Raw genomic sequence first — 127,221 nt, 5'->3', positions numbered from 1 at the left:
TAGTGGAAGAATGTAGTTATAAATACCAGCTATGACCATGTAAGCAGTTTTAGAAATAAGCACTGTAATAGTTAGGAGTATTTTATTTTGATACAAATATATTTTTGTGTATATTAACCAATTTTTTTCAGGCTCCCATTCTCCTAGTCAAATGTGATATACAATTTGTTGATAATATTTAAGCTCTCAGTGTTTAAGTAACCGGATATCAAAGAGGGAATATTGAATCACCTAGAAGAGAGATGATTATCACCCAAAAATGGATAAAAGGAGTTTGTTTCCTGTTTTGGGGAGACAGCATGTTTCAATTGTATGAGGGATAGTTACATTGCTAGGTGGAAGCATAATGTCGTTATTGCTCTTATTTAAAAATTAAGCAGGCCAGGCACAGTGGCTCATGCCTGTAATCCCAGCACGTTGGGAGGCCGAGGTGGGCAGATCATTTGACGTTAGGAGTTCAAGAGCAGCCTGACCAACATGGAGAAACCCTGTTTCTACTTAAAATACAAAATTAGCTGGGTGTAGCCCGGTGTGGTGGCACATGCCTGTAATCCCAGCTACTTGGGAGGCTGAGGCAGGAGAATCGCTTGAACCCGGGAGTCAGAGGTTGTGGTGAGCTGAGATCACACCATTGCACTCCAGCCTGGGCAACAAGAGAGAAACTCCATTTCAAAAAAAAAAAAAAAAAAAAAAAAAAATTAAGCTAGGCTGAGTGCGGTGGCTCATGCCTGTAATCCCAGCACTTTGGGAGGCCAAGGTGGGCAGATCATTTGAGGTCAGGAGTTCAAGACCAGCCTGGCCAACAAAGTGAAATCCCGTCTCTACTAAAAATACAAAAATTAGCTGGGCATGGTGGCCCACACCCGTAATCCCAGCTACTCGGGAGGCTGAGGCAGAAGAACTGCTTGAACCCAGGAGATGGAGGTTGCAGTGAGCCAAGATTGTTCCACTGCACTCCAGCCTATGCAACAGAGTGAGCTCCTTCTCAAAAAAAAAAAAAAAAAAATCAAGCCAAATGTGGTTCAGAAAGGTATATATAGATATTTAGTTGACAAGGAATCAACTGTGGTGGATTTGTATTGTGTTAACTTAGCTAAGCTGAACTACATCTCCCAGAATCCCTTCATTGCAGAGCTCTAAATTAGTATGGGCCATAAGAGACATCATTATTTTTAAGAAACATATTGTCTAACTAGTGAAGTAACTTTCCAACTGATCTTCAGTTATTTCTGAAACATTAAAAATACCCAATTAAAAATAGTGGACTAATTAAAAAAAATTGTAAAGCATTCATACCATGTAATATTATACAGCTATTAAAAAGCACACTGTGGAAATTTATTTTCTGGAATGGACAGATGTCCAAAATAGCTGTTTTTTTCTGAGACAGAGTCTCACTCTGTCACTCAGGGTAGAGCGCAGTGGTGCAGTCATGGCTCACTGCATTCTTGACCTCCTGGGCTCAAGCAATCCTCCTGCCTCAGCCTCCCGAGTAGCTGCGACTACAGGCACACGCCACCTTACCTGGCTAATTTTTGTGTTTTTTTATTGTAGAGATAGGGTTTCACTATGCTGCTTAGGCTGGTCTCGAACTCCTGGGCTCAAGAAATCCACCCACCTTGGTCTCCCAAAGTGCTGGGATTACAGGCATGAGCCACCATGCCCGGCCTCCACAATAGGCTTAAAATGAAGAAAATCAGACCATAAAATTGTATGTAGAGTACTGGCTTATTTGTTATTGTATGTATTTTCCACTGGAAAAAAGTCTGAAGGAACATAAAGATGACTGTGTCTATGTGATGTGATTATAGATTATTTTTCCCTTCTTTGAAACTACTTGTATTTCCTAATTTTTCTGTAATAAGCATATATTACTTTTGTAATTAAAATAAACTTTTATAATAGTACTTTGTAAGAACACAAAGTACTTTCTGGTCTTACATCAGCACATCTGTCTCTCTACCCAGGTGTCCACTGCTGTATTCTGTAAGAGATGCATAATAATGCTTCTCATATTTGCTTACATTCAAGTAGGAGTGATTGGATGTTTATTACTATGTACCATTACACAGCCAATTGTAATATCAGAAACTCAGTGTCTCAAATTCAGGGACAAAATATTTTTCACCATGGAATTCCTACCACCTCTCACAGTGCTGGCACATAGTAGGACTCATTAAATAAGTTGAATGAATCAATAAATGAACCCGATTCTTCCATTTCCTTTGATCCTTCAAGGTGTCATCTTAGCAATTGTACTTCCTTAATGTTTATTTAGTTTGTTCCCTCCTTTCTACCTCCACCACCACTTATTAATTCAGATCCACATGATGTCCTGCCTCTATTTCTCTCTACATTGCAGCCAGGGTGCATTGTTTAAGAAACTGAACAAATCTCATTATGCCAATCAAGATGCTGTCTTTACTGCTAGCTAGAGAGAAGTAAGTAGCTAAACAGGAAGTAAAATTTGGTTCTTTTTATTCACTACTGCCTTCTTTGCTATGTTACAACTCCTTTCCATATTTTAATACTTGTTTTGTGGAAATACGCCTAATCTCACACACTTCCCTCCGTTTCCTTGCCAAGATGGGAATCAATGACAGCAGGCAGGGCCGGGCACGGTGGCTCATGCCTGTAATCCCAGCACATTGGGTGGTGGAGGCCAGTGGATAACCTGAGGTCAAGACTTCGAGACCAGCCTGGCCAACATGGCAAAACTCCATCTCACTAAAAATACAAAATTAGCTGAGCGTCGTAGTAGGCATCTGTAATCCAAGCTACTCGGGAAGCTGAGGCACGAGAATCACTTGAACCCAGGAGGTGCAGGCTGCCGTGAACTGAGATTTCGCCACTGCATTCCAGCCTGGGCAACAGAGACTCTGTCTCAAAAACAAACAAACAAAAAGACAGTAGGCAGTAGTGTTGTTGATGACAACGTTCATCACTCATTCATTCATTCATCAAGCATTTATGGATCATGTAGCAGAAACAAGCTGTCTTAAATGCTGTCAGTGCCAAGATAACCAGTGCATAACTCTTATCCCCAAGAAACTGTTATCCTAGTCTGAGGAGAATACACGCTATGGCAGAACTGCCTGAGAAGCACATGCCTATTGGAGGTTTGGGCCAATTGGGCTTTGAGAGACCTGAGGAAATAGTGATTAATTATCACAGGTAGGCAGTGCACAGTGGCTCACGCCTGTAATCACAGCATTTTGAGAGGCCGAGGCAGGTGGATCACTTGAGGTCAGGAATAGGAGGTCAGGAACGGCCTGGCCAACATAGTGAAACCCCGCCTCTACTAAAAATACAAAAATTAGCTGGGCATGCTGGCGCATGTGTGTAATCCCAGTTACTTGGAGGCTGAGGCAGGAGAATCGCTTGAACCCAGGAGGCAGAGGTTGCAGTGAGCCGAGATCGCACCATTGCACTCCAGCCTGGACGACACAGCAAGACTCTCTCTCAAAAAAAAAAAAAAAAAATTCTCAAACAGGTAGGGAAAAGGCAGGCTTACAGAAGTGCTCACATTTGAGCAGGAGCATTGATAGAAGAGCTGGATTCCTCGGTTGGGAAAAGGCTTTCAGGCATTCGGACAAGGCTGAGCAAAGGCAGAGAGATGGGAAAGCCCCAAAGGTGGTAACAGAGTGATGGTGATCATGGAGGAGTAAAAGTGGAGATGCGACCTAAAAAAGAAGAAGCCTGACTAGACAGGGTCTTTCAAAGTCATGATGCTTTTAGATTTCATTATATAGGCATAAAGAAGTATTGAAGGATTTTAAAACTTGAAATGATTAGTATTGTGTTTGGAAGAATAGATGGGATGACAGAAAGACTTGAGGCAGAGAAACCTTTTAGGACCTTAGTGTGGAAGTCCAGATGAGAGACAGCGAGGGGCTGAGACAGACTGTGAGTGAGGAGAGCAGGGAAGGTGGTGGTAAAGCAAAAGCTATAAAATACCTTTTTTTTTTTTTCTTTTCTGTGAGCCTGTGTCTCACTCTGTCGCCAGGCTGGAGTGCAGTGGCTCGATCTCGGCTCACTGCAACCTCTGACTCCCTGGTTCAAGCGATTCTCCTGCCTTAGCCTCCTGAGTAGCTGGGATTACAGGTACCTCCCACCACACCCAGCTAATACTTTTATTTTTAGTAGAGACGGGGTTTCACCATGTTGGCCAGGATGGCCTCGATCTCCTGACCTTGTGATCCGCCCCCCTTGGCCTCCCAAAGTGCTGGGATTACAGGTGTGAGCCACTGCACCCCACCATAAGATCTTTCTGTGCAGATAGAAATATGAGAATTTGATTAAAAATAAATATAGGGCTTGAACACTCTGGAAAGAGAGGGCTCTGATGAAAGTGAATTGTGTAACAATGGCTCCAGGCTACACTACAGCTGTGTCCAAGAGCTGGACCAGGGAAGGCTTTTCCTGGAACCAGAGAAAGAGAATGGGAAAATGGCCAGGATAGAGCAGTAATTCCATGGATAGCAAGAGGCAAGGTCAGAACAGAGCTTCTGCACCCCAGGGACTCTGATTATACACGCACCCCTCCCATCACCCCCAACCCACCCAAGCCTCACAGAGGGGCATGCAAGGAGTGGGAGACAGAGGTTCTGCCACCTGCCTGATGAGAACTATTATTCTAGAAGGACCCTCCAGGAGGGACCTAGGCAGAGTTGGGAAGATGGTCGCTGGAGCATGGGAAAGAGGTTTAGGGTTGGAGATCCAGGAATCAGCAGCATGTGGAGGATAATGGAAGTCATCACAGTGGAAGAATGTGTCTACACGTGAGGTGGAACTGGTCAGGGTTGTTATTGGGAGGGTCATAGACCTCCTTGCAGAGCTGATAAAAGCTATGAACTCCTTCCTAGAAAAATGCACGTGCACACAGACACACACACACACACACCAAATGTAGTGTATAATTACAGGAAATTCACAGAGTAAAGTTAAAAGAGTGAGAGAGAAGAAAGCTGAAGATGGATGCCTAGGGAATCACCCCCATAATTAGGAGGATACTACAAAGTAAATACAGCAAGATCAAAGGAACAGAAGAGCCAAGGGAGCGATAGCAAAGAAGCCTTGGAAAGGGAAGTTTCCAGCATGTCAGATAGATTGAAATTGAAAGAAGACATTTAGCTTGACAATTAGACATTGGTGATTTTTGGCCAGTAAGTACAACATATTGTCAAGCACACAGTATTATAATGACTTGAGTTACTGAGCACAGTGCCTGGGACATAGTATCATGATAAATGCTTGTAAATATTTGATGAATTAATTCATTAATTTCAGTAGCATGTTGGCAGGAGAAGCCAGATTGCAGAGGGGAGAAGTAGTGATAGGAATTTTAAAAATAATAGTAGTGAATGATTCATGGCACCCAACACAGCTGGGTATGAACAGAAGAAGAGAGCTGAAGTGGTAATGACAGAGGTTTTTATGGATGATGAGACTTGGGCATGTTTGTGTAAGACGAGAGAATAAAACTGTGGAGAGGAAGGGACCAAGGATGTCAGAGGGAAGGGAAGGAGTTAAGTAACTGAACAAAATTAGGGCCATGGCAAGAGAGTATGGGATAGAGTTCAACAGAGGTAAAATTTACCTTGGAAAAGATGCATGCCATCTTCTAAAGAAAAGAGAGCAGAAAGAAGATTAGAGGTATAAGGCAACCAACAGTTAGGATTTACTATGCACAGCAATTATATTAGGTTGTCTTACTTAATCCATCCAACAATTCTTTGGAGTAGGCATTATTAGTTTCATTTTTTAGATAAGAAAACTGAGGCTCATAGAAATTGGGCAACATGCTCAAGTTGACACAGCCAGAGATTGATAGAGCTCCAGTTTACCAATTTCAAAGCCCATGCTTTTACATACATTAAAGTTTTGAGGTGCCAAAGATGAAAAGGGAGTTACAGAAGTTCATAACTGATAGTTTCTACATTTACAGATATTATAAGGCTGCTGAGAGTGAGAGTGAGTGTTGCATTAGGAAGAGAGGTAAAGAGTTGGGAGCTGTCCTCTGTGAAGAATAAATTGTTTTGCAACATTAGGGACCCAGGTTAAAACAAAAAAACACTCACACAGGCACATAGATATTAAAATGTGTTAAAGAAAAATAACTGTAGATCTACACGTTTTTTACCTCACTTGCAAAGCTGTTGCAATTCAACTAAATAACAACAGCATTTTTCTCACAGCTGCCCACATGTAATTCTTTTCTGTGGCCAGAGTAGGGCAGGAGTTCTCTTTCATAGGAATCATAGTCCTGCATAATTTTATCCTCATCAAAGTGCATTCTTGATACTTTGAGATTAACAAACTATAGTCGCAAGCATTATGAAAAGGCAAACTTATTTTAAAGAAACTTGCCTCAATGCTGTGATCAAGTAAATGCAATTAAACATTACATAAATGGGAAAAGCTGCATCCCACAGCATTCGAGCATATCTTTAAAATGCAAATGATTTACTTCTTTAATGATGAAAGAAAAAATCTTGTGAAAGCATCATTTTCAGATGAATAAAATATCAAACCCAGGGTATTTTTTATATCTAGTTGTCTTACAAATATTTTACATACAGGCTTGTAAACTAAAAAAGAAAAAAGTATATTTGGCACGTTTTGGTAATTGAATCTTAAAAATAAATAATTTCTAGCTAAGCTTTCAAAAGTATACTTACTAGATTTCATTTTTCAATTCAGAAATTTAAAGAGAATTAATAACCAAAATGGTCTACAACACCATTATACAGACGATTCCTTTTTTTAAAAAATAAGATGACATGTTTGGAGTTATAAATTCAAAGAGTACAAATAATTTTAAAAATGCAAAGCAAATGTCACCTTCCCCTTATCATCTTCTCCCCTCCCCTATTCCTTCTCCCTGAAAGTAACCACTGTTAGATTCTTGGATTGAAGAACACTTTCCCAAGGAATGTTTTACCCTAAGATTAGGAATGGCATTTAAAACAACAGGCTTTAATCACTTCAAAAGAATTTGAACCAGAACCCAGGTTGCAATTTGATTGCACATGTGAAATGTGGCAATGGTGGCTGGGCGCGGTGGCTCAAGCCTGTAATCCCAGCACTTTGGGAGGCTGAGGCGGGTGGATCACGAGGTCAGGAGATCGAGACCATCCTGGCTAACACGGTGAAACCTCGTCTCTACTAAAAATACAACAAATTAGCTGGGCGCAGTGGCGGGCGCCTGTAGTCCCAGCTACTCGGGAGGCTGAGGCAGGAGAATGGCGTGAACCCGGGAAGCGGAGCTTGCAGTGAGCCGAGATCGCGCCACTGCACTCCAGCCTGTGTGATAGAGCGAGACTCCGTTTTAAAAAAAAAAAAAAAAAAATGTGGCAATGGCCTCAGAACCAAAGCCCCGAGTAAATGGCCAGCTATTCCCCCACCATTCCCACCGACACCTTTCAGAGGGAATGAGAAATCAAAGTGCCTGCTCACCTCCAGAAATGATCTTTCCAGAGGTAAAATATTTGGGGTATGCTTAAGCAGCAGCTGTTCCTGCTGTCTGCCAGAAGCCCAGAAAAAAGACTGTCGCCAGGGCTGTCAATATGGTCCTTTCTTACACACTGAGATCAATTTAACAAAACAACACAAAAATACGCTGGCTTAGAAATGACAAGGAATTTAGCCATACACGTTGAAGAGAAAAGTGTGTTTTACATATATCCTGAATAAAGTATCTAACTTTTAAAGAATGTTGTAAAATATTTCCATATGTACATTATATCAAAGTACTTTCCCCAAGTTCAGTTGAAAGGAAATACCCAGAGCATTAGGCCCATCAGAAATGATGTCTCCAGTTGTGGTTTTCAGATGCCCTGCCATGCATTTGCCCAGAGCTAATCAAAGACAGCTTGATACTATCAGCCAGTGTGTGTGTATGGGGGTGTGTGTGTGTAATTCCTTAAAAAGAGAAAAAAAAAAATCATTTTGGGTAAAACATGATACAGGAGGATATCAGTTGGCTTTTTGGTTTATTTCCAATATTATCACTGCTCTTCAATCACTCTAAATGAGAAGACTTCATCCTGGCCATCTTGATGCATTTTCTGTGTTTCTCTGTAAGTAGGTAAGAAGGCAGCTCTTGTACTGCAAGCAGGAAAGAGGCTTACTGAGCATCATTACCATGAACCATGTGCTCTGCGATGTGGACAACACAAGGTATTTCAGCAACCCTCAGAACCTCTGAAATTATGATTATTTATCTTCATTTTTACAGGTGAGGTGACTAAGATGGACAGAAGGTAAGAAAATTGCTCAGTCACCTAACTGGTTAATGGTAGACCTATGATTTAAACCCATGTTTGTCTAATGCCCAACCGTACACAGTTTGTACCACATCGTTGTGAAAGGGCAGTTCAAGATCCATCTGGGTGAAAATCAGCTAGGAGATCTGTTACCATGAAAGTTCTTGGCCTGACTTTCAGAGGTTCTGATTGGGGACATCTTTGATGGAGCTTGGGTATCTGAATTTTAACAAGTTTCCCAGAAGAATCCTAAGTGAATCTAAAGTGTGAGAACCACTGACAATATTGTTAAGCTCAGATTTTTGAAACAGAAAAGGAAATTTCAGAAGACAAACCTCATGGGAGCTTCTGATGTCGATTTCTGAAGACATGGCAATCCCGTGTTTTCTTCACTGCCGATCCTGTCCTTTGCATTACCTCTTAGCTTTGTGTTACATTGAGTAGAGTGATCCTTGACTCCAAACAGATTGAGTTACCAGCTTCCTCTGCTTAAAATTCCCTCAGCAGAAGTCAGTCTTTCAACTCACCATCAGCAATTACAAAACCAAAAATATAAATACTCCTTGAGGAGGGAACATGTTGACTCACATGAAATGAGCATGTGCGTGGGTTTGGGTGCCTCGGGCAGGGATTCTGGGATTATGTCCAGAAAGAGAGCATACATTTAGGGTTAGCATGCCCCTTGGTCCCCTGAACTCTTTGCTTTTGGGGTGGGATATTGGCAGGTGAAAGCCAGAGCAGCGCCCTCTAAAGCATGGGACCCAGAGGAGAGGCCCCTTGTCTGAGGGCCGCACTGGTCCTAGAGATGAATGGCAAGGACCCACACAACCTGGTGTCTGGAGAACTCCCTAACCTCATTTCTGTTGCGCTTTCCCTCAGCTTCAGGACCTCCTCCTGCCTCCGGACTATTCTCTGCTGGAAAGCTCTTTCCCACATATCCTTATGGCCACCCTCCTCACTGCCTTCAGGTCTTTGCTTCGATGTCCCCTTCTTGGGGAAGTCTCCCCTCACCAGGATATTCAAACTGCAACCCTCTACTTCCACCCTGCATTCTATCCCCTTTATCTGCTATATATATATATACTTTTTTTTTTTTTTTTTTTTGATATGGAGTCTCGCTCTGTCCCCCAGGCTGGAGTGCAGTGGCGCGATCTCGGCTCACTGCAACCTCCGCCTCCTGGGTTCACGCCGTTCTCCTGCCTCAGCCTCCTGAGTAGCTGGGACTACAGGCGCCTGCCACCATGTCTGGCTTATTTTTTTGTATTTTTTAGTAGAGGCGGGGTTTCACCGTGTTAGCCAGGATGGTCTCGATCTCCTGACCTCGTGATCCGCCCGCCTCGGCCTCCCAAAGTGCTGGGATTACAGGCATGAGCCCCCGTGCCCGGCATCTGCTTTATATTTTGTATAGCATTTATTGTTCATATCGTGTTTTTTACTTACTTACCTATTGACATATTACTTATTCCTTCATTCATTTATTGTCTGTCAGCCCTCACTGGAAGGTAATCTCCAGTAAGGCAGGGATTTTTGTCTATTTTGTTCATCTTAGTGCCTATACTAGCATTTTGTACATAGTCAACAAATTGTAAATAATACCTGACTGATTGTGAAGAAATTTTAAAAACCAGGGGCTTGGTGTCTTTCCCATCTTACACTGGAGCAGGATATCCTGGCTGTCACTGGGGGACGGCGTGAACTCAGAGATAATGTCGAATGGAGTGAAGGAGAATGATGACGATTTTCATTTAGCAACCTTATCCTCTTTCATCTCCCCCAAATTGTCAAAAAAATGAATCTTCCTGAGGGAATCCCTTGAGAATGAAGCAGAGAGCATGGTTGAAGAGGCAGCAATCAACGCCTTATTTTATCCATGGGATAAACAAGTGGCAAGACTCCATGACTCTCTCTTTTGCTTGTTCTCTCTTAAAAATAGAATTGTAGGGCCGGGCGCGGTGGCTCATGTCTGTAATCCCAGCAATTTGGGAGGCCAAGGCGGGTGGATCACCTGAGGTCAGGAGTTCGAGACCAGCCTGACCAACAAGGCGAAACCCCGTATCTACTAAAAATACAAAAATTAGCTGACCGTGGTGGTGGGTGCCTGTAATCCCAACTACTTGGGAGGGTGAGGCAGGAGAATCACTTGAACCCAGGAGGTGGAGGTTGCAGTGAGCTGAGATTGTGATTGCGCCATTGCATTCCAGCCTGGGCAACAGAGTGAGACTCTTGTCTCAAAAAAAGAAAAAAAAGAAAAAAAAGAGAGAGAATTGTGGGAATTACCAATCAGGAAAATATTTCAACATAAAAATATATTAGCTTAAAATTCTATGGAGGAAATGGAATGGTAATATATGTCAAAAAGAAAAAGGGGTGACACAGTGGCTCACATCTATAATTCCATTGCTTTGGGAGGCCGAGGCAGGAGAATCGCTTTGAGGCCAGGAGTTTGAGACCAGCCTAAGCAACGTAGCAAGACTCCATCTTTTTTTTCTTTTTTAAAACAAAAACCATTTTACAAATTAGCCACGTGTGGTGGTACATGCCTGTAGTCCCAGCTGCTTGGAAGGCTGAGGCAGAGGATTGCTTGACCCCAAAAGTTTGATGTTGCAGTGAGCCAGGATGGTACCATTAAACTCCAGCCCAGTCAATAGAGCAAGACCCTGTCTCTAAAAAAACAAAACAAAATGGAAGAAAAAAGAACGAATATAAAACTTCCAAATGTTAGAAAAGCTTGTTCCTGTCTTTTTGAAAATGGCTACTATACCATAAAAAAGAACAATATCATGTCCTTTGCAGGAACATGGATGGAGCTGGAGGCCATTATCCTTAGCAAACTAATGCAGGAACGGAAAACCAAATTCTGCATGTTCTCACTTATAAAGTGGGAGCTAAATGATGAGGACACATGGACACATAGAGGGAAACACACACTGGGGCCTATTGCAGGGTAGAGGGTGGGAGGAGGGAGAGGACCAGGAAAAATAACTAATGGGTACTAGGCTTAATACCTGCGTGATAAAATAATCTATACAACAAACTCCCATGACATAAGTTTACCTATATAACAAATCTGCACATATACCACTGAACTTAAAAGTTAAAAATAAATAAATAAATACATATACAAAAACTCAAAAAAATGGCTATGGAGATTTTGATATGCTTAAAAATTGATAAAACAGTTCTCTTTAAAATTATTAAAATGTTCACTCTGTTGGAAATGATATCCTTTGCAAGGATTTACATTTTGAATGAAAAGTTTTAGATGACAATCTGAAAATGTGCCAGAGTCTACATAACTTTCCAAAATGTTAAGGGGTACTCAAGTAAAAAGAAATATTTAAAGATCATTGCACTGTACCATTGTCTTAGTGGTATATTGCTATGTAACAAATCACCTCAAAATTGAATGGAATTTAAAAAGCAGCCATTTTATTTTTTCCCACCATCCATTGGGCTGATTAGACTTAACAAGGCAGTTTTCTACTGGTCTTGCTTAAGGTCTCTCATGCAATTGCAATCAGATGGCAGCTTTGGCTAGAAGCAGAGTTGTCTAGAGCAGGGTCCCAAACTATGAGCTAAGAGACCAAATCTGACCTGACATCAGTTTTTGTAAATAAAATTTTATTGGAACATAGCCATGACCATTTGTTTATGTATCGTCTATGGCTACTGACACTCTACAATGGCAGAATTGAGTAGTTGTGAAAGAGAGACCCTATGGCCTGTGACATCTTTTATGACTTACACTAAGATGCAATAAACACGTGAATTTTCTTCAAGACCATTTGTTCTTTAGGCAAGTCAAGCTGTAAGCTTATTTTCAACCCTAGAATGAGAGAGAGTTGAGAGAGTAAAGTCTTCAGGCTATTTGCACAGGCCAAGGAATATAGAAGCTGAATGAATATCAAGGGAATTTGGTCAGTAAATTTGATCCTTTTCCTCCTTAATGGTAGGTGGTTGGTGCCTAAATTATCTAGGGGATTGCATAATTTAAATATCCCCTAATGTAGAGGAGGATTTATTTGCTCCTAACTAAAACAGTTTAGGAAAGCTTTTCTTTTGCTGGTGTCCCTTAGGATGAAAAGTAGCCCTGGGGCCACACAGGTATAGTAAATCTATGTGCTGACAGGGATGTTCCTTCTTAGTGATTAACAATTAGTTCACACTTTTCAGGTTTATTGGCCTTTAAATATTGAGAGTGAATTGGATTGCCTGAATTGATTTTGTTTTTCATAAAAACGATTTCTTGACTTACGGCATTTGCACATGTTGGTTTCTATGTCCAGAGTATTCTCCCTTTTTGTCACCCAGACAACACCTACTTATCTTTGTTGTGGGCTTAAACATCACTTTCTCAGAAAAAGCCTCCCTTAACTCCCCCATGAGGTTCCCTTTCCACATCGTTTCACAGCACTGTGGACTTTCTTTTTGTGAGTCTAATCCCAGTGTGTACAACAACAAATGTATTTATATGTTCCCCATTTAACATTGTCTCTCCTGTGTGCCATGAGGCCAAGGGAAGAGTCTCATCTGCTTTGTTGACTACTGTATTAACAATTATCCAGCATCATAGTTTCTGGTACATGGTAGTTTCTAATAAATATTTATCGAGTAAATGAATGAAAGCTAAAGCAATTATAAAAGAATGTAAATGTTTGGCAAAAATACTTACATAATCCTTCAGGTTAACCAGAAACATTTAAGATTTATTAAAAATTATTGAATAGCTAATATTTTGGAAACCCAAAAGCATCTTTTCATCCAGAATTATTGCGGATCTTATCCTTTAATTTAGAAAATGTTAGGGACTGAATGTTTGCATCCCCCTCAAAATTTATATGTTGGAGTACTAACTTCCAATGGGATGGTGAGGCTTTGGGGAGGTATATATTATTAGATTTTGAGGATGGAGCCCTGATGACGAGATAAGTGCCCTTCTAAGAAAAGACATGAGACAGGTGATCTCTCCACCACATGTGGATACAGCAAGGAGATGGCCATCTGCAAACAGGAAGAGACATGGAATCTGCCAGTGCCTTGATCTTGGACTTAGCTTCCAGAACAGTGAGAAATAAATGTTGTTCAAGCCACTCAGTCCGTGGTAGTTACAGTAGCATGAACTAGCTGAGATAGAAATGAGATTCATAAAGACAATGTTAACTTCTTTTCTTTTTTTTTTTTGAGACGGAGTCTCGCTCTGTAGCCCAGGCTGGAGTGCAGTGGCGCAATCTCGGCTCACTGCAAGCTCCACCTCCCAGGTTCACGCCATTCTTCTGCCTCAGCCTCCGGGTAGCTGTGACTACAGGCGCCTGCCACCATGCCCGGCTAATTTTTTGTATTTTTAGTAGAGACGGGGTTTCACTGTGTTAGCTAGGATGGTCTCCATCTCCTGACCTCATGATCCACCCACCTTGGCCTCCCAAAGTGCTGGGATTACAGGTGTGAGCCACCGTGTCCAGCCAGATAGTGTTAGCTTTTCTACTCCTGGTTTAGAATAGTTGTTTACCACATCTAGTTTTTAAGAAGATGGAACTTTCCCCTTTGCAAGATTTTTAATTCTTTTCCCTTCCATTCATACAGAGAACTGGTCACATAGAGAACTGGATTCAATAAAAGGCTCATTTTGGATTTTATAAAATCAAACCCTAAACTCTTTACAGAATCGAAGTATTAATAAGTACTTATAATAACAATCAAGTCATTATCAAACATGTACCAGATATATATCAGAGCTCCTGGTACCAAGAGCATACTATATTAGTGATCATATACTGTAACTTGAGTAGTATCTAGGGATGTGCTGGTAGTATTTAACCTCCAGCTCTCTGGGGGAAAACAGGATTTTGCAGCATTTGCTGAGGTGTAAATACTCTCACCATAACAATCTCAAGATGCCAAGCAGACGTCACTGGATGCAAAACTGGAAAGAGATGCACACAACTGGCTCTCTCAAGCTGAGGTGAGGTAGCTCCAGCACACCAACTTTTTCTATTGGACCTAATAATGGCAGAATAATTATTACCGGCAATAAATAATATACTTTAGGGAAAAATCATAACATTCAGAACTGCTTCACAATCTTACTCTGTGAGGATTATATGTGATTTTAGTTGGTTTGATAAGATGCATAGTTTACAGTGAAAGTTGGACATAGCCCTGACTATCAAAATTCTGGAAGCCCAAGCTCTTAATCACTGGGGTAAAGATTATAGGATGTTATTAAGTTGCTAAAACAAACTTGATTTGCTTACTTAAACATTTGGAGATTTTATATTTTTAAGGGTAAAAGAACCCTTTCAACCTTCTAACAGAATTTATAAGCAATTCAACGGAAGGAGAAATATTAGACTTTAAAAAGAAAACCACTGACTACATTCACATGTCTTTTTAGGAACCTGTCAAGAATACTTTGTCACACACATAGAACTGGATTCAATAAGAGCTTCATTTTGTTTTTTACAAAAATCAAAACCCAGAAGAGTTATAGAATCCATTTGGGTCACTTGGACAGAGTCGTTACTATGTTCACACCCGTCAATGCTCTTTGTCTTCTAAATACTGAACTTCAACACCAACTTGTGAATATTAAAAAACAATTCAGCATAAGTGAAATAATCAGATATATAAGAAGGCTCATGTTTTAAAATAGAGAAAAACTGGAAATAGCCCAAATGTTCAAAATAAAGGGAATGTCTAAATTATAGCATGTAAATTTCATACTGCAGGCAGCTACTAAAATATTCTTTGAAAAGAAATATCACAGGGGTTATGTGGGAGAAAAAAAGGAGTTAAAAGTTTATATATGCAGTGGGCTTCCAGTTTTGACTTAAAATGTCTATTTTATTCATGGAAAACAAGATGGGAGGAAAAACATTCAACTATTAAAAATGACTGAGTAGTGGCCCAGCGTGGTGGCTCAAGCCTGTCATCCCAACACTTTAGCAGGCCGAGGCGGGCGGACATTCTGAGGTCAGGAGTTCGAGACCAGCCTGGCCAACATGGCGAACCCGTCTCTACTAAAAATACAAAAATTAGCCAGATGTGGTGGCAGGCGCCTGTAATCCCAGCTACTCGGGAGGCTGAGGCAGAATGGCTTAAACCCAGGAGGTGGAGGTTGCAGTAAGCTGAGATCGCGTCACTGCACTCCAGCCTGGGTGATAGAGTGAGACTCTGTCTCCAAAATAATAATAATAATAGTAAGTAGTGAAATTGAGATTTTTTATCATTCTATTTTTCCAAACTTTCCAAATAGTCTACAAAGCTGTTTGTTAAGTAAAACCATTTAACATACCAAGAATTCTTGGAAAAGAATGTACACCTCAATTCTTTAACTTCCTTACATTTCTCAAAGGTCACCCATTTCATATTTTGCTGAAACTTGCTAGTTCCCACCAGCTAGAGCCTGTGTCCAGTCATGTTGTTCTACCTAACTTGGAGCAGCAAGGAGAGGGAGGAGCCTCCTTCCACCAGCAAGAACTCAGGTTGGGGTGGCAAATAGGCTTTCTCTTCCACAGCAATTTTTTCAGAAATTACATCTCAAACCTTTCAAAAACTAGACTGGCCTACAGAGCAGCCAATTAGTTTAAGTTTTAAGCCACATTATTGTCTGAGTATATTATTAAAAGTGCCAATTTTTAGATGGTTATATCAAATACAATAAAACACAGTCACAGAACTGCTTGGTGCAGTATATATAAGCCTGAATCATGAGAAAGTGATGTAAATCTGCCTTAGAATTCAAGCTTTTCAATTCTATCCCCGTTTTATATTTTCAATACTGTGATTAAACATTATACAAGATAATTAATTCTATTATCCTGGTTGCTTAACAATCTTTGGGATTGGCAGGTGTTTGGAGAAAGCTAATGTATCTCAATCGTTTGAGACTATGAATGTTGACAACAGGGATCCCAGCTATCATTGATTATGCTAGCATTTATTAGGGTGCCCGGTCATTACACTTATTCACTAACACAGCTGCAAAAATCCTACCAACAATACAAATGGCTCTGGGTTTTCTATAACCTGTGTCTGTTCTCTCATCAGTAAAATGGGAATAAAGCTGTTGGAGTTGCTGGGAGGACTAAAACAAATTTGGTGGAGTCAGGCACACAGCCAATCAAGTGTACTGTGGTTAAAATTAAATTTTTTTTTTTTTTTTGAGGAGTCTCACTGTCACTCAGGCTGGAGTGCAGTGGTGCAATCTCGGCTCAGTGCAACCTCTGCCTCACAGGTTCAAGCGATTCTTCTGCCTCATTCTCCTGATAGCTGGGATTACAGGTGCATGCCACCACTTCTGGCTAATTTTTGTTATTTTTAGTAGAGACGGGGTTTCACCATACTGGTCAGGCTGGTCTCGAACTCCTGACCTCCGGTGATCCACCTGCCTCAGCCTCCCAAAGTGCTGGGATTACAGGCGTGAGCCACCGCGCCTGGCGGTTAAATTCTTAAAAGGGAGTTCAACTGCCAGCTTTGCCACTTACTAGTTCTGTGACTCCTCTTCTGCAAAACACTAATTAAAAATTTTTTATACCAAGAACAAGTTAACTGGCAGTGGGGTACAGTAAAGGTGTTATGAAATCCCATTTTTTTTGCCTTTTACCTTAAGGGGTATTCTTATTTTTTAATTATTTTTTAGGCAGGGTCTTGCCAAGCTGCCCAGGGTGGTCTCCAACTCCTGTCCTCAAGTGATCCTCCTGCCTCAGCATCCCAAGTGTTGAGACTGGGACTATAGGGGTGAGCCACTGGGTCTGGCCTAAGAAAAGGTGTTTTTTTTTTGGAGACCGAGTCTCGCTCTGTCGCACAGGCGAGAGTACAGTGGCGCGATCTTGGCTTACTGCAACCTCTGCCTCCCGGGTTCAAGCAATCCTCTTGCCTCAGCCTCCCGAGTAACTGGGATTACAGACGCATACCACCACGCCCAGCTAGTTTTTTGTATTTTTAGTACAGACGGGGTTTCACCGTGCTAGACAGGATGGTCTCGATCTCCTGACCTCATGATCCGCCCGCCTTGGCCTCCCAAAGTACTGGGATTACAGGCATGAACCACGGCGTCCAGCCAGAAAAGCATGTTCTTATGTATAGCTAAGCGGTAACTCTCCTCTGCTTAAGTAGTTACATCATGCCAGTTAGTAGGTAAATTTTCCTCAACTGAGGAAAATAGTCAAAATTTACTGAACTCCCCAGGTACTTTCAGCTTCTGCATTCCATGATGGCTCAAGGTCTCTGCTCTCTACTCAGATTGGAATAAAGCTTGTTATGGCTTTAAGAGATGGTGTTGGCCGGGTGCAAGGGCTCACGCCTGTAATCTCAGCACTTTGGGAGGCCAAGGTGGGCGGATCACTTGAGATCAAGAGTTCAAGATGAACCTGGCCAATATGGCAAAACCCCATCTCTACTAAAAATACAAAAATTAGCCGGGTGTGGTGGTGGGCGCCTGTAATCCTCAGGAGGCTGAGGCAGAATTGCTTGAACCCAGGAGGTGGAGGTTGCAGTGAGCCGAAATCGAGCCAGTACGCTCCAGCCTGGGCAAGAGCAAGGCTCCATTTCAAAAAAAAAAAAAAAAAAAAAGGTTGTCAGCCAACAGGTTGGGCAGAAGAATGGCTCATGCCTGTAATCCTGGCACGCTGGGAGGCTGAGGCAGGCAGACTGCTTGAGCCCAGGAGTTTTGAGACCAGCCTAGGAACATGGTGAAACTGTTTCTCAAAAAACCAAAAATGAGCCAGGCATGGTGGTGCCTACCTGTAGTCCCAGCTACTTGGGAGGCTGAGGCAGAGAATCACTTGAGTCCAGGAGGTGGAGGTTGCAGCAAGCCAAGATTGCACTCCAGGCTGGGCAGCAGGAGTGAAACCTTGTCTGAGCTGGCAGAAACACTACATAGTTCCCAAGAAAAATGAGGTCTGTATTTTAACATTCTGGCCTGGATAATAAATCCAATGTAGATCAGAAACTATACCCTTGACCCAAGGTTTTATATATAGTAGCTCACTCATTTGTTAAATAAGGAGTTCTGAGCTCTCCAAGATACCATTTTTGAACTGAAGTGACCTAAAAGAACAGAGGGTTTAAAAACAATCTTAAAAAGGTTCCATTCCAAGGAACTAGAATACCAAGGTTTCTATCCTATGAAACTTGCTGACGTAAAGGAGATACCATAGTAAGGATCAAAGGGATATTAAAGTTTCAAATAGAAGGGCCATTCCTCCCAAACCACCCTGAAGTCTCAGCCCACAAAGAGAAGGACATTATGCTCCAATGCAGCGGTAGAGCTGTCACCAAAAAAATTCTGGCCATCAGTGACCACCAACTGTTTCTTCAGAAAAAGTAACCCACTGGCTGGGTGCTGCGGCTCGCACCTTAACACCAGCACTTTGGGAGGCCGAGGTGGGCAGATCACCTGAGGTCGGGAGTTTGAGACCAGCCTGACCAACATGGAGAAACCTCGTCTCTACTAAAATATACAAAATTAGCCAGGCATGGTGGCACATGCCTATAATCCCAGCTACTTGGGAGGCTGAGGCAGGAGAATCACTTGAACCTGGAAGGCAGAGGGTGCGGTGAGCCGAGATCCTGCCATTGTACTCCAGCCTAGGCAACAAGAGAGAAACTCCGTCTCAAAAAAACCAAACCAAACCAAAAACAAACAAACAACAAACAAAACAAGAAAAAGTAATCTGCTAAAAACTATAGGGTCCCCAAATACCATACAGAAACAAAATCTGTATACTAACACATTACAACAGAAAAAAAAAAAGTCATACATACAGCGTCTTTTCATTTTTATTACTCAAAAAAGTTTCATTTTTTTATTTAGCTTTCTGACTCTGTGCTTGTGCCTTCAACACTTTCACAACGATTTTCTGCTCCTCGATAAGGAAAGCACGCTTGATCCTAGAAAGGAAAATACCAAATTAATCATTTCTTTAAAATGAACTTCATTTTTTATTTAGCACAGAGAAGGCAAACATGGTAAAGAACCAAGCAAAGCAATCAGGGAACCCAGGAAACTACAGGATACACAAATACAGAGTAAAACTTAAAAGGTGAAATTCATTTAAAGCAGGATAATCCTTCAATTTCATGCCAGTAGTTATCTGTCCTCCTTCTGAGTCAAGATAAACTATGAAGTCATCCCCACAGGAGACCACTTATGAGAGCTCTAATTTATTGTTAGGATCCAGGAATAGTGGTATTTCTTGATTTGCAAAATGTCTTAGAATATTTTAACCATATTTTTGAAAATTCCCAGTAAAAAACAACACATAAGGGGCTATGTGTTAAGAACTAAAATTAAAAGGTAAAGGGATATTAGCAAGAGACACCTCACCAAGAGCAAGGATTTTAGAACCTGTTTACGGCCAACTCCACCACACACTAGCTGCACACTGGACAAGTTACCTTCTCTATATTAAGGCACAAAATAGTTTCACACGTATTTAACAGGGAGTTTATGAGGATTAAATTTGGAAAGATTTTCTAGACTTTGAGCCTCCATCTAGGAGTGCATTTTATGGATCACTATCATTACAGTGTTGCACAGGACCTAGCAAAAAGCAGGTCTTCCTAGCATTTGTTAAATCAGAGTTACCACCAGAGTTTAAAGCACTCCTCTTGCTTCAACTTAAACCTTCCCCCACCCCATTTCCCATTGGTAAACCTGGTTATCAAACCCTACCCTCAAAACTCTGGGTTTTCTAATTTCTTCAAATCTCCCCCATGTGATCCTATCAGAGACACATACAACTGAATCACTTAAAAATTCCCTTAACTTACTCAAAGCACAGACCACATGCAGACCTGCTCAGCATCACAGCTAACAATGCTAATTTCTAGGCTATCCTGTAAACCTAAATTCAAATCTTCAGGAGATAAGGCCCGAGAATTTGTATTTTTAATAAATGTGCCCATCTGATTTTGTGTTCAGCAAAGTTTTAGAACCAAAGACTGGGGGAAAAAAAGCCAAACTTCTTCAGCTTAAAACTCATGACTTATCTCCAATGTACACTTCCATTTCTCACCCACAATGTGCCAGATCAGTCCGTACTTTCCTTGCCTGGAATGCCCTTTCTGCCTTTTGTCCAAAATTTGCCCATCATTTAGGTTCCAACTCAAATGCCATTCCTAGTTATTTGCAAGTAATTTCTCCTTTAAACTTCAATCATAGTTAAGCTTTGCTGTGTATCACAGAAGCTATATTTATCCCCTATTTGTATTAATGTAGTATCTCCTACTGTTCTCTTACAATCTACCTCCTAAAATGCAGAATGAAGCCTGCATTTGGTGTCAAAAGGTTTGGTTTAAAAACTCAGCTAGGACTGGGTGCGGTGGCTTATACCTGTATTCCCAGCACTTTGGGAGGTCGAGGCTGACAGATCATGAGGTCAGATAGAGACCATCCTGGCTAACACAGTGAAACCTTGTCTCTACTAAAAATACAAAAAATCAGTCAAGTGTGGTGGCATGTGCCTGCAGTCCCAGCTATTCAGGAGGCTGAGGCAGAAGAATTGCTTGAACCCGGGAGGCGGAGGTTACAGTGAGCCAAGATCACACCACTGGACTCCAGCCTGGGCTACAGAGCGAGACTCCATCTCAAAATCAATCAATCAATAAAAGAATTAAGCTAATCTACCTTTTATTCTGTAAAGCCCCTCATAATCTGGCTTTTCTTTCTTTCCCTTTTTTTTTTGAGACAGAGTTTCGCTCCTGTTGCCCAGGCTGGAGTGCAATAGCGCAATCGCAGCTCACCACAACCTCTGCCTCCCAGCTTCCAGCAATTCTCCTGCCTCAGTCTCTGAGTAGCTGGGATCACAGGCATGCGCCACCACGCCCAGCTACCTTTTTGTATTTTTAGTAGAGACGGTGTTTCTCCATGTTGGTCAGCCTGGTCTCAAACTCCCAACCTCAGGTATCTGCCTGCCTCCGCCTCCCAAAGTGTTGGGATTTCAGGCATAAGCCACCACACCTGGCCATAATCTGGCTTTTCTACCTTTGTTGTCCATCATCTCCTGCAACCCTATGCTCATGAGAATACACAACTCTTCTGTTCCTACACTTTTAACACCTTCCGCACATGAGAATACACAACTCTTCTGTTCCTACACTTTTAACACCTTCCACACTCCATCTATCTTTGTCCAAACCACTAACAGAGACTTTCTTACCCACCTCCTGAACAAAACCAAGTTCCTTTTAATCTCCACATCTAGCATAAATATGCCCCCAAATTATTACTTTGAATATCATTTCCTGCTTTGTGCAGCATCAATTATCCATAGCAAAGAAAGGGTTCTAAAGCATGCAACTGGTTTAAAATGAGTTGCTTCACCATTGTACTGATCAGCAGACAGTATAACACACACAATAATTTGCTAAGGAAAGCCCATTTAAGCATTTAACTTACCTGTCACGAACACATTTAGCACACATGGAACCACCATAGGCCCTGCTGACATGTTTCTTTGTTTTGGACAATCTCATAAGAACTTTAGGTCTTACAGCACGAACCTGCATAAGAAAAATATTAAGATTTTTGTGATGCTTTAACAGAAATTTCCCTAAATTTTGTTAAGTGTTAAGGGCAAGTTTAAAGTAGGTTACAAAGGGAAATGGTGTACTCATTTATCTGAAAGGCATTTCACTGCATTTCTCAGATTGGTTTAAAAAGTCTATGTTCGTGGCAGATTTGGCTCATGAATGTTTAGTAATTCTGAACCCTCTTAGTGGTAACCTCTCCTTGATTCATTCCATCGTCAAGGGATGAAAGCTCAGTAAGTTCAAGACTTGTTAGGCTGCACACAGTAAAAGGTACACTTACCCCTCGAAGTCTGCCTGGGCACACACCACATGCAGATTTTGGTGCTTTCCCAACCTTCTTGGTATAAAGGTAAACAATTCTATTACCAGGGGTTCGGGACCTAGAAAGTGAAACAGTCAGTAGGTCAGCATTTTGTAGAGTAAATGACAATATATACTTAAAATTTTCAGAAATACTTACAGCCTAGTTTTGTTAGAGGCTGTATTGTAGGAAAGCCTACGTCGGTATGTCAAACGCTGGACCATTCTGAGTGCCTAAATTAAGAATAGAGTAACATCAAATCTTTCCATTGTAAAAGTAAATAAAATCTCAAAACAGTATCATGTGGTCTATTTCATTCACATACATATCCTTGTATGTAACACCCTTAAATTAAGATGTATTATTCCACATTTTAAAACTACTTGTATTTAAAGGTGACTGATAAACAAGAGGCCAAGAATGTTAGCTTTCCTGATGGTAATCAAACGTGGCACTTCCTTAACGTTCTGATGACCAGGCTCCTTACTCAGAGTCTAATTTTGTTTGGAGTGGTGTCCAGAAAAGTGCCACGAGCCCAGTTGGAGAAACACCGCTTTAAACAAAGAGCACAAAAAGTGAGCTCTGAAGTCGAATCCTTAGCTATGCCATTTACTGGGAATATAAAGGGCAAGGAGCTAGCCTCCTTATCTCTAACATGGGAATTCTGTCTACTTTATACAGCTGTCATTAGGATTAAACGACGTGGGCTATCCGTCCCAACACAATGCCTGGCACATATCAGGGTTCAATGTCTTGCCCTAAAGCACCACCTGCGTAAAGGCATACCCTTTAATACTAATTTTGATATTACACAAGTTTCTTTGGGTTATGGCACCTGCTTTCTTCCCACTTCTGGAAACATCGTGATGTTATTTAGCAAATCGGTTATACAGATATGCATACGAGCAACTTCGTTAAGGGAACTACCCAACGTAAAACATAATCAATACTTGAACTAATTTAATCTTCCCATTCCACCCCTTGTAACCACCTCATTTGTTGTCACAAGCCTCTCACTAAAATTAAACTAAAACAGAATTACCAGACACCAAAACTTGACACGTAAAACCAGTGCGAGTGATTTATGAAGCCATTATTCTGTTTGCATCTCCAAAAGCAAGACAGAAACTTCTAACACATTTTTCTCTTCCTTGACATGGGCCTTGGACGCAGAAGCCAAATAGCGAAACCACCCGAACTCGCCGGACCCTGCCCTCCCAAAGACTAAGGACACGTACAGGCGTGCTGTGAAAACGTGGGTGTAAAATATGAAAACGTTTGGCGATTTTCCAGACTCAAACCGCCAAACCACAACTCGTTAGTCTCCAAACGCTACACTTGGAATGCAGCAAAGTCCCGGGTGGTGAGCTGTGGCTACTCACGGCTTTGGAGGTGCCACCAGGAACAAGGGATTTCCAAAGATCAAAGTAAGGAACTTCCTCACCACCAACCTCCCTGTTGTGCCCCTTACCCCTACACCAGCTCAAAGGACTGCTTCTGAGAGCTCTAGGCTTCCTCAGCTCCTCGGATGGCAGCCGATTGGTAAGGAAATAAAGACAGGGAAAAGAGAACAACATCCATACCTGCAGACAACGTCCCCGGAAGAGGAAGAAAAAAGCCTTTGCCAGTTCAAAGGTCAAATAGAATTGCGCAGGACAGGAAGTTGCGTCAGAGAGAGAGTATCCGTGTTGTACGGAAGCCGACGCACCTCTCCGACGTGGGCAGAGATGCAGGGAACCACCACGTTGTACGGCAACCAACGTGCCGCCCCTCTGTGGGCGGGGATTCACACTAGCTGTCTGTGTCAAGGCCACGCAGAAATCTATTGGAAATCGCTGTGGAAACAAACGCAAATGAAAAGCCGCAAAGAGCAAAGGTGGGACAAAATCAACTTCTTTCGTTGTCATGGACACTGCACTTTTAATCTAAAGGGCGCCAGCTCTGGCGTTAGACCTGGGTTTAAATCCCAACTCTTGACATTTATGGTTAAGGGACCTTCAAGGACCAGGGACCTTCAAGAACCTTCCCTTCTTCAACCTTCCCTTCTCTTTCCTTGTCATTTATTCAGAGCACAAGCTTTACAAACAAATTGGGATTTTAATCCAGTGTCTGCTAATTATTAGCTATGTTACTTTGAGCAAGCCCTTAAATCTCTAAAAGGAAGATATTAGGAACTACCGTGCCATGTTATGTCATGATCAAAGGCATTATGAAGTTAAAGCACTTAGCACAGGGTCTTATAGAGAGGAAGTGCTCAGTAAATGGTTGCTAATCTTATGATTATGTACAAAGAACTACTTGAGGCTTTTCATGGGTGGTAAAGTTTAACCTTTAAAACAGTATGTAAAATTTTACATTAAGCGCACGTGTGTATTTTTCTGAGAAGAGGGTCCCTGGCTTTCATCACCTTGTCAAAGGGATTCATGACCTCTAAAAAAGTAAAGAACTCTTTGCCTGGGCTGTAAAAGACAATTCTAAAAGGGGCCTTTAAGTTTTTAATCTTAGATCAGGCTCCCTGGAAACACACCTCGAAGAGACTTGAGTGTTGGCTTATGGGGAGCGCTCTTAGAATGCACCTCCAGGAAGCTGAGAAAGGCGGGGTCAGGTGATCCACAACGTGGTTGCTGTGAGGCAGCTGCATTGCCCCAGAAGAGAGGATTTGGATAGGATATCCCAGTACCCACTCAACTTTCCTTCTAGTATTTCTAATCCATCTAGCAAACCAAGAAAGCAGGCAAGTGACTGAGGGCATGTAGTCTGTCTTGAACTGTGAGGCCTATTGATTCTATCAAGCCTCACATCACTGCCATCTTTGTCACAACACCAGATGGAAGGCTCTGGTTATATCCTTCCCTCTGCTCACTCTCAAATAGCTGCTTCTCCCCCGACCTTGTCATCAGCTACTTCCCTCCTTTCCAGTCCTTTGATTTTTGTCCTCTGAAATCCTTTTCGTCTCTGTGCCAGGCATTGAGATGGAAGCTTGCATAGAGAGACAAATGTGGTTTTTGAATAAATGCACTAATGAATGTATTTACTTGCAATATGTTCTCTATATTTTAAGAGAGACTTTGCAGAGCAGAAGAGAACAGGAGATGGGAGCCCTTGGCACACTATGCTGTTGTTTACGTCTCTGTCCGTGCCTTCCCCCACCCAAGTAGATAAGAATAGTGGTCTCATTGTTGTAGTTTTCCCTTAAGGTACTTAACCCAGTTCCATAATACTATTTTTCCCTCTCTTTAAATTTGTATTTGCATTTTTTCTTGATCAGTCTTGAGAGAGATATGGCAATCTTATTAAAAACTTCAAAGACAGCCAGGTACAGTGGCCCATGCCTGTTAATCCTAGCACTTCGGGAGGCTGATACAGAAAGATCACTGAGACCTGTAGTTAAAGATCAGCCTGGGCAACATAGCGAGACGCCCATCTCTACAAATTTTTTTTTTTTAATTAGCCAGGTGTTGTAGCACACACCTTTAGTCCCACCTACTCAGGAGGCTGAGGCTGGAGGATCACTTGAGCCTAGAAGTTTGAGGCTGCAGTGAACCATGATTGTGCCACCATACTCCAGCCTGGGCAACAGAATGAGATCCTATCTCAATAATAATAATAATAATAATAAATGTATGAAACTTTGGTATATGACAAAGGTAATATATCAGATTGGTGGGGAAAGATTGGTGACTATTCAGTAAATGAAGTTGGGAAAAATGGTTATACATATGGAAAGAAAAAATTGTATCCTTAAGTCACTCTACACTGAAAAAAAAAACCTTAAATGAGTCAATAATAAGGCTTTAATTTATTAGGAAATATAGGTGACTATCTTATAGACGTTGGAGTAGAAGAGGATTTTTTAAACAAGGCACAAAAAGCACAAACTCAGAAAAGACCAATAAATCTGACCACATTACAATTAATAGCTTTTATCAAAAAACCCTTAAATAAAAAAATGTTAAACCTCAAAGTTTCCCAGTCCAAGCCAAAAAAAGTATGATAGGTTCACCTTATTTTAATTTCACAAAAATTTGTAAAATATTTATTAAGTGCACACAGAAATTAATGAACAGAGAACAAAGACAGATTAAAAAAACAAATGAGATTCTTTAGGCCGGGTGTGGTGGCTCATCCCTGTAATCCCAGCACTTTGGGAGGCCAAGGCAGGTGGATCGCTTGATGCCAGGAGTTCAAGACCAGCCTGGCCAACATGGCGAAACCCCGTCTCTACTAAAAATACAAAAATTATCTGGGCGTGGTGACAGGTGCCTGTAATCCCAGATACTCAGGAGGCTGAGGCACGAGAATCACTTGTGCCTGGGAGGTGGAGGTTGCAGGGAGCCAAGATTGCACCACTGCACTTCCACTGAAGTTGCCAGCCTGAGCAACATAGAGAGATCCTGTCTCTAAAAAAAAAATTTTAAGGGGTTTTGTACATGTGATTATGATTACTAATCAGTAGACTACAAAGGAAGCCAAAATTAGAAGTGGAATGAAGGAATGTGTTGCAAGACACCAACAGCTTTTGTTATGCTAAAAATAGAACTCGTTATTGGCAGTTGTTTTTTCTTGATTTTCTTGCTTTCAGTACTTTATGCCACTAAGCATAAAATAATCATTTTAGTATGCTCATGGATTCTATGGATCAGGAATTTCTACATGGTATAATGAGAATAGTTTGCCTTTACTATGTAATGATTGGAGCCTCAACTGGGGGGTAACTTGAACAGCTAAGGTGTGCATGGGTTCTCTAGAGAAACAGAACTGATAGGGTATACATTTATTTGTTTATTTATTATAGGAATTGGCTCATGTGATTAAGGCAGAGAGGCCCTGCAATCTGCCATCTGCAAGCTGGAAAACCAGGACAGCTGGTCGTATAAGCCCTAGTCTGAGTCCAGAGTCCCAAGAACCAGGAGTGCTGATATTCAAGAACAGAGACCATGAATGTCCCAGCTTAAGCAGAGAGAAAATTCACTCTCCTCCGCATGTTTTTCTATTCAGACCCTCAACAAATTGGATGATACTCACCTACATTGTGAAGGCAATCTTCGTTACTTAGTGTACTGATTCCAATGCTAATCTTTTCTGAAGCCACCTTCACAGACCCACAGAAATAATGTTACCAGCTATCTGGGCATCTCTTAGCCCAGTCAAGTTGACACATGAAATTAATCATCAGGCTGGGCGTGGTGGCTCACACCTGTAATCCCAGTGCTTTGGGAGGCCAGGGTGGACAGATTGCTTGAGTTCAGCCTGGGCAACATGGCAAAACCCCATCTCTACCAAAAATACAAAAAAGTTAGCCAGGTGTGGTGGTGCATACCTGTGGTCTCAGCTACTCAGGAGGCTGAGGTGGGAGGATTACTTGAGCCTGGGAGGCAGAGGTTGCAGTAAGCTGAGATGGCACCACTGCACTCCAACCTGAGTGACAGAGTGAGACCCCATCTGAAAAAAAAAAAAAAGAAATTAATCATCATGGGGTGGGGGTAGAAGGTAGAATTATCTGAACACTTTTTAGTTTAATGCCTGGACTGGGCTGCTTCAAAGGCTGGGCTCTCATATGGAACTGTCAACCAGAGCAACTACATATAGCCTTTCTATAAGGCTTAGAATTCTCACAAATGGCAATTTGGTTCTGGGAGGTAGGTTCTCAAGAGAAAGCATCTAGGAAAAAAGCATTGTAAGAGAAACAACAGAAGATGCATGGCCTTGGAAGTCACATAGCATCACTTCAATCATACTCTATTGGTTAAGGGTGTCAGAAACCTAAAAAGATTCAAAGGCAGTAGACATATATCCTCATTCTTTTTTTTTTTTTTTTTTTTTTTGAGACAGAGTCTTGCTCTGTTGCCCAGGCTGGTGTGCAGTGGTGCAATCTCGGCTCACTGCAAGCTCTGCCTCCTGGGTTCATACCATTCTCCTGACTAAGCCTCCTGAGTAGCTGGGACTACAGGTGCACACCACCATGCCTGGCTTTTCTTTTTTTTTTTTTTTTTTTTTTTTTTTTAGTACAGACGGGGTTTCACCATGTTAGCCAGGATGGTCTCGATCTCCTGATCTCGTGATCCACCTGCCTCGGCCTCCCAAAGTGCTGGGATTACAGGCGTGAGCCACTGTGCCCAGCCTATATATCCTCATTCTTGATGGAAAGATTATCAGTGATTTTAGGATTATATGTTAAAACCACCATAGTTTCTTTCCCGCTCTTTAATATTTAAACCTTTTTGTTCTTAACATGCTTCTGACCTGTCTCCCAGTCCAGCAATGTCTAATGTGCTGTTAAACCCATCCCTCGAGTTTGTAATTTCAGTTATTACATTTTTCTATTCTAAACTTTCAATTTGTTTTTCTGTTTATGTTTCCCATTCTAGGCTGAAATTTTCAGTCTTGACTTTTTTCTTTGAATGCTTAAACACACTTAGCATAATTATTTCAATGTTTCATTATCTGGGTTTTCTTAGGATCTGTTTGTACGGTCTGATGTTTCTCTTGGTTTTATGAAAAATTGATTTTAGGTCCTAGATATCTACTCATTTTCTAAGACCACTTTGTTTTAATTCAAGATGCTTTGTATAATAAATGATATAATATCTAGTAAGACTGACCCCTCCCAATGTTGTTCTACTTTTTCAGGGTTTTCTTGACAATTCTTACTGATTATTACATACAAATTTTTAGCATCAACTTGTTTAACTCCAAACAAAAGTTGACATTTTTATGTGTCAAGTTTGTGTATTAGCTTAGGGATACTTGACATCTTTATGATCCTGAGTCATCTTATCTAAGAACATGGAATATCTGTTTGCTGTGTCCTTAAAGTTTTATCCCTAAAAGCTCTGTACATTTCTTATTAAGTTTATCTCTAGGTATTTTATCTGTTTTGCTGTTAACATAAGTGGTATACTCTTACCCACTACTCCATTTAATTGTTTTCTTTTAAATTGAAGGCTATGGATTTTTGTTTATTCATGTATGCCCTGCTACCTTACTGAATTATCTTATGATTGGTATTAACTTTTTATTGATTTTATTTTTTTCAGATATTACCTCCTCCTTTCTAATTCTTATGCCTATTATTCAATCCCATTGGCTTATATCTCAAATGCAATACTAAATATAAATAGTAGATAGATTAATGGCATTTTTGTCTAATTCCTGAATGCAGGAAAACATCCATGTTTCTCCACTATGTCATATGTTAAGAAAATAGCCACTGATTACTATTTATTTATTTTTTTTACCATGTCAGGAAGGGATATTAATTTATGAATTGCCTTCTTACTATCTATTAAGATGAGAGTTTAAATTTTCTCTTTAGATCAACTAATGTAGTGAATCATATTGGAGGAGGGTGATGGGGCGCCTTTTCTAATTTGCGTAAGACATCATGGTTTTCATGTCTCACTGGCTGTTCTTCTGCCTGGAATGCTGTTCCCCACGTATCTGCATGGCTTGCTCCCATTTCCTTTATGCCTTTGCTCAAGGTCACTTTTGAAATGAGGCCCATCCTAATCATCTCATTTAAATTGCACTTTTTGCTGTCCTCCATTGGCATTTTTAGTTCCTCCCACCAGGTTCTTTTTTTCCTCACACTTATCACTTTCTAACATACTATATATTTATTTATTGTGCTTATTGTGTGTCGTCTGTCTCCACTACAAGTGTACTCTGTCTCCACTACAAGTATACTCCATGAGGCTAGGAAGTTTGGTCCTTTTTTTCTTTTTTCCTTTTTTTGACTTACATGTTTCCAATACCTAGAGCAGTGCTTGGCAAACAGTAAGCATTCAAAAATATTTTTTAAATGAATGAATAAGTAGAGATTAGCGCCTACCAAGGAATTATTCAAGAAGAATATCAAATAATAAAATTTAGTATTCTAGCGAAGGTTAGACTTAACAGCTATGGAGATAAAGTAAAGAGATTAAAAGCATTTTCATTGTAGAACTTTTACACGTTTTTCCATTATTGGGCCTCATAGCCTATATTGCACCATGAATCAATGCCTTTTATTAATCTCGTGATTATTTGTGAATGGCCCAATTATAGTCATATGTTGCTTAATGACAGATACATTCTGAGAAATATGTTAGGTGATTTCGTCTTTGTGTGAACATCATAGAGTGTACTTACACAAACCTAGATGGTAGAGTCTACTGCACACCTAGGCTTTATAGTATAGCCTTCTGCTTCTAGTCTACAAACCTGTACAGTATGTTACTGCAGTGAATAGTGTAGGCAATTGTAACACAATGGTAAGTATTTGTGTATCTAAACATATCTAAACATAGAAAAGGTAGAAGAAAAATATGATATAAAAGATAATGGTACACCTGTATAGGGCACTGACTATAAAGGGAGCTTGCAGGACTGGAAGTTGCTCTGGGTGAGTCAGTGAGTGAGTGGTGAGTGAATGGGAAGGCCTAGGACATTACTATACACTATGGTAGACTTTATAAACACTATACACTTTGTATACACTATATATATATTTATATATAAAAAGATAAATATATATACTCTATATACACACTATATATATGTTTTATATACACTAAATTTATAAAAAGTTTTTTCTTCAATAATAGACTAACCTTAATAAGCTTACTGTTACTTTTTTACTTTATAAAGTTTAAAAAAAATTTAACTTTTTGACTTTTTGGTAATAACACTTAGCTTAAAACACAAACACATTGTACAAGTTTTGCTACAAAGAGTTAAAATATCAGAGCCACTCTAAATAACCACTGTAAATTTTAGAAATAGGAGTTTGAAACAAATTAGATTTTTCTAATAGAAATGTTCTGAGCCTAAAGCCCTAAAGGGGAGTAAGGAAACCAATTAACTTTAATTTAAATAATCATGTCTTAAGTAGCAAATGAGCGAAGTTCTATTGTTAAAGAACAACTGTACTAAATCCCCGAAAGGTTAGATTCAAAATGGTATAAATACAGTGGTTTCACATCTTACTAATGAAATAAATTTCTATTGGTCATTGTAACCTCTGCTTCTTGTCTTACTGGACATTGTTACTGAGGGTGGAGGAAGGGAATGATTGAGATTAAGGGCAGAATAATTATGTGCAATTCCCATTGATGTTCCTATTGTTAGTAACTTTTTTAAAAGCAACCAATGAAACAGCTAATAATTTTATTCCTGGGAAAAAATAAGAAAATCTGAGCAAAGCTTATTTTCTTCTTTTAAGCTTGTATATATAGTATATGATTTTCTGTTTGTACTTGCTATTTAAAAACAATGTATTTATAATGATTGAGGTCACCATGGTGTTTTATATACAAACATGCCCCCTATTTACATCCACAATGACTGAATTTCTGCCAATGTCTATAAGCATTAAAGCAACCATCAAAAATGTATTAATAAGGCATATATTATTAATAAGGTATAATACAGTAGATACTAAACTCATGCCTGGAGTTTTATTCTGGATGAGTTAATGTAGTAAAGTAGGAAGAGAGTGAGTTTAGCAAGCAGTTTGAAGCCAGACGATGGAAAGTTTTAAATGCTATGCTTAAAGGCTTAAATTGTTTCTCTCGTGCCTTGTCTTTTGATTTCTTTCTCCTCACGTGCTACCTTTGTGAACTTCAGAAAGCAAGTTAACCTCACTGAGACTGTCTCTTTATCTGTAACATGGAAGTGGGAATCCCATATTGTGGGTGTGCTGCGGGAATTAACGGAGATAAAGCACGTAGCTGAGGCTGGCACACCATGGCTGCTCAATAGATAAATGGTCTTAGTATTGTTTTCTAGAAATGAAATGCTGCCTTCTGCTCTTCCTTATAACCAGTTTTGCACATCACTGTTACACCTTATACCTTACTAATGTTTGGTGTGTTCTTAGGAGAACATTTTTATTTCCTTGTGTTATTTTGGGGAACTCTAGAAAAACCACTATAGAATTTATCAAAATGGAAACATAGCATGGATTGACAGAAAAGGGCAAAAGAGTTAAAAGGGTTAGTGTGTCAACTCCTTGACTTTCTGGAGATCCTTTTTTTTTTTTTTTTCCCAAAACGTAGCCACTGCCTTTGTGTCTTGTTCCACGTCCTGTGTCTTGTTCCAATTATTTATGCAAATGAAGACAATTGTTTTCCTATGAAAGCTTGGTGAAAAGATGCTATAGAAAAATCCAGTGCATTTTCATTATTGCTTGCTCAACAGCAATACTCTTTTGTAGCAAGAAGAAAATAATTTTGCAAAATGCTCCCCCACCCCCACATGAAAAGTAAAAAGTACATAATATCATGTTTGTGTTGAAACTTTTTCTTCCAAAATGTCATAACCCCATACGAAAGAGAATTAAAATCCCATTATTTTAATTTACATCTAGCCACAAGATAAGTAAAGTTATCATTGAAATTCTAATTAAATGGGATGATTGACTAAGGTAGCACATCAAAGAAGAGAAGTGAATATGATAAGTCGAAGACTTATTAATTAGTCTGCGTGGTAGAAATTCCAGGGATGTCAAGCTGAGCCTGCTTCAAGGAGAAAAAAAGCAGACAAGAAAACGTTCGTTTCTTTGAAGTTAGGAACTGAGATAGTGATGGAGGTAATTGCGTCTGACTGGATCCAGTAATGAAGAGCTGTAAATCAGACTGCAGAATCGAAAGGAAGATTCAAGTAACGAATGTGGCTGCCTCCCCCTGCTGTGAAGAAACAGAATGCAGAGCGCACTAATTGACCCAGCCTATTTCCCAGTAGTTCTCTGTTATTATTTATTAATTTTTAATTTCTGAATTATTTACGTCCTGGGAAATTATTCTTGACAGGCTGTTAGGCGTGCCAAAGTTAATGGAGGAGGAAAGGACTGGTACCAGAATTAGCAGGGATGTAGTCACAGGCTACTGGATTTAATGATTTTGGAAAGAAAAATTGATTTCACACAGTGCGTCACTTTATACTACTTTAGGGATACACCAGCTATTTGATTAATTGAGGAATAACCAATTCAAAGTATATTTGAAGTGTAAATGAGTCACAGTGCTCAGCTGTTTACTTTTCTCTCTTTCTGAGAGATCTGAATTTTCTTCAAGCTGATGATTAAAAGCCAATGAAGACACACTTGCATGCTTTGAATGCACACCTGTTTGATTCATATTAAACTCAGAAGGGAGGAAAACCCTGAAGTACATGAGAAGGTAGTTTCACTTATTTTTTTTCTCCTTTCTAATCGCTTTATGTGATTTCTTTCCTCCAGCGTATAGCACAGCAGTAGTTGCAATCTGCATCCCTTAAGAACGAGGCTCAAGAAAATTTCTCATTTGCTTTATGACCTATGAGCACAGTCAGAAAGAAGCAGTGCTTGCTAATGAATAGAAGAACCAAGTAGAAAAAATGTATTAACAGAAAACAATGACTTTAATGAATAAGGGAAGAGGATTAACCTATTAGGAAAATGAGTGAGGCAGAAATATGCCATCGCCATCCAGGCTAAAAGCCCTGTGTCATTTCTGTCTTCTCCCTTTCCGGGCTCCCTCATTAGCCACCCTCTTTGTTCAGCTATCTTTGGCCTAGTCCTCTAACTGGTTTTCTTAGGTCAAGTCTTCCTCTTCAATTATATTCTATACCGGTGGTTCTCAAATTTTAATGTGCAAACAAATTGCTTGGGGCTCTTGCTACTGTACAGGTTTAGATTCTGTGGGTCTGGGATGGGGACCTGAGATTCTGCATTGCTAGTAGGCTCCCAGGTAAAGCCCATGCTTCTGGTCCTTGACCACTCTTTGAGCAGCAAGATTCTACAAAACTCTGACAGGCACATTTTCTTTAAAACACTGATTTTAACCATGTAACTTTCTCATTCAGACACTTTAAGTGATTTTCAGTGCTTACAGTTAAATACAGATTCCTTGGCATGGCATTCAAGGTCTTCCTAATATGACCACAACCTGCCCTTCTAGGCATATCCTATACTTTCCCATCTCCAGGGTTTTGTTTTTGTTTTTTCTTCTTTGTGAAACACCTTTGTCTTTGGAAATTCTAACAGTGCCTCAAGGCGTATTTCAAATTCCACATCCTCAATGTTGGCCCACTCAATAAGACATGAGCTGTCCTTCAAACTCTTCCTCTCATATCTTTTTACTTTTTTTTTTTTTAAACTGGTTTCTTGAGAAAGGACAGATGTTTTACCTCTTTCTTGCTATGTAGTATCTTCAGTCTCATATAATTGCTATTAATATTGCGATTTCTCCCTGTTCACATACAGAATTGTGAGTTATGTAGGAGTAGGGACTGTTCCTTGTCTTTGTATTTTCCCGAAGTGCAGGTGCAGAGCACAGAGTATGTATCTCACAAATATTTCAGTTAAACTGAACTATGTAAGAACATTCTCTCCATGGTCATTCCTACTCTTGCAAATTTGCAGCATCTCTGAAATCCTTCAGAATAGCTCACGGATCCTGATTTTTTGCTACTTTATTCATTCATCAACTTACCGATTTACTCATAAGCGTTTGAGGGTTCTTTTTGTGTCAGTGCAGTGCCAGGGACTGGAAATATTGAAGTAAAACTACAGTCTTTCACTCCTAAGCTCCGATGATTCCCCCTCCCCACATTTATGTCCTGCTCCCCCACTTCTATATTTACTAATGTCAACCCCAAAATATAAATTATATAAGCGATAATTCTGGCCGGGCACAGTGGCTCACGCCTGTAATCCCAGCACTTTGGGAGGCCAAGGCAGGCGGATCACTTGAGGTCAGGAGTTCAAGAACAGCCTGGCCAACATGGTAAAAGCCCATCTCTACTAAAAATGCAAAAATTAGCCAAGCATGGTGGCAGGCACCTGTAATCCCAGCTACTTGGGAGACTGAGGCACAAGAATCGCCTGAACCCAGGAGGCAGAGGCTGCAGTGAGCTGGAATCACGCCACTGCACTCCAGCCTGGGTGACAGAGTGAGACTCCATATAAAATAAAAATAAAAATAAATTATATAAGCAATAATTCATATATTTTTTAAAAAACCAAAACTCTTCTTGAAAATTCTTATAACTGTTATAGGCTCAAGCACCATTACCTCAGAATATGGACTTCCATGAATCCTGAGAGACTTTCTGCTGAATCTGGGCCTTGCATTCATTTTCCTCTCCAAAGGATTTAAAAATTCTTAAAGCCTTGGCCATTCACTACATTTCTCACCTCACTCCCACCCCCCAGTACCCATTTTTCAGCCTTGCATCAGTTCTCAAACTGTTGCTTCTACCTGATCTAATCTCTCTGAGGGGAGGGCACTTCAACATATTTTAAAAACTTACCCCTTCGTTTATTCTGTTCTCTTCCTCTGTCTTTTCTATTTGTGTTTTGTGCCCCTTACCCTACCCTGATTTCCAGCCTTAATCCCTATACCCTACCAAATGCAGACGGAAAAAACATTTTTTAAAAACTTCTAATTTTGTGTCTTTCATAAAGATTCAGTCAAGAATAAACCACAACAAGCAAGTGTGACAGAAATGTGCAGGAGTCTAATTGTCTAAACTAATTAAAAGAGACCAAAAAATTATATCATGGTTCTTTAGTTGCAGGCAACAGAAGCCAACTCTGGGTAACAAGCAAAAAGGGAAGGAGAAGGATGCAAGGGCTGCTCAGAGAATAGATAATATAATAAATATTAATGACAATAATATGAGACTGAAGACACCACATGGTAAGAAAGAGGTAAAACATCTGTCCTTTCTCAAGAAACCATTTTTTTGTTGTTGTTTGTTTGTTTTTTGTTTTAGAAAAAGGTAAAACAGGTATGAGAGAAAGAGTTTGAAGGACAGCTCATGTCTTATTGAGTGGGAGAAGGTTAGATAGCCAACATTGAGGATGTGGCATTTGAAATACGCCTTAAGACACTGGTAGAATTTCCAAAGGCAAAGGTGTTTCACAAAGAAGAAATAACACAACAAAAGCCTGAAGATGGGAAAGTATAGGATATGCCTACAAGGGCAAGTTGTGGTCATATTAGGAAGACCTTGAATGCCACGCTAAGGAATCTGTATTTAATTTGTAGACACTGAAAGTTGCTTAAAGTGTCTGAATGAGAGAGTTACATGGTTAAAATGTAATTGAATTTTGGAAAACAACGATGGCACCAAATAAGAGAGTGATCCTTTAGTGCCCATGCTAGGGGAACCTGCTTTGGTCTAAATCTTATTCCATCTCCTAAAAACTGATTTATAAGTGGAATGATGCAAAGAAGGGAAATGATTACAGCTGATCCATTTCCCTTGGAAACACTAGCTATCGATTCCTTTATCCCCAGAGCTGTCTGTCTGGTATAATAAATATTAATAACAATAATATGAGACTGAAGATACCACGTGGTTAGGAAAGAGGTAAAACATCTGTCCTTTCTCTTTTTTTTTTTTTCTCAAGAAACCAGTTTAAAAAAAAAAAAAGTAAACAGGTATGAGAGGAAGAGTTTGAAGAACTCATGTCTTATTGAGTAAGAGAAGGTTAGAGTAGCCAACATTGATTCTTGTTCTTCTTGAATCCTGGCTGTTCAGCTTTTCCTCCACTGATTTTTATCAGTGGAAGCCAAAGAACTCTAACTGATGCAAGAGACAGTTGCAATAGCAGGTGCTCACTAGAGGTTTGCTCATCATCCATGTGGTTTATCAGATATGAGCAGATGAGTTTTTAACTCTATCACAGCTCTAAAAGATCTACTGAGAAAAACATCCTTAAAGAAAAGGCAGTCAAAGAAAGTTCTAATGGCAATATTTATTAATATTACTTAAAAGGCCAAACTCTATAGCCGATAAGATAAAGCAAAGGGAAAGTAAAGAAACTTTTGTTGGGATGTTTTAGGCTGATATATTTATATCAGCATACGAATGAGTGATTCAACCTACTAGTTATTGAGGAATATTACAAAGCAAAAGCAGTGTGGTTCTGGTGTAGGAACAGATGAACGGAACAGAGGGAGAGTTCAGAAATAGATCTGTGTGCATATGGGAATTTGATATACAATAAATGTGGTAAAAATGGAAAAGAATGCCTTGTTTAGAATATAGTATTGGGAAAACTGGCTCATCATCTGGAGAAAAAGCTGGACTTTTACGTTACACTATAGAAAGATGGACTCTAAATGAATTAAAGACCTAAATGAGACAGGTGAGTATTCAGAACCAGAAGAAGAAAATAAAGAATTATCTTTGTGGAGTTTATTAAACCATTGAAGTACAAACAATAAGTGGAAAATTGATGACTTAGCTACATTAATGTTACAGCATTTTTTTCAGCAAAGGTTACCAAAAACAAAGTTAATAGACAAGGAGAAGATAGTTGCAGCATCAAAAACAAAGGATAATATTTACATCAGTGCTGTCCACTAGAAATGAAATGTGAGTCACATATGTAATTTAAAATTTTTAGTCACATTAAAAACTAAAACCATTCTGGCCAGGCATAGTGGCTCACGCCTGTAATCCCAGCACTTTAGGAGGGTGAGGTGGGTGGATTGCTTGAGCTCAGTTCAATACCAGCCTGGGCAACACGGTGAAACCCTGTCTCTACAAAAAATACAAAAAAAATTAGTCAGGCATGCTGGCTCGCACCTGTAGTCCCAGCTACTTGAGGGTCTGAGGCTGGAGGATCACTTGAGCCCAGGAGGCAGAGATTGAAGTGAGCTGAGATTGCACCACTGTACTCCAGCCTGGGCAACAGAGTGAGAACCTGTCTCAAAAAAAAAAAAAATGTATAAAGTCATTGTTTCTGATTTTTATTATGAAGAGTTTCAATTTCAACATAAATTGTTGTTCCTGTCTGGCTAAATCACTAATAAGCTCTTCCTTTCTTTTGGAGTTTAAAATTTAGCTCTTTCATATGTAGTGTGATATCTGTGAGAAAACATAAATCATATTGTCATTTTGTCTTTGATTATTGAATATTCCTTCCAATTCAGGAACATATTAAATTGGAGTTAAAAGTACTTTCTAAAAATTCTTGGCCGGGCGCAGTGGCTCACGCCTGTAATCCCAGCAATTTGGGAGGCCGAGGCGGGTGGATCACGAGGTCAGGAGATTGAGACCATCCTGGCTAACATGGTGAAACTCCATCTCTACTAAAAAAAAAAAAAAAAAAAAAAAAATTAGCCGGGCTTGGTGGCGGGCACCTGTAGTCCCAGCTACTTGAGAGGCTGAGGCTGGAGAATGGCGTGAACCCAGGAGGCAGAGCTTGTAGTGGGCTGAGATTGTGCCACTGCACTCCAGCCTGGGTGACAGAGCGAGACTCCATCTCAAAAAAAAAATAAAAATAAAATAAAATAAAAATTCTTCCACAACTATTATCAATGAGCACAGGCAGAGAACACAAGATTAAGAAAATCAGTCTTAATTCTATCAGTCTATTTCTTTCAAAAGTTCCATAACTTGGCAATGATTTATAGCATTAGTGTATAGATACTAAATGACATTTATTTATTTATTTAGAGGCAGTCTTGCTGTGTCACCCAGATTGGAGTGAAGTGATGCGATCTCGGCTCACTGAAACCTCTGCCTCCTGGGCTCAAGCGATTCTCCTGCCTTAGCCTCCCGAATAGCTGGGATTACAGGCACCCGCCACCATGCCGAGCTAATTTTTGTATTTTTAGTAGAGACTGGGTTTCACCATGTTGGCCAGGCTGATCTTGAACACCTGACTTCAGGTGATCTGCCTGCCTTGGCCTCCCAAAGTGCTGGGATTACAGGTGTGAGGCACCACGCCTGGCCCTAAATGACTTTAAAGTAATTGTACTCCATAACAGTTTTCATATGGTGTGCTTTAAAAAACTGAGCACAAAGATTTTCAATACATATCATACAGTGGAACAAAGCAATAAATGAAATAGAAATCTCTTGTCTTACCATTCCAACAAATCTGGATTTTTACCTAACATATATGGGCCACCATCTGTCATTATAGGCACAAATTCTTCTTTGATGGTTATAAAAGATGAAAAACTGCTCCAGAAATTTAGGTGTTTTTAATTCAAATTTAATAAAACTTCATAGTTTTGGAAGTCCTTTGAGACACAAATATACCCAAAGTATTAATAGACATTGTCATTTTTTTGAGATAGAGTCTCACTCTGTAGCCCAGGCTGGAGTGCAATGGTACGATCTTGGCTCACTGTAACCTCCACCTCCCAGGTTCAAGTGATTCTCCTGCCTCAGCCTCCCGAGTAGCTGGGTTTCCAGGTGCCTGCCACCACGCCTGGCTAATTTTTTTTTTTTTTAATAGAGGCGGGGTTTCACCATGTTAGCCAGGCTGGTCTTGAACTTGTGACCTAAGGTAATCCACCCGCCTTGGCCTCCCAAAGTGCTGGGAATGCAGATGTGAGCCACCATGCCCGGCTGACATTGTCTCTTATATCACATCATCCATTTTAAAGCTAAAGAAAAGTACTTGTAATTTTTTAAATTGTTAATCAATTGATCTTTGATACTGTATCGTTGGAAAGTTCTTGTAATCTATGGGCCATTTTTTAATGGCTTAGTTGAAGGTCTTTCACTTTTTGTAAAATATCTTCTTTAGTCTTTTTCTCATAATTTTCTAGCAAAATTTCCACAACTGAAATAATTTGTTTTACTATCTGACTTAAAATGACTTTCATTTTTCATCCCTCCCTTTCCCCTCCCTCCCTCCCTCCCTCCCTCCCTTCCTTCCTTCCTTCCTTCCTTCCTTTTCTGTTTCCTTCCTCCCCTCCCTCCTTTCTTTCTGTAAGAATCCAACACATCTTTTAGCTGTCTAAAATTACAAGCTCAGGGGCCAGGTGCGGTGGCTTATGCCTGTAATCCCAGCATTTTGGGAGGCTGAGGTGGGCAAATCAACTGAGGTCAGGAGTTTGAAACCAGCCTGACCAACATGGCAAAATCTCATCTCTACCAAAAAATACAAAAAAATTAACCAGGCCTGGTGGCGTGCACCTGTAGTCCCAGCTACTTGGGAGGCTGAGGAATGAGAATCGCTTGAACCTGGGAGGCAGAGGTTGCAGTGAGCCAAGATCGTGCCACTGCACTCCAGCCTGGGCAACACAGCAAGACTCTGTCTTAAAAACATAAATAAAATAAAATTATAATCTCAGATCCTGTTAAGAAGCATTAAGGATTTTTTGGTCGTATATTCAACTCCTATTTTGAACTACAATTTTGATTTCTTTTTTGACTTCCAAGGGGAAATGTCTTACCAAATTCATTATGTATTTACTTAAAATGTCTCTTAATATTGTCTAATTTATTGCTTAAAATATTTTTTACACACAAATAGCTTTTTTCATTTTGCTGTGTTACAGCAAATTGCAATTTCCATTCATCGTAGAATTTGTGACATGCTTTCTTTCAGTCCTTTTCTTTTTTTTTTTTTCTTTTTTGAGACGGAGTCTTGCTCTGTCCCCCAGGCTGGAGTGTAGTGGTGCGATCTTGGCTCACTGCAAGCTCTGCCTCCCGGGTTCACGCCATTCTCCTGCCTCAGCCTCCCGAGTAGCTGGGACTACAGGCGCCCGCCACCACACCTGGGTAATTTTTTGTATTTTTAGTAGAGACGGGGTTTCACTGTGTTAGCCAGGATGGTCTCGATCTCCTGACCTCATGATCCACCCGTCTCGGCCTCCCAAAGTGCTGGGATTACAGGCGTGAGCCACTGCGCCCGGCATTTTTTTTTTTTTTTTTGAGACGGAGTCTTGCTCTGTCCCCCAGGCTGGGGTGCAATGGCACGATCTTGGCTCACTGCAACCTCTGCCTCCTGGGTTCAAGCGATTCTCCTGCCTCAGCCTCCTGAGTAGCTGAGATTACAGGCACCCGCTACCATGCCCGGTTAATTTTTGTGTTTTTAGTAGAGATGGGGTTTCACCATATTGGTCAGGCAGCTCTCGAACTCCTGACCTCAGGTGATCTGCCCGCCTCGGCCTCCCAAAGTGCTAAGATTACAGGCGTGAGCCACTGCACCCGGCCAGTCCTTTTCTTTTAATAGCCCAGTTGTAGTACTAGTTTCTGTATCTCCACTTTATTCTGCATTAGTGGTATGCATTCATTTTATATTTAAATTTGGTTCATTTTTAAGCTACACAGGAAGGGGAACATCACACTCTGGGGACTGTTGTGAGGTGGGGGGAGGGGGGAGGGTTAGCACGAGATATACCTAATGCTAAATGACGAGTTAATGGGTGCAGCACACCAGCATGGCACATGTATACATATGTAACTAACCCGCACATTGTGCACATGTACCCTGAAACTTAAAGTATAATAATAGTAATAATAATAATAATAAAAACAAAGAAAAAAATTAAAAAAATAAAATAAAAATGATTTTATTATGGTTACAATACTGGGTATTTAAATTTAATTTCTTCTCAGACGAAGGAAACTAAGAGAATTACCAGTTGACCTACCTTTAAAGAATGACTAAGGATATTCTTCAAAGGAAATGATAGCAGCAGGCATAGAACTTTAGAAAGAAAGAAAGAACAACGGAATGAGAAAAAATAGGGTAACTATAATAGAATATTTTTTATCTCTTATGTTTTAAAAATTATGTTTAATGGTTTAAATTTGTTTCCTATTGCAGCTCTAACAAGTCACTGCAAACACAAGGGCTTAAACAATACAAATGTATTATCTGATAGTTCTAGAGAGCAGAAGCACAAAATGAGTCTCACTAGGCTAAAATCAAGGTGTCAGCAGGGCTGCATTCCTTCTGGAGACTAGGGGAGACTGCATTTCCTTGTCTCTCCCATTTTCTAGAGGACAGCTGCTTTTGTTGGCTCATGGCACCTTTTTTCCACGTTCAAAGACAGCAGTGTTGGTTGAGTCCGTCTCACACTCACACTGCTACCTCTCTGGTTTTCTTTTTTGTCTCTCTCTCCCACACTTATGTCTGTCTGTCTGTCTGTCTGTCTGTCCGTCTGTACATTTGTGTGAGATGGGGTCTTGCTATATTGCCCAGAGTGGCCTGGAACTCCTTGGCTCAAGCAATCCTCTCACCTCATCCTCCCCAGTAGCTGGGACTCTGGGCATAGAACTGACTGCTCTTCCACTTTTATGAATCCTTACGACTATATTGGGCTCCCCTTGATAGTATAGAATAATCTCTCTTTTTAAAGTCAGCTGATTAGCAGCCTTAATTCCATCTGCTCCCTTACTTCTCCTTTGCCACATAACCTATTAACTGTTTTGGGTTATTAGGATGTGGACATCTTTGAGAGTGGGCATTATTCTGCCCATCACAGGATTAAAAAATTATAATACCAATTGGATGTGATATTCAATGTATGTGGAGGAAATACTTAAGACATTATGTTTAAGAGGTGGGGAGGGATAAATTGCTAGGGAATTATGCTGAATTAAAAAAAAGCCACCTATAGGTTGTATACTGTGTGATTTCATCTTTCTAACATTTTGAAATGACGAAATTTTAGAAATGGATATATATTGCCAGGATAAATGGTTGCCAGAGGGTGGGGGCAGGGGAAGGTAGGAGGATGTGGTTATGAGAGCAACACAGAGGATCTTTGTGTTTTGGAACAGTTGAATATCTTGATTGTAGTAGTGGGTACATGACCTACATAGGTGATAACATTGTATAAAACAATATATAAACACATAATAAAAATAAAGACAAAAACAGAAAACAATATATAAACACACACACACACACAAATGAATACCAGTAAAATTAGAACATCTGAATATAATCAGTAGATTGCATCAATTTCAATATCCTGCCTTTTTATGATTATTTGATAATTTCTGAAGGGATGAGAAGTAATGGATTTAATTTGTACATTATTCCAAGTTTCTCTGCAGAATGCAGGATATTTTAGGATATTAGTCATCTTGTTAGTCTAGAATCTTAAAAAGTGGTTGGCAGAGGTGGGAGGGAGGTGGATGTGGGTGTAAAAGGCATCAGGTGGGCTCCCTGTCGTGTTGGAACTGTTTAGCATCTTGACTGTGGCAGTAGATACACAAACCTGCACAGAAGATAAAAATATATGGAACTTGGCCGGGTGTGGTGGCTCATGCTTGTAATCCCAGGACTTTGAGAGGCCAAGGTGGGTGGATCACCTGAGGTCAGGAGATCGAGAACAGCCTGGCCAACATGGTGAAACCTGTCTCTACTAAAAATACAAAAATTAGCCGGGTGTGGTGGTGGGAGCCTGTAATCCCAGCTGCTTGAGAGGCTGAGGCAGGGGAATGGCTTGAACCCGGGAGGCAGAGGTTGTAGTGACCCGAGATTGTGCCACAGCACTCCAGCCTGGGCAACAGAGGGAGACTCTATCTCAAAAAAAAAAAAAATATATATATATATATATACACACACACACACACACACACACGTATATATACACATATACATATATATAATATATATATGGAACTTAATACATCACACACATGCAAATGATTCCAATGGGAAATCTGAATATGATCTGTGGATTGTATCAATGTCAGTATCCTAGTTATACTGTTATGATACAGTTTTTTAAAGTTTTACCATTGAGGAAAACTGGAATCAGCATATAAGGAATCTATCTCTGTTATTTCTTACAACTGCATGTGAATCTACAATTAGCAGAACAAACATTTCAATTTAAAAAAGTGAAAGAGTGAAAGGACCTAATGGAAGTAAGGTTTCTACACTCAAAGTGGTAAAATGTCAACGCTGTTAGACTGTGATAAATTATGCAAGTATATTGTAATACCTAGGGAAACCATTAAGAAAACTATTCAAAGAAATATACTCAAAAAACTATAAAGTCAAAATGTAATTCTAAAACATTTTCAAGTGACCCACAGAAAGGTGAGAAAGGGGAAACAGAGGAATGAAAAACAGAGGGAACAAACAGTAAACAATTAATAAAATAGCCAACTTAAGCCCAGCACACCAATCATTACTTTCAATATAACTAATCTAAATACGCCAATTAAAAGGCAGAGATTGGCAGGATGGATAAGTTTAATTATGAAGGATGGTTTAAGTAGGTATCACTATAACTCTTGTTGTTTGCACAAAATATTCAAATAAACACATTGCAGTGTTACATAGTTCACAGAAAAAAATCATTCAAACCAAATCAGTCCATTGGTACTGGCTACATTGGTGATGTTTTTATGTATAATACATAAGAAATAATACATAAGAATATGTTATGTATAATACATAAGAATATTATGTATAACACATAAGAAATAATGTATGTATAATATATATAATGTATAAGAAAAATGTGTACTATAATAAAACAATAACAATATCTTAACATAAGTTAAAGTAAAACGTACATTTACCAAAATGCTGCTTCAGTTTTAAATTTAAATTAAATGGAGTGAAATGAAATGAAAAATTCATTTCTAGCTGCATTTCAAGTGCTCAATTGTCACAGACCCAGCGTAGACATAGAAATCCTATATAGCAAAAACAACCCAAAATTTAAAAAAAATAAAAATGTGTAAAGCATATTAATAGGTAATTCAGTGACAAAGACATTCACTAGTAATCTGAAAGTTAATTAAAATTCTACATGGGTTCTGAGAGCTTTTACCCTTAAGTAATACATATCAGTTAAATTCACATTTCCTCCACCAAAGTAGTCTCTTCGTCACACTTATCATCAAGGGGAAAATAAGTAGCTAGGAAGTGCAGTCCTACTCTGTGCTGAGTAAAAGGTCTGGAAATATTTGCAGAATAGCATTATTATCTACATAAGCCACATATGAATTTTTTTTTAAATATTTGTGAAGTGGAGAATTGAAAGCAATCTAGCTGTCTCTCACCAGGTGGATGGCACTTTTTTTTTTTTTTTGAGATGGAGTTTTGCTTTTATTGCCCAGGCTGCAGCGCAATGGTGCAATCTCAGCTAGCTCACTGCAACCTCTACCTCCCGGGTTCCAGCGATTCTCCTGCCTCAGCCTCCTGAGTAGCTGGGATTACAGGCATGCACCACCACACCTGGCTAATTTTGTATTTTTAGTGGAGACAGGATTTATCCATGTTGGTCAGGCTGGTCTTGAACTCCTGAACTCAGGTGATCCGCCCGCCTCGTCCTTCCAAAGTGCTGGGATTGCAGGCATTAGCCACTGTGCCTGGCCGGCACTTTTAATTTATGTTAATTATTGCTACCATTCATTGAGAGTTTAATTTGTGACTCACTGTCCTAAGATTTTACATTTAATTTTTTTTATTTTTTGAGATGGAGATTCACTCTGGTTGCCCAGGCTGGAGTGCAGTGGTGCAATCTCGGCTCACTGCAACCTCCGCCTCCCAGTTTCAAGCCTCGGCCTCCCAAAGTGCCGGGATTACAGGCGTGAGCCACCGCACCTGGCCAAGATTTTGCATTTATTAATCGTATTTAACCACCCTATACATCCATGAGGTGGATATACTGATAATTTTCCTTGTATTACATTAGGAGTAACTTGCCCAGGATCACCCCTCTGTTAAGTGGCAGAGCTGGAACTTGAACTCACTATTTTCTGACTTTATAACCCATGCCCTTTTATCCTTTAGGCTGTACTGCCTCTTTTGATCAATTTGCCCCATTCATGGTTATGCATGCTGATGGAGACTGCTTTTGAAGCTTCTTTATTGAAGGAGCGGGAGAAGAGTAAGAAAGTTGGAGCAGACTAAGAAGACAGGAAAGAAAGAAAAGCAAAAGTAAGATAGAGGTCAGTGAGAAATGAGTGACAAAATGGGTGTTGGTTACCTCACAGGTTTTTTAAATTTCACAAGGCCCTACTCTGTCTTTGTCATTCTGTCCTCCAGATTTCTTGCTGGTGGCTCTCCTTGTCTGAACACAACCACAGGGCACGTGAATCTGTAATACAATCCATAATGGTCAACTTCCCATGACACAGATTAGAGTGCAGAAAAACCTCCAGCATACCATGTTTTCTTCTTTTTTAATTCTTTTTTTCCATTCATTTTGGTGGGAGCATATCCTTAATAGCTTCTTGAGAAAGAGTACATGGGAATTAAGTTTTTGAGACCTTGATTGTCTGAAAATGTTTTTGTTGTTGTTGTTTTAAGACAGAGCCAAGGGCTGGGTGCAGTGGCTCGTGCCTTTAGTCCCATCACTTTGGGAGGCTGAGGTGGGCGGATCACCTGAGATCAGGAGTTTGAGACCAGCTTGATCAACATGGAGAAACCCCATCTCTACTAAAAAAATACAAAATTAGTGGAGCATGGTGGTGCATGCCTCTAATCCCAGCTACTTGGGAGGCTGAGGCAGGAAAATTGTTTGGACCTGGGAGGCGGAGGTTGTGGTTAGCCGAGATTGCGCCATTGCACTCCAGCATGGGCAACAAGAGTGAAACTCTGTCTCAAAAAAAAAAAAAAAACAACCCAAGCCAATCTGGGTGCAGTGGCTCACGTCTGTAATCCCAGCATTTTGGGAGGCCGAGGTGGGTGGATCACTTGAGGTCAGGAGTTCGAGACCAGCCTGGCCAGCATGGTGAAACCCTGTCTCTAGTAAAATACAAAAATTAGCTGAACGTGGTGGCGCGCCCTGTAATCCCCACCTACTCAGGAGGCTGAGGTGAGAGAATCACTTGAACCTGGGAGGCAGAGGTTGCAGTGAGCCTAGATCACACTACTGCACTCCAGCCTAGGCGACAGAGTGAGACTGAGCCAGACGCCTTGGCTCACGCCTGTAATCCCAGCACTTTGGGAGGCCGAGGCGGGTGGATCACCTGAGGTCAGGTGTTCAAGACTAGCATGGCCAACATGGTGAAACACCGTCTCTACTAAAAATACAAATTTTAGCTGGGCATGGTGTGGCATGCACCTGTAATCCCAGCTACTCAGGAGGCTGAGGCGATAGAATCGCTCAAATCTGGAAGATGGAGGTTGCAATGAGCTGAGATCCGGCCACTGCACTCCAGCCTGGGCGACAGAGCGAGACTCCAACTCAAAAAACAAACAAACAACAACAACAAAAAAAAAAACAAGACAGAGTCTCCCTCTGTCGCCCAGGCTGGAGTACAGTGGCACGATCTTGGCTCACTGCAACCTCTGCCCTCCAGGTTCCAGCGATTCTCCCGCCTCAGCCTCCCGAGTAGCTGGGATTACAAGTGCGTGCCACCACGCCCATCTAATTTTTGTATTTTTAGTAGAGATGGGTTTTCACCCTGTTTTGGCCAGGCTGGTCTTGAACTCCTGGCCTCAGGTGATCCTCCCACTTCGGCCTCCCAAAGTGCTGGGATTATAGGTGTGAGCCATGGTGGATGGCCTGAAAATGTTTTTCTTCTTCTCTCCTGTGTATTTGATGGTTTGGCTGAATCTAGAATTGCAGTAGGAATGCTTTAACTCAAGAATTTTTGTTGTTTTTGTAAAGACAGTGTATAATTGCCAAACAGATTATTCCTGTCCACTGCACAGACAAAATCAATTCACTGAGATCACAGCATTGCAGTATAATTTAATTGACATGAGGCTGGCCCATGCAGGAGAAATAGAGTGATCATTCAAATCAGCTACCCTGAAGGCTTGAAGGCTATGGTTTTTATGGTCAATTTGGTGGGTAGGGGTCTAGGGAATGGGTGCTGCTGATTTGTTGGGGATGAAATCACAGGAGTGTGGAGAATGGTCCTTGTGTGCTGAGTCAGCTTCTGGGTGAGAATATCAGGATTAGTTGAGTCCTGAGTCATGAGCGTGGGTGGGATCAGTCTGAAAACTATTGCAAAAAATAATATAATAATTTTAGGTTTTACAATAGTGATGTTATCTGGAAGAGCAATTGGAGAAGTCACAAATCTTGTGACCTCTGGGCACATGATCCCTGAGCAGTAAGGGATTATGGAAACTACTCCTATATTTTAGTAGAGTTCAGGTCCCTCCCATAAGCCTAATCTTGTGGTTTTACAAAGGCGGTTTTCAGTCCCTGAGCAAGGAAAGGCTTAGTTTTTATTTATCTATTTAGAGACGGAGTTTCGCTCTTGTTGCCCAGGCTAGAGTGCAATGGCGACATCTCGGCTCACTGCAACCTCTGCCTCCTTGTTCAAGCAATTCTCTTGCCTCAGCCTCACGAGTAGCTAGGATTACAGGCATCCACCGTTACCCCTGGCTATTTTTTTGTATTTTTAGTAGAGATGGGGTTTCACCATGTTGGTCAGGCTAGTCTCGAACTCTTCACCTCAGGTGATCCACCCACCTCGACTTCCCCAAATGTTGGGATTACAGGCATGAGCCACCACACCCGGCTGGAAGGGCTTAGTTTTAGGGAGGGACTATTATCATCCTTGTTTTAAAGTTAAAATACAAACTAAATTTCTCCCAAAGTTAGCTTGGACTACACCCGGGAATGACCAAGGACAGTTTGAAGGTTAGAAGCAAAATGGAGTCAACTGAGGTGGATTTCTATTACTGTTATAATTTAGCAAAGACATTTTCAGGGTCTTGCTCTATTGCCCAGGCTGAAATACAATGGCATGATGATAGCTCACTGCACCCTTAAACTCTTGGGCTCAAGTGATCTTCCCATATTTGTGTTTCAAAGTGCTGGGATTACAGGTGTGAGCCACTGTGCCTGGACTCTGAAAAATTTTGAAGGTCGGCTGGGCATGGTGGCTGACACCTGTAATCCCAGCATTTTGGGAGGCCAAGGCTGGTGGATCACGAGGTCAGGAGATCAAGACCATCCTGGCCAACATGGTGAAACCCTGTCTCTACTAAAAATACAAAAATTAGCTGGGCGTGGAGATGGGCATCTGTAATCCCAGCTACTCGAGAGGCTGAGGCAGGAGAAACGCTTGAACCTGGGAGGTGGAGATTGCATTGAGCCAAGATCACGCCATTGCACTCCAGCCTGGGCAACAGAGTGAGACTCCATCTCAAAAAAAAAAATTTTTTTTGAAGGTCTTTCTCTTGTCTTATTGTAGCTGAGAAGTGTGAAGGCATTCTGATTCCTAGTCCTTTCTAAGTAGTCTATTTTTCTCTCTGCAAGTTTATAGGATCTCTGTCCCCAGTGTTCTGAAACTTCACAGTGATGTTGCTCAATGTAGCTCTACTAGAATCTATTTTGCAGGAGCACTTGGTGGGCCCTTTTCATCTAGCAATTCATGTCTTCAGTTGTGAAAAATTTTTGTTAAATTATTTTACTAATGATTTTTCTGCTTCATTTTCTCCTTGCTCTCTTCCTGGAACCCTTATTACTCATATGTGAGACCTTCAGGTGTGCTCCCTTTATTTTTCTTATATCTTCTCTTCTATTTTCCGTCTGTCTTTTTGCTGTTTTCTTAACACTTTCTTGAACTTTATCTTCAACTCTTCTGTTGAATTTTTCATTTCAGCTATTAGCTGCTCTTTTAATTCTCTGAATTTTCTTTTGACATAGCATCATTTTCTATTTTCACAAAGGAAATATTTTCTCTCAGAATTTTTTTTTTTTTTTTTAGACAGAGTCTCGCTCCATCACCCAGGCTGGAGTGCAGTGTCAAGATCTCGGCTCACTGCAACCTCTGCCACCTGGATTCAAGCGATTCTCCTGCCTCAGCCTCCCGAGTAGCTGGGACTACAGGCATATGCCACCACGACCCGGTAATTTTTTCTATTTTTAGTAGAGATGGGGTTTCACTATGTTGGCCAGGCTGATCTTGAGCTCCGGACCTCAGGTGATCTGTGATTGGACTCCAGTGAAGACTCCAAGATGGCGATCGCCACCTCGGATACCCTGATTCAGCATTTCCGGGTTCACCTTTCCTGTTCCCGCCACCCTGACTAACGCGCATGCCCACTAGGGCGTGTCACACTCAGAAGCGCGAAACTCAACCGACCCCGCCCCTACCCCGCCCACTCTTCACCCAGCATCCATAAAAGCGCGCTGCACCTTTGGCACAGTGCGACTTCCCTGGCCCTCCCCCTGCGGACCAGTGAACCTCGCCTGAGAGCTCAAGAAAGAAGATTTTTGCCCTCTTAGTCTCGCCTCTCCGCCTTATTGTTCCACGGTGCCCTTCCATTGCCTTTCAATCTGCCCACCTTGGCCTCCCAAAGCGCTAGAATTACAGGCGGGAGCCACTGCACCCAGTCTCTCTGAGGTTATTAAGAATAGCTTTGTTTGGGCTGGGTGCAGTGGCTCACACCTGTAATCCCAGCACTTTGGGAGGCTGAGGCAGGTGGATCACCTGAAGTCAGGAGTTCAAGATCAGCCTGGCCAACATGGTGAAACCCTGTCTCTACCAAAAATACAAAATTAGCTGGGTATGGTGGCGCATGCCTGTAATCCCAGCTACTTGGGAGGTTAAGGCAGGAAAATTGCTTGAACCCGGGAGGCGGAAGTTGTGGTGAGCCGAGATTGTGCCATTGCACTCCAGCCTGGGCAACAAGAGTGAAACTCCGTCTCGAAAAAAAAAAAGAATAGCTTTGTTTGGCCAGGCACGGTGGCCCACTTTGGGAGCCGAGGTGCGTGGATTGCTTGAGCTCAGGAGTTCGACAGCAGCCTCGGCAACATGATGAGACCCTGTCTCCTCTAAAAATACAAAAGTTGGAGGTCGGGGGAAAGGGGACAGAGAGCATTAAGACAAATACCTAATGCATGCAGGGCTTAAAACCTAGATTACAGGTTGATAGGTGCAGGAAACCACCATGGCACATGTATACCTATGTAACAAGCCTGCACATTCAGCACATGTATCCCAGAACTTAAAGTAAAATTAAAAAAAAAAAAAAATACAAAAATTAGCTGGTGGCCGGGCACAGTGGCTCACGCCTGTAATCCCAGCACTTTGGGAGGCCGAGGTGGGCAGATCACTTGACGTCAGGAGTTCAAGACCAACTTGGCCAACATGGTGAAACCCCGTCTCTACTAAAAAAATATAAAAATTAGCTGGATGTGGTTGCATGCGCCTGTAATCCCACTTACTTGAGAGGGTGAGGCAGGAGAATTGCTTGAGCCTGGGAGGCGGAGGTTGCAGTGAGCTGCGGTCACGCCACTACACTCCAGCCTGGGCGGCAGAGCTAGACTCTACCTCAAATAAATAAATATATAAATTAATTAAATTAAATAAAAAAAAATTAGCTGGTCATATTGGTGCATGCCTGTGGTCCTGGCTAATCAGGAGGATTAGTTGGGAGAATTGCTTGAGCCCAGGAGATCGAAGCTACAGTGAGCCAAGATAGAGCCACTAAACTCCAGCCTGGGCAACAGAATGAGACCCTGTCTCAAAAAAAAAAAAAAAAAAAAAAAGAATAGCTTTGTTGGAGTTTCCCCCCGCCCCACCCCCCACCGTATAGTCTCTATTTCCTTCAAGTTGCTTTCTTTTGTTTATTGGTTTGGTCTTTATCTTCCATATCTTGTCATCCTTCCTTTATAATTAAGAACAAGGGATTTAAATCATAATTGGTTGCTCTGGGTGCTTCTGTGGAGCTTGTTTACTTTGGATGTCACTGTCAAGTGGTCTGGATAGGCTCTTTGTACTTCCAATGTCAATATTTAAAAAATCTTTCCTCCTGGCAGGGCATGGTGGCTCATGCGTGTAATCCCAGCACTTTGGGAGGCCCAGGTGGGCAGATCACTTGAGGCCAGGAGTTCAAGACCAGCCTGGCCAACATGATGAAACCCCATCTCTACTAAAAATACAAAAATTAGCTGGGTGTCGTGGTACATGCCTGTAATCCCAGCTATTTGGGAGGCTGAGGCAGAGAATTGCTTGAACCTGGGAGCCAGAGGCTTCAGTGAGCGGAGATCGCGCCACTGCACTCCAGCCTGGGCAACAGAGCAAGACTCCATCTCAAAAAAAAAAAAAAAAAAAACCCAAAAAACAAAAAACTTTCCTCCTATGTTGAGATTTTTAGCAGAAAACATTCTTCCGATCTCCTTACTAAAGGGAAATGACCAGGCTTCTGGCATTCTGGAAGCCAAGTGGAGGAAGTGATGAAAGGTTTTAGCATTCCATATGCATTCAGTCATGCAATCTGTCTGTGTTTGGTATGATGATAGATCTTTAATTGTATCTCGTGTCCTGCATTTCAAAGGCCTTCTGCTGCGCTTACTCCTCAGAATAAATCAGGTGAGGAAAGGGCAATGTGAGTTAAGGTATAGAGATTTAACCCAATGGAACAGCTTTCATTCAATCCTCATTTTACCCTCTTCATTATTTTGGCCTCCCCTCTACACCAGTGGTAGGGGTATATGGCACTGCCAGTTGTCAGTCTGCTTTTCAGATTCCAAAATTTTCCTGCCCTTGTATTCTCTTGTGCTTGCTTGCTTGCTTTTCTCTTCCTTCCTTCCTTCCTTCCTTCCTTCCTTCCTTCCTTTCTTTTTCTTTCTTTCTTTCTTTCTTTCTTTCTTTCTTTCTTTCTTTCTTTCTTTCTTTTTCTTTCTTTCTCTTTCTTTCTTTCCTTCTCTCTCTCTCTTTCTTTCTTTCTCTTTCTTTCTTTCTTTCTTTCTTTCTTTCTTTCCTTCTCTCTCTTTTCTTTCTTTCTTTCCTTCTCTCTCTCTCTTTTTCTTTCTTTCTTTCTTCCTTCCTTCCTTCTTTCCTCCCTCCCTCTCTCTCTTTCTTTCTTTCTCTCTCTTTCTCTCTTTCTTTCTTTCTTCTTCTTTTTTTTTTTTTCCAGAGTCTCACTCTGTCACCTAGGCTGGAGTGCAGTGGTGTGATCTTAACTCACTGCAACCTCCGCCTTCCAGGTTCAAGTGATTCTCCTGCCTCAGCCTCCCAAGCAGCTGGGATTACAGGCGCCCACCACCATGCCTGGCTAATTTATGTATTTTTAGTAGAAACGGGGTTTCACCATGTTGGCCAGCACCTGATCTCAAGTGATCTGCCCTCCTCAGCCTCCCGAAGTGCTGGGATTAGAGGCGTGAGCCACCGTGCCCGGCCTTTTTTTTTTTTTTTCCAGTTTTTTCTTTGTTTTTTAGTTTCTCCTTTTTTTTGTTTTTGTGTTTTTTTCATGTGAGTTGTACCTTTTCAAGAAAATCACTTTACTCAAGTTTTATGGAATTTTGTAGAGCAGCAAAATTAGATGTGTGGTTTAGTCTACCATCTTAACCCAGAAAACCATTTAGATCTACTTTTGCTCCTTTTTTAAAAATGAATGAAGTAGAAGTTTCAGGATACTGAGATAAAGACCAAAGCGTTCTTCTGTCTCCTTTATTTTCTCTCCATGACAATGTGAAACCATATTTAGATCAAACAAGTGTTCATTTAAGCCCTGTGCTTTTGAGAAAAATAGTTTTGAAAGTTTGAGCAATCTGAGCAAACTTGGCCCTTGGAGCTGACCCAAAGGAGTTTTCTACAAACCATGACCAAACTTTGTGGACACAGAGGCTGGTTGCTTAAAGAACAGACCTCTCCTAGGTCAGAAATGATAGGTTCCACTGAGAGCAAATTCAAACAACACTGTTTCATTTGAAGGAATTTCAATATCTAGGTTTTTCTCTAATAAATACATTAAACAACAAGCTTAATTTTTCTTGTGTTACTTATTACACAATTACAGATGTTACTTACTGAAATATGGATAAATTGTCTTTTAGGAAATGTTGACTGAGGACTAAGTATGAAGTACAATAAATAGAAAGTCAGAAAATACTAATCCCATTCATTTCCTATTTAAAAATGAGAAAAATGAATTATTAATTGTATTGTAAGAGTTATGGATACTTCAGGACTATAAACTGGGAATTTTGCCAAGTGTTGCTCAGACCAACCTTGATTAACATTCATTCACCATTCATTCATTTATTCATTCATTCACTCAAACATGTTTCTTGATCCCCCATATATGCAAGGCTCTGAACTAGTTACTGGACCTCTACCCGTGAACAAGGCAGACCCTGCCTTCTTGGAACTTGTGCTCTGGCAGAACGGACAAGCATGAAACAAGTAATTGCAACATGATTTACTGTGGTAAGAATATAAGAGAGGAGTGCTTGCCTTAATCTCAGGTGTAATGTTTGAGTTGAGATCTGAGAGAGGAGTAGATGTTAATTAGGCAAAGAGCAGGCATAGAATAGGGGGCCTGGAAATCTACCAGATCTAAGTCACAGAACAGTCAGTGTAAATACCCAGAGACATTCCTTGAGACACAGAGGGGCACAGACACAGCAAGAGAACTGGGCAGGAGGCAAAGTCCACATCATGATTAGCTGTAATGCTTCCTCAGGAAGACAAGAACTCCTCACAGCAGAAACACAGGGCAGAGAAATTTTTCTGCCCAACAGTTTGAACGGTCACCCTGCTTCAACATGACAAAACAAGCCAACGAAAATATTTTACTCAGGACAAGTTTTCAAAAAGCATAAATGCATTTTTTAATGGTTTAGACTTTTATTTGAATACAAAATGAAGTCTCTTACTGGTGAATAAGAACAGCATCTATTAAGAGTACCCAAATACCATCTATTATGTTATTTGCTAATGTATTTATACCACTCCCGCAAGCTGGTGTTTCTGTTTTGTTTTGTTTTAATCACAATTCAGTGTTAAAAAGATAAAGCTTTTTAAACATTCACTGTTGCTCAAAAGCTGAGTGCATGTGCTGTCTCAGATCATGAGGTTAGTGGTGCTTATTTCAATATTAAATAAAAGGATTCATTTTCATTGAAGCAAGCAGGGAATTAAGCTTACAACTTCAATTACCAATAATTAATTCTCCACACTGCAAGCCATGCAGTTTGCGTTTAAACTCCCAATGCCCCAAGGATAACAAAAATCTATTTTGATCACTTTTTATTTTCATCATTTAAAGAGTACATCTTATTTTAATTAGGCACATACATTTCCAGATTATAAGAGAGAACAAATATCCCTTCTAAAAAAAAAAACAGGGAATTGTGGGGAGTGGGGGACAGAGGACTTTTAAGCATGACAAAGAAATTTCTGAGATATTTTCTTTCTCTTGCTTTTATTGAAAGAGCACCTAATATTGTCGAGAATTAGCTACCTCATATCCATGAAGCTATTATTTACAGGCAGATGAATAATTTCTCTAAATTCATTTTTCCTTATGCATTAAGCTATTCTTTGCTGGCTTTTCATTATTTAAGAGAAAGAAAGCAATTGAGCACATGATTTTAAATGAGGCAAAATTAAGTCCTGCTCCAAAGCCAACCCCACCAACTCTGGAAGCAGGCATAAGGATGAGAAGGACTCTTCAGAGAGGGAGGCTTGACCTAGTGGTGGGTAAGGGAGACTGAGCTCATCAGGATCTTCCTTATTCTTTTGACAAATTCTGAGCAACAGAAAGGAACCGCCAGGGTGTCACCAAAGCAAAGACACAATCAGAGCTGGAGTTCTTAGAGATAAAAAGTGATGCTTGGAATTAGGTTTCATCAGAAAGAGGCAGACCTGTGTGGCATCCAGAAAATAAGTTCTAAGAAGACTCTTCTTTCAAGTTTTAAAGACATTAGGTTTCTTCCAGCCTGTAAGTGCTAACTTTGCCCCAAATAAATCTCATAATTCATAATACAATTGACCATGTTACAGTAAAATCTCATTTAAGTGGAACTTAATTAAATGAAACCATAAATTAACTAGAATTAGCTTCTATACTTGGCTTTCAGGAAAAATAGGGGAATCATAAAAAAAATGCAGTATAAGTCATTTAATAAAAAGTAATAGTTACAAAGGCAAGTTCTAAGGTCAGTGCACCTTCATCCCAGTCTTCAACCCACAGCTGAACAATGTCCAAACATATCCAGAATCTTGATCTTAGTACCCTACAAGATCTTTAATATAGGCAATAATATACTTTCTTTGTTTGTTTGTTTTTGATGTTTTTTTGAGATGGAGTCTCCCTCTGTTCCCCAGGCTGGAATGCAGTGGTGCGATCTCAGCTAACTGGAGCCTCTGCCTTTTGGGTTCAAGCGATTCTTGTGCCTCAGCCTCCTGAGAGCTGGGATTACAGGCCTGTGCCCTGGCTAATTTTTGTATTTTTAGTAGAAACGGGGTTTCACCATATTGGCCAGGCTGGTCTCAAACTCCTAGCTTCACGTGAGCCACCCGCTTCAGCCTCCCAAAAGTGCTGGAATTACAAGCGTGATGCACCATGCCCAGCCGATATAGTTTTAAAGATTCTATTAAAAAGATTTGAGGGCTGGGTGTGGTGGCTCATGCCTGTAATCCCAGCACTTTGGGAGGCCGAAGTGGGTGGATCACTTGAGGCCAGGAGCTCAAGACTAGCCTGGCCAACATGGTGAAACCCCATCTCTACTAAAAATACAAAATTAGCCAGTCGTGGTGGCAGGCACCTGTAATCCCAGCTGCTCGGGAGGCTGAGACAGGAGAATCACTTGAACCGGGGAGGCAGAGGTTGCAGTGAGCCAAGATCGCGCCACTGCACTCCAGTCTGGATGACAGAACAAGACTGTCTCAAAAAAAAAAAAAAAAAAAAAAGGATACAGGCAGAAAGTATCTTCTGGCTAAGTGAATCTTAATGATTACAAATTTTAATAGCTGTTTAACCTGTTATTCAAGCATTCTGATTAATTAACTTTTTCCAACATTACTCAAAAACTTATACATTAAAAGAGAGCCGCCTGCCTAATGAAATTCAACCAAAAGTTTCCAAATGCAAAGAGAAAAGGGAAGCCTTTGCTGATATTAGTATACAAAACAGAAACAAAAACAGATTTTATGTCCTGAAGGCCAAGAGCCACATCTACTAAAATCATTTGTTTAAGGAGCCCGGCCACTGGCTCTGCGTCTGTATGCTTGATGCATTGTTGTCAGCACAAGCAAATATTTCCACCCCAGGAAATCAAATTTAAATAGTATAGTAAGCAATGTCTTTTCACAAGACAGACTTTAAAGAAATCATTTCTTTTTTTAATGGAGAGTTTTTGTTTACAAATCACTCTGACAGAAAAATCAGGAGATTTATTTTGCTGGGGAATTAAAAGTGACAATATGACATTCATTTCTTGGTTTCTGTCTTTAAATCTTTCAAGATCATGCCTTCAGCAACAAAAGTAAGTAAGTCCTGCATTTAGACACTTTATTACTCCTGTCCCATCCCATCTATAAGACACATCCTCTCTTGTCATTGAAGGCTTTGGCTCCTGTCAATGGTCTACTGAAGTTTTTAGCACAGACAAGCAAATTCTACTCAGGAACTTTATTGTGGTACCATACAAATGTTTCCAAGCACAATGGGTGTTATTAGCCCAAAATATCCCTGATGGACCACTCAGCTCTAAGATCCAGCCCCTTGTCATAGATAGCCAAGGGGGACAAAGAGAATAGAGAAGCCTCAAATTGGCTTGGAAAGATAGGCCAACCACAGGAGGTCTGGGACAAGAAGCCACTGAATGCCTGACGGGTTTCCCATGACATAGCTGTTCCTGCCTGGGAAGAGGGCAGGGAACACTGGTACCCACTTTATAAGATTCTGTAAATGACAAACTCCTGAAGGCAATAGCCTACCACCAGCTAAAAACATCTGTGGGAACTGAAAACGGGCTAGATTGGAATGCCACTGAGATCTGCGTTGCTTTCTGTTTGGAACCGGAGGCTGTCCCCAGGGTTTGATAGTCAGCCAAAGCATGGAGAAGTGCTATTTTCCACAAGGAAAAGAGATACCGTTTATGGCTGTTGTCTGTCACTCAAGCATGTTTGAGTTGTTTTTCCACTAGAGATGATGGTCTCATACTCCCCTGCTCTATGCTCTGTGTTACCAGACTAAGGTGTTTGAGGCGACTACCTAGTTAGGGTACAAATTTCGGTAGCGCCAAGAGGGAGAATGTTGATTGCTTTTTGAGGAAATAAACCTCTGCTTGGGCCCTCAATAGTGTCAAGCTCAATTGAACTAACTCAATATTTAGCATTGTCTTCATTTGTTTCATAGAAATTTGAAAATGAAAACAAGTTTGATTATGAAATTAAAAAAATAGATATTCACTTGGTTTCAAAAAAGTAACAAATTTTACAAACTTTTTTTGTTTTCTTTTCATCATCACAATTTTCTAAGCTGCTGGCATTCCTGGGTAGGTTGACAGAATAAATCAAATAGCTGGGCCATCCGATTCTCTGTTGAGGGAATTTTGTTTAAATTAGTGGTATTTGAAATTCAACATTCCTTAAAACGGTTTACAGGTTTCTTTTTAATATGTCTTCGCTATCCTGTCACGTTTTCTTTGTTACTCTTTGTTGGACCCAATTATTCTCTTGCAGTCCAGTGAATGAACGCTATGAAATGAAAGTTTAGAGAGGTCAAGTGACTTGTCCATGGTCACACAGCTAGTTAATGACATAACTGAGGCTTGAATTTATATTACTTATTTGTTAGTTCAAGCAGGATTATTTTCTGTTACCAAGCTACTTCTGAGACTATAAATAGTTGTGGTAGTTAAGATGGATTTTTTTTTCTCCTTAAAAATGAATTTCAAAAATGAAGAAATATCTCTTTTATCTCTTTCTCCAGGATCTTCAGTACAAGGATAAGCTCTATTAACGTGCTTAGCGTAATAGATGACAGGTTTTCTTGGCTTTATATCTGCCCTTATGCCTCTATTTTCATTAACAACAGCCCCTCTCAAAGTGTTAAAAGTAGTCTCTTAAATTTGCAACAAATATGATTAAAGGATTGAAAAGTAATGCTTATGGAGGAGAACAAGGGATGATCTAGTGGTCTTCAAGGATTCAGAAAGTCATGCGAAGGATAATGTATTCCTCTGCATTTTCAAAAAGAAGAACTTTCAAGTAAATGGTTTCTAATTATAGCTGCAATAAAATCAGATTTTATTTTAAAATATTACTTGTGTCCACCTATACGAATAGAGGAAATTAGGTTTAAGAAAGAACACCACAGGAATGATTTCTCCCATGTTGGAGCGAATGTTGGTATGCACTGATAAAACAGTTCATACATCTTGCCTCAAAAATATTGCACCATGGCCGGGTGCGGTGGCTCACTCCTGTAATCCCAGCACTTTGGGAGGCTGAAGTGGGAGGATCATGAGGTCAGGAGTTCGGGACCAGCCTGACCAACATGGTGAAACCCCGTCTCTACTGAAAATACAAAAATTAGCTGGATGTGGTGGCATGCGCCTATAATCCCAGCTACTCAGGAGGCTGAGGCAGGAAAATCGCTTGAACCCAGGAGGCAGAGGTTGCAGTGAGCCAAGATGGCGCCACTGCACTCCAGCTTGGGCAACAGAGCGAGTATCTATCTAACAAAAAAACAAAACAAAACAAAAAAACAAAAAACTGCACCTCTCCCAATGCCCAGAAGTTGTGATGATGCATGGTTTTTACACTGTGAAAGGGGGAAATTTCAGAACCAAGAAGGCAGGTAAAGGTAGACTCATTTAAAAACTAAATTTAGAGCTGTCCTCTGCAGAAGAATATCTCAATGCCTTGTTGTATAATCCAATGACTTTAGCCCTTTATTTTTAATTTGACAGAGTCATAGGTCATATAACATCAACTCTTATTGCATAGAAGTCCAAAGAGATAAAGTGACTTAAAATTTCTCGAGATCATAAAACTAGCTAATAACCAAACACAGGCTTGAACTCAGACCTCTTGTTTGCTTACTCCAAAACTCTTCTCACTTTACCATGCAGACTATATTAATCATTCCAGTTTCTAAGATAGATGTTATTCCCCTCTGCGGCAGGCAGAACAATGGCCCCCCAAAATGTCTATGCCCTAATCCCTGGAACCTGTGAATATGTTTCATTACATGGCAAAGAGGAATTAGGCTTGCAGATGAATTAAGTTCGCTAATCAGCTGATCTTAAAATAGGGAGACTATCCTGGATATCGGGGTGGGTCCAAAGAAATCACAGGGGTGTCGACGTGTGGGAGAAGGAGGTAGAAGATTTGGCATCAGAGTGATGTAAGAAATCTTGACTGGCCATTGCTGGCTTTGACAATGGCATGGCACTAGCAGCAAAGGAATGTGGGCAGCCTCTAGAAGCCAGAAAGGCAAGAAAATGGATTTTCCCTGAAAGGTCCTGAAAGGAGGTGCCCTGCCAACACCTTGATATTAGCCCAGTGAAACCCAGTTTAGACTTCTAATCTCCAGTACTGGAAGAGAATATATTTGTGTTGTTTAAGCCACTGGATTTATGGTACTGCATGAACCAATATTATGGAAATATGTTACAGCAACAATAAAGAACCAATACACTTTCAAAAAAGTATTTTAAAAAAACACAAGATAACAAAACTCAATAATACGTCCCACTATTTTTTTTCCCTAATAGGCCATTTTTTTAATAGGTTTTTTGGGGAACAGCTGGTATTCAGTTACATGAGTAAATTCTTTAGTGGTGATTTATGAGATTTTGGTGCACCCATCACCTGAGCAGTAAACACTGAACCCAATTTGTAGCCTTATATCCCTTATCTCCCTTCCCACCCTTTCCCCGAAAGTCCCCAAAGTCCATTGCATCATTCTTATACCTTTGCATCCTCAGAGCTTAGCTCCCACTTATGAGTGAGAACATACAATGTTTGATTTTCCATCCCTGAGTTACTTCACTTAGAATAATAGTCTCCCATCCCATCCAGGTTGCCATGAATGCCATTAACTCATTCCTTTTTATGGCTGAGTTGTATTCCATCTTATTTATATACCACATTTTCTTTATCCACTCCTGGATTGATGGGCACCTGATAGGCCATTTTAAGGACTTTACATTATATATGTATGTATGTATGTATGTATGTATGTATGTATGTATTTATTTATATTTTTTGGAGACAGGGTCTGGCTCTGTCACCGAGGCTGGAGTGCAGTGGCATGATCATGACTCACTGCAACTTCCACCTCAGCCTCCCAAGTAGTTGGGACTACAGGCATGCGCCACCATACCTGGCTAATTTTTGTATCTTTGTAGAGATGGGGTGTTTCCATGTTGCCCTAGATGGTCTTGAACTCCTGAGCTCAAACAATCCACCCACCTCAGCCTCCCAGAGTGCTGGGATTAGAGGCATGAGCCACCATGCTTGGCCTATCTACTATTTTTAAAAAGTAGCTATTATTCCTTTGAGGTCTGATCTTTACCAAGTTGTAGCAAATAACAACAAATATCCAAGGAGAAAATCTAGTATGTATCAAGAACTAGTCTAGATGTTAGATATATTAACTCATTTAGCCCTTGTCAGAATGTTATGAGGTGGGCTCTATTATCATCCTAACTTTATGGAGAAGATGACCAAGGCACAGAGAAGTCGTGCAGCTTGCCCAAGCTCACAAAACTGAAAAGTTCCAGAACTGGGATTGAACCCAGACAGTCTGGCTCTAGAGTCTGAACACTGCTATGCTCTTCTGCTTCTCTCAAATGGTAGTGGCCAAATACATAGCATCTTTACCAAGCATAGACAGAGATGATCTTGTCTTTTACCCAGGAGATAAACAAAATTGCTTATGGAAGTATATATTTTTTTCTAATTCACAGATTTTCCTTTGAAATATTTTTAGCTTTTTCCTGTAAGCTTCTCATACTGCTACTTAAACTTTTTTCTCTCCCTAGCACTGAGACTGTTTTCATATGTAAATCACCAACAATTTTATAACCTTGCAGATATTTATTATTCAAGAGCTGATCAACATGTCTGTGGTTTTCCAGCTCAGTTGTCTGTGTACATTTTTGTGTCTTGCCCACTGCAGATCCCATGAACCCATCTATCCGTCTACATGCAGTGAAGGGTAGAGAAGGTGAAAATAAAATCTGCAGACTTAGTTACTTGTTAATAACAGCTCTGACAAAAGAGGAGGTTTGTCTATGGTTGCCTACCATTGATTTTTTTTTCCATTTTATTTTTAAATGAAATGTAAGCTCTTTGTAGTCCTCTGATTTTTATATTTAGACATTTATGTCTCATTTCTAACATACATTTATTAATTTGATTCATTCATGCTAAACCACACTCTCCAATATCACAGATGATCAAGAACTGGCTTTAGTCATTTTGTTTTTTTCAGTTTCTAGACACAGAAAACCAAAACAAATAGTTAAAATCAGTTTGTTCTTCTTCAAGGTTTTCTTCCCGTTTTAAATTTGCTTCCCTTTATGCTATAGCCCAAGAATGGAAATAGATTAGTGGTGGCTGATGGATCAGCAGAGATTGTCCAAAGTATTTTTGAAAAGGATTTTGTGGAAAAATATAGACTCTATGGAAAAGAGTTTGGTGACCTATTCGCTGATGTAGATGTTTATTAGCAGACATAGATGTATGTTTTGGAGGTGAGCTGGGTATTGCAACTGCCACATACTTGCCATCCCTGCTGCAGCAAGTCAAGCACTACCTCACCGTCAATCCCCACTGAGCACCTGTGCGGAGGAACTCGGGTATGGGTGGCACCGTCTGTTTCAACATTACCATTTTTCTGAGTCTTCGGAGTTTTCAAGAACAAATAATGGAAACCATATATAACCACATAGAAGATATTATGTGATTCTCTAAAATATAGCCAAAATGAATTGAATTAGGATTAAATTAAATACAGAGAGTTTTGCGCTTCAAATAATATTTTACCAACTCGAAGAATTGTTAGATAATGCAGAAAGTCGTCGGGAGCTGGTTTAACCTTTATTTTTTAAGATAACAGTAGCTGGTTGAGCTCTTTTTATTTGTACAGCCCTCTGTTAAGTGACTTTAAATAATTTATTTAACCCTCATCCAAACCTGGGAGGTGGGTATTTTTAACTCCCAGTTTGCAGAAGAGAAACTGAGGCCAGTGAGGTTAAGTAACTTTAATTTGGGTTTGTGGAAACACAGGCAGGATGTCAATTGAGGACTCTGCCTGAAATGGGTCTCAGAGGAGTCTCTCAGGAAGGCCTCAGTGGAAGATTGCCTTCGAGAAAGGAAATGGACTCGATAGATGCCTTGTGAATGTCACCTTCAGCCCAGAGAGGAAATTTAACCCATTTTATATTATCCTCATTCGAAAGAGGAAGAGCCACTAAAATAGAAATGTTTGAAGTCACTGAGGGATTAGACAGAGCCAGATCTCTGAAACATCTACCTCCCAGGATTGCGTGAAGATGGAGCAACCGGGCTCTCTCAGTTCCTTTTATCTCTCTTTCTAGGTCAGTCCCTGCAGGGTTTCAATCCTATCAGTTACTCTTCTCAACATCGCCTATCAATTATTTGCTGTTTTGCTCTAGGGTTCTGATATTTAAAAGAAGATACAAGTCAAGCTGTGAGATTTTGCCTGAGTTTTCTGGATACTTGCCTCAATTTTATGCTGAATGTCTGCTTCGGATACCAGCTATACAATGGGTGGATAGCCTTTTGCATTAGAGGTCCTTGTAGGAAATTTGGAAAGCTTGGTAATTAACAAGGGTTCATAAAATCAGACCTCTGCCAGGAACTTAAACTGAATGAAATAGCAATCCAGAGACTATTGGATGTTCTGTTGAGGCATTCTCTGGGTTTAAGTGTTCAAAAATTCATAGCTAAAAAAAAAACAAAAAAAAAAAACAAAAAAAAACACCTCGTAGCTTCAGCTTTAAATTGGTTCATGCAGTACGCATTTGAAAACACTGGTTTGGGTCACACAGGCCAGGAAGAAAAGAACAAAAAAACATTTGGGTTATGTTTAATATGATTCACTCCAGCTTTCAGGATTAAAGTTAAGTTAAAGTTACTGTGTCTGCCATTTTTGATAGACAAGTGAGTGGAAAAGAAAAGCGCTTTCAGAGATTCAGATAATTGGATGGGAAAAACTGAATCTGTGTGCCTTGAAGAGGCACCTGAGACACAGATGATGAAACATGTGACATAGATGGTTACTGATTTCTAAATACCTTTTAGTTAGAATAGTACCATTATTTTATAGACTTTATATTTATTATTCCACCTAAAAACCAAATGATAATATCTCTAGTTATAGGAGCAACTGTGAGATTATATTCTTTGTTGCAAGTCCCTGCTGAGGCTATAGGGATTTTTGTGGCAAGATTGCTATGTGTACACCAAAACCCATTTTCTTTTTTGTTGGTTTGTTTTTGTTTGTTTGTTTGTTTGTTTGTTTGAAACAGGGTCTCGCTCTGTTGCCTAGGCTGGAGTGCAGTGGTGCGATCTCGGCTCACTGCAAGCTCCGCCTCCCGGGTTCACGCCATTCTCCTGCCTCAGCCTCCTGAGTAGCTGGGACTGCAGGCACCCGCCACCACGTCAGGCTAATTTTTTTTTTTTTTTTTTTGTATTTTTAGTAGAGGCGGGGTTTCACTGCGTTAGACAGGATAGTCTCGATCTCCTGACCTCGTGATCCGCCCGCCTCGGCCTCCCAAAGTGCTGGGATTATAGGCGTGAACCACCGCGTCCGGCTAAAACCCATTTTCTTACTCCCTGGGCAGACAGACTACATTTCCCAGCCTCCACTGTACTTAGTTGTGACCATGTAACTGAATTTGGGCCACTGGAATGTGGGTAGAACTGATGTACAATACTTCTGAGCCCAGTTCCCATTCTTCCCCCACACCCCAACAAACCCAAAAGACAAAGCCAAAAGACTTTTGCAGTGTTCTTTCTACACTCTCTGATGTCCATCCCCTGGCTATAGGATCCAAGAGAGGCGTCTGAGACCCCAGTTATTTTGAAGTCACAAGATGGAATGACCACATTGGACATTGTTTCAGAGAGAGAAATAAACTTTTATTGTGTTAAGCCATTTTAGACCTTGGGATTTGTTATAGCAGTTAGCATTACTTACCCTAAATAATAAAAAAATGGTTTTTGCAATCAAGGTAAAAGATAGTGGTGTTATTAGCATGCCTAAATGCATAAAACTCTCTTTTGTACTAGTTCAGTTGGATTTGAATTGCTATAGCATACAATAGCCAAAAAAACTAGCTGGTATCCAGTCAGCTGTTCATTGTGCTATTTTATCATGTTCAACAACTGGTTTGTCTGATATTTAAGTTAAATTAACAGGTATTTAAATTCAAGAGACTATTTGGTAACATAAAATAAATTTTCAAGTGCCTCACTTCTTACTTATGTTAGGCATATGAGAAATTTATTTTTAAATCTCTTTTCTTTTTTATTTTTGAGATGAAGTCTTTCTCTGTCACCCAGGCTGGAGTACAGTGTTGCGATCTCAGCTCACTGCAACCTCTGCTTCCCTGGTTCAAGCCATTCTCCCGCCTCAGCCTCCCGAGTAGCTGGGATTACAGGCGCTCACCACCAAACCTGGCTAATTTTTGTATTTTTAGTAGAGATGGGGTTTCACCATGTTGGCCAGACTGGTCTCAAACTCCTGACCTCAGGTGATCTGCCTGCCTTGGCCTCTCAAAGTGCTGGGATTACAGAGTGAGCCACTGAGTCCAGCATCTATTTTCAACTATAGTAAAATTAATAGAATTTATCTTTTTGAACCTTTAGCTTATGTGAAGGGATTTAAATATTCGAGTTAAAGTAACAATATATAATTTATCTTCAGAGTATCTCAATGATCCTTTCACCAATTTTGTTTATTTATTTATTGAGACGGAGTCTTGCTCCTGTCACCCAGGCTGGAATGCAATGGCCCTATCTCAGCTCACTGCAACCTCCGTCTCCTGAGTTCAAGCAATTCTTCTGCCTCAAACCTCCCAAGTAGCTGGGATTATAGGTGTGTGCCACCATAACTGGCAATTTTTTGTATTTTTAGTAGAGATGAGGTTTCACCGTGTCGGACAGGCTGGTCTTGAACTCCTGACCTCAGGTGATCTGCCCACCTCGTCCTCCCAAAGTGCTGAGATTACAGTCATGAGTCACTGTGCTCGGCCAATTTATGTAGTTAGGTTTTTGTTTTCCAGAGAAATGAGCAAGTGAGTCTAGACTGTTTTGAGGAAAAAATGATAGGGAATATGATGCAAAATAGTAAATTTTAACATTATAATATTCATCATAAGATTATTCTGTGAAAAACAAAGACTTAACAGAATGAGATTTTTTTTCTTTTTTTTTTTTTTGAGACGGAGTCTCTCTCTGTCACCCAGACTGGAGTCACTGGAGTGCAGTGGCATGATATCAGCTCACTTCAACCTCCGCCTCCCAGATTCAAGCGATTCTCCTGCCTCAGTGTCCCAAGTAGCTGGGATTATAGGCACGCACCACCACACCCAGCTAATTTTTGTATTTTTAGTAGAGGTGGGGTTTCTCCATGTTGGCCAGGCTGATCTCGAACTCCTGACCTCAGGTGATCCGCCTGCCTCGGCATCCCAAACTGCTAGGATTACAGGCTTAAGCCACCGCTGCTGGCCCAGAATGAGAATTTTATGAATGAATGTGCTTTCAAATCTTATAATATGAGAAAAATGGAGCTTTAAAAAATAAACCTCATTGGTAGAATTCAGATGACTTTTGGAACACAAACTGAAAGCTACTTATTAAATAAGGGTAATTTGTTCTGGGTCCACACCATAAAATGGCTTCAAACATTTTTAAAATAGGTCATTTGAATACTCTAAAATGTCTGGTGTATGGTAACATTCTTAAGCAAGTTCATATGAGAGTTAGAGAGTATCCCAAAAGCATCCTTGGGATTTCTGACCATATCAAAGCAAATGGAACTACATTATCAAGGAGCTCTAATGAGACAGTTTGTTTAATTGAAATGCTTTAAATTACCATGTAGTACAGCATGAAAAAATCATTATTTTCATTAGCTGAACTATTTCTGTTAGCCCCAAACTAAAGGTTCTAATATTGAAGCATGATAAATGCACTGTAAAGCCAGTAGATCACAAGGAGAAATTTAAATGAAAGAATTCATCTAAAATACCAACATTTTGCCTTAAACATTACACGTAGGTGTCAATATCCTATCACTGACTCTCCCAAGCCAGAGGAAGTATTAACTAGAAATAAGCCCCATCTATACAAATAAAAAACTAATAATTGTGGCATCACCATTTAGTTACTTTGTCTTAATAGGCAACACAGCTCTTCTATCAACACATGGGTATAGTGGGTTGCTTTAGACACAGTCCACTTAAGAGTTTTCCTTTGACTTTTTTTTTTTTTTTTTGAGATGGAGTCTTGCTCTTATCATCCAGGCTGGAGTTCAATGCGCGAGCTTGGCTCACTGCAACCTCTGCCTCCTGGTTCAAGTGATTCTCCTGCCCCAGCCCCCTGAGTAGCTGGGATTACAGGTGCCTGCCACCATGCCTGGCTAATTTTTTGCATTTTTAGTAGAGGTGGGGTTTCACCATGTTGGTCAGGCTGGTCTCAAACTCCTGACCTCAGGTGATCCACCCGCTTTGGACTCCCAAAGTGCTGGGATTACAGGCGTCAGCCACCGCACCTGGCCCCTTTGACGATTTTATTATGGACGATAAATTTGTTTTATTTTGTTTTGTTTTTTTCTTGAGATGAAGTCTAGCTTTGTTGCCCAGGCTGGAGTGCAGTGGTGTAATCTTGGCTCACTGCAACCTCCTCTTCCCAGGCTCAAGCGATTCTCCTGCCTCAGCCTCCCAAGTAGCTGGAATTACAGGCGTGCACCACCACACCTGGCTAATTTTTGTATTTTTATTAGAGACAGGGTTTAGCCATGTTGGCCAGGCTGGTCTTGAACTCCTGACCCCAAGTGATCCACCCTCCTTGGCCTCCCAAAGTGTTGGGATTACAGGTGTGAGCCACCGTACCTGGCCATAAATTTGTTTTGACTTAAGAAGAACCCACCTATAGTAAAGAGGAGAATATTCATATAGCATTTGCCTTGATCACCTTTCTATGGAGAAAAACTGGCTAACAGTGAAATTCCAGAATTAAATCTCCCATTCAGTTAAAATATGATCTATCTCAACAGGAACCACAGAGAGTGCCCCTCACTCATCTGATATCTGATATTCTGTAGCATAAGTTAGATCAAGAAGGCTTCCTGGGAATGGGTAGGATGTGAAAGAAGATGCAGAACAGAGAGGGCCTGAATCTCCTTGGTAGGCAAACCTGATGTCACTTAAGGGTACAGTTTCCATTAATAGTAGATTAGCTCAATCTTAAGAAGAAAAAGAATAAGGTTCAACTTGGATGACTGTGAAGTGATTTAAGATAGTTTTTTTTTTTTTTTCTTTTTGAGACAGAGTCTCACTCCATCGCCCAGGCTGGAGTGCAGTGGCATGATCTTGGCTCACTGCAACCTCCACCTCCCCGGTTCAAGCCATTCTTCTGCCTCAGCCTCTGGAGTAGCTGGGACTACAGATGCACACTACCATGACCGGCTAATTTTTGTATTTTTAGTAGAGATGAGTTTTCACCATGTTGCCCAGGCTGGTCTCGAACTCCTGTTCTCAAGTGATCCGTCTGCCTTGGCCTCCTAAAGTGCTGGGATCACAGGCATGAGCCACCGCACCCAGCCTAAGATGGGTATTTAAAATGTTGACTATTAGCAATAGAAAATACTCTTTGCTTTTTGAATGATAAGGAGGTTTGAATTATTTGCTTTTGTTTTGTGCAAAGAAATAATTATAATGAGAAAATTTCCTTTTTCATGGGTTAGGTATATGGAGGCATATGGAGGCAGTAAATCTTGAAGATTTTTTCTTTTATTTTTCTGTAATTTTTGTGTCATGTAAATTTTGCTGATCTCTTGTGATTCATAATTAAATGGGTTAGATGCCATTCCACTAATAATCATTACCAATAAAGAAGTTCAAGAGTTTCTCCAGTTTCATACAAGGAGTAGCTATGGACAAGGAGAATTGGATCCAGGAACTTTGTTTCATTAGTTTTCTTACACCTCTGACATATTTTGTACTCTCTCTCTCTCTCTCTCTCTCTATATATATATATGTATAAAACATATATATAAATATATAACATATATGTGTATATATGTTATATACATATATATATATATAAAGTGTTCTCTTTTAGGAATCCTGGAAGATTCCTAAAATCCTAAAATCTCTTTTAGGCATCCTGGAAGATTTCATATATATATATATAAAGGGTTCTCTTTTAGGAATCCTGGAAGAACTCCTCCCAGATAAAAAGCATTACTGTATTAATAGATGATGTAAACTTTTTTTCTGAGGTGTCATAAAGTAGAAAGTTGAATATTCCAGCTTTTTTTTTTTTTTTTTAAAAAGGGAAACTTGAATGCTTTGATCATTAGTCCCTTGAGTCTCATTCTTGTTTGGAGTTTTATTTTCCCATTCCTGATCCAGTCTGATGTTCTTTGTCTGCAATTCAATCTCTATTGCTTTAATCATTTTGGATTGTACCAATGCCTTCTCAGTAATAAAAGAAATGGGGAGCCAGGCTTGGCATGGGACAAGTCTCTTCAGCTGCAGTAAGACATTACGTATGAGTTGTCTACCCACAAAAGGGCCCACTGTCAGGTTAAATTAATGAGCTGCATGTTTTAATCATTAAGGTAATAGCAATATGTGGATTATTTGCCTAAGTTTTAATCATTTCTGTTTTCACCAACTAGGTCATCAAACGCTTTCTTTTAAGAAATCTTTCTATTTCATAGCAGAGAATAGCTTCTATGTGGGACAGAAATAAATGCTTCAGAGTCCTAAAACACTAAACAGCTCCAGGGTTTGGTAAAATTTAGTTATGCCTTTGTCCGTCAACACAGGAATTTGGAGGGACTGGCCGTGGTCACCATTAGCAAATGGAACCAGCATGAGTTCCAATTTGCAAAGAGTTGAAGTAGAATAGGGGAATTTTAGGTCTCAGCAGCTGAGGTGGAAATGAATTATTTTGTGGACCATGGGCAGCACTGAGACCGGGTGAGTTGAAAGAGATACTGCTGACTATGCCTGCAGGGGATCTGATGGCTTTGCTTCCACTGGAAATTGCTTTGTACAGACTTTCAACTCACAGTCTGGTATCTGCATGGCAAATGTTGGCAAGAGGACTTGCTGTTCTCAGGAAAGTCCACAGTAAGTAGATCAAGACACAACTTCTACAGCTGATTTTTCTAATAAAGCCATGCTTCCGAAAAGGAGGGATGAGTTTTAGCACCATTTTCATTTCTTCTTAGATATTTAGGCTATACCCAAGTGAAACCTAGAGCATAGGGTCAAAAAGAGAAAAATCCAACTTATTACTTATATCGTTGGGGTAATGCCAAGCACACGACTCAATTGATTTTTGATCGAATTTGCTAAATTAAAACAATCATTTTATGAACTCTGTGATAGTACTGTCCAATGTGTTACCACAGCATTTGTTCGTAACTCAAACATAGCTCTTCCTATACGTGTTATAGTGAATTACACCATTTAGCTATGTGCTTCCAGAGGTCAGGGACAGTAACATATTCATCTGTGTGTCCTCACGTCTTTATACAGAGTTGATGATCATAGAACATAATTGACAGTGTAGGAATCAATGGAGAGTTTCTGCTTTCCTTTCTGGAAACTGTGGTGTGGTGGGAAACCAAAGGATATAGGGGGTGGGTTTAGAAATATAGAATTACAGATGAGAAGGGCTCTCAGAGATCACATAATTCAACACTTTCATTTTACGGATGAAGAAAGTGAGGTCCAGAGAGTTTAATGACTTTTCAAGGTCAATTAGTTGGTGGCAGAGCCAGAATGGAGGTGACACTGGAACTAGCATTTACCAGAAGCTGCTATAGACTGGGCATTGTGCTTAACCTGTGCTGTCTGATTCATCCATTCTTCTGTCCTTTTTTTTTTTTTCTTGAGACGGTGTCTTGCTCTGTCACCCAGGCTGGAGTGCAGTGGCGCCATCTCGGCTCACTGCAACCTCCACCTTCTGAGTTCAAGCGATTCTCCTGTCTCAGCCTCCCAAGTAGCTGGGATTACAGGTGCCCACCACCACACCTGGCTAATTTTTGTATTTTTAGTAGACATGGGCTTTCACCTTTTGGCCCAGGCTGGTCTCAAACTCCTTGACTTCAAGTGATCCGCCTGCCTCGGCCTCCCAAAGTACTGGGATTACAAGAGTGAGCCACCGCGCCCAGCCTCTTCTATTCTTTTTTACTGATTTATCCATTTTCCATGTGTTTGGAAAAGGACTAACATTATTTATTTTGAAACTAAATCATTTGGAAAAAATATTAAAGTACATATTGTATTTAAATATTTGCTTCGTCCTTGTTTCTAGTATAGATCTAATATTTTGTCCAGGTGAGAAAAATAAAAGACAATCTGGCAGCTCTGTGTGGAGTGTATTTCCCATACAGGCAGCCTAAGGATGATTCTTGCTGAGAGTTGAGACAAAGATATTTTACCATAATTTTGCTCTGAGTTCTAACATTGGCCAGATACAGTTGCCTAAAAATGTGGCAAAAAAAGTTTAGGTCCCAGCTACTCGGGAGGCTGAGGCAGGAGAATCAATTGAACCTGGGAGGTGGAGGTTGCAGTGAACCGAGATCGCGCCACTGCACTCCAGCCTGGCGATAGAGCGAGACTCCGTCTCAACACACACACACACACGCACACACACACACACACACACACACACACAAAATTTAGACACACGAACCCATGTTTTTGATGAAAGAGGAGTCAGATTTTCCCAAAGACTGAATTCACCGTGAATCTGTTTGAAGAAGAACCCACCTCATAGATTTCCTAGCTGTAGAAGGTGTTGGTATAATTTTACCGCAATTGAGTTTATTGTCAATAGAGGGCGCCAAAGGATGGAAAAGTAATTACTGATGACTGGTTTGTTTCTCCAACTCAATTCGCCAGTACATATTTTTTTGAAAATAAACCTTTGAAAAGTCATCTTTCCATCTTTTTTTTTGTTTGTTTGTTTTGAGACGGAGTCTCCCTCTGTCACTCAGGTTGGAGTGCAGTGGCGTGATCTTGGCTCACCGAAACCTCCACCACCTGGGTGCAAGCGATTCTCCTGCCTCAGCTTCCTGAGTAGCTGGGATTACAGGCACCCGCCACCACACCCAGCTAATTTTTGTATTTTTAGTAGAGATGGGGTTTCACCATGTTGCCCAGGCTGGTCTTGAACTCCTGACCTCAAGTGATCTGCCCGCCTCAGCCATCCACAGTGTTGGGATTACAGGCATGAGCTACTGTGCCTGGCCGTCTTTCCATCTTGAAAAGGGAGAATCAGTACCTCTGTCCACATGTGTACTGTCATTTCTGCCCATCCAGGCAAAGCCAAGCTGAACAGAGCACAGCCTGAAGCTGGGCTTTTGTATATGGGTAGTCTCTGAAGTTGAGAAGAAGTTTCTACTCCTGCTTTTTTTTTTTTTTTTTTTAAACCAGAAGATCCAACAGCTTTACGTGCACCAGTCCTTTAATTGTTAGCAATTCACATTCCAATTCCTGCCATATGGCAGGCACATTGTTAGTTTCTGGGGAAACCAGGTACTAAAACAGAACCACCTGCATGCAGCCTACAGTATAGTGGGCAACAGAGACATTAATGAAACAGTCACACAGGCATACCATCAAAAATTATCTTGACAAAGTGGTGTTTGAGTTGAAATCTGAAAACTGAATAGGTGCTAACTAGGCAAAGTAGGGAGGGTGGAGGAAAAATACTCCAGCCACAGAGAACAACAGGGTCCACACGTCTGAGCCAGGAGGGAACATGGGCACTCCAGGAGTAGAAAGCCAGAGTGACTAGAGCCTGGGAAATGAGAGTGAGTGGCTGAGGCTGGACGGGGGGCAGAGTCATATCATACAGGGACTTAAGGCAGTGGCATGGAGTTTGGATTTTGTTGTCTGTGCCAGGCAAAGTTCTTGATAAGTGGTGATATGGATAGATTTATTTTTTAAAAAAGATTTCTCTAGCTATTTTGTGGAGAATGGATTAGAAGAGGGCATGATCATGAGGAGGCTACTGCCACAGTTCAGATGGGAGAGTGGCAGAATGTGGTGGCTTGGACCACCATGGTGATCATGAAAATGAAGAGACATGAATAAAGAGGGAGATAAAATTGGCTGAACTTTATTGTGGATCAAACATGGTGGTGAGGGAGGGGGTGGATGACCTCTAGGTTTCTGACTTGCAAAGTGCACATAGGTTAGAGTTTTCAAACTTGGAAAATACAGCTGGTGGTGTTTAGGAAGTGTTGTCATTACTGATGTGAGGTGGAAATCAGGAACGTAAACACTCGACAGTAGCTCATTGGGCAACCCGAGTTCTGGCTGTTGGTCTTTGCACCAAATCTCTAAACTTCTGTCATTCAGTGGACATTTCAAGCAGAGCTAGGAATGAGCAACAGCATTGTAATGTGATATTTAAATACGTAGCCTATACCAGCATGTACATATGTATATACATAGAAAAATTCTGGAATATAATTAAACCATTAACTGTCATGTTTGAGAAGTGAGAGGGAGTTCCAATTTGAAGTCCAGATGTTACTGTGTTGTTTGAAAAAAATTAAAGTAAGGCTTAATTGGTCTTCTAATTAGCAAAACTCATAAAATCCTGTCATTTGCAATAAAAAGCTTTTCAGTTGAGAAATTCGAAGCCCTTGTGGAGCCCCAATAATCTCTCACCTCCATTAAATTTCTCTACAGGAATTTAGAGAATCTTTCTATTTTGGGACCTTCTAGCCCCAGACAGCATAGATTTTTCTCACTGCAGCTCATTAGAGATGCTCAGAAAATCAACTTGAGGACAAGCTACAGAAGCCCTCCTGGTACCCTTTGATCTTTTGAGTAGCAAATGTGTCATTTGTAGCATGATGGTCCAGTTCTTATGTGAGGCTAAAACAGAGCCATTTCAAGATGCTCCTGAGACTCCCTGAACTCCTACTAACTACTAGACTTTCTGCCAATTGATGTATCAGTTCTGCCATCTCCCCCGGGACATCATTTCCACTTGCTTGGTAAATAATTAGCCCGGCTGCCTTTGGCTATAGCAAGGATTATAAATATTTTAAACACTGCAAGTGATTGAAACTGTTTCTATTTGATTTTGTCTATTCCTCTGATGCTTTGGGTAAAAACTTAACTCTAAGTAGGAAACATCTTTGGGAAGAACAATGTTCTAGGTACGAGAGGATGAGGTGTTGTATAGGCTGCTAAGGTCATCGGGCATTCAGAAACATGCTATAAGCCAGTAGTTTGAACCTGTCCAGTTTTAGCTCATACTAACCAATTTTTCTCACGTGAGAGAGATAAAAGACCCCATGTCCTAAGAACATTTCTATGCTTATAGGAGTTTTTAAAAAATAGACCCTATTTTTTTTTTTTGAGACAGAGTCTTGGTCTGTTGCCCAGGCTGTAGTGCAGTGGCGCGATCTTGGCTCACTGCAACCTGTGCCTCCTGGGTTCAAGCGATTCTCCTGCCTCAGCCTCCCAAGTAGCAGCCTCTCCTGCACCACCATGCCCGGCTAAGTTTTTATATTTTTAGTAGAGACAGGGTTTCATCGTGTTGGCCAGGCTGGTCTCAAACTCCTGACTTGTGCCCACCTCGGCCTCCCAAAGTGCTGGGATTACAGGTGTGAGCCACCACACCTAGCCACAGAGGGTTTTTAGAGCAGTTTTAGGTTCACAGCAAAACAGAATGGAAAGTTCTTACATGCCCTCTGCCCCCACACATGCATAGCTTCCCCCAACATCCTGCACTATAGAAGTACATTTGTTACCATCAGTGAACCTACATTGACATATCGGTATCACCCAAAGTTCATAATTTCCATTAACTTTCACTCTTGGTGTTGTACATTCTATGGGTTTTGAAATGTATAACGACATGCATCCATCATTGTAGTATCACACAGAATAGTTTTATTGTCTTAAAAATTCTCCATGCTCCTCCTATTCATCTCTCTCCCTCTACCCACTGAAAACCACTGTTATTTTTACTGTCTTCATAGTTTTGCCTTTTCCAGAATGTCATATAGTTGGAATCCTTATAGAAATTTAAAAATAATTCCTCTTACAGTAAGTTATAAAACATAAAAGTTCCCATTTATATAATCAATTCTAATCTTTACAGTGAATTCTTTGTGATTACTATGGAAACCCGATGTCTTAACTAAACCATGTCTGTATCTTACTAGAGGCTCATGGACAACCTGGTGAGAGCCACTGACCCATGCAAGGCAGGCAGGGAAGTTGGGGCGGAGAAGATACTGGTATGTTGGATAGGGGATCTATCCAGAGATCTGCAGAGTATTTGTTCTCAGCTCTTTCAATGTGACTTGTGATGGAAATAGTAACATGTGCCTATTGATCCAAAAAGTAACATACTACAGTGGTGTACAAAGTAAATACTGTCCATGCTTTTATGCCCCAGAAATGACCTCTGTTAACAGTTAATGTATATCCTTCTGTACTACAGGTGGGTTCATACTACACTTATTATTTTGCAACATGCTGATTTTATGGAAGAGTGTATCATGGTCCGCTTTCCATGTCAATTCCTGAAAATCTCATCTTTTTAAAGATATATAAAAATTTATTTAATCCTCTGTGGAGGTAACTTGGATTATTTTCAAATATTTGCTGTGAAACACCAGCAATAAAGATTCTCATGCCTCTTTGTACATTTGATTATTTCCTTAAGATAAATTCCTAGAAGTGAAATTTTTGGATCAAAAGATAAGCATGTTTAAAAGTTTTTTTTATTTGTTGTGTTTAATATTTTTATACATGTTGCCAAATTATACTCTTACCAAAAGCATATGGGAATACACTTTTCTACATCCAAGTCAAGAGAAAGATTAGTCTTTCATCTTTGCCAATTTGTTCGGTAAAAAATGGTTTTAGTTTTAACTTTTTTATTCAGATATTAATGACGTTTAATTTTTATTTCAGTGCTGCGTTATATAAGTATACTTAGATTGTTGTGAGCTATGTATTTGTGATATGCATACTTTATTGGGATAAGTATTATATATTGGCCTTTGCACAGGGGTGGGGGGGATTTCTTTCTTTTTTGAGACAGGTTTTCACTATGCCACTTAGGCTGGAGTGCAGTGGTATGATCCTAGCTCACTGCAGCCTCAACCTCCTAGGCTCAAGCAATCCTCCCACCTCAGCCTCCTGAGTAGCTGGGACCACAGGCATGTACCACCATGCCTGGTTAGTTTTTAAATTTTTAGTGGAAAAAGACTCTCCCTATGTTACCCAGGCTGGTTCTGAACTCCTGGGCTCAAGAAATCTTCCTGCTTCAGCCTCCCAAAGTGCTGGGATTACAGGTGTGAGCCACTGCACCCAGCCAAGGTTTCTTGCATATCTGTTAGGCTGCTTAGGGTTGCAAATAACAGAAAAGCCCAAATCAAATATGTATAGATATATTTGTATTCTCTCATATAGCATGAATTCTCTAACTAGGGTGTACAGGGTTGATGAATTCTGCAGATCAGTACATCCTCAGTCATTCTCAGTGCTTTGGCTTAGCTCCCCTCATGCATGCCAGATGGCTGCAGTAACTCCATGTCTCACATGGAAATGCTGCAATATCCAGTGGGAGGAGAGACCATTTCTTTCTACCTATCTTTATCCCATATCTGAGGAAAAGTTTTTCTCAGATACTTCCCTCCTCTTCCTAAGGCTTGCTCTCACATCTAATTGGCCAAAATTCTATCAGGTGTCCATACTTCCACTAGTCAATGGCAAGAGGAATGAGAACACCATGACTGATCCAAACGGATAAAGATTCTCCCTCTGCAGCTGCAGCAAGGCCCACCTTCCCTGCAGTCCATGGCTGGGGGGAGGAAATCAGCAGTGTTTGCTGGAGTTGGAGTATGGATAGGAAAGCAATGGGAGATCAGATGGGAGAGGCAGAGGGGAGAGGATTGGGACAGACCTGGGTTGCCAGTTCAGATGGACTTGAAGGGAGATAGCACAGACTGAGAGAGCTGTTAGTAAGCCACTTTATGGTCTACAGAAGATAGTGAAACTCAGTATTCATCGAGGCCCCTCTCAGTGTCAGATAATGTGCTTGGTGCTTGTGGATACAGTGAGGATGAAAGCAGACTTTATTGACATTACAACCAGCATCTTAACTCAATGACATTAGGACTCCATTGCATTGAGAGGCATAAAAATGATATTAATAGCAGCTAATAGTCTGGGCGCAGTGGCTCACGTCTGTAATCTCAGCATTTTGGGAGGCTGGGGCCGGTGGATCACGAGGTCAGGAGTTCAAGACCAACCTGGCCAACATGGTGAAACCCCGTCTCTTCTAAAAATACAAAAATTAGCTGGGCATGGTGGCGCATGCCTGTAATCCCAGCTACTTGGGAGGCTGAGGTAGGAGAATTGCTTGAACCTGGGAGGCGGAGGTTGCAGTGAGCCGAGACCCTGCCAATGCACTCCAGCCTGGGCAACAGAGCGAGACTCCGTCTCGGGAAAAAAAATGTCTAATAGTTACTGAGAGTTTCCTACAGCTGGGTATTGTTTTAAGTACTTTAATGAATTAACTCATTTGGTGCTCACAGTAACTTTAGGAACTAGGCATTATCACTCCTATTTTAAAGGACAGACTGAATCAGAGAGGTGAAGTATAATCAATTACCCTAGGTCAAAGGGCCAATAAATAGGGGAGACAGGAATTGAGCCCAGGCAGTGGGACTTTTGAATTCATGTTCCTAAGTGATCTACTGTGTTGCCCAGGAAACCCACACATCAGCAGCTAGAATGTTAGTAATATGAACGGTGGACTCAGTACAAAACGGTGGAAGCAGTACAAATATAAAAGGGGGTAGCTGTGATTATATTCCTATCTGACAATTACTGAGTGCTTACCATCTGACAGCAATTGTGTTAAATGCTATTTATGTATAATCTAACTTAATTCTCACAAGTCTGTAAAATAAGTACCCTATTCCACCTGTGAGGAAACTGTGGCTTAGAGATGTTAAGTCATTTACCAAAGGTCAAAATTGTATTTGAATCTGGGTCTTTAAGACTCCAAAGCCTATGGAATTGGTTAATTCCACTATATTAGCATGAAAGTTATTTTCCAAACAGAAGACAAGGAATTCTGAAAAAGAGCACTAAAGGACATAAAGGTGTCCTTATGTTCCTTTTTTATTGAAGAACTTCAGGACAAATTTTAAATGTTCTGTTGCACTCTGGCTGGTCTGAGCTGGCCTTCACATCGGCCATGGTACACTGATCAGACATGATATATATTTTTTTTGAGATGAAGTCTCACTCTGTTGCCCAGTCTGGAGTGCAGTGTTATAATCTCAGCTCACTGCAACCTCTGCTTCCCGGATTCAAGTGATTCTAGTGCCTCAGCCTCCCGAGTAGCTAGGATTACAGGCGCCCACCACCACACTTGGCTAATTTTTGTATTTTTAGTAGAGATGGGGTTTCACCATGTTGGCCAGGCTGGTCTCTAACTCCTGACCTCAGGTGATCTGCCTGCCTCGGCCTCCCAAAGTATTGGGATTACAGGCATGAGCCACTGCATCCGGCCAGATACGATACTTCAGGATAACTCAAATTATTTTTTTCCCAAGAAGCTAAACCTAGAATTCAGAAACCCTTTTCCAAACATTTTTCCATTAAAAAAGTTTTGTATGTTAACATTTTATCATGCATTTATAGTCTTTCTGCAATACATTTGTGTATATAATAGGCATCTTGTATTTACTAATTTTTTTAGATGAATGCAAATCAATTTTAATTTGTATAACCCACCAGCCATTCCATTGCTGACTATACTCACAAACGAAAAGCTCCACCTCACTCCACCCCCATTCAACTGTGGTCTCCTTGTGGAGGGAGGCTTGCTGTCCTGCCTAGTTAGGGAGCACAATTACCTCGAGCAAGCCTGTCCAACCCATAGCCCATGGCCCACACGTGGCCCAGGATGGCTTCGAATGCCACCCAACAGAAATTTGCAAACTTTCCTAAAACATCAAGAGTTTTTTTATTTTTATTTTTATTTTTTTAAGCTCACCAGCTATCATTAGTATTAGTGTGTTTTATGTGTGGCCCAAGACAATCTTCTTCTTCCAGTGTGGCCTAGGGAAGCTAAAAGATTGGCTACCCATGACCTAGACAGTTTTTTTCTTTTCTTTTTCGGTTTCCAGGGAGATTCCCTCAAGCCCTCGTCTAGATGTTAATGTGGCACGTGTGGCATTGGAGTCTTAGCTTTTCAAGTCTTCTTTTCTTTACTAGAATGACTGGGTGGAGCAAAGGAAATTCTTACAAGGTATTATGGTTTCTCTTCTAAGCTGAGTTGAATCCAGACATCATCAGTGACCAAAGTCACTGCCATCTGTCAGTTGTGGGAGCCCCAAACAAGAGGTCTTCCTCTGCTCCCAGTGAACAGGTAACTTGCATCTCAAAAACCAACACATCCCACCTGGAACTTATTGGCAGACTCAAAAGAGAATCCAAAAATGAAATCAGTCACAGAGATAGAACACACTGCTTTTTCTTGGAGCTGGTGTCTCCTAGGTTCAGGCTTGTGGCATATGGGTTGAACAATTCAATAAAGTTTTCCAATGGTATAGGCCAACTGAACATACTTTTCTAAAGCACAATATTCTTCCAAAAATGGAAAGAAAAAATAAAGCCCAAACCAAACACACCCAAATCAGCTCACTTCTTTGGTGTGCCATGTAAAACATTAATAAAATTGCCTGCTGTGAAGATATTTGAATTTAAATCGTTGTCAGGTCTAAGTAGGGTTAGCTGCTTGAGAGATAATCAGCATTCTAACAAAGTACAAACATTATATACAAAGCACTAACACTATAATTAGTAAACACAGGTGCAACAACTTCTTGCTTCCTCTTCCTTAGATATATAGAGATTACCCGGGGAATAAGAATGACAGGATGGAAAAAAAATAGAAAACATGTAAGGAAATAACTTTATAAATAGTCAGAATACAGCTAGTTTTGCATCAAAATGACAAAAATAAATGCACATCTCTTTAAATATTATTTTATTTTGCAATATTTTATATACACGTAAGTATACAGGTATATAAAGTTTTAATAATCACTTGTTAGGCTTTACATAGCATTGCCTTTCATATGCACTTCAAACAACAATATACAATTCATTTCAAATATAAACCATGAGTTCCATTATAATAATATTAAAGAAAGAGTGAACAATTTAGGTGGGTCAGGGACATGGGAAGACTATATTTGAAGAGTAGTCTGATGTATTCCTGGGGAGGTTGAACAGGTAGAGATTTTAGAGGGAATATTTGTCCTCCACTCAACCAGGGCCTTATATACATACATTTTTCTCTGGAGCTTTGAGCATCAAATGAAAGGAGTGTAAGTAGGAGAAAATTCATGAGCTCTGACGTCAGACAGCCCTGGATTTAACTCCCGGCTCTGCTACTTACTAGCTGTATGAGTTTAGGCAAGTTACTTAAACTCGTTCAACTTCAGTTTCCTCATCTATAAAATGAGAGTTGTTAACACCTTCCTGGAAAGCTATTGTCAGGATCAAATAAGATAATGGTATTAAAGCACATAGGGCATAAGGAATGCTTCACCATTGGGCGCGGTGGCTTATGCCTGTAATCCCAGCACTTTGGGAGGCCGAGGTGGGTGGATCACTTGAGGTCAGGAGTTTGAGACCAGCCTGGCTAACATGGTGAAACCCTATCTCTACTAAAAATACAAAAAAAAAAAAAAAAAACCAGCTAGGTGAGATGGCACACACCTGTAATTCTAATTACTTGGGAGGCTGAGGCAGGAGAATCACTTGAACCAGGGAGGCGGAGGTTTCAGTGAGCTGAGATCACGCCATTGCACTCCAGCCTGGGCTACAGAGTGACACTTCATCTCAAAACACAAACAAACAAACAAACAAGCAAACAACAAAAAGGAATGCTTCACCAATGCTGTTTCATTTCCTCTCGCTTGTCTGTAGGTGTAGGAATCGGTGTCATTCAGGTTACCAAACAGGTTTCTCAGTCAGAGACAAGACAGCTTTAGCAGACTGGAATCCAATCTTTTCTATCTTGCTCTCTTTTTCCTCTCTTTTCTCTTCCTTTTTGTTTTTCATTGTAATAACAGTATGATTACATGGCCCTAATGGAAGATCTGATTCACTTCCAATGTTCCTTTTCCCTAACCCAAGAGTAAAACCTACAGTATTCACTTCTGGTAAAGAAACATTTTCTTAACTGTGTTTTTTTTTTTTTTTTTTTTTTTTTTTTGAGACAGAGTTTTGCTCTGTCGCCCAAGCTGGAGTGCAGTGGTGTGATCTTGGCTCACTGCAACCTCCGCCTCCCGAGTTCAAGCGATTCTCCTGCCTCAGCCTCCCGAGTAGCTGGGATTGCAGGCACCCACCACCACGCCCAGCTAATTTTTGTATTTTCAGTAGAGACAGGGTTTCACCATCTTGTCCAGGCTGGTCTGGAACTCCTGACCTCGTGATCCACTCACCTTGGCCTCCCAAAGTGCGGGGATTACAGGCGTGAGCCACCGCGTCTGGCCATTTTCTTAATTGTTAAGGGAAATTTATAATTCAGCCACACAAAGCTTAATTTTTCTTTTTTTAATTATTATTATTTTTATTATACTTTAAGTTCTAGGGTACATGTGCAGAACGTGCAGGTTTGTTACATATGTATACATGTGCCATGTTGGTGTGCTGCACCCATTAACTCATCATTTACATTAGGTATATCTCCTAATGCTATTCCTCCTGCCTCCCCCCACCCCACAACAGGCCCTGGTGTGTGATGTTCCCCTTCCTGTGTCCACAAAGCTTAATTTTTCTACCTCAGTGTGAGCATATGAAGGATAAAAGAACACTAAGGATGCTTGCTTTGAGGTTACTTAGGGTCAGTTAGATATTGTGCTTTTCTGTTTCTAAGTCTATATCCTCATCTATCCCAAAGTGATTGAGATTCATATAACAATTCTGTTGGTGTGGATTGGGATAATTCACTTCTACCTCATTGCTTCAATGTTGTGCCATTATGGGCTCCTGAGTGTACATGACTTTGTCAATGTCTGGATGAGTCTACTTGTTTTATACCTTTTATAGTGCCAGCTACACATTGGGGCATCCAGGAAGCAGTCAGTAAATTCTGAATGAGCAAATGATGAATGAATACTTTTAGAACAGTATTTCTTCAGTTTTTGAAACTTATGCTTTTTTTTTTTGTTTTGTTTTTTTTGAGAGAGAGTCTTGCTCTGAGGCCCAGGGTGGAATGCAGTGGCATGATCTTGGCTCACTGCAACCTCTGCTTCCCAGGTTCAAGCAATTCTCCTGCCTCAGCCTCCCCAGTAGCTGGGATTACAGGCATGCACCACCATGCCCACCTAACTTTTGTATTTTTAGTAGAAATGGGATTTCAGGCCGGGTGAGGTGGCTCACGCCTTTAATCCTAGCACTTTGGGAGGCCAAGGTGGGCAGATTGGCTGAGCTCAGGAGTTCAAGACCAGCCTGGACAACATGGGAAAACTTTGTCTCTACCAAAAATGCAAAAATTAGCCTATTGTGGTGGCACACACCTGTAATTCCAGCTACTGGGGAGGCTGAGGCAGGAGGATCGCTTGAACTCAGGAGGCAGAGGTCACGGTGAGCCGAGATCATGCCACTGCACTCCAGCCGGGGCAACAGAGCAAGACTCTGTCTCCAAAACAATAAATAAATAAAATAAAAGGAAAAAAGAAACAGGGTTTCACCATGTTGGCCAGGCTGGTCTCAAACTCCTGACCTCAAGTGATCCACCTGCCTCAGCCTCCCAAAATGCTGGGATTCCAGGCATGAGCCAACACGCCTGGCTGAAAATTATGCTATCTTTTGATCAACAGCTCCCACACCCCAAATGTGATACTCTTCTACAGGGTCGCCTTCCAGTGATGATGAATTGTATTCTCCACCAGTTAAAACTTTCTAGTCTCTCCCACCCTAATTACACACTAAAAAAATACTACTGGACATGCTCTCTCCCACCCAAGGTTCTGCTATTTACCCCATTTCCAAGAGTATCTGCACCATTTTAGATCAGAGGCCCCAGAAAGGCAGGGACATTCCTATTTAAACATCTGCCATGCATAGACATATTAGGTACCAAATAAGTGCTTTTGATAATGACACAAATTGACAGCTTTGGGAAAGCTGTAGTGCCCTACCATCACCGATTACATTCAGTCATTCAAAACTGGATTTAAATCCAGACCTCCCACGTAGAGTCCCCATAGCCTAGTCTGAGATGGAATGCATGGCATTCTTCAACCTCTCTTCCTTAAATATCTGTCCAGATTATGCCCTTTCATGTGTTTTTGAAGTAAAAAAGAAAATCGTATCCTCTCCTAAAACTTTTCCTGACTCAGGCATTTAATATTATTCATGAAGACTAATGGCTGCAGTTTAATTATTTTAATGTTTCCAGCTCAAACTATAGAAGTCTAGGAACCAAATGTTTGGCCCATCGTAGCTAAAAGCCTGCCTATACTTTTCATGTGCACGACTGTAAAATGAAAAACAAGGAAAGTGGCTTGTAATTGTATAGCAACCAAACACATGGTTTTTCCCTTTCCTTTGGGATGAAAATGCCTTCCTGTAGAAACTAAGGTTATGCCCCTACTTCTGAAGCCCAAGGAGGGACACTTTGATGTGAAAGAGGATCCTGGCCAAGTAACGGATGCAGAAGCCAGTGTGGGAATAGGAGGAGCCTCCAGAAACAGGAAAAGGCATTGTCCCAGGGAGGGGTTATTTCATCCCACTCTGTCGTCATTCGGGCTGTCTGGTTTATTTCCTCCCCCAGATTGGTGTGAGTTGGAAGGACAGTCCTTTGTTAATGAGGTCAAGAACAAGACTGACCATTTTGTGAGGTGGTTAGGGCTGAACTTTCAGATTTCAGATTTTATAAGAAGTGACCGAGAAAAAAATTAATCTGGGCTTCATCTAAGCAACACCAAGGCAACTGGTTAGGAAGTGAGAAGTCCAGTCAATTGGTGTGGCTAAGCAACATCAAACACCTTGGTTTTTCTAAGGAAATATTTCAACATGCCAACAATTTAGGCTTTATGCAGATATAAGACTGAAATCCTGCCTGCAGCCAGGTTCCCTCAATAAAACTTGCTAAAATAAAAAAGATTTTATTTTAAGAGTTTCATATCACAAATGAATAGCTGCTGGTCAAAGCACTGATAAACACAAAGCAATGTATAGAGCTGGGAAAATCCCTGGGCTTGTTTTCTGGGACAGCATTAGCAATGCCCCCACGTGGGTTCCATCTTTCTTGGGGGCTTTCTCAGCACACACTTGTGTGTGCCCTGCAGCTCCTTGTGGGAATACTGATGCACGGGTCCTTGCAGAATCTTCAGCCAAACCTCTGTCAGCTGGGAGCAGCAGTATGGGAAAGAGTGGCCAAAGCTGGTTCCATCTGGCACAGGCCCGAGGCCTCTGGCCACATTATTTTCATTGTACTTAGCACTGAATGCTTCATAGTGCTTGAGAAGGCTTTGTCTTTATTAGTTTTCACAACAGTCCATGTTGTAGGATATCATTAATATTAGATTTCCCATTTTAGAGTTCAAGAAGCTGCTGATCAGAAGGCTTAAGGGACTTGTCCATCATCACCTGGAAAATGAGTATTTGACCCAGGATTAGATTGCATAAATACGGGTCTCCAATGGCTCTAATACTGCAGAGTCCACATAGAGTCTCTAATGGCTCTAACGGCTGCATAGTCCACATAGAGCATTGGGTCTCTAATGGGTGCATAGTCCACATAGAGCATTGCCATTTTCTCTGAGAACCTAAGGGAATACTTTTCTCATCTCGTAGGAACCCCTCTCTTCCCAGGGCCCAGGGAAGCCCCTCCCAGTCTTATCTCAGGACATGAACTGGGTCTGAACTGCTGGAGGCACTCTCTTAACCGAGGTTGGGCTCAGCTCAGCTCTCATTCTATGTCACACAAAAAGACCCACGAGGGTTTGAGATGAGCTGGGTTTTTTTTTTTTTCCTAATCTGCAATACTAGTACATAAAAACATAACCTTAGGGAGCATAAACTGAATAAGCCAAAGCTAATCTTTTAAAGCAATTCAATTTGATATGGCAAAATATGAGTCATCTTCCATGTGCAAGACCCAAGGATGAATGAAAACAGTCCTGACACTCCAGGAGTTCACACCCTTCCGAGGTAGACAAATGCACACACACTCATTTGCACTACAGGGTTCACTGCATAATTGTTACACAAGAAGTAGAAACTACATGTTAAGTGGGTCCAGAAGAGGAAGGAGACTCCGATTCTGACCAGGGATGTCTGGAAGCTTTCTCTGAGGAGATGGGAGGGGCCCTTGACAAGTCAGACTTGCAAAAGCAGAAACAGAGGTCCTGCGTGATTTGCCCAAGCTCAGAATGCATTTCTTCATCCATCATACCAAATAGCTTCAGAATCATTATCTGAATGTTACAAGGGAGATATGGTGTAGTGTAAAATTGAGATGATTTTTATTCTCAGCTCTATTTTGCTAAAAAAAAATTCCAAGAATAAGGCAGTGGCAGAAGTGACCCATTTTTCTCATTTTGCATAAATTTGATTTAAATTCTCACTACTGGGGACTTTAATAATAATAAGATTTATCCAGAGCCTTGCATCAGTGTTAAAGAAGGACGTTCATTCAGAGGAAAATTTTCAAAAAGATCAACCATGCATTGAAATCCATTTATGTTTCCTATGTTTCTAACTGGCGTTCCTTGAAATATTTGCTAATTGCTAAATTATTTTAGCCAAGATTAAATCCCCTGGTTTTTCTACTTATTTGAGTTAGTATCAAGTGAATAGATAAGGTGAAATCTATTTCCTCCACGGAAGTAGATTAAGAGGTTATAAACATAGGATTAGACTTAACTATAGTATTAAGCAGGAGAAACTGGTCATAATGTATGACAATGAGTTTTTTTCCATGTTCAAAAATAGTGTACTTGTCAAAGCACCGGGGCATTACACTGAGAGATGCTGCATAAATACTTTCTATTATTATCTCCCCTTTAAAAGTGATTTTCTGAGAAATCTCTAATACAAAAAATTTTTTCTGCTTAGACAGATATGTGTTCTTTGTTTTAAGGTATCTACTTGTTTGGAAATTTCTGCTTAAAACCAGTACCTTGAGGCTGGGTGTGGTGGCTCATACCTGTAATCCCAGCACTTTGGGAGGCTGAGGCGGGCAGATCACTTGAGGTCAGGAGTTCGAGACCAGTCTGGCCAACATGGTGAAACCCTCATCTCTACTAAAAATACAAAAAAATTAGCTGGACGTGGTGATGTGCACCTGTGGTCCCAGCTACTCGGGAGGCTGAGGCAGGAGAATTGCTTGAACCCAGAAGGCAGAGGTTGCAGTGAGCCAAGATTGCACCACTGCACTCCAGCTTGGGCAACAGAGTGAGATTCAAAAAAAAAAAAATCCAAAAAACAAAAACACCAGTACTTTGAGATAAGATATTGGGTACATGTGAATCTGACAGAGAGACTATATATTCAATTTTGTCCAAAAATCTTAAGTCACCTGATTATACACAGTATTGTGTACAGTGTTCTTCAGCTGAGAGCTGTACAACCCTAAGGTTAATGAATTCAGGCCGAGCTCCATGGCTCATGCCTATAATCCCACCACTTTTTGGGAGGCCGAGGCAGGAGGATCACTTGAGCCTAGGAGTTCAAGACCAGCCTGGGCAACATAGTAGGACCCTGTCTCAAAAAAAATTAAAATAAATACATAAAATTAATGAATTCAGTCATTTGATTAATCATTATTGAATACATATGATGCACCAGGCATTGTACTACATGCTAGTGCTTGCTTTAAAGAAGCCTACAGTTTTATAGAGTAGACAAACAAACAGTAAACATACAAACAACACTCACTGAATATGATGAAAACTCTATTTTCTTGAATAGAAATGGCACAGGTTATAAAATGCACCATTTAAAAAAATCACTTAGAAAAACTGTGGCCAATTAAACTATGACACAGTATTGATTATAAGATTCATTCCAACTTCAGATATGTTAAAATATGAAAAAAAAGTATATATCAGAATCAGCGAAATGCAGTACTCTCAAGGAAAAACAGGGCTGCGTTAGACTATCACAGGGAGATCTTTAAATAGGGATGGCCTCCACGCTGAGATACATTTTAGCTCGTACCTGAAGAATAAGAAGTTGGTCTCACTTCAGCCCAAGAGGAACGTTCCAGGCAGCAGGAAGAGCCTCAGGTCACAGAGGCATGTTTGAGGCACCTAAATTATATTTCACAGGTTTGGTAGCAGTTATCTTGGGGCTTCTTCCAAACCACCACTGTTTTTAATATAGAATTCTAAACCATTGAGGCATCTCCCTTTCCACATGGTCCTCTGCAGCTGTTGTAGCTTTCCTGCTGTTGTTGTGTGTTCTGCTTTCAGGCTGCTCACTGGCCCGTCTCCTCTCATGACTGCTGCTCTGGGAACCACCTCTCTGCTCTCCATCGCTACCACTCTAGCCTGTGGCCTGCTCCTGGTTGAAGAAGCCATCAATGAAAATGAATACCACTCTGGAAATCTTGGGTGGTCTGACCTGATATTTTCGCATAGTGGCCACAGATATTTTAGGCCCCCAAGAGGTAGTCTTACTCTTTCAATTTTACTGGCTCCACTGTTTGAGGAACTTGGAACAATTTCCCCAGGGACTGGTCTGGAGGTACTGTTGAATAACACCACGGTGTTTTTTTTCCTCTCCACCAAGGGCCCGTTGATGTCTCAAGACCAGACATAAAACTTTTGGTGCTCAAGTCACTCAGAATGAGAGTCCTGCTTTCCCTCAGCACTCTTGCCCTTTGAGGGTGGGGCCAAATGTTTTCTTCCTTTCTTACTGAGGACTTTTGATCCTGGTTTTTGATATTTGTCATTCCCAGGGGGAATTTTGTACCCTGTGTCTTGGTAAAGTGTAAGACCACTGTGGATTTTGGGGTTAAGTCTCATTTCCCTATCCCTCCCTTCAAGAGAAGAAAGAAAGAGAGAATACCCAAACCCTGCATCGTCTCTCACTCGCCTGTCCAGAGCCTATGGAACAGCCATTGGGGCAGCTGTCACAAGCTGTTCACACAGCTTTTCTGATATACTGACAGTCTCATGAGGAAGTGCATATAACTCCCTGCAATGGTTTGAATGTGTCCTCCGAAGTTTATGTGCTGGAAACTTAATACTCAATACAACAGTGTTGACAGGTGGGACCTTTAAGAGGTGATTAGATCACAAGGGCTCCGTCCTTATGAATGGATTAAGGTTATTGAGAGAGTGGGACGCTTATGCAAGCAAGTTTAGCCTCCTTCCTGTGTGCTCTCTCTCTCTTTCTCTCTAAAAAAGAATGGGAGTTATTAGATGCTTTTTTTCAAAAAGAACCCTGGCTCCTTATACTATCTCTACAATTTCTTTACATCCTATTCTAACTCCTCACATTCCATTCCTTCTTAATCTTACTTAACCTTACTATAGTTTTCATTTTCACCAAGATTTATAGTGACTCCAGCTAGTCAAAAACGATGGTTAACATTCTTTATGATTTCATCTTACTGACCAATTGGCATGTGGTTAACCACTCTTCCACTCTTAAAACACCCTTGGCTTCCCTGAGACCATGTTCTTTGGATTTTTTCCCATACCATTGGCTTTTGTTTCACTCCTTTGGGTTTTCTTTCTTTGCTCAACTCCTAAATTTTTGAGTACTCTATAGGCTTGATTTTGGTTTCTCTGTTTGTTTTCTGTCTTTATCCTCATTCTAGGCAATCTCATAACCACCAGAATTATGACAATTTCCAAATGTATTTCACTAGCCCCACTAAGATCCAAACTTACATATCCAACCTCCTCCTTAATATGAAATTTGATAGCTAATAATCATTTGAAACCAGAATTCTTGATTCCTCTCTCAAATCTGTTCTTGTCTTTATCATTTCAGTAAATGACATATCTACTTAGTTGTTCAAGCTAAAAACCTAGAAGTCATTCTTGATTCCTTCCTTTCTGTCACCCCTGTGTCCATCCATCAGCAAATCTAGTCAGCTCACCCTCCAAAATCAATCTCAAATCTGATTATCTCTTTTATTCTCTATCTTTACTCTCTTAGTCCAAATAATTGGCTGCAGTAACTATCTAACTGGTCTCCATGCTTCTATGTTTGCCCCCTTACAACCCATCCTCTACATAGCATTCAGGGTGATTTTTTAAGGAAAATGTAACTCAGCGCATGTCTATTCTCTATCATTTAAATTAAACAAAATTCGACTTCTTCACTTTGTGTGATTTGGTCTCATCACACAAGCTTTATCCATTTGAGATTTTGTTAATTTGTTATCAGGTGCAAAGATAGATCCTTTTATTCTTTAAAGGCAGATATAACTTTTCAAATACATCCTTTTACTTTCAACTAAACCCCAATTTTGCTGGCAAAAGAACACTGCTTTTCCTTTTTAGGAACTGGTTGTGGGCAGGTTTAAGGTACTGATAGGATGACCAGACATGTAGTGGAGAACCCCAGTGTCATTGCACAAATGCCAGCCTTCCCCATGTTCATGGCTGAGCCTAGTTAAAACTGTAGGGGAATTAAAGTTTTCTTCAGTGCACCAGCCATTTTTGGGGGGGTAATTATTGGGGGAAATGCTGTATCACTATCACCTGCCTCTCCTGCACTTATTTTGCAAAGTTTATAGTGCTTTCTTCTAGGCCTCCATAAAAATTTGTTCTCACAATTTCTGTGTGTGAAATGTGAACCCAAAAGTATCTGAGACAGGTCTTGATCAATTTAGAAAGTTTACTTTGCCGAGGCTAAGGACACACCCGAGACACAGCCTCAGGAGGTCCTGACAACATGTGCCCAAGGTGGCAGGGTACAGCTTGCTTTTATACATTTTAGGGGGACATAATAATACATCAATCAATAGATGTAAGATTTACAGCGGTTCAATCTAAAAAGGCAGGACAACTTGAAGTGGGGACTTCCAGGTCATAGGTAGATTTAAAAATTTTCTGATTGCCAATTGATTGAAAGAGTTTTTATCAGTAGAAAACAAAGTCTGGGTTGTGATAAGTGGTTGTGCAGTCCAAGGTTTTATCATGCAGTCGAAGCCTCCAGGTAGCAAGTTTCAAAGAGAATACATTGCAAATGTTTCTTATCAGACTTAGGGTTTGTGTTGATGTTAAATGCTGGTCAGCTTTTCCTGAATTCCAAAAGGGAGGACGGCATAATGAGGCATGTCCAATCCGCCATTCCCGTCATGGCCTGAACCAGTCTTTCAGGTTATCTTAGGAGTGCCCTGGCCAAGAGGAGGGAGTCCATTCAAATGGTTGCGGGGGTCATAGAATTTTATTTTTGGTTTACAGAAATAATCTGTAAAAATGTATTAAAAATAACAAAGCAAACAGTTTGCATTTGTTTTTAAAAGATAGTCATGCCTTGTGGCATGTAATACTTGTAATCCCAACACTTAGGGAGGCCAAGGTGGGAGGAACACTTGAGGACAGGAGTTCAAGACCAGCCTGGGCAACATACTGAGATCTCATCTCCAAAAATAACAGAAATAAAAAAAAAAATTAGCCAGGCATAGCAGCATGCACCTGTAATCCCACCTCCTCAGGAGGCTGAGGTGGGAAGATCTCTTAAGCCTAGGAGTTTAAGGTTACGGTGAGCTATGATGGCACCACTGCACTCCAGCCTGGATGACAGACAAGAAAGAAAGAACAAAAGAAAGAAAGGATGAACAAAAGAAAGAAGTGGGGAAGGAAGGAAGGAAAGAAAGGAAGGGAAGGAAATAGTTCATTTGACAAAGACTCCCTTATTGAGCAAATGTAGTCAGGCTCCTCTGAGCCCTCCTTTGACTAGACTTTCTCTTTGGCCCAATCTTTGGCTTGCCAAGTCTAGTTTTAGCTTTGGATACTGCTTAGCCAGTTTATAGAGAATCCCACCACCTTTGATATCTAATCAAGCTCTCCTCCCTACCCTTGATGTCTAATCAAGTTCTTCTCCCCCAATGTTGTTGATACCTAACCAAGTCCCTCTTTAGTATGTTTCTATCCAATGACTCCCTCATCATGCCCCTTGAATATATATTCCCACTTATCCCTGTTGTATTTATTTATTGATTGATTTTTGAGGTAGGGTCTCACTCTTGTCACTTAGGTTGTTATCCCTGTTGTATTTAGAATTGAGTTCAATCTCTCTCCTCTATTGCAATAGTCTTGAGTAAAGTCTTCCTTGCCATTTTTAACAAGTGTCTAGTGCAAAATTTCTCTTCAATGTGTTGATTCTATGCACCTCTTTTTCATTTTTAAATTATCATTAATTCTCCCCCGATCCCCCACAGTATAAATCTTCTCTTCTCACTATGTTCTGACACATTAATTATTTAAGCAAGGTTATTATTATTTTAAAAATCATAGACATCTATCTATTCCTTGATCTCTGTTCTTAGAGCGGCTTCACAGTTGTAATCCTGATATCTCTTTCACATTGCATTTTGGGGATTCTTTTTGCCTTTCTCTTATGTAGGATTCCCCTATTTAGTTCCGCTGTCTTCTTCTTTTTAATTTTTTTAAACAAATTTTTGGGATACATGTGAAATTTTGTTACATGTATGTAATGCACAGTGATCAAGTTGGGGTATTTAGGATGTCCATCACCTGAGTACAACACATTTTTTGTTAACTATAGTCACCCTACTCTGCTATCAAACATTGCATTTATCTCTTCTATCTAATTGCATGTTTGTACTCTTTAACCTATTTCTTTTCATTCTTTCTCCTTCCCCCAGTCACCTTTCCCAATCTCCATTATCTCTTTCCACTCTACCTCTAGGTGATCAAATTTTTTAGCTTCCACATGTAAGTAAGTACATACAATATTTATCTTTTTATGCCTGGCTTACTTCACTTAATATAATGATCATTCATGTTGCTGCAAATGACATGATTTCATTCTTTTTTTATGGCCAAATGGTATTCCACTGTGTATATTTACCACATTTTCTCTACCTATTCATCCATTGATGGGTATTTAAGTTTGTTTCATGTATTTGCTATTGTGAATAGTGCTGCAATAAAAATGCAAATGCTTTGTATCCCTTTGATCTATTGGTTTCTTTTGGATAGATACTTGGTAGTGGGGCTGCTGGATTGAATTCTGTTTTTAGTTTTTTGAGAAATCTCCATACTGTTTTTCATAGTGGCTGCACCAGTTTACATTCCCAGCAACAGAGTATACAACTTCCTTTTTCTCCACATCCTCACCAACATCCATTTTTTTTTTGTCTTTTTAATAATAGCCGTTCTGACTGGGGTGAGATGATGTCTCATTGTGGTTTTGATTTGCATTTCTCTGATGGATTAGTGATGTTGAGCATTTGAGCATTTTTTCATATACCTGTTGGCCATTTGTAGGTTGTCTTTTGAGAAATATCTATTCATGTGCTTTCCCCCACTTTTTTTTTTTGAGACTGAGTCTCGCTCTGTCACCAGGCTGGAGTGCAGTGGTGAGATCTTGGCTCACGGCAACCTCCGCCTCTCGGGTTCAAGCAATTATCCTGCCTCAGCCTCCCGAGTAGTTGGGACTACAGGCGCACCACCACACCCAGCTAGTTTTTGTATTTTTAGTAGATGGGGTTTCAGCATGTTGGCCAGGATGGTCTCTATCTCTTGACCTCGTGATCTGCCTGCCTTGGCCTCCCAAAGTGCTGCGATTGCAGGCATGAGCCACTGCGCCCAGCCTCTCCCACTTTTTAATGGAATTATTTGTTGCCTTTTATTCCTGTTGAGTTGTTTGAGTTCCTTGTATATTCTGGATATTAGTCCCCTGTTGGATGAAGTTTGCAAATGTTTTCTCCAAATCAACAGGGTGTCTCTTCACTTTGTTAATTATTTCTTTTTTGTGCAGAAGCTTTTTTTGTTTAATTAAGTCCCGTGTGTCTATTTTTATTTCTGTTATCTATGCTTTTGAGGTCTCAGTCATACATTCTTCGCCTAGACCAATGCCCAGAAGAGTTTTCCCTAGGTTTTCTTCTAGTATTTTTATAGTTTTAGAGCTTGTGTTTAAGTCTTTAATCAACTTCAAGTTGATTTTGGTATGTGGTGAGAAATAGGGGTCCAGTTTCCTTCTTCTGGAATGTGGCTATCCTATTTTTCCAGCACCATTTATTTAAGAGATTGTCCTTTCTCCAATATGAGTTCTTGGTGTCTTTGTCAAACATCAGTTGACTGTAAGTGTGTGGCCTTATTTTTAGGTTCCCTGTTCTGTTCCATTGGTCTATATGCCTATTTTTATACCAGTATGATGCTGTTTGGGGTATTATAGCCTTGTGGTATATTTTGAAGTCAGGCAATGTGATGCTTCCAGCTTTGTTCATTTTGCTCAGGATTGCTTTGGCTCTTGGGTTCTTTTTTGATTCCACATGCATTTTAGGACTGTTTTTTCTAGTTCTGTGAAAAATGATGGGATGTTATCATTAAAATTGCATTGAATCTGTAGATTGCTTTGGTCCATATGGTCATTTTAACAATTTTAATTCTGATTCATGAGCTTGAGATGTTTTTCCATTTGTTTGTATTATCTTCAATTTCTTTCATCAGTGTTTTGTAGTTTTCCTTGTAGAGATCTTTCACCTCTTTGGTTAAATATATTCCTAGGTTTTTATTTCTTTCTTTGTTTTTGTAGCTATTGTAAATTGGAATGCCTTCTTGATTTCTTTCTTGGCTAGATCATTATTGATGTATAGAAATACCACTGATTTTTGGGCATTGATTTTGCATCCTGCAGCTTTACTGAATTCATTAATCAAATCTAAGAGTTGTGTGTGTGTGTGCACGCGTGTGCATGTGTGTGTGTGTGTGTGTAGTCTAGTTTTTTCTAGGTATATCATATCAATAGCAAAGAGGGACAATTTAACTTCCTCTTTTCCATTTTGGATGCTGTTTATTTTTTTCACTTGTCTGATTGCTCTGGTTAGGACTTCCAGCACTGTGTTGAACAGGAGTGGTGAAAGTGAGCATACTTGTCGTGTTCTAGTTCTTAGAGGAAAGGCCTTCAACTTTTCCACATTCAGTATGCTGCTAGTTGTGGGTTTGTTGTATATGGCCTTTCTTATTTTGTGGTATGTTCCTTCTATACATAGTTTGTTGAGAGTTTTTTTTGTTAATCATGCAGCCATGTTGAATTTTATTAAGTGATTTTTCTGCATCTATTGAGATGATTATGTAGTTTTTGTCCTTCATTCTGTTGACATGATATATCATGTTTATTGACTTGCATATGTTGAACCATTGTTATATCCCTGGTATAAATCTCATGTGATCATGGTATATTATCTTTTTGTTTTTTGTTTATTTGTTTGTTTGTTTGAGACAGGATCTCCTTATGTTGCCCAGGCTGGAGTGCAGTGGTGTGATCTTAGCTTATTACAGCCTCAACCTTCTGGGCTCCAGCAATCCTCCCACGTAAGCCTCCTGAATAGCTGGGACTACAGGTGGATGCCAACACACCTGACTAATTTTTGTATTTTTTGTAGAGATGGGGTCTCACTATGTTGCCCATACTGGTCTTGAACTCCTGGGCTCAAGTAATCCTACCACCTTGCCTTGGCCTCTGAAAGTGCTGGGGTTACAGATGTGATAATCCAATAGCAAATCCAACAGCACATCAAAAAGATAATACACTCTGCCAGGCCCTGGGGTATTATCTTTTTGATGTGCTGTTGGATTTGGTTTGCTAGTATTTTGTTGAGGATTTTTGTGTCTATGTTTATCAGAGATATTGGCCTGTAGTTTTCTTTTTTGTTGTCTCCTTGTAGTTTTGATATTAGGGTGATGCTGACCTCATAGATGAGTTAGGAAGAATTCCCTCCTCTCTGATATTTTGAAATAACTTCAAGAAGATTGATATTAGTGCTTTGTACATTTGGTAGAATTCAGCTGTAAATCTATCTGGTCCTGGGCTTTTTGTTGTTGTTGTCTTACTCATTCAATCTTACTACCTGTTATTGGTTTGTTCAGGTGTTCTATTTCTTCATGATTGAATCTGGGTAGGTTGTATGTTTTCAGGAATTTATCTGTATCTTACAGGTTTTCCAGTTTGTCAGTGTATAATTGTTCATCGTAGTCTCTGATGATCTTTTGTATTCCTGTGATGTCAGTCGTAATGTTTCCTTTTTCATTTCTGTTTTTGTTTGGATCTTCTTTCTTCTTGGTTAGTCTAGCTAGTGGTTTATCAATATTGTTTATTTTTTTGAAGAACCAACGTTTCATTTTGTTAATCTTTAGTATTTTTTTAAGTCTCTATTTCATTTAGTTCTGTTCCAATCTTTATTATTTCTTTTCTTCTGCTAATTTTTGATTTAATTTGTTCTTGGTTTTCTAACTCCTCAAGGTGCATTATTAGAATGCTCCTTTGTAATTTTTCTACCTTTTTGGTGCAGGCATTTAGTCCTATAAACTTCTCACTTAGCACTGCTTTTGCTGTATTCCACAGGTTTTGGTATGTTTGATATTTATGTTTCATTTGTTTCAAGAAATTTTTTGATTTCTGTTTTGATTTCCTCATTGGCTCAATGGTCGTTCAAGAACATGTTGTTTAATGTCCTTGTATTTGTCTAGTTTTGAGAGTTTCTCATGATATTGATTTTTAGCTTTATTCTATTGTGATCTGAGAAAATACTTGATATGAACTTGATTTTTAAAAATTTTCTGAGACTTATTTTGTGGCCTTACATATAGTCTGTCTTGGAGCATGTTCCATATGCTAATGAGCAGAATGTGTATTTGGCAGTTGTTGGATAGAATGTTCTGTAAATGACTAAATAAAGCCTACTTTAAGTTCAATTTTTTGTGTCAATTTTCTGTCTAGATAAGCTGTGTAATGCTGAGAGTGGGGTGTTGGGAAATCCCCCACTATTCCTGTACTACAGTCTATCTCTCTCTTTAGATATAGGAATATTTGCTTTATGAATCTGGGTGTTCCAGCCTTGGGTGCATATATGTTTAGAATTGTTGTATTCTCTTGCTGGATTGACTTTCACTAACATATAATTATCATCTTTGTCCTTTCTTTTTTTTAACTGTTCTTGACTTAAAGTCTGTTTTATCGGATATAGCTGCTCCTACTCACTTTCGGTTTCCATTTGCATGGAATGTCTTTTTTCATCCCTTTGCTTTCAGTCTATATGTCTTTACTAGTGAGATGAATTCCTCAAAAGCAGCATATAGCTGAATCATTTAAAAAATATCAATTCAACCATTCTGTATCTTTCAATTGGATAATTTGATCCATTTACATTGCTATGTGAGGTTTTGTTCCTGTCACATTGCTAATTGTTTTCTGATTTTCAATATATTCTTTGTTAATTTTTTTTTCTGTTATTGTTTGTCATTGTGGTTTGGTGGGTTTCTGTCATGGTACCATTTGAGTCCTTTCCTCCACTGTGTGATTTCTTTACCAGTGAGATTTACAGTTTGATGTGTATTCATGATGGCAAATGACATTCTTTTGCTTCCAGGTTTAGGATGGCCTTGAGCATTTCTTGTAGAGCTGGTCTAGTGGTAATGAATTCCCTCAGCATTTGCTTGTCTAGGAAAGACTTTAATTCTTCTTCATTTACAAAGGATAATTTTGCTGGATCTAATATTCTTGGCCCTGACCCATGTTCAATTTCTGATATTCTTTCTTCTGCTCAATCTAGTCAGTTGATGAAGTTTTTAGATGTATTTTGTATTTCATTCAATGAACTATTCACTTCCAGAATTTCTGTTTGGTTCTTTTTAAAAATGTCTATGTCTTTAGTAAATTTCTGATTCATATTCTGAACTGTTTATCTGACTTCTTCAAGAATTCTCTTGTATCTCACAGAGCTTCTTTAAAATCAGTATTTTGAATTCTTTATCTGGAATTTTATAAATTTATTTATTTTTGAGATGTCATTCTGTTGCCCAGGCCAGGGTGCAGTGGTGTGATCTCAGCTCACTGCAACCTCTACCTCCCAGACTCAAGCAATTCTTCCTGCCTCAGCCTAACAAGTAGCTGGGATTACAGGCACCTCCCACCATGCCCAGCAATTTTAAAAAAATTTTTAGTAGAGATGGGGTTTCACCATGTTGGCCAGGCTGGTCTCAAACTTCTGGCCTCAAGTGATCCACTGGCCTTGGCCTCCCAAAGTGTTGGGATTACAGGCATGAGCCCTGAGCCCAGCTTATAAATTTCTTTTTGATTGGGATATGTTGCAGGAGAATAATTATGTTCCTTGCGAGGTTTCATATTTCCTTGCTTTTTTATGTTGATATTTGTGTATCTGGTGTAACTGTTGCTTCTTCCAATTTTTTGAAATTGCTTTCTTAGGGAAGGACTTTCTCCTGAAGGTGTATATAACGTTGTTGGTTGGGTAGGGCACTTTGGCTTTTCTTTTGGGAGCATGCAGTATTGTAATTTCTGTATGACTTCTTTGGCTATAAACAGTATCAGTGGTATCTGTGATTTACTCAGTGGCTTATGATGTGGTTATTATTTGAGACTGTGATGAAGTTTTGCTGGGGAGTAGGATGCCATGGGCCAGTCACCAGGTCTCAGTGGTGGTAGTGGTGAGCTTAGCATGCCTGTTCTTTGGCTTCAAGGCAGCTTGTGCCGGCACTGGTGTTATTGGGTCCAGGAGGGTTGATCCTTGCCTCTAGGTGGCTTGGGAGGGTGCTGGTAATGCCAATGGCGGGGGAGGGGGGGTTGCTGGGCATGTGAGCAAGTTCTTGGGCCCTTGGAAGCTGGTGTGATATGGGTGATGGCAGTGGCGGTGATGGAGCATCCCCATTGGAACCCACACTGTGGCCTGTGAGAAAGCCCAAACTAAACCTGTGAAAGACTATGTGGAAAGAGAGAAATGCCCAGCAACCCCCAAGCTGTTCAACTCACCCATCTGAGATAATAGACATTGAGAAATAGAGACAATCTGTCTCCTCTGTGCTCCATCCAAATTCTTGGAATCAAAAGATATAGTTGCTACAAGTCACTAAGTTTTGAGATCTTTTCCATGAAGCCACATAAAACTGTAACATTTAGGAAATAATTTGAGACCTTGAATGTCTTGAAATGTCTTCTATTTATCACTTATTTAATAGTTTGGATGGATATAGAATTCTTGATTATTAGATTTTTTCTTCAGAACATTGAAGGTATTGTTCTGTCGTCTTCCAGCCATTAGACACCTCAGTGGCATAGAAAAAGGCACATATTACTTCAGAGATTCTGAGGGTTTTCTGAGCTATGTGATAGAAAATGAGGCAGAGATCAAGTATATATTTCTTATTATAATATTGCACTCTAGTTCCTCCATCTACTTCCTAGTTTTCAAAATTGTGTTGTTCTATCCCTCTACTACTGTCATTCTCTTGTAGATTAATTCCTTCTTAAACCATCTACTATAATATTAATAGGATTAGGGGAAACAGTGGTTGTAATTGTGTGTGCAGGTAACCTGTATTTCTGTTTTGTATGCTGTATTATTTAGAATTATTTGTTTCACATTGTCTCCCCTGTGAAATTGTAAACTCCATGATTAGGGACCATTTTCTTTTTCACTACTGTATCCTCATCTCCTAGCACAGTGCCTGGCACGTAGTCGTTATTTAATAAACACCTCTTAAATAAATGAATAGAGAAATGCCCGAGGCAGGAGACAGGAAAGGTGACAGGGACAGACACATCAAAATAAAACATTATAATATCCCTCATCATTTTGTCTAGACCAGTGGTTCTTAAAAGAGGGTGACTTTACCACCCAGAAGACATTGGTAATGTCTGAGGACATTTTTGATTACCAAAATTAGAAGGTGGGACAGTTTGCTATTGACATCTAGTGAGCAGTGTCCAGGGATTCTGCTAAACATCTTACAATGCACAGCTCAGCTCCCTGCAACAAGGAATTATACACTCTAAATGTCAGTAGTGCTGAGGCTGAGAAACCCTGGTCTAGACCAAGCTCTAATATATAGCTAATATTTATAATTTGGTATTTCTTAAATACGTGGCCCATTTTCAAAATACCACAAGCGTGGGTCAAAACTTCTATCTATATGCCTTTTTTGGTGTATGGGCTCGGTGGAGAAGTACTAGGTTTGAGTATCCTATGGCTCACCCCTTTATAGCAGTTCATTTTACATATTCCCCACCTTTTTTTTGAAAGCTAGGATTAGTGGATAAGGAAAAGAGTAGGAAAGAAATCCACAGAGTCCCTACTTAATTCATTAATTTTCTTCCTACCTTCAGTTGTAAGTAGATTTAATGGTGTCTTACATTGTTTCTCAGCTGTTCCCCTATCTTCTCAGAGAAAAGTGCCTACCAGGCTGTTCACAATAACCAAACAGGGTAATCATAGCACTCTAAGACTAGAAGGGGCCTCGTTTTAAGATAAAGTAATTATGCCTTATGTAGCTAGCTCAATACAGAACTAGAATAAAAATTTGGGTTTGTACTATAAGGTAGCTGTATTCTGTTGTAGCATGTTCTTCGAATTAAAAACAGCAGCCACAAAACTCTGTTGACCTCACAAATCTATCTTCAACAACGCAGTGAATAAAATGCTTACCCTATTCTACTTTCATAAAAACTGAAATCACCTGGGGCGACCATTCCATGTTATCCAACCATACCAAATGCTACACCACAGACAGTTGATTATGACCTTGCAGAGAAAGCATGGATTTGTAGTTATACGTTGTGACATGCAGCACATTTGGGAGTCTTGCGTAAGCTATGTTTTGATGACAGCTATGTTTGCAGAATGAATTCATTCAGGCTAAACTCAGCAGTTAGTCATGGTTGGTTATTTAATGCTTTACTACTCCCCAACTCCACCTCACTCTTCCAAATTCATCATTTAAGTCCAGACAAAGTTGGCACAAAAGGGAAGTTGCGCCTTCTCCTCTGCAGTTCTTGTTCCACTAATGACTTGCTATAAATTCAAAGCTAACCATTTTGCTTTTGTTACTCTCTCTCTAGAAGCTGGATAATAATATGGCCTCCTTCCTCATTTTCTTCTCCCAGAGTTTTTTTTTTTTTTTACATGAAGTGGAGTGCAGTGGCACGATCTGAGCTCACTGCAACCTCTGCCTCCTGGGTTCAAGCGATTCTCCTGCCTCAGCCTCCCGAGTAGCTGGGATTACAGGCGTGTGCCACCACACCTGGATAATTTTTTTGTATTTTTAGTAGAGACGGGGTTTTGCCATATTGGCCAGGCTGGTCTCGAACTTCTGACCTTAGGTGATCTGCCTGCCTCAGTCTCCCAAAGTGCTGGGATTACAGACATAAGCCACTGCACCTGGCCTTCTGCCAGAATTTCCGAAAGCCCGTAACACAAAAGTTCTTTGACATCTTCAGATAAATGAAAGCCCTGAACCAAATCCATGTAGTCTCTGACTGCTTCTCCCTTCACAGCTCTGTATCATGAGAGTTCAGTCATTCCTTTCTTTTCTCACCTTGCCTAAAGGTGTCCTCTTCCTCCAGGCTCTGCAGTACTTCTCTAAGCCCGAATATTTAACCACACTTCTGGGCTGGGTTTTTTAACAGAAGTCACTCAGCCTTCTCATTGGGCCACAGACTGGAGTGGATAATCCGCCATCATCTGTGACCACGGAATAGCTTTTAAGCTCCTTTCATCGCCAAGAGGGAGCCTGGATACTGGCTGCTTTTCTATCAATCCCCCGCTGAGCACTTCCTCCTTCCTCATTTATGTTCATTTTCTTGTATTATTTATGTACGTTACTTTTCTCCACTAAATGTAGTTCCTTGAGGACAGGACTCTATCCACAGAATCGCCATGACAGCCAACTCTATGGTTTGTCCCTAATGGATTTAATTAGTATTTGTGCTAGAGTGATAGGGGAAGTTATAGCAGATGTGCTCTATGCCCTGGTCCTTATTTCCCTTTTTACCTTATTTATCTGGTGACTTCCTATTTATGTAGCTAGATCAGGGGGCATTCATTTCTTTAGGGGTTTTCAATGATGAGATCAGAAAGGAAAAAATGCAAATTCTTGCAAAATAAATTTAACATCACATTTTTGTCCTAAATATTAAAATGGGAAAAATTTTTAAGGATAAGCAAATAGGTAGAATCATTTTTTCTCCTTCCTCCACACTTTCCCTACCAGGTCAAGATCCCAGCAACTAAAGATAAAGAGTGTGGGAGGAGCAAAACAGTTTAAGAAATTAGTCTGGCCAGGAGCAATGTCTCATGCCTGTTACCCCAGCATTTTGGAAGGCCAAAACAAGAGGCTCACTTGAGGCCAGGAGTTCAAGACCAGCCTGGGTAACATAGTGAGACCTTGTTTTGATAAATTTTTTTTTTTTCAGTTAGCCAGGCATGATGGTGTGAGCCTGTAGTCTCAGATCTTCAGGAGGCTGAGTGGGGAGGATTGCTTGAGCCCAGGAGTCTGAGGTTACAGTGAGCTATGATTGCACCACTGCACTCCAGCCTGGGCAACAAGGTGAGATCCTGTTTGTAAAATGAAAAAGAAAAGAAAGACATTAGTTTGTCTGTGGACCTTGTCTCCTGCCCCAACCCCCAGAGAGCTTAAGGATATCCCTGATCTGAGTTCACCTGGTCTTTCTGATCTCTTCTGGAACTCATCTATGACTTAGAGAAAGAGGATAGAGATAGCATTGAGGGTAGAAGGAGCACAGTGAGTGCCTGTGACAGTTCAAGGTTCTTTGGGGAGCCCAGAGGACTATAGATGACTGATCTTCTGGTTCTGTAAGAAAGTCCAAGAAAATAGGGACAGAAGGAGAGGTGAAAAAGGAGAGAGAGTGGGGGAGAGGGGAAGATGAAAGGGGAGAGAGAGAGAGACAGAGAACCCACTACCCAGGAAACACATAGAAGGAAAAGGGGAAAGAAATAGAGAAAAAGGAGAGAGAAGAAAAGGAGAAAGGGAGAGAAAGAAATGGATTACCTTCTTTACCTGGCTTGAGTTGAGATTTTCTACAAACCAGGAAAGGGTCGTCCGAGAGATATGTAGTAAGTAGATCAAAACTGTTTCGTAGACCTGAAACAATTGGTTGTCAGCAATATTGTATCATTTAACCTAATATCACAGGCAAGGCTGCATGGTAACTTTCAGGAGCAGTAGGCACTTCCTCCTTAGAAAAAAAGTAAAAAGTATATTTTATGACCAGGTTAGAATAAAGGTGAATGTATTAACATTACCCATTAAAACATGTTCTTTGACCTAAAACTTTATTTTTTCCTCCGGATTTCTAAAGAAATAAAAATCTGTCCATGGGCCCTAAACATATTGTGAGTCTCTAGTCGCTGTGCCCTTTGTGCCTGCTGGGGATATTGGCCCTGGCAACAGGATGAACATGGACCACTGGAGCCTGGAATTCTGCCACTGAGAGATTCCCCGGGAGCATGGCTTTCTTTTCTTTCCTGGGTTCCGTGGATTCTCTCCTTCTCCTGAGGTATGGTATGCTAGTCCCTCTTGCATTCCTATAAAGAAATACCTGAGGCTGGGTAATTCATAAAGAAAAGGGGTTTAATTCACTCATGGTTCTGCAGGCTGTACAGGAAGCATAGCAGCAACATGGGCTCGACTTCTGATGAGTGCCTCAGGAAGCTCACAGTCATGGTGGAAGGTGAAAAGGGAAGCCAGCATATCACATGGTGAGAGCAGGAGCAAGGGAGAGAAGGGGGAGGTCCTAGACTTTTTTTTTTTTTTGAGACAGGGTCCCACTCTGTCACCCGGGCTGCAGTGCAGTGGTGCAATCATGGTTCACTGCAACCTCAACCTCCTGGACCCAAGCAATCCTCCCACCTCAGCCTCCCAAGTAGCTGGGACCATAGGTGGGTGCCACCATGCTCAACTAATTTCTTTTTTGTTTTTGTAGAGACAGGATCTCACTATGTTGCCCAGGCTGGTCTCGAACTCTTGGACTCAAGTGATCCTCCTGCCTTGGCCTCCCAAAGTGCTGGAATTACAGGTGTGAGCCATTGAACTTGGCCTCCAGACTCTTTTAAACAACCAGATCTTAAGTGAACTAACTGAGCAAGAACTCACTCATCACCAAGGGGATGGCACTAAGCCATTCATGAGGGATCTGCCCCCATGATTCAATACCTTCCACTAGGCCCCACCTCCAACATTGGAGGTCATGTTTCAACATGAAATTTGGAGGGGACAAACATCCAAACCATGTCATATAGGTTTCTCCTGCATTGGCCTTTACACAGGTAAATAAATGCCTCTAATCTCGAACCCCAATCAGAAAGTCCCTCATGTCATTAGTAAGGATAATTCCATTTCAACTGGGAACTAATTGTAAATGCAGGGCTTTCATGCTGCTATGTATATTAGCTTGACAATCCAATTGAGAGCTGCCCACTCTAATATTAAAAAACAAGCAAAACCTCAAAGCATCACTCTCACCATATGGATACAGAGCTCCTGACCACCATGCACATTGTGGCTAGTGACCAGGGAAGGGAACTAAAAGCTCGTCTTCATTGTTGGGTGCATTCACATATTGGCAAGCTTGCAGAACTCCCACCCATTTCCTTCTCCACTTATTGCCCTATTAAGACTGTGGCAGAAAACACATCGGATCCTGCTCTGAAAACCACAGGGGCTCATAGGAGTGAGTGACATTTTATTTCTCTGCCTTTCAGGAATTAGCCTCCTTACTGTCAGACCAGCCACAGAACTTCCTCCCACTTATCCCTTAGATGTCAACTACCCACACTTCAAATCACCCTGGAGACTGATGTGACTGGGATGATTTGACTGCATGTAGGTCAGAGCTGCCTCCAGGCAACTTGTGGGGCCAAGGCTCTGTGGCTAGAAGGAAGTGAGCATTAATACATCACTTAGAACAGCAAAAATCATCATCTGAAGATCATCATCTGAAAAGATCAGCATCAGAAGAGCTGTGAATATCACCGATCTGATAATTGGGTATTTTTGGTAAAACACACACACACACACACACACACACACACACACACACACACGCACAGATGCACACAGCCCTGCTTTTATGAGAATTGAGCTTAAATAGATGTGGGTGGAGGTTTTACTGAACTGGATATTTCTTAACTTTTGGAGTACAACACCTAGTCTCCTAATTCCTGTCCTGCATAGCGTGCTTACACAGTATTTTAAAATTAGAGATAATTAAATTTGATTTTGTTTCAATAATTATTTTGACAGTTTTAAAATATCTTTTGGAATTGTTTGTACCATTCCAGTCCTTTTCAAATCCAAGACTGAAATGAATTTTTCTAGCTATTTATCCCATCTTTGAGTTAAGAACATAGGTCCTTGCGTTTCAGTTTAATAGGTGATTCTTTAAAATTTGTTTATTTATTTAGAAGCAGGGTCTCACTATGTTGCTGGCTGGTCTTGAACTTCTGGGGTCAAGTGATCCTCTCACCTCAGCCTCCCAAGTAGCTGGGATTACAGGTGTGAGCCACTGCACCTGGCTCTAATAGTTGATTTTTGAAACCATATGGAACATTTCAAGTTAATAAAAATTTTTAATTAAAAAATATGTGCACAATTCACAGATGATCAGTCTTTTGGAATTATTATAGAATATTTTTGACAATAAAACTATGCTGAACTCAATCTTTTCTTAATGATTATGAAGATATTTTCTGATTGCAAAACTATGAAAATTAATGGTCATTGTGATATTGTTGTGAGTCTAGGTCAATGTGGAGTTCTGGAGACAGAATAATACCTAAAGTAGATCTGTTTTTTACTTTGGGAACTGATTATAACACCTGGAAATTATGTGTTATATTATTTAATTAAATGAGACAATGTATATAAATAAACCAAGCATTGGGGCTTGGCACATAGTATTTTTCAGTCAATGAGAGAAGAGTTTGAATATGAAATTTTTTATGCACTGGGGAGTAACTTCCTAGATCTATTTCTCTATGTACTTCCTCTCTGTCAATCTCACTCATTCAACAATACTTACTAAGCATATACTATTAATATTATATTGCATTGATTCTAAATCAGACACATAGTCACATTTTATTAACTCTAAAACTGTGATCAGTTTTAACATTGCTGGTGGCTTACAAATACTGTCAGCTAGAAGCAATCATGATGTACTAGTTGGCTATTCTTTTTGGTGGCACAATTGGATAACTGAGCCCCTTCGTGTTTCTGTCAACTGACGTTTATGTTTGAGGAAGGCACATGAATCAGGGCCATTGTTTGAAATCTAACCTTTGGCAAAAATCGGTAAGGAACTAGCCCTCAAACTTGCCTAATGGTAGGTGTCAGCGGCTTGGATGAAAATTCCCAGGGATAATAGAGGAGTACTCTTTTAAGAAATAGTGTAGCACCAACACTCTAGATGGTACAGAAGATGGATACTGTGGGAAAGTCAGGGACACTGATCACTCTATTTGAAAGGTAATTCAGCAAATTTAGACTCACACATATAAAGAAGTTTAGAAAATTGAACCAATTACTTTTGTTTATATTTTTCTTTTTATGTATGTGTAAGAGATAAGATAAATATCTGTGACTAAATATGTCTCTTATACCAAATAGAAAAATATATCCAAGAAGAAATTATAATGTCATTGTTTTATTAAGCATTATGTCATGCTTTTTGGAGGCATTTCCACCCTTTTTTATCTTTCTTAATGGTATATAAAATTGCAGTGCATTTCACCATCAGTGGTTCATTGGATTCGGTGAAGTCTAAGTAACTGCTGGACCTTGCGTTAGGCTTTTTAGATACAATTAATTAAGCAAATATTTATTTATTTATTTATTTAAATTGAGATGGATTCTTGCTCTGTCGCCTACGGTGAAGTGCAATGGCACCATCTCGGCTCACTGCAACTTCCGCCTCCCAGGTTAAAGCGATTCTTCCACCTCAGCTTCCCAGGTAGCTGGGATTACAGGCACTCGCCATCATGCCCAGCTAATTTTTGTATTTTTGTAGAGATGGGGTTCTACCATGTTGGCCAGTCTGGACTTGAACTCTTGACCTCAGGTGATCCACCCGCCTTGGCCTCCCAAAGTACTGGGATTACAGGCGTGAGCCACCACACCCGGCAGCAAATATTTATTGAATGCCTACTGTGTGCCCCAAGCTGTTCTAGGTGCTATAAATGGGCCAGACAAGCTGTCAGGGAGGTTGCCCTGGCTGGGAAGACAGACATCAGACAACATAATTCCAGAGCTGGATAAATACTAGGGAGAAAAACAAATGTGTGATGTATTATAATGGATATTGCAATAAACACTGGGATTTAAGACACAATTTCTGTTCACAAGGCATGTATGATCTAGGGTCAAAGTAAGTGGTGGGTAAAATGCCATGAACTCCTGAAAAGTGTGAAGGACGTAATAGTTAAACTGCCCTGAAAGGCTAGTAAGGTTTAGCCAGCTGAAGAGCATGGGAAGGGCATTCCAAGCAGAAGGACGATCATGTTTAAAGGTCAAGAAAGAAGAGGGAGGCTGGTGAGTTCCTTCAACAGCAACTAGTCAGATGGCAGAGTCTACAGTGTGAGGGGCAAAGGAGAGGCCTAGAAAGGTAGGCAAGGCTTGGAAGATCTTGGATGTTATGGTGAGTCTTTTGGTCTTTATACTAAGAGAAATGGAGAGATACTCCAGGATTTCATGCAGGGTATAAACATGATAGGATTTGCGTTTTAGGAAGATTACCCTTGCTGGAGTATGGAGAGTGGATTAATCTTCCTTCTCCCTCTGCAAGCAAAGATGACAGTTGCAGTCATTCAAAAATAAGAAGATGGTAGCCATGTTAAATTCCCCAATTTTCCCAACTTGATTGGATTGTTGTCCTGTTTGTATGGGGTCTTTATAAGAAAATGTCGACTTCAGCAACCTATGATCTCTGCCCAAGGTGAGCCCAGTTACAGCCACTACAATGACTTTTAAATGAAGTCCTATCAAGTTACTTGGTTAGAAAAAGAGATTAATAAACCCACTGATCTAGTGAACAACCTGTCAATAAAAATGCCACCCCAATTACATGATAAAGTCAAAAATCAAAGTGTACAGTTACCCTCCTAAGCTTCTGTGAGACTGAAGAATTTCCATCTGAGATTTATCAAAGGGTCTCAAAAGGCAAAGAATGGTTCAGATGAAACTCAATTGATTTTATATTTCTGCCAGAACTCTGAGTTTTCTACAGGTCCCAGCCTGTCAAGTATTTAAAAAATCATAATTTTATCACAGATTCCTTTTACGGTTTGGAAGGAAGAATGCCCCAGCAAGTGCTAGACTGATAAATGCTGGTCATGTGTCTGTTTAAGCAGATGTAAATGAAAATGCCAAAAGGCTCAAGTTCAAAGGATTCACTACCTGAGAAATGTCCCTTTTTGGAATTCCCTCTTTGGAAATGCACTTGGCAAAAAGGTTTCTTAAGCAGGCTGGGAAGACACAGCTTCAGTACAGTTCGTGCCTCTCCCAGCCAGCTTGACCACCATCATTTCTTCTTGGAGCCCATGAAGGGCTACAATACCTAGAAGCTCACCTGGAGAGATGCGCTGTTTACTGAGCTACCTTGGAAGGCTCCAGATCACAGAGCGTTGACATGTGTTCCTCAGTTGCTTATGTCATTTTGAAAGTACTTGAATTTCATAAGCAAACTGTTGTTGCAAGGAAATAACAATGGGCCAGCTTAGTCACCTCCAGACATTTTATCCTGTGTACTTTTGTATTTCTGTATGTGCACAGGGCTTAGTCCTGCAGGGAACCATTTAAAGAATATAGATAATACCTATCAGTGTTGAGTCACCCTGTCAAGAGAGTAATGTACAATTGTGCATCCTTGTAAGTTATTTATTATACTCTGAGGTTTGAAGGAATACAGTTTCCTTGATGAAGAGATAAAAAGGAGCAACATAAAAGCAAGGTAAAAGAAGAACACTTCATTAAAACTAAATCTACCTTCCGGTCTTAACTTTTTTTGAGTTGATATTTTTAATTAGTAAAGTATTACTAAAATTTATCTCATAAAAATTTACTTTGTAGAACATCTTTCCAAAAAACAAATAGAACATGTTCATGACAGAAGGAATAAGGTTGGAAAGGGACAGAAATACATGGAGACAGAGAAAAGCAGAGAGATTGGAAGACAAAAATAAAGCAAAGATGAGACAGAAAGAGAGAGTGAGAGGGGGAGAGAAGTTGAGAGTTTAAGAGAGATAAACTAAAGAAATCGAGTTCTGTAGAACTGGAATCTTCAAAATACAATTAAACAAACTAATTCCCCAGAGAATGGAAGTAAACAGCTCTGAAAAAGCACCAGTTTTCTCTGTTGAAATTAGTGAGAGGAGTTCTGTCCAGTTAAACAGAAAGGACTGAGCCCAACTCCATTTCACTCCCAAAAGGGTTATAAAATGAGGCTATAGAGAATAGGATGAGTCAAGAGGAACAACAGATTCTAACTTGAGCAAACCAGCACTCTCACCTAAACATGAGGGGTCGACGCAAAGGTTTTGTAAGGTGCTTTGTGGTTCTAGAATTCTATGTCTGTCAGGGTGCGTAGGGTGGCCACTGAGAAGTACAGTGATGGGCTCAGATCCAAGAGAGGGTGGAGAAGGAAGGAAGTTGGTGTTTTATTCCATGCTGAAGTTTAATTCAAATTCTAGCTTGTTTATCCTCTTTCTTCCCACTGCTCCTTTACAACAGAACCTCAGGACTAAATAACTCTCATAAAAAGAGCTGATTTTCAGGACAATATTGGGGTTTAGTTAAATAAGCAATGCAAGAAGTCAATGCTTTTTAAAGTACCACTTAATACTGTGACTGTTTAAAAGGACTTAAATTTGAACTATATAAATAACATGGATACAGTTTCTTTGTAAAAACTGAAAATATTATATGTCAGGCTAAACTCCCCTTTCACCACTACCCTTCTTTTTTTTTTTTTTTTTTTTTTTTTTTTTTTTTTTTTGGCAGGGTCTTGCGCTGTTGCCCAGGCACAATCTCGGCTCAGGGCAACCTCTACCTCCTGAGTTTGAGTGATTCTCATGCCTCAGCTTCCCGATTAGCTGGGATTACAGGTGCACACCACCATGCCAAGCTAATTTTTTTTTTTTTAATTTTTAGTAGGGACAGGTTTCACCATGTTGGCCAGGCTGGTTTTAAACTCCTGGCCTCAAGAGTTTCGCCCACCTCAGCCTCCCAAAGTGCTGGGATTACAGGCATGAGGCACTGCACCTGGCTTTCACCACTATTCTTAATCTCAAATCATCCCAACCTCTCCCAGTTTACTACATTTTCTTAACAGACCTTTTTCTAGGTAGAAACTACGTAGTATTGTTTCATGTTTGTAAGTATGTCTTTTTAATATAAACAATATATTTTTAAAAAATTTTATGTCTTAGAGATGGATCCTTATCAGTATGCAAGCTCCATCTCATTCCTTTGAACTACTTTGTAGTGTTCTGTGGCTTAGATGGATCATAGCTTATTTAGTCATTCCTCTATGATCTACAAGTGGTTTCCAAGTTATTGTTTGTTTTTTGCTACTGCAAATAAATGCTGCATCCTTGTATATGCTTCCTTGTATACCCTATGCAATTGTTTCTCTAAGGTAGAAATAATTTGGTTTTTAGCCTTTGGGTCTCCAGGTCTTATGTATGCAGCTTGAATTTAGCTACATGCCACAGAAAATTTGAAAAATGGCCCCCAAATTGGAGAGAAGAGTCACTTTTTAATCTTAGCAAAACATTGGCCCACTTTGCAGCTTCATAAAATGACTACTGTATTCATTTTCCTGTCTAGGTGAGACTATTGATTAAGAATGCTACATATGGCATCACACAGAAAAATACTATTTTAGTGCTCGTCTTGGCAGCACATATACTAGAAAAATACTATTTTAATATTCTTTCTTTTGTAGCTTGCATGTTAAAAATGTGTTTCAGGAATAAAAAATAATTTTATATTTATGTGAAAACATGTATAAACCAAGACTTTCAACATACTGCAAAGAGCCACTCTGTAAGAGTAAAGTATTTTCTTTTACTAAATGAACACTTAATCAATAACATGAAATGGGCAAGAATGAAAAGAGAATAATGTCAAAATTGAAAAGCAGCTGATAAGCTCACATCATCATTTTTGACATGTAATGTCTATACTGGCAGCTTTAGGATCAATCCAGTCACAAATCCTTTGAGCAGCTGTTTGTATGCCTTCGACTAATGAAGCTCTTTGAGTGCTCTGTTATTAATGTCATAAAGGGGGAGAGAGGATAAAGAAAGAGACAGTGGACCAAAGAAGAGACATTCTAAAAAGAGACTCCCTTTCCCCAGCCACTTGTGGAAATCCATTTCAGGTCAACTGGGACCAATTGTGAGTTCTGGCCTTGGGCAAAATTCCTATTTGCAGTCAATAAATTAATGGGTGACACCTTTAAATGGGTTAGCTTTAACTGAATCAATGTCTGATGTGGCAATCTATCCTCGGGCCAAATTCCCACTGAAGTTCATATGTTGGGCCTCACTGAAGAAATGGACAAATCCTTGAACTTTTTTTTTTTTTTTAAATCACTTCTTTAAAAAGCAGCATTCAGGCGCTGTTTTTACTTTCCTGTCCTTGCCCATCCTTTCTTTAATTGGCATGGAAGAACTCCCAATATTAATTGATTTCATTTGCACAGAACTCTACAATGTACAGAGTTCTTAGCCTGGGTGATTCTAGTTGAATCTGTTTCTTCTAAAAAAGTTGTCCATAAGGCCAAAGAGGTAACCGTTCCTTTACAGTAGCCCTTTTGAAACCTCTAGGCAGCAGGAAACAGAGAAGGGCTGCTCTGTTGGTTCAGCTGGCTTTTACAGCTGAAGATAACATGAACCACAAATCTGTCGAGGTTCATGTTTTCTTGGAGGGGGAGGAGAATTCAGGGAGCAAAATAAAGAGAAGTTGAAGTTTAATGTTTCATAACCGTGTGCTCTTTTCCAGGTTTTATTCCTGTAATATTCTCTGTGTGTGGCCAGGCCCTTCATAACACAGCGCTATTGAAGAAGAAGGAGAGGGAAAAGGAAAAGGGAGGAAAGGGTGGAGGTAGGGATAAAAAGTAGCCTTTGAGGGGGCAAAAAGTCCACTGCTCTTAAGTGACAACTGTGACCTTAACTGGAACTAATCAAGCCCTCATGGAATTGAGTTGGCCATTCAATTCTGAAAATAGGATAGGGGGTAAGTATGTGGATGGAATTTGTAGTGAAGCCACAAAAGGGAAATGACCCACTTAGAATCTTCTCTGGAAAAAGTGGGTTCCTGAGGCGTCAAAAAGTTGATGGGATGAGAGCTTTCCTTTCCCTGAGGGTATACGTGGGTAATGTCTGCTAGGAAAAAAAAAAAAATTGAGGGACAAAGATGGTGGAAACATTGGAACATAATCTTTTTTTCTATTTTGGAATCTATTTGTGGGATTAAAACTTGGGAGAAATATTTAAAATCTCTGGAAAAAGAGCAAGCATTGGCATGTCTACATTATGTATGCAATGCTGTTCCTCCCATCAGAAGGGGAGGCTAACAAGCTTAGCTGCTGAGGAGAAGCATATTTTATTCTCAAGTTGGCCAAGCTGTTTCCTGCCCTTGGAGCAAAAACCAGTACAGCCAGTGCACCCTGATGATATTTGTTTTCTCCGAATATCAGAACCTTTTAAATAACAAGCACATTATTCTTTTAAAGGCTCTGAAAACATGAATGAATAAATACAACAACACCGTTGTATCTCTTCCCTTGAGAACACCCTTTTCTCTAGAACTATACACCATTGCTAGAGTTTCTGAATGTAAATTTAGAAAATGACCATTTTTCTTTTTTTCTGCCCAAACTGGACTCGAATTCCTGAACCCAAGCAATCATCCCACCCCAGCCTCCTGACAGCTGGGATTACAGGAGACTGCCACTGCACCTGGCTGGCAATTGTTTTTTCATCTCTCACGAGTGAGAAAACATAGCCAAAACACATAGTAGTGATGAAGTCCTATAGCCTTGAATAGAGGCAATAAAAATAAGGCCAGTTATGGTTTCTGAGCTGAGCTGGAGTCTCTCAAAGCTGAGCAGTGTGTGCTGGGCAGGGCGGAGGAAGAGCGGGGCGGTAGCTGTACCTGTGATGGAAAGGCTCCACAGTGGTGTTTGACAGTTCACGTCATTGATGAATAGTTCTCAGGTGCATAAGCCTAGAGCTATAACAAAAAGGACCTTAGATTTCATATAATCCAATTCCTTCATTGTGCAGAATGACTTGCAAGGGTTAGTGGCAGAGTCAAGCCTAGATTCTGGGGTTCTTGTCTTCCAGGTTGGTATTTTCCATTGCTTTGAGTTGGGCATTTTACCAGACAGGTTAAAATACACAGTCTCTGTCTTCTAGTAGCTTACAATTTAAAATGTCTGTTTCCCAGAAGAAAAAGGAGTAGTTTAGGGAATGAATGAACACTATGAGGACCAAAAAAGATACTTGGTTCCAAGCTCGCGTCGCTGGGTGACCATAACAAAACCACTGATCTTGTCTGTGCTTGCGAAGGAAGCTGAGGGAAAGCGGGGACTGGGGAGCAGCTTCATTCACCTTTTTAACAGTTAGTGGTTCTGCACTAAACCAGAGAAGGCTCTTTACTGTGCCATGAGGGATGTAAGAGTGGACAAATGTGAGGTTAAATTTCTCATTTGAAAGTGTGATAATGGAATAATAATATTAACTGTTTCTCTAACAAAGGTCAATGTACATTCTCACAGTGACACAAAATACCCTGGCTCTGTACTTCTTCCTTTACAAACAGGCCCATGTCAGCTTCCTGGCTGACTTCTGGTAAATCATCCTAAAACGATTCCTGGCATTCACCTCATAGAGGGTTAAAACTTCCTCTGCACAAACCAAGGGCTACACACAGAGAAGAGAGGCTACAAAGGAGGATATTGTTGCTTATTTTATACCAACTGCGAGAAGAGAATGCTGAAAGGAGAAAATGCTGTGGTATAATTTTGAAAATCCAGATTCATAAGAAAAATTTTATGGAGGTTATTTTATTTTATTTTTTAACTCAATTTTTTTCTCTCTGTGTTCCACCCAGACTAAACCAACCTTAAAAATGTCCTTATTTGGGTGAGAAAGACTCTTAATGCTATAGAATTCTGTGTGGAAACCCAGAAACAGAAGGTTGACCGAGGCAGCACAGATAGGGGTTAGTGATACTGATCCCTTGTCTTCTCACCCTTGACCCTAGAAGGGCTTAGTGGCAAAAGGAGAATTTCCTGCAGGGCTGCGTTCAACCTTCCTGTTAGCAGAACTGGAGGAAGAATACAATGTACTAAAAAGCAGCCCCTCCCTCATTCCTCTGCCTCATCTACTTCTTTGAGATAAATGAAAGAAGGAAAATAGCCATATCCACCAACAACCCTGAGGATCCCTGACAAATGGCCCTAAGGTATATCACACCACATCCTTGGAAACCAGGAAGAAACCAGGGAACAGGATTGGGTTTAGCTCGTATAATTGAGTTTAGCTTGTATAATTGAGTTTAGCTGTAATTACTGTGTGGAAAACTGCAGTATTTTCCCTACCATAGATTGGATCTTCACCCCTCATGAATACTGTGCTGGTCAGTACTACATCTTGCAATCTTTTGCTGGTGTAATTTTCAAAGGTGGAATATATGCAATGAGGAATTAATGTCTGTTGAAAATACATGAGCTGCTGGAAACTTGTTCGCGGTTACATTAGAATATGCAGACAAGCTGATATAGTGCATGTTGGAACAGTCCAGAATGAGACAATATTAAAAATATTTATTTTGGGACCCGAGGTAGGTGTTGAAATGGATATGAAGGGCATGTAGCCTCACCCAACTGTCTTTTTATGCATTGCCGTGCCATTTAAAGGGCCAAGCACCTTTTGAGAATTGATGCACTTTATTTACTAAAAGTAAAAATATCTTTGGTCTCACTTTTCTTTTCTTTTGGGGGTAAAAACTAATTTGTTAGTTGTCAAGATAGCCAGGCTGAAGAAAAAATGGCTTTTCCCCTCGTTTTTAACCTGCTTTGATGACACAGTAACCAAATAACCAAGTGGTTCATATACACTCAAAATATTGAATCACAGTCTCTAGGGGCAGGGCTGGATCATCAGAACTTTTCTAAAGTTCCCCACATCACTCTATTGTGCCATCAGGATTGAGAAACCACTTGTCTGAAGTCTCACCAGTTTGAACTGACATTAGTAAGGAGAAAACTTAGTCCAAAAGAGAAGGCTAGCAAAAGGAAACATGTAAATCGGCTACGAAATGTGAATGTGTTGCTTCAGGAATTGCTTCATTGAATTAAGGGCATGAAAAGAACTTTGAGAGTTCAATTATTTCATTCATGTGCATCCAAATAGAAACATACTCCGGAATTGATGTTCTGTTTTTAACAGCTTTCAGTGCTACTTATCCAAGCATCTTTTGTAATCCATTCCCAAATATTGCAATGCATGGAAAAGCAAGCAAGCAAGTAGGCCAATAGTACAAAACATTATAGAAAGAACTTATTTTTACACATAATAAAAATGGAAGTAAAATTAGTTATTTTAGGATTAGTTAAATTAGGACAAGTTAAATTAGGATTGAGACTATGCATCATGGGTAAATTTTCATATATGCTTATTACAATAACACTGATTTTGCAAGACCAATTTATGACTAATCTTAGAGTTTCCTACCAGAATATTTCTTCTTAATTCCAGAGAGGATGTTTTTAGCTATTTCTCTGATCTCTTATAAAGGTACTGGCCTGGCTAGATTTATAAGTAATTTTCAGGTCATAATAGCAATAACCTATAACTTACTGATATTTGAAAGCTGTAATTATTGGAGGAGAAAATTACAGGTGAATCTTTCATCTTCATTGAGATACAAGGGGATAGGAAAGCTTTATAAAAGAAAAGGCCAAAAAAAAAGTCATATAAATGTTAAGGTTGAAAATATAAGATCTGTTTTCTTAATTAAAGGAATTTGGCCACATATAATAGTAAGAAGGTTTTTTGTTGTTATTTTGATTTTCAGAGCTAAATAGGCAACCAGCTGGGCTCAGCTCCATGTCTGATGGTCTCACCTCTTTGTTTCCTTTAGGGTAATTTCCTTTTGCCTTGTCTCACTGTACCCAGGAGGTCAGTGGAGATCCTTAAGGAAGGTGTGATGGGCCGTGGGGAGAGACCTCAAGGTGGGATTCCATTCAGTTGATAGCAGGCCCTCACTCTTTGTATGAAGCAAAGTTCAAAGAGCTGAGCACAAGGAAGAAAAGCAGTTGCTGAACAATGAAAAACAGGATCCAATGGGAGACACAAAATCAAGAAGCAGGGAGCAGTTACTTAGCCCACTATATTAAATAGTCAGACTTTCCCAGCTCAGCCCAAACTTCCCAGGGGCCTCTTAGGATTTTCGTGTACCCTAGGATGCCTTTGTCTTTGTGGGTCCTTTCCTTCATTGAAACAATACTAAAAATTATATTTTATGACTGTGTTGATATAAAGACAAATAATTAACACTGTATGTTAAAATATAGTTTTTTAACCTAGAATTTTTTCTTCTGTTTTTTAAAAGAAGTTAAACGTTTTTGTGGGCTCCTAAAAGCAAGGCTCAGACCTTCGGCACTATGCCAACTGCCTAAAGGGTAAGTCAACCCTAACTGGAGTGGGTTAAGTGAGGAGAGGACTAGCAGAATTAATAGGAATAATAGCAGGTGGACAGATCACATAGGGCCCTTTAGGTCATAGTACAATGAAAAGGATGTTGGAGTTTATTTTCATAAGTGAGATGGGACATTTTTGAGGGTTGTAAACAGAGAAGTGATATGACGTGAAACATTTTAAAGGGATAGTTCCTTTTGTAGAGAATATGCTATAGGAGGTAAGGAAGAAAATCATAGAGACCAGTCAGGAGGCCATTCTGATAATCCAGGGAAGAGATGATGTAGCTTGTCATAAGGTGATGGTAGAGGTGATAAGAAGTGGACAGGTTCTAAATAGATATTAAAAGTAAAGGCAAGAAGGATTGGCTGATGGATTGGATGTTGAATGTGATAGGGATGATTCAAAGATGACCTCAAGGCTTTTGCTTGAACAACTGGAAGAGTGAAGTTATCATTTATTGAGATGGAGAAAAATTTTAAGGAGAGCACATTTAGGGAGGGAAACAGAGAGCTCAGTTTTGGACATGTTAAGTTTTATATGTTTATTAGACATACAAGAGGAGATAGATATCTGGAGTTTAAAAGTGTTTCAGACTGAGGTAGAAATTTGGAAGCATCAGCTTACAGGTGATATTTAAAGTCAGGAAGAGAGGATGATATCAGAGAGATGGTATTATGTAGATTCAATAGAGAAGAGATTAAAGGACTGAAATCTCAGGTATTCCCATATTTAGAGGTTGGGAACATGAAGAGGAACCAGCAAAAGCAGCTTTGTAGAAGTGGCTAATCATTGCCAAGAAAGAGCGGTGTCCTGGAGACCAAGTAAAGAAGCACTCAGGTCTGCACGAACAGTTGCTTTCAAACTTGGACCATCTCTGGCTGCTTAACACCACAAGAAATTATGGTGCACCCACAAACTTCCTTCCTGATGGGGGAGGAGGCTAAGTGCCTACTGCCAAAAATGGAATGGAAAATTAATCTAACAACCATTTCCCCCCTCTATGTGACAAAAAAATTTAATCTCATATGGTTCAGTTAAGGCACAAATACCACTAAAAGATTAAAACATACCCAAGAAATAAGTTTTTTCTCCTGGCAGGAGAGTCCTTTCTGTAGATGGAACCCCTCTTCTGGTCACATCTGAAAAGGCATTTTCTTCCCTAGAGCTCCAACATGATTTTAGATGTATAAAAGGAAACAATGGGAAGCATGTACAAATGGCAGTCTGAGGAAGGAACCCAACAGTGAATTCTGTCATGGACGTGGACATGGTGAACATGTAGATATGATGATGGAGGAGCTTAGAAAAAGGAAAAGCATGGCTTAAACCTAAGAGAGAAGGAAAAAGATGCAGTCATAAAAAACCCAAAACATTCACTGATACAAACTGAATGTTCATGTCCTCTCCCACCTGAAATTCCTATATTGAACTTCTAATCCCTGGTGTGATGGTACAGTAATTCCCTCTTTTCCATAGAGGATATGTTCCAAGACCTCCAGTGCGTGCCTGAAACTGTGCATAGAACTGAACCCTATATCTACTATGTTTTTTTCCCATACATATATACCTAAGATAAAGTTTAATTTATAAATTAGGCATAGCAAGAGATTAACAACAATAGATAATAACACAATAGAACAATTATAACAATATACAGTGGACCTTTGAACAATTCAGGATTAAGGACCACTGATTTCCCCCTCCCGCCTGTGCAGTTTTGACCTCACTTAACTACTAATAACTTACTGTTGACCAGAAGCCTTACCGATAACATAAACAGTCAATTAACAGATATTTTGTGTGTTACTTGTATTACATACAGTATTCTTACAATGAAGTAAGCCAGAGACAAGAAAATGCTATTAAGAAAAATCATAAAGAAGCGAAGATACATTTACTATTTATTAAGTGGAAGTGATCATCATAAAATTCTTTATCCTTGTCATCTTCACATTTAGTAGCGTGAGGAGGAGGAGGAAGAGGAGGGTTTGGCTTGCTGTCTCAGGGGTGGCAGAGGTGGAATATGTGGAGAAGGTGGAAGGGGAGGCAGGGGAGGCAGGTACATTTGGTATAGCTTTACAAAAATACTTTATAATTTCTATATGACATTTTTGCTGTTCCGTTTCTTGAAAAATGTTTCTGGTGGTACCAATCCTTCTTCTACCATTTGCTTTAGTTTCAGTGCTTGTATCAAATGATCCATGTTATAAAATAAGTCAAAAGCAATCTTGAATAATTGGAACCCTCCTGCCAGCTTGTTTAATGTCAACTTGTTTTCTGACACTGCTTCTTCTACATCTTCCTCACAGTGTGGCAGTGGTTCAGGAGCACTCATCTCCATCAAGTTTTCTTCTGTTTCTTCCTCTGGTGTGGTGTCCATTAGAGCTTGAATTCATCCAAAACCCATATCCTAAAACCTTTCATCTTCTACCTTTTTTTTTTTTTGCCATATCCACAATCTCTTTCATGATTTCCTTGATTGACTCCATCATAAATTGTACAAATATCAACACCATTTCTCCAGTAGGAATTAATTTTTTTCATGCTTAAACTCATTTATGCCTAGTGTTCCATTATTGGAACCCTAAGCATGTGGGAGTTATTTATATCCTATTACTCAAGGTCATCACCAAGGTCTGATTGCAAAAATTCAAAAAATTGCAACCTCAGTCATAAATGGGTTAATGGCTTTCATAGTTTTTTCTATAACAATGATGACACCTTCAATGGTGTAATCCTTTTGGATTTTCATGATATGCTTTCTATCGGGGTTCTCTTCCATGGCATTGACTATCCTTTCCCTACAGTAATGTGTAATGACCTTTAAAGGTCCTTTTGACCCCCTGCTCTAGATGCTGAATTAGACACATTGTGCTTGGGGGCAAGTAGACCATTTTGGCAACTTTGGTGTTGAAGCAAAGAAGAACCTATGGGGTTCTGGGTGGCCTGGGGCATTGTCCAATAGCAAACATTAAAAGGTTACTGGCAGGGTACTTTCTGACTTCAGAGACAAAGCATTGATGGAACCCATTCAGAAAAAGTGTTCTTATTGTCCAGGCCTTCTTGTTGTACAACCAAAAGACTGGCAGCAGATGTTTATCTTTTCCCTTCAAAGCTCACAGTTTTAGTGGCTTTATAGATAAGGGCATCCCTGATCATAAAATGGACTGCATTTTCACAAAATAGTAAAGTTATCCTATCCTTCCTGCTTTAAATCCTGGTGCTCGCTTGTCCTTCCTATTAATAAATTTCCTTTGTGGCATTTTTTTTTTTTTTTCCAGAATAGGGCACTTTTGTCTATGTTAAAGACCTGTTCAGGCAGATATCCTTTCTCCGTAATGATTTCCTTCATGGTGTTTGAGAACTCTTCTGCTGCCTTTTGGTTGGCAGAAGCTGCTCTTCCTGTTATCTTCACAGTTTTTGTTGTTGTTGTTGTTGTTGTTGGTATTTAGAGGTGGAGTCTCCCTGTGTTGTTTAGGCTGGCCTAGAACTCCTAAGCTCGAGATCCTCCGGACACAAACTTCTTGAGTAGGTGGGACTACAAGTGCATTTCACAGCACCTTACCTGGACATTTTTAAAGCCAAACCTCTTTCTAAAATTATCAAACCATCCCTTACTGGTATTAAACTTTCCAGCTTTAGATCCTTCTTCTTCCTTTTTTTTAAGTTGTTACATGATAACTTTGTTTTTCTCAGATTACATCAGAGTCTATAGGTATGCCTTTTTATAGCAATCATGAATCCACATAAAAGCTGCATTTTCAATATGAGAGAAAAAGATTTTTGCAAAAATGCAAAGTTTTTGTGCCTGTTGGAATAGCTGCCGCTATGGCTTCACACATTTTCTTTTCTTTCTTTCTTTCTTTTTTTTTTTTTTTCCCACAATGATCCTTACACTGGATTCATTTATCTTAAAATGGTGGGCAACTGCAACTCCTGACCTCAATCTGCAGTACATATCAAGCAATCAGCTTTTTCTTGTAATGTTATGGCTTTTCTCTGCCTCTTGGGAGCACTTCCAGCATCACTAGTGGCACTTTGTATGGGTCCCATGGTGTTATGCAAGGTTTATGATATTGCACTACATACAGTGGAAAATACACAAGAACCACAGAAGATCACTTTTTACTGTGATACACAATTTACTGGAGAGAGGAACTGCTCACGTGGAGATGATTAGCATCACAAGGCATTTTAAGCAGATACTCTTAACACTTGTGTTCATCACAATAGTAACAGGAGACAGCTACAAAATTATGGTAGTGTGGTATTACTACAGTTAATTTTATGCAGTTATGATTTATGCTTGTTTACATTTCTCTTGACTGTAAATGGTGCCATATACAGTATTCTGTTTGTGTGTTTTGATAAATTTTAACTTTTTATAACAGATTTTTATATATTTTATGGTAGTAAATGAGAAAACAGACTACTACCTACATATATTTTATGCATTCATGACATACCTATATTTTTCTTAATTTTTAAAAATATTTCTAGGCTATGCAGTTTGCAAGTTTTTTCAAATAGTCTCAAATCTTAAAACATTTTTTCAATATACTTACTGAAAAAAGTTTGCATATAGGTGGACCTGTGCAGTTCAAAGCTGTGTTGTTCAACGGTCAACTCTACTGTAATAAAAGTTATGTGAATGTTTATTTCTGGAATTTTTCATTTAATATTCTTGGACTGCAGTTGACTGAAGGTAACTGAAACCTCGGAAAGTAAAACTGCAGACAAATGCGGGAATACTGTATTTGGAGGTGGGAATTTGGGGAGGTAACTAGATCACCAGGGTGGAGCCCACGTGGTGGGTTTAGTACCCTTATAAGAAGAAACTCGAGAGAGATAATCTCTCTCTCTGCCATATGAGGAATCAGCAAGAAGATGGCTGTCGACAAACCAGGAAGAGGACTCTCACTAGTCATCAAATCTGCCCATATTTTGAGAAGTGTGAGAATTAAATCTTGGTTATTTAATTCACCCAGTCTTTGGTATTTTGTTATAGCATCCCAAATTAAGATATTTGCTTTGCTCCAAATAAAGCCTTGCACAAAAATCAAAAGTTACACTTAAACATGATTGTCATGGATTTAGTCAGATATTGACCATAAATACAGTGTCAGCACCCAAGGCTGCCATTATGATATCTCAGAAGACTTTGAGAGGATTGTAGAAGAAAGTCTTGGGTCGCATTTATATAGGGATATAGCTTTAATTTTTTAAAAAAGGTGTGGGAGACGGAAACTAATTTTCATTATTCACGGAGGGATGGAAGGGGATGTCTGAAGTTTTTAAGCAATTGAGAAATAAAATCTTTTTAAAAGTCCCTGCTTCCGAGTCTCTTTCCTGACTCTAAAAATATAAATACTGTTTATATTTTTATAATAAATGCTATTTATATTTGTTAACCTCATTCTGTTCAATGGGGTTAAAAGTATAAAGAAACAAAACCAGAAATAATAAGTTTATGACTTTAAAAATTACATACACATCTCTCTCTATATGTCAGTATGAGGTAATATAATCACATGAAACTTTGAAAAACGAAGAAAAGACCAAAAAATCACCCCACATCAAACCACCCAACACAACTACTATTATAGTCTATTTCTTTCTAATCCTTTTTTCTAGGCAAATTTTAAAAACTGTATTATAATTATAAGATAAATTAATGTTCATATCTTACTTTTTCCACAGATCATTAAGACATAATTTTTAAAGTGGATAATTGCCTTTCTAAACTGGAAATTTCTTACAGCAGGATCTTACCTACCTTTGGGCAACAACTCTTTTATTGCTTCAAAATTATTTTCTATAATCAACTGCCCTACAGCAAGTTTCCTTTTTTTTCTCTAACAACCTAAATCCCACTTTTGTAAAGATGTTTATACATCGTTTATTTGCACCCATTCCCAACTCCAAAGTGATTGTAGCCAGTTCTGGTGGTCCATTCTTCTTGTGAGGGATGAGTATGAGCATACAACTCAATTCTATTTAATGAAGTATAAGAGGAAATATGGGGAGACTTTGTTATTAGTAAAAGAGTAATGAAGAAGAGACAGTCTTCTTCCCCTGGACACTGTCACATCTGTTTGATAAAAAAAAACTCTGGAACTCTGGAAGTCATCTTGTAACCAGGAAGAGAGCCAGCCAAGGAAAAAGCAGATATGCTACGGTTGGTGGAAAAAAAAGATGAAAGGAACCTAAATACTAATTTAGGTATTTATGCTCTACTTAACATCCTACTTAACTGTTTGTTATTGCTTAAATTACTAAGTTGAAGTCTTCTGTTTCCTGAAGCCAAAGGCATCTGTATTAATACTGTGCCACTGGCCTGAAGCTTGATCCTCTCTTCATTAGGAATTGAGGCCATCACTTGGGTTGCTCAGAGAGAAGGGCCCCCAAAGTGGTTACCCTTGGCTCCTGATGTTGTTGAAGAGTTTGGCCTGTTGTAATGACTGCTTATTTTTCTCTGATCTGTGCTTTTCTCTATTCCCTTAATTTCATAAACAAAGCTTAAAGTGTGTCTAGGATCTGGTATTAAGTGTTGCAAAGCTTAAGTTTGATATTAACTCATTTACATTTGAGCTCCTCCTCTGGTCTTGTATTAGACATTGCAAGTACAAATAAGAATGAATTATAATATCAGTTCTCAGGTTGTTGAATCAATATGTGTTGATTGCCAGTCATGTGTTAGATGCTGTTATCATAGAAACCAGAGTCTGATGGGAAAAGACAAACATTCCCTCCATACCTAAACTTAATATAATATACTATACGTTCCAACAGTGGCATAAATAAAATATTATAGGAATCAAAATGGAAAGGTGACTCATTGCCAAACAGTCAGGAAAAATTATACTAACTAAAGGCAAGAATATTTGGCTATGATGTTCCTGCGTACAGAAATAATATTCGAATTGGGTACTGCAAAATGAATAAAAGTTTTTCTGGTGTGAAAGTGGAGCGGGAAAGGCTATCTTTGACGAGTGTAATATGAATAAACATGTAGAGTTAGGCTAAAAAAAAACACGGAGAACTTCAGGAGGGCAGGAGATATGTGTGAGAAGAGTTAGAGATGAGCCTACAGAGATTGATGTGTGATTGCAAACAACCTGGTGGGTCAGGCTAAGAACTTGGGGTTCTATCTTGCATGTAAGTGAACTTGTACACCAGGGGAACATGGAACATGGCACTAAATATGCAACAGGAGCCATCCAATTTAAGTCTTGTGGTTTATTATTGTGAATTTTGCAATCCTACTCCATAATATACTTGATATAATAGACAATATATTTTTCTAAATCTTCAAGTAAAATTGATGGCTAAGGAAGACATTTCCATTTTTTCTATGTATTAGTCCTCCAGCATACTGTCACAATCTTTGAGACTACGTACTACAGATTGAGATGCACTCTGCGGGCAATGGGAAGCTAAAAATTATTTTTAAGAAGCAGTTAAGGAACAGGAATAGTGTACCCCACCATCTCCTGAAGGTATCAGTAGTAGATGAACAAGATAGATAGAGAGAGACAAGACAGGTGACATGTGTGTGGAGAGAAAGCACAAAATGAGATTTAGCGAGAGGTGGGATTTAAGATAAAGTGAATATTAGTTTGTCTTCCCAGCTTCTATTTCCTCTCCTTCCAGCAACAGCCTGGCTTTAATGTGTGTATCCACTCTTCAGTGTTCCACTTTCAGCTCATATGGTCTGCGTAGGGCTGTGCATTGAGCCCTAGGAATGGAGAGCTTGACTCTGCTCTGAGCCAATCAGCAAGTGGTATTTTCCTGTCCACAGAGATGGATTAAAGACCAGTCATGTGACCTAAGTGGGTTCAATCAGGCAAATCTCAGAATTTATGCTAACAATGCTGGGAAAAAGATACTTGTTCTTTTCTACTGAATTAGAAGCCAGGAAGATTCAGCCCTAGAAGCTGTTGGAAGCTTTCTTCTGATTATTTGGACCCTGAAGCAGGAGCAAGAAACAGAGAAAGAAATATAAATCCTGGCTCAATTTGGACACCTCAGTTATATAAGCTAGTAAATCTTTGTTTAAACCAGTTTGATTTGTATTCTCTGTCACTGCAACCAATAGAATCCTAACAGAGAGAGAAGAAAAAGAAACCTGTTCTATTTCTGTGTTATATTTGCTGAAGATATGTTATGGGTCAAGTTCTATGGAAAAGTTAGAGATTTGAAGAACTTTATGTATTTTTTAGGCTTCACTATTCCTTGCCCAAAAGTAATCAAGTTTTCAGCAAAACTGATAACACACACAAAAAGAAAAAAGCTAAGTTCTTAAAATTAGATATTTAAGAAGATATGCTTTTCAGAGGCTATGCTGGGAATCTCTTTTACATACACACACACAAACACACACACACCCCTTAATTTGAATGGAGAATTTTTGCATAACAGTGATTTGGTGGAAAGCCAAATGAGAAACAAGATCATATCTAAGGTTATTCCTCTCTGGCAAATCCACTGATATACTTTGAAGCAACTTGCTTTAAAAATCCACTTTCTCTACACCAAAACCACAACTGAATACTGAAAGTAAAAAATAAAAATTGCACATTAAGTAATAGTTTCTAAACTCTAAAACTGTTCTGACATAGGCTGAATCTGGTCTAGAGATTTGAGGAGATAATTTGGCACTTATATTGCTTGAGCTAGCTATAGCTACAGTCAAGGTCACTGCCTCTATTTCTTCATCGTGTGCCTCGCCTGACTCAACCCTATCCTGGGTTAGCTATTTCAGTGATTCAGCCCCCCATATAGAAACCTACTGACCCAATAAACAATGATCAAATCTTTGATTCAGACATTTCAAGTCGGAAATGTATTTTCAGCCCTGACACTAGCTGACACATCAGATTCCGTTTAACTATTAAAAGACTAAGCCCAAAAGTACAGAAAACTTCCCTCCTTCTCATGAGTGTTTCAAATGCAGTGCAGTGTGGTCAGCAGTAAGCAACTCACAAAGAAACAGACCTTATTTTTAGGGTTCTCTTGGACAAAATTTTCTCCAAAAAATGCTCCAAAAAACAGGCATTGCTCTGTAAAACATTTAAAAATGATTGGTTTTGGATGATAACTTTGATAGCTGTGTAGCAGATGGACTAGTAAGGGCACTGCTGCAGTAATAGCCCAGATAAGACTTGAAGAGCACAGAGGTCATGGGTACAGGTAAATGAGCCTTATGGAAGAGTCTTGTTGGTTGAATAAATACATGAAGGAACAAATAAATTACCCTGTGTAACCAATTCTTACCCTGCTTTCCAATTCTTTCCATAGTAATATTTAACTCCTACCAAGCCAGATGCCACTTCTTCAGACTAGACTATATTTGTCTGTTGTATGATTTTATTGTTCACTGTACTCTTCCTTTATTGTACTCATTAAACTACTCAATGTCTGTTATTCCTAACAGACCATAAGCTCCATGACAGCTGGAACCATGCCTGTCTTGTGTGCTGCTGCACTTAGTACATTTGTTGAATGAAAGATGCTACATAAATATTATTAAGTATTCTTATCCTTGTTTTGCATGTAAGGAGACCAAGTCTTCTGGAAGCTCAGTGACTTGTAGAAGTTAATAAGGTACATCTCAGAATATGTTAAATACATTGAAAACTCCAAGTTAGACTGTAAAGAGAAATGCTCTAAAAGTTAATTTTTAATTTCTTAGGTCATTTTCATTATTTTGGGGCCACATACAATAATTTCAACAATTTTAAAGATATATTGAATGCAAGAAATCAGAACACACGTACACTTACACATACACACACCTGCCTATGTACTCCACTTTTTCTCAAGTATTCTGTATATTTCAATCTCTGTTAGTGCCTCAGAGCATTGAGTTAAAAATGGGAAGGCCTACCCAGTATAAACCCGGTGTAGCCGGTAAGGAAAAATTATGGTAGAATAAAAAATAAAAGCCAAAATAAAAACTTCACATTCTCAACCAAACAAGAATCATAGAAGTGATAATGATAATAGCTAACTTTTATTAACTGCTTGGAATATGCTCAAAACTCTGCTGAAAGCATGCCATTCTCTCTCATTCAAGCCTCACAGCGAAGGCATGTGGTAGACGTGATTAATATTCTTACTTTATACAGAAGTAGACTACCTTGGAGAGGTTAATAATATTCCCAAAGTCACAGGGACAGTGAGTTATAAAACTCAGAACCAAATGTGCATCTGTCTGATACCCAAGCCTATCAGAGAGAAAACAAAACTCTGGGTGCTGCATCACCCAGTGAGTTAAGTTAAGGCCCCTTAAAAGAACATTTTATAGTAGTGATGAAAAACTTTAGCCTCTAGAAATTTGACAATTTCCATATGCATTAGACTAGGTTTTAGTATTGTTGATCTAAAGTACCTTTTAAAAAATTTTACTTCAAGTTTTGGGATACATGTACAGAATGTGCAGGTTTTTTACATAGGTAAACGTGTGCCATGGTGGTTTGCTGCACCTATCAACCTGTCACCAAGATATTAAGCCATGCATGCGTTAGCTATTTGTCCTGATGCTCTCCCTCCCCTTGCTCCCCCTGACAGGCCCTGATGTGTGTTGTTCCCCTTTTTGTGTCCATATTTTCTCATTGTTCAGGTCCCACTTATGAGTGAGAACATGCAGTGTTTGGTTTTCTGTTTCTGTGTTAGTTTGCTGAGGATGATGGTTTCCAGCTTCATCCATGTCCCTACAAAGGACATGATCTCATTCCTCTTTATTGCTGCACAGTATTCCATGGTGTGTATGTATCACTTTTTTTATCCAGTCTATCATTGATGAGCATTTGGGTTGGTTCCATGTCTTTGTTATTGTGAATAGTGCTGCAATAAACATACATGTGCATGTATCTTGTAAGAGAATGATTTATATTTCTTTGGGTATGTACCCAGTAATGGGATTGCTGGGTCAAATGGTATTTCTGGTTCTAGATCCTTGAGAAATCACCACACTGTTTTCTACAATGGTTGAACTATTTGCATTCCCACCAACAGTGTAAAAATATTCATATTTCTCCACAGCCTTGCCAGCATCTGTTGTTTCTTGACTCTTTAATAATCACCATTCTGACTGGCATGAGAAGGTATCCCACTGTGGTTTTGATTTGCATTTCTTTAATTATCAGTGATGTTGAGCTTTATTTCATATGTTGGTTGGCCGCATAAATGTCTTCTTTTGAGAAGTGTCTGTTCATAACCTTTGCCCACTTTTTGATGAGGTTGTTTGTTTTTTTCTTGTGAATTTGTTTAAGGTCCTTGTAAATTCTAAATATTAGACCTTTGTAAGATGGGCAGATTGCAAAAATTTTCTCCTATTATGTAGGTTGCCTGTTCACTCTGATGATAATTTCTTTGGCTGTGCAGAAGCTCTTTAGTTTAATTAGATCTCATTTGTCAATTTTAGCTTTTGTTGCAATTGCTTTTGGTATTTTAGTCATGAAGTCTTTGCCCATGCCTATGTCCTGAATGGTATTGCCTAGGCTTTCTTCTAGGGTTTTTATAGTTTTGCGTTTTACATTTAAGTCTTTAATCCATCTTGAGTTAACTTTTGTAAAATGCATAAGAAAGGGGTCCAATTTCAGTTTTCTGCATATGGTTAGCCAGTTTTCCCAGCACCATTTATTAAATAGGGAATCCCTTCCCCATTGCTCATTTTTGTCAGGTTTGTTGAAGATCAGATGGTTGTAGATGTGGTGTTATTTCTGAGGTCTCTGTTCT

The 127,221-nt window shown here is 40.0% G+C and overlaps 1 protein-coding gene and 2 long non-coding RNA genes across 8 annotated transcripts, besides 3 other annotated features; 1 reads left to right on the top strand and 2 right to left on the bottom strand.

Annotated features, from left to right (window-relative positions):
* Positions 1-13,800: 13,800 nt before the first annotated feature.
* Positions 13,801-23,709, bottom strand: RPL34 (ribosomal protein L34). Of its 6 annotated transcripts, none has more exons than NM_033625.4 (6): positions 23,573-23,709; positions 22,261-22,334; positions 22,081-22,180; positions 21,667-21,770; positions 19,032-19,157; positions 13,801-14,264 (listed from the first exon to the last, which is right to left on the bottom strand). In NM_033625.4, exons 2-5 carry the CDS (start codon positions 22,323-22,325, stop codon positions 19,073-19,075), a joined length of 354 nt encoding a protein of 117 aa, NP_296374.1. In that variant the 5' UTR covers positions 22,326-22,334; positions 23,573-23,709; the 3' UTR covers positions 13,801-14,264; positions 19,032-19,072. The 6 variants fall into 6 exon arrangements, with proteins under 6 accessions (NP_296374.1, NP_000986.2, NP_001306161.1 ...); NM_000995.5 differs by having other exon boundaries at positions 23,685-23,709; NM_001319232.2 differs by lacking the exon at positions 13,801-14,264 and adding an exon at positions 22,589-22,654 and having other exon boundaries at positions 18,915-19,157.
* Positions 22,972-24,171: an enhancer, noted in NCBI's record as "P300/CBP strongly-dependent group 1 enhancer chr4:109541270-109542469 (GRCh37/hg19 assembly coordinates)". NCBI's record gives its function as "activates an origin of replication core promoter dependent on BRD2, BRD4, P300/CBP, MED14 and CDK7 cofactors, with strong dependence on P300/CBP, by STARR-seq in HCT116 cells {active_cell/tissue: HCT116}" and the evidence as "EXISTENCE:reporter gene assay evidence [ECO:0000049][PMID:35650434]".
* Positions 23,697-23,746: an enhancer, noted in NCBI's record as "active region_21798". NCBI's record gives its function as "activates an Ori minimal core promoter by ATAC-STARR-seq in GM12878 lymphoblastoid cells {active_cell/tissue: GM12878}" and the evidence as "EXISTENCE:reporter gene assay evidence [ECO:0000049][PMID:35858748]".
* Positions 23,828-106,095, top strand: RPL34-DT (RPL34 divergent transcript). Its single transcript, NR_026968.1, has 4 exons — positions 23,828-23,977; positions 87,221-88,020; positions 102,069-102,266; positions 103,471-106,095. It is a non-coding gene; the product is annotated as an RPL34 divergent transcript (long non-coding RNA).
* Positions 31,976-33,533: an enhancer, noted in NCBI's record as "VISTA enhancer hs1050". NCBI's record gives its function as "enhancer in: forebrain[4/5] | other[3/5]" and the evidence as "EXISTENCE:transgenic organism evidence [ECO:0001131][PMID:17130149]".
* LOC101929621 (uncharacterized) lies at positions 83,893-87,052 on the bottom strand. The gene is made up of 2 exons (NR_134679.1): positions 86,967-87,052; positions 83,893-84,392 (listed from the first exon to the last, which is right to left on the bottom strand). It is a non-coding gene; the product is annotated as an uncharacterized LOC101929621 (long non-coding RNA).
* Positions 106,096-127,221: the final 21,126 nt, after the last annotated feature.

This window comes from Homo sapiens, chromosome 4 (assembly GCF_000001405.40).
Source record: "Homo sapiens chromosome 4, GRCh38.p14 Primary Assembly".
NCBI classification, from domain to species: domain Eukaryota; kingdom Metazoa; phylum Chordata; class Mammalia; order Primates; family Hominidae; genus Homo; species Homo sapiens.
This window is presented reverse-complemented; position numbering and strand designations above follow the sequence as displayed.

Coding starts and splice junctions, on each gene's coding strand:
- RPL34 (NM_033625.4), bottom strand. CDS start 22,325: ATGGTCCAGCGTTTGACATACCGACGTAGGCTTTCCTACAATACAGCC. Junction 22,181..22,260: donor GCCTCTAACAAAACTAGGCT/GTAAGTATTTCT, acceptor TTCACTTTCTAG/GTCCCGAACCCCTGGTAATA. Junction 21,771..22,080: donor GCCCAGGCAGACTTCGAGGG/GTAAGTGTACCT, acceptor TTTCTTATGCAG/GTTCGTGCTGTAAGACCTAA.